At 44.2% G+C, this 142,923-nt stretch overlaps 3 protein-coding genes and 1 pseudogene across 12 annotated transcripts in view; 2 read left to right on the forward strand and 2 right to left on the reverse strand.

The window, feature by feature from the left end:
* Positions 1-243: 243 nt before the first annotated feature.
* LOC121436445 (fibroblast growth factor receptor 3-like) lies at positions 244-14,292 on the forward strand. Of its 6 annotated transcripts, none has more exons than XM_041636357.1 (18): positions 244-436; positions 778-991; positions 5,918-6,187; positions 6,491-6,544; positions 7,158-7,327; positions 7,410-7,533; positions 7,618-7,808; positions 8,672-8,822; positions 10,094-10,290; positions 10,586-10,731; positions 10,961-11,082; positions 11,168-11,278; positions 11,355-11,545; positions 11,656-11,778; positions 11,856-11,926; positions 12,134-12,271; positions 12,393-12,498; positions 12,652-14,292. In XM_041636357.1, the coding sequence occupies exons 2-18, from the start codon at positions 889-891 to the stop codon at positions 12,796-12,798; spliced, it is 2,415 nt and encodes an 804-aa protein (XP_041492291.1). In that variant the 5' UTR covers positions 244-436; positions 778-888; the 3' UTR covers positions 12,799-14,292. The 6 variants fall into 6 exon arrangements, with proteins under 6 accessions (XP_041492291.1, XP_041492292.1, XP_041492293.1 ...); XM_041636358.1 differs by having other exon boundaries at positions 10,094-10,284; positions 10,583-10,731; XM_041636359.1 differs by having other exon boundaries at positions 245-436; positions 10,094-10,284.
* Positions 14,293-16,598: 2,306 nt separating this feature from the next.
* On the reverse strand, positions 16,599-54,745 carry LOC121436482 (mitochondrial proton/calcium exchanger protein). The gene is made up of 14 exons (XM_041636429.1): positions 54,505-54,745; positions 49,474-49,534; positions 38,859-39,309; positions 37,168-37,311; positions 36,065-36,202; positions 35,289-35,492; positions 31,736-31,855; positions 28,715-28,846; positions 28,152-28,292; positions 27,442-27,576; positions 23,829-23,963; positions 22,023-22,210; positions 20,619-20,757; positions 16,599-19,456 (listed from the first exon to the last, which is right to left on the reverse strand). Exons 1-14 carry the CDS (start codon positions 54,581-54,583, stop codon positions 19,307-19,309), a joined length of 2,217 nt encoding a protein of 738 aa, XP_041492363.1. The 5' UTR covers positions 54,584-54,745; the 3' UTR covers positions 16,599-19,306.
* A 28,514-nt stretch (positions 54,746-83,259) lies between these two features.
* Positions 83,260-142,923, forward strand: part of LOC121436390 (histone-lysine N-methyltransferase NSD2) — a 69,465-nt gene continuing 9,801 nt past the window's right edge. The window contains exons 1-20 of one of the 5 annotated variants that reach the window (XM_041636224.1): positions 83,261-83,428; positions 84,209-84,278; positions 85,070-85,152; positions 98,289-98,911; positions 101,226-101,385; positions 109,512-109,678; positions 110,735-111,217; positions 116,279-116,423; positions 120,166-120,284; positions 122,247-122,328; positions 123,621-123,745; positions 134,326-134,457; positions 135,329-135,452; positions 136,453-136,653; positions 137,807-137,986; positions 138,239-138,395; positions 138,522-138,727; positions 140,357-140,460; positions 140,724-140,993; positions 141,873-141,989. In XM_041636224.1, coding sequence (XP_041492158.1) covers positions 98,318-98,911; positions 101,226-101,385; positions 109,512-109,678; positions 110,735-111,217; positions 116,279-116,423; positions 120,166-120,284; positions 122,247-122,328; positions 123,621-123,745; positions 134,326-134,457; positions 135,329-135,452; positions 136,453-136,653; positions 137,807-137,986; positions 138,239-138,395; positions 138,522-138,727; positions 140,357-140,460; positions 140,724-140,993; positions 141,873-141,989 — 3,366 coding nt within the window. In that variant the 5' untranslated portion in view covers positions 83,261-83,428; positions 84,209-84,278; positions 85,070-85,152; positions 98,289-98,317. Of the gene's footprint in view, positions 83,429-84,208; positions 84,279-85,069; positions 85,153-98,288; positions 98,912-101,225; positions 101,386-109,511; positions 109,679-110,734; positions 111,218-116,278; positions 116,424-120,165; positions 120,285-122,246; positions 122,329-123,620; positions 123,746-126,322; positions 132,111-134,325; positions 134,458-135,328; positions 135,453-136,452; positions 136,654-137,806; positions 137,987-138,238; positions 138,396-138,521; positions 138,728-140,356; positions 140,461-140,723; positions 140,994-141,872; positions 141,990-142,923 lie in introns of those variants that run through there. The other 4 variants (XM_041636223.1, XM_041636227.1, XM_041636225.1 and 1 more) reach the window with 4 other exon arrangements.
* Positions 112,333-113,079, reverse strand: LOC121436409 (annotated as a pseudogene).

Here is a 142,923-nt window from a genome sequence, read left to right on the forward strand (position 1 = left end):
AGCCCCTTCGTCTTATTGGACGAGGCAGCATGCTGGCAGACAGTCCTGAGCTCGACGTTGCTTCGAGGGGTCGAGTGTGCTACCCTGGCCTCTCCCGCTCGGTCCCAGCTCGGCTCCCACGCCCTCCGGGACCGCCCGGCGCCCCCCGCCTAACCACGCCTCCTCGGATACCCCGCCCCTCGGCCTCCCGGGAAGGGGCGTTTCGGGGCGTGGCGGGAGCAGTCCGTCCCCCGACTGGCTGCTGCGCGCCCGGCAGCCCCAGTTCAGTGCACTCTGGCGGCGGGGGTGGCGGGAGCAGTTGGCGCCGTGCGGTCCATTCCGGCCCTGGAACTCACCGGAGGGCGGACGGCCGCTGGGACAGAAGAGATCCTGGGAGGGCGGGTTGAGAACTGAGACCGGGACTGCGCGTGGTGAGCCGGGCTCTAGCAACCGCCAGGTTGGTGTAAAAGACCCGGCCGGCGCTCGGAGGGGTCGGGCGGGCTCTGAAGCGGTCAGGACCCGAGGCGGACTGGAGCTGGAGCGGTCCGTGCGTGCGGCGAGGCCGGGCCAGGCACGGGCTTCCCGATCTAGAAAGTTTGCTGTTACTGCCGCTGTCCTGGGAGGGTTCTGCGGCAGCCAGGGAGGGGAGGAGGGAGAGACCGCGGTTGGGAGGAGGCGGCCGGCGCCAGGCGGCCCCGAAGCCCAGGGAGGCGGCGGGCGGGGCGGCCGGGGGTCCGGGCGCAGGAGCGAGGCCGCCCTCCTCCCCTGCCCTCCCGAGTAAACTGTGTTCTCCCGCAGTTCTCCCGCAGATTCCGGAGCGGCGCCCTCCCACCGGCGCCGGAGCCGGGCGTGGGGGGTGCAGCATGCCCGCGCGCGCGGCTTGAGGACGCCGCGGTCCCCGCTCCAGCCATGGTAGTCCCGGTCTGCGTGCTAGCGTTCTGCTTTGCTGTCGTGGCCGGAGCTACCTCCGAGCCACCCGGCCCAGAGCAGCGAGTTGTGCGGAGAACGGCAGGTAAGGAGGACTAACCTAAGGTGTCTTCCGGGGGGGCGGGGAGGGTAATCTTAATGGCCCACAGAGGTTTTGAGAACTGCAAACTGTCCTTGAGTGGGGAGCATCACGGCCAGTGTGTCCCGTTCCGTAGATCGCTGACAGATCTGGAGCGGCGGTTTGTGGTGGGTCTGGAGTCTCAGAACCACCACTCAAGTGAGAACGGTGCGCGGTGACCCTGGTCCCCGACACGCGGGAGGGCTCGCGAGCCGATTTTCCATGATTCTCACTGTCGCTGCTCTTATCTGCGAGGACGGAAAGTGTCTGTTGTTGGTTCCCTCGTGTTCCTGGCACAGTTGCTCGGTTTTGGCCAAAGTGAAGGTTGGACTTTGGAAATGGACGGGAGTAGTATCCCAGCCAGAGCTCAGCACTGTCGTCCAGGGTCTCGCATGACAAGGTGACAGCTTCAGCGCCGCTGCTCCTCTCTGATCCTGCAGGCGGCCTGAGGGGTCGGTTCCCAGGGGCGCGCACGGATCGCCCTTCAGGCTGCACTCTGGGAGGTGAGGGGCGGTTGTCCCGGGATCGTGGCGCCGCCGACGTAGCCGGGCTGGCCGCCAAAGTCCGTTGGGACTCGGAGTGCCGTCAGACGGGGCCGGAGGCTGAGAATACGGGAGGGAGCCATGGCCAGTCAGCCCTTCGTCCCGCCGCCGCCACCCAGGGGTGCGACGCGCGCGGCCCCTGGTTGTGCCCGGCGGCAGCGTGGCAAAGCAGAGCAGTGGTCTGGCGGGAGGCCGCGCGGAGGGAGGCCTTCGCTCGGTAAGCTGTCGCCCCACCCGAGCTGAGGCCGAACAGCCGCTCCTTTGTACCCTGGTGGCCACAGGCCGCACATTGATGGCGGCGCGGCCTCTTGGGGAGGTGCGAGTGCGGCGAGCGCAGCGGGACGAGGCAGATGGCGGCGTGCCCCTCCCGGCGCCCCCTCGCCCCTTTCTCCCTCAGCGGCTGCAGCTTCTCGGAACAATGTCATTTTTTTTTTTTTATGAATGAAAGTGGGCCGGTAGCCTGAATGTGCGTGTCTTTCAGCGGCGTGACAGAGGCGGTCGGGAGGTCAGCGCGCGCTTTTAGCGCCTGCTACGACGGCCTGGCTCCCGGGCGCCGAATGGCCGGCGACTGGACCACATTAGCATGTGTATTCAGATGAAGATATTACTCCCTGCCTCGGGTGTCAGTGAGCAAGGGTAGGGGTGGCGGGGCGGAGCGCACACCCTCACTGTGCTCCAGGCAGTGACTGTGGCGGCCTGGCACGTCCTTGCTATAGGAACCAAAGTTGAGCCGGGCGGCCCGGGATCGGTGGGATTTGCGCCCGTCCCGCGCCCCAGCGTTTGAGCCTGTGAGACAGGTAGGGAATTGATAGACCAATAAACTTAATCCGGTTCCTTAACGAGATGGGCCGGGCAGTAAAAATACAAAGACCTGGTGAAGTTTACAGAGGTCTCGGCTGGCGCTTTCCCCGGGAACATAAATTACCGAATTGGAGCTGGCTGGGGTCAAGAGTGCGGGGCGGGGCTAAGGCTCCAGCCTTCCCTGGCCACCCCTGGAGGGACGAGCCCAGCTGGTGAGCTCTGTGGGTAGAGAGTAGGCCGCAGGGGGTCCAGAAGTTGACCCCTACAGGGGCCTGAAGCAGAGGGTGACAGAAGTCGAGCCTTGCACCTCTCTGGGCGTTGCCTGCCCCCCCCCCCCCCCCGCAGAGCTGGACTTTGAGCCCTGCAGGCCCTCGGTGGTTCATTAACCTGGGCTGATCTTAGGCCCTGAAGCTTTGGGTCCCATGCTGAGCCTAGCAGCCCCTTGTGCTTCGGGCCACATTCATGTTTCACTTGTGGCCTGTCGGACCTGGAACCCTCCCCCTTCCCTTTTTTAAACCGTTGTGCCTACAAGGCAAATGAATTACCCAGGGGAGGTTCTGGGTAAGGTGAGGTTTGGGGGAAAGGGGGCCTGCCAGGTTGGGAAATGACTGAGCTGTGAGTAAAGCCACCTGGGGTTGAGGCCTGCCTAGGCTTGGGTACCCTCCTAGAACTTAAGTTTCCTCACCTGTCATGCCAAAGAGGTCTGGTAATGGCTGGGTTGTTACGGGGATTAAACCAGATAATCCTCAGTAAACCCTCATTAGCCCGCCCAGACTCTGGATTCTTTTTGTTTTTTCTGTCTTGACTTTACTATGAAACTGGAAAGTGGGATGCCTCCTGGTGGGATGGCAGGGAGTAGGGGAGGAGAGGAAGGCGAGAGACCCTTCCTTGGCTTCAGAGTTCTTGGGGCACTCTCCTTTCTCTTTGGTTGTTTGAATCATAAACCTGCTCCTACGCCAGGTTTGTTCCCTCCCAAAGCAGATGTTGCCTGGATCCGGGTCCTGGTGTTGCTCCAAAGCTGAAGTCCCTGGAGTCCTTAGGGTGACCTCAGAAACAGGTCTGGATTTGCTGCTAGTTCTGTAGTGGTCACTGGTGTCTCAACAGTAGTGACCAGACATAGTTTCGGGTCCTCAGGACCGGATGCAGCCCTTGTGACAGCTGGTCAGCCATGGGGTCTCCACAGCATTGTTTTATTCAAGATGCCCTGGAAGAGGTTCTCCTCATCCCCCAACAGGCCCTAGCCTCTTAACCAGTCCTTTTTGGACCTCAGGTCTGCAAGTTGGGATTTGTACATTGTATCCTAGCGAGGCCATGTGGATGAGGACAGACCCAGCAAGGCCTGAGTGGGACACAATGTCTTCTAGCCTGCCCCGTAAGCATATAGGGCACCCAGGTCCACCTCCTTATGTGGTGGGGACGCTGTCCCCTCCGTGGGTACAGCAGAAGTGCCAGTGCCTGTGTGTTGCGTTTGGGCCACCTTTGATGGTGGCTCCTAGGACGTTATCTGTGCGTTTCTGGAGCTGTTCTGGGAGCACCACTGGCCAGTGCTCTGCTCCTACCATATTCTGTGTTGTCTCAAGCACCATCCTGTACTGTCCTTCCCTTGTTATCTGCCTAACTCAAGTTTTTCTAAGCTTTGTGACCCTGGGGTGGTGGTGGTGGTGGATAACGTTGTTGCCCCAGGCCTCCAAACTTCAGGCATCTTGTTTCTGCTGGCTCCTAGTGGACAGGGATGGGTGGGCAGGTCAAAGGTCAGGTCTTAGCTGACAGAACCATTTCCCCTCGCCTTCCCAAGCCACCTACTTCTTTCTCCAAGGGGCTGACCTAGGGGCTTGTTGTGTCCTCTCGTTTGCCTCTGAATTAGTTTGAAGCAAATACTTGTGTTGAATGGCTTGACCTGTTGTCTTGCCCAGACCAAACCGGAATCAACTGTTGCCCTTGGGCCAAAGCCTAGACTGAGGCTGTGGACTAGCCTGTTTTTTTTTGGGGGGGGGGCTCAAACAGCTCCCAACACTGGGTGGTCTCCATAGGATGGGGCAGCAGGATTGGAAGTCCAGATAGAAGGCCCCTCGCTGTGGCACCTGGCCAGGACAACTTTTAAAGCCCCAGGGCTCTGTGGCAGATGATCATGGGTAACTCCAGGGTCTTCTGGATCCCTCTGGCTCTCAGAGTCCTGGTGGACTATGAGCCCTGTGGTCTGACTCTGGGATGGACAGAATTGGGCCTGACCAAGGACTGCTGTGGCCAGAGTGGACAGCTGGGCCTCGAATCTAGGCCATGCGTCGGCAGAATGACAAGTGACATTATAGCCAGTCCAGCTGGATCTGAAGAAGAGGTCTGCTCAGGGACCACCCACTCCTGTCCTGGGCCGTGAGCCCAGCTGCCCCTGTGATGGGCATTGTTGGATCCTGGCAGGGAGGCCTGGAGGTGATCGCCCAGCTGGTAGTGAGTCCCTGAGTGTGAGGTCTTCGGTGCCCCTCATGAGCCGGCTGCACCTGGGCAGGAGAGATGTGATGGGGGTCCCATGTCCTTAGTCATCCTGTGAGCTCATCTGGATCCTTTATCCCACTGGCCAGAGACAGTTGTATCCAGGTTGATTGGTGTTTTTAATGTTTGCCCTATCTTTCTAACTGACCGCTGTGTAGAAGGGGCATTTAAGCTGCAAGAACCTGGACTGTCCCAGCCCAGGGACCTGGTGCACGTGGCTGCTGATGAGGTCCACAGCTCCTGTGATAGCAGCCCTTGCAGAGTGTCCCAGCCAGGGCTGTCCACCCAGGTTCTTGAACGGCCTTGTGTCGTTGTCCCTTCTTTCATTCATCTTTATTTTGTGTCTGAGACAGTCTCACGCTGTAGCCAGGCTGGCTCAGCCTGTGGCAGTCCTGCCTCAGCCATCTGAATGCATGAGCCCCACCATACCCAGCTTTCCCCTTGCTGTTGCTGAAGTGTGTTCTGTTCCCTGGCTCTCCACTAATATGGTTTAGAAGCCAAGACGAGGGTTGGGTGCTAAGAGGGCCCTTGAAAGGACTCCCTATTTCTTTGTGTTTTGAGCCAGAGGCCCGTGAAGAACAGCCTGTACCCAACCTGCTTTTGTGCTTCCCTTTAAGCCAAGGGTTGTTTGTGCATGTCCACATGGTGGAAGAATCAGAGGAAGAAGAGTTGTTGATGACCCTTTTCCTGGTGCTGGGAATGAGCTCAGGGCTTTAGACATACCTGGGAAGTACTGTACCAAAGAGCTGTCCCCCACTTTCCACGACACTTGTAGCTCTGAGTTAGTGGGGGTGTTGCTGTGTCTCTTCATGTCTTTGGAAGACAGCTTCTTAATATAGGACAGAGGCAGAAGCCTTAGCCCAGACCATCGCGAGCTGCGACGGTGATGCTCCTGGGCTCTCACTAAACCAGCTCCACCCCTGGTTTGAACACTGTCAGTCACCCGGGCCCCAGGAGCACAGCCCTCACTTGCCTGCATAGCTTTTGCTAGTGTGTTTACAAAGTGGAATGTGGGGCCTTTGGCGTGCTGCTTTGACACTTCTCCTTCCATTTTCATCCACAGAGGTTCCGGGGCCTGAACCTAGCCAGCAGGAGCAGGTGGCCTTTGGCAGTGGGGACACCGTGGAACTAAGCTGCAATCCACCTGGAGGTGCCCCCACAGGTCCCACTTTCTGGGCTAAGGATGGCACAGGGCTGGTGGCCTCCCACCGCATCCTGGTAGGACCCCAGAGGCTCCAAGTGCTGAATGCCTCCCATGAAGATGCCGGGGTCTACAGCTGCCAGCAGCGGCTCACTCAGCGTGTGCTGTGCCACTTTAGTGTGCGTGTGACAGGTAAGTGGTGGGTGAACGGAGCTGTCAAGTGTGTTGAGTATCTTAATAGCTGGGAGATCATGCAGTCCTGGGCAGGGTGGCTGCGGCATCCCTTGCCTAAGAGTGTTGCTTGGTGCAGATACAGAGGAGGGGGGTACCCCCAAGTATGTACTGTCTAAAAGAGTCGCATTGCGAAAGTAGGACCCCAAAGACAGGGAGCAGTGGGCCCTGAATGTGGAGAGCAGGGGACACCAAATATGGGGAGCAACGGATCTCTGGATGTTGGGGTGTCACAGAACCCCTGTCTACTTGCAACTATTGCAGATGCTCCATCTTCAGGAGATGACGAAGATGGGGAGGACGTGGCTGAAGATACAGGTGAGCTTAGAACCTATGCACAGAGAGCTGGCCAGGGTTGGGCTGGGCTGCCTCCTCCTCATAGTCTGGTGGCTGGAGGATGACATTGCTACAGCTCCAGGAGCAGTGAGGAGGTGGAGCTGGCCTGAAGGATTTCGGTCTGAGTACAGTCAGTCATGGAGCTCAGGTTGCTGTTGAGGAGCAAGTCGAACCAGGGATTAAGGACCCTAGTGGCTGTTGGTTAAGGCCAGCAGGAGAGGAGAGTGGCTGTGCTGTGCTGAGATCCACGCTGTGTAAGGGGGCATCACAGATAGTGTGTGCTATAGTGTAGCTATAGATGGGGAGGCTAGGTTGTGCGGACTGAGTACTTGGGTGGCCTGGCCTGGCGCTCTCCCAGGATCTGCACCCTACTGGGATCTCCCTTCTGGGGATCTGCAGCAGCGTGTCTGCACCAAAGGGCAAGGAGCGGGCATGGCAGGTCTGAGAGTATGGCAGCATAGTGTTGAGGCTTCAGGGAGCCCGTCCAAGCAAAGCAGAGGACTCTCAATATAGAAGGGTAGCATGCTGGAGGGGGGTGGGCAGGCGCTTTGGGAAGGGTGCAGTGATTAGTTGTTATGGGTACTTGTGCCACCAGGGGCCCCTTACTGGACTCGACCAGAGCGTATGGATAAGAAACTTCTGGCTGTGCCAGCTGCAAACACTGTACGCTTCCGCTGCCCAGCTGCCGGCAACCCTACCCCCTCCATCTCCTGGCTGAAAAACGGCAAAGAATTCCGAGGGGAGCATCGCATAGGGGGCATCAAGGTGGGTCTGGGAGGGGCCCTGGAGTTCCAGGGCCTGGCCGTGGTCTAGTCTGTATCTGCTCACGCCCTGACTTTACCTGTAGCTTCGTCACCAGCAGTGGAGTTTGGTCATGGAGAGCGTGGTGCCCTCTGATCGCGGCAACTATACGTGCGTGGTAGAGAACAAGTTTGGCAGCATCCGACAGACATACACCCTGGACGTGCTGGGTGAGGGCCTGGCCGGGGGTGGCTAAGGCAGGGCATCCCCGGGCTCCTTGGCCCACGGCCCCTGACTTGGCTGCTGCTTTGCAGAGCGTTCCCCACACCGGCCCATCCTGCAGGCTGGGCTGCCAGCCAACCAGACAGCCGTTCTGGGCAGTGATGTGGAGTTCCACTGCAAGGTGTACAGTGATGCGCAGCCACACATCCAGTGGCTAAAACACGTGGAAGTGAACGGGAGCAAGGTGGGCCCTGACGGCACACCTTACGTCACTGTGCTCAAGGTAGGCGCTGCTGCCATCTGGTGGCTGGATGGGTCAGCTGGGGCTGCCTCGGCCCTCTGGTTCCCAAGTCGCTCTTGGCTGAGAGATTTGTTGGGATTTAGGCCCAGGTGTTGACGTTTCTGAGCAGGGACCGCAAATCTCAGTGCTTCTCACCTGCTCTGAGCTCCCAGCAGGCTCAGTGTTATTTTTGCCCTGCCATGGAACTTGTTTCCCTGTCTGCTCTGAGTGCGGTGACAGTTATCGTGGCCCAGGGCAGGAGGATGATGGCTGAGTTAGTAACCTCTGGATCCTAGAGGACTCGCTAGACACTCCCAAGCTGGCCTGGATTGGCTGGTGTCATCTGCTTGCAGTGTTGCACTGGCTCTGCCCTGCCTCCGTCCGCTTGGAGCTTTGTTCCATGGCCTTGGGTGGGGGCCACCCGAGTTGGGACATTTGTGACACTGGAAGCCCAAAGAGAAACATCTGTTCAGAGACAAGGAGGTCTGGTGGGGGAGGGGAATAGACACTGGCAGGAACAGAATCCTGGCTGTTGAGAGAGGCCGCTGGGGCCTTGTCCGGTGTGCCTCCCACTATGGGTGTGGGCGTTATTGAGCATAAGCTAGTTGCCCTGACATGACCCCTGGGGCGAGGGTTTGGAGGCTGTGGATTCTCTGTGTGCATGCGTGCGCGCGCGGTTGTTTAGAAGTCCTCTCTGAAACCATACCTACCACGGCAATGATACATACCTCTCCTCCAGGCAGCCTTCTAGGTGTTGCTGCCCAGCCCCCAGCCCATCCTTAGGGATCTCCCTTGCCCTGCCTCATCCTCATGTCCTTCTGGAGCTGGCTCGGGGTGTGCCTGAGCCCAGTCTCTTGTCCCCGCAGTCCTGGATCAGTGAAAATGTGGAGGCAGACGCACGCCTCCGCCTGGCCAATGTGTCGGAGCGGGACGGGGGCGAGTACCTCTGTCGAGCCACCAATTTCATAGGCGTGGCTGAGAAGGCCTTTTGGCTGCGTGTTCACGGGCCCCAAGCAGGTAACGACTCTGTCCCATGCCTGCCTGGCACGCTGAGCTCCAGCTCCAACGCTCCAGCCACTCACCTGCCTGCATGCCCTGCACGACCCCTGTCCTGCTTGACCCCCGCCTGCGGAATTCGCATTCTGCGTATGATCCCTCCGATACAGTGTTGGTCCTCGGCTACTACCATTGACTGGCCTGCTTCAAAGCCCCTCCCCTGACCTGTGCTGTCCACTTGCATTCCCCACTTGGCACACTTGAAGATCCTTAGAGCCTCCCAGGGGCTGAGCCCTGTGCTGTTCGAGTCGATTTCACACCCATCTCTGTCTGGCTCTGCTGCCCTCTGCCTTCCTATTCATGCGCCTGCCCATTTTTCCAACTGTACCTCTCCTGTTTCTGCACTAATTCTGCATGCTGCCTCTGTGTTGGCACCATGCTGCCCACCTGCCTGTTGCTCACCTTGGGACAGAGGACTCGCCACCGGTGGAGGGACTGGCTTCAGGCTCAGTGCCTCGGTGCAGGAGGCAGAGGGCCCTGGGCCTCTGTGGCTGTCTGTGGCAGGGCCATGGTGGTGGCCGTGGTTGTGGTGGTGGCGGCGTTTTCCTTGCAGCCTGGCTGGATCATCTCCGTGTGGACTGCTGTGGTTCCCAAAGGGAATTGCTGGCGCTTGCCTATCGCGCTTTGTTCTCTTTTTGTAGACGGCAGGCGCTAACACCACCGACAAGGAGCTAGAGGTTCTGTCCTTGCACAATGTCACCTTTGAGGACGCGGGGGAGTACACCTGCCTGGCGGGCAATTCTATCGGGTTTTCCCATCACTCTGCGTGGCTGGTGGTGCTGCCAGGTACTGGCTTCTGCTCACGCTGCACCTGTCTTCTTGGGGTGCTGGCTCAGGACATGCCAAAGCTGCCCGTGACTGCAGGGGGCCCCTTACGGCTTACTGCTGCCCATCCTGAGAAAATTCACCCTGTGGCCTTGTGCTTGGTATGGGAACATTAACCTGCTCTATCTTGGTCCTGCGAGGATCTCCCCTTCATCCTTCACTTGGGCCCCCATAGTCCTGATCTGTGGCTCTGGCATCTCCTGGGTGGCAGTATGGGTGCTTTTGGTTCTGCTGGGCTTCTGGGTCTGGCCCTGCTGACTTACAGATGTTTTTGACTACATTACCAAGGCAAGTGGGGGCCTTGGGGCCCCCTAGGTCTTTTCCCTCCCCCACTGACTGGTGCCTGTGTCCAGCCGGTGGGAAGCCCGAAAAGGCTGGATGAGGCCCCGAAACTTGTGTCTTTACAGCTGAGGAGGAACTGATGGAAGTGGACGAGGCTGGCAGTGTGTATGCAGGCATCCTCAGCTATGGGGTGGGCTTCTTCCTCTTCATCCTGGTGGTGGCAGCTGTGACACTTTGCCGCCTTCGCAGTCCCCCAAAGAAGAGCCTGGGCTCACCCACCGTGCACAAGGTCTCTCACTTCCCGCTTAAGCGACAGGTAACAGAAAGTAGATACCAGGTTTTGAGCTCCTTGTTGTGCCTTGGGTCTCCTAAAGTCCAACAGTACCCAGGGCCTGGGTCTCACTTCTCTGCAGTTGGGTGGGCTGATCCCTCCTCTTCCCATCTAGAGCCCAAATTCTGAGAGGCAAACACTTTTTTAGGTGTCCTTAGTAACCCCTATAAAAGTCAGAGCAGTCAGTACTTGGCCTCAGGTAGACTTGGGGCTATACCACCCCATCCCCTTTGCAATGCTCAGCCCACATTGTGTGGTACCAACCTGTCCCTGATGACCCAAGCAGGTATCCTTGGAGTCGAACTCCTCTATGAACTCCAACACACCTCTGGTCCGCATTGCCCGGCTGTCCTCAGGAGAAGGTCCTGTTCTGGCCAATGTTTCTGAACTTGAGCTTCCTGCTGACCCCAAGTGGGAGCTATCCAGGACTCGGTCAGTGGTGATAATGAACAATATGTATTTGGTGGGGTTTAGTGTGTAGTTGGTGGGGGTTGTTGGAGATGGGGTGATGCCCCTGAGGTGGAGCACAGGGTGAGATCTGAGGGGTTACTCTTTGTCTTAACAAGCAAATGCCCAGAAGGCTTCCAGGACACAGGGACACATGACCATGAGACCTGGGGGTGCTAGGCACACAGTTAACTTCCTCTGCTTCTGTGAGCAGGCTGACACTTGGTAAGCCTCTTGGAGAAGGCTGCTTTGGCCAGGTCGTCATGGCAGAAGCTATCGGCATTGACAAGGACCGCACTGCCAAGCCTGTCACCGTGGCTGTGAAGATGCTGAAAGGTGAGAATGGAGAGAAACGGAAGAGAAATGAAAGGGGCCTTTGAGGGCTGTGGGGCTACCAACTGACATGTCATTCCTGGCACAGATGATGCCACTGACAAGGACCTGTCGGATCTGGTGTCAGAGATGGAGATGATGAAAATGATTGGCAAGCACAAGAACATCATCAACCTATTGGGGGCCTGCACACAGGGTGGTAGGTGCAGCAGGTGGGCAGACTGGTGGGTGGGGACTCTTGAGCAATGCAGCATCTCAGGTGTGTGTGTTCCCAGGGCCCCTGTATGTGCTGGTGGAGTATGCAGCCAAGGGCAACCTACGAGAGTTCCTGCGGGCACGGCGGCCTCCAGGCATGGACTACTCCTTTGATGCCTGTAGGCTTCCAGAAGAACAGCTTACTTGCAAGGATCTAGTATCTTGTGCCTACCAGGTGGCACGGGGCATGGAATACTTGGCTTCCCAGAAGGTGAGCAGAGACAGGGCCCAGACCAGCTGGGGCCTCTCTGGGTAGAAGAGCGGGTGACAAGATTGCCTGGGCTGGGCTGGGGTCAGCTGAGCCCTTGTGTGTCTCCTCAGTGCATTCACAGAGACTTGGCTGCCCGGAACGTGCTGGTGACTGAGGACAATGTGATGAAGATTGCAGACTTCGGCCTGGCCCGCGACGTACACAATCTAGACTACTACAAGAAGACCACAAATGTGAGTCCTGGGTGGTTAGGGGGTGGGGCCCCTGTACCCGTGGACACGCGAGAGCTAACACCTCTCCCTCTGCCCAGGGCCGGCTACCTGTGAAGTGGATGGCACCAGAGGCCCTGTTTGACCGAGTCTACACCCACCAGAGTGATGTGTACGTGTCCACACATAGGATGAGGGAGTTCTGGGGACAGAGCCTTCAGGGTCCTGGTGTTATCAGTTTATTGGGCCATCAGCGCAGCCCTGGTGTCTTCCTTGTCCTGATGCCCCCACCCCTTTCCCATTGGTGGCGTGTCCTGGTTCAGGGCTGCTGCAGCAATGGGCCAGGAGTAACAGGGCCTTTGTCCTCACTTCCTTGCAGCTGGTCTTTTGGGGTCCTGCTCTGGGAGATCTTTACACTGGGGGGCTCACCGTATCCTGGCATCCCGGTGGAAGAGCTTTTCAAGCTGTTGAAAGAGGGCCACCGCATGGACAAGCCAGCCAACTGCACACACGACCTGTGAGCAAAGCATCCTTTCCTTTGCTGTCCAGTCCCTGGGAATGGCAGGATTCCCACCAGGGTCCCTGGGATGAGGTAGGGCTTGGCAGCAGGCCAAGAACTCAGAGCTGTTTTGCCACAGGTACATGATCATGCGGGAATGTTGGCACGCAGTGCCTTCACAGAGGCCCACCTTCAAGCAGCTGGTAGAGGATTTAGACCGCATCCTTACTGTGACATCAACCGATGTAAGTGCCACTCGGTCCTGCTCCCCTGTGGGGGTATTGCTCCTTGGAGCTCCAGTTGTGGGGCTGCCCTTCAGGAGCACAGGCTGAACACAGATGGCCATGGGAGTGGAGAGGGTGCCAAGGCACAGTCATGACAGCCTTCTCTGCCACCAGGAATACCTGGACTTGTCGGTGCCGTTTGAGCAGTATTCCCCAGGTGGCCAGGATACTCCTAGCTCCAGCTCCTCAGGGGACGACTCCGTATTCACCCACGACTTGCTGCCCCCAGGTCCACCCAGTAATGGGGGACCTCGGACGTGAGGGGCCAACAGTCCTGCAGATCAAACCCAGCCAATGTTTACGCGGACCCTAGCCCGCCCTGCTACTGCTGGTGTGCAGTGGACCCCAGCCAGCCCAGTGTGATGGGCCAACAGTGGACAGGACTTGCTGTGTGTGTCCGTGTGTCCTTGGCTCCTGGGTACAGAGGCCACTTGGGGACACGCACTGCTGTATAGTGGTCTCCTGACTGGCCAGGGTTGGGAGCACCAAATGTAGAATGTAAGAGGGCCCATCCTGTGCAATTCTGGGGTTCTGGCTCCCTCATTTCCCACTTCCACCTTGCAGGGACCGTTGCAGAGAGGACCATACTCCATGTCCAGGGTGGACCTTGGCCTTTTGGGTGCCCAAAGCTGAGCCTGCAGGGAAGCTCTGCCCTATGTGGCAAGCCTCCCTCCTAATATGGCACCTTATGCTTGGGGGCGAGTCACAGCTCTCCACCCCCAGGCCTTTTTTACCCGCCCCTCAGACTGAAATTACGGGTACCTGAAGGTGGGAGCCATAACGTCTGTCAAAAGGTTTATTCCAGAAGCAAATGTACATTTATATAAATACATGTCCTGTACAATATATATATATCTATATACATATATAAAAAAGAATATATGGAGGCAGGCAAAGCTGAGGCCAGAGGAGCAGGATACTCCAAGGGGCTCTCTGGTAAAATGCCAAGAGCAAGCCGAGAGGCAAGGGGCTTTTCTGGCAGCACAGTTTTGTTTGTATCCAGACCTGTATATTTGTAAAGCTATTTATCAACCCTCGGACCCCCAGGTTCCTAGCATTTAGTCCCAGGGTATTTGTATTGCAGAAATTTTAAGTTATAACTTATTAACAGTTGAAGAGGTTTATGCTGAATTTAGGGGGTTGCTGAGGTGCATCTGGCCCACATCAAGACTGGAGGAGGCGGGCCCCTGGAAGCTTGGCTCCAGTGAGCATTTTTTATTTCCTTTGGCCCTCTTTTGTGGGGGATTAGATTTATATAGGAACTTCCTTCAGGAGTTTTTTTTTTTTTAAAGTTTCAAGGTGACTGGTATTTTCATACAGATTATTCTAATTGATAGTATTCCAGGCAGAAGCCTATGTTCAGGGAGGGGCCAGCCCTGCCTGAGGTTCAATGTTAATAGATGTTACAAGTTTATATATATATATATTATATATATAATTTATTGAGTCTTTACAAGTTGTATTTGCTATAGGCTTAACACTTCTATGCAGTGCTTCTAGACTTTATAGCCTAGACTGCTACCTTTCAAAGTTTGGGAGTAAGAGTGGTGAATTCAGTTTGTTACTTTTTGTACTGTTACAGGCCCTAGGCTTGGGTGGCTGTCCCTTGCCTATCAGCCAGCAGGGCCAGGACAGTGGCTCAGGGTGACTTTTCTTGCGACCCAGCACATAGTTTGTCAGTCCACACTGGCAGATGTGATTTTGTTAACCAACTTACTTTCCAAAAAATAAAGTGAGAACTGGTTCTGATCTTCAGAGTGCTCTCTTGTGTCCTGGGACCTGTGCAACTGTGTCCTTACTGCCGGGGGTGTAGACTGGGAGGGTGGGAGACAGGCCAGAGGCGGAGGCATAACGGCATCTAAGGAATCAGCAGTGTCTGCTCCCTAGAGCAAGGTGCTGGTCTCGGGCTCCCAGGGAACTAATTACCTGCTTTTCCCTCCCAAAGTAAGGACAGCTGGGTTTGGGGGGGGGGGGGTTGCTTTCCTGTGGCCTAAGTAGCAGGCAGAATCTTAGGGTTACTAGCGTCTAGAGGTCCAAAGGACAAGATGCACTAGGAGATGTGTCCTCAGGAGGGGGTCATGGGTGTGTGGAAGAAGTGCACTTGGCCTCTCTAGCTTCCTGGCTGTCTTGACAGGAGGGATTCCATGAAGACATTAAGTGAAAGTGTATGTGGTGACTTTTGCAGGAAGGTAGGTGGCCAGACCTCTGGTTTCTGCAATCTACACTGGGCCAAGCATGATGCAGGTGATGTGTGTTCCAGGACAACAGAGAGAACTTGAGTGTTTCCTTCTTCCTACATCCATTTCGTCTGTCATACTTCTAACCTTAGGAGACATGGGGGCTGAATGAACTGTCTGTCTCTTCTAGCTAGGATCAGGCCCACCTTCTAGGTCAGGAGACTTGCTTAGCCGTACTAACAGAAGTTTTGGTTCTAGACAGAGCTTGGTCTTCAGGGAGGTACTGGATTTTAGAGGAAGCCGTAGGTCTCGTTCTGTTGTTGGTTCACCATAGCAGCCCCAAAATGGAGACCAGACAGTTTCCATTCCAGCCACACACACACCTGATTATAATGACCAGGCAGGGGGTGGCAGTTAAAGGGCCTGACGAAAGTCTAGACAGCAGTGTGTGACCAGAGGGATACATTCCCATCCCTGAACCAGGCTTGACACTTCCTGGGTCAGCTGTGTGCCAGTCTGTGGCGCCCCCTAGTGCCATGTTGAGCATAGCTTCCTATGGCACCAAGAAAAGTTTTAACATCAAGGGGTTGGTCCATGGTGACAGAAAGTGGACCTGAGGGTCAGGGGCCATAGGTCGGGCCACTCTTGTCCATAATAGTCCCATTGCCACCTTAGAAGAGGTAAACGTTCGGGCCTTGAGCTGCACCACCAGAGTCTACTGTACGGGCATTGCCCAGTGGGAAAGGAGTATGAGTGGCTCAAGCTGCAAGCATTGGATTTGCATTCAAATCTCCCACTCCTTACTGAAGTCAGGCTTTTTCTGCTCTGCTCTCTGGTGGAGTCTCTACCTGACTGCCTTGCCTTTTAGATATGGGTGGTAGTGATGGTGGGTGGTTTCCGGTTTGTACTGGCTAGCATCAGGGACACGCTAGCTCTCAGGAGCCTGCTTATCCACTGGCATGTAGCTGTGTCCCCAATGGTCTGAGCACCAGCAGCAGGAATTACCCTCCGGGCTGGAAAGATGACTCTGATTTAGTTGAGTACTTGCTGCTCTTGTAGAGGACCTGGCTTTCATTTCTAACACCTACATGATGGTAGCAACTATCTTTAACTCTAGTTCTGGGGGATATGACAAACTCTTCTGGTCTCTTGTGGGTACATACATACTTGCAACAAAACATAAAATTTTAAAAAGGAAGAGAAAGATTTATCTTCCCAAGAAGGCAAGAAACTGATTCTGTGTGTGTCAAATGTCCTGAGAGATTCGGGCACAATCACATCCCTACTCCCCTGGCACATAAGGCTTTTCTAGAGTCACCTGGGGACTTCCATTTCCTGGCTAAATCCATCTCGTCTGAATGTTTACTCGGTCCTCACTACAGCCAGTGGGCATGCTGTGCCCTTTAAATACCTATCCCAACCAGCAAGCAGTTCCTACCCTTGCCCTGCAACTTGTACCTCTTGATCCTGGAGACCAATGGAATTTGAATCAGGCATTCTAGAAGACACCAAGAATGGCTACAGGAGACCACCCAAGACGTGCTGGGGTCCTGGGAAGATCAGGAGATAGATAATATACCTTTACCCTCCTCCCAGCTGGGCTACCCCAGGGAAGCTGCCTCCACTGGACCCATTGCCCTTTACATGTCCCTGTGGCTGGATTCTGTCTACGAGACAGTAGTACACTTAGTGTGGGCACAGGTCCCACTTCTCTGGGACTCCTCAGCCACAGTCCCAGCTCCTGCCCACCCTGTGCAGATCACGACAGGCACAACGTGGGGCTGTGAGATGACAAGTCTGAGGCCATTTAAGGGGGTTTGCAGGCTGGGAGAGCCTGGTAGGTGTCAGGACTACTGAGCTGGACAAATCGTCTTACAGCAGACACAACAGCAGTGGTACTTTATTCGGTCACCTCCTTACATGAAGCTGTCGCTTGCCAGTCTCCCAGGGCCCCGAGTCTGCTTCAATTCTAAGAAGTACTTACTTGCCTGACTCCACAAAACAGGGCTGTTCCACAGAATGAGGGGATACCTCAGGATGAGGGGATACAGGTCTCCCCAGGTCCCACAAAGCATGAGCCTGGAACCAAGTCTTGAGCCCCTAAAGGTGAGCTGGCACTGAGCTGTGGGGAGGATTAAGCCCCGCTAAAATCTGAGCACACCTGATGCCCACGGCACAATTCTTATTAATTTAGGAGGTCTGAGTTTCCCTTCGATCTCTTTACTAGGCAGAATGCTCAGGGCTGTTACATGGGCATGGAAGATGTTTACATGTGACCCCACTGGAGGTTCTGGGATCCCTGGAAGTCAGAAGAGGATACAGAACTTGTTCCCTTACCATGGCCCCAGGAGGCACAGCCCAAGACCATGAGGATGGCCTTTCAGAACTGCATGGTGCCCTGCACATTGAGGATGTTGATAGTCCAGAAGGAGCCTGTGTGGGCAGGTGGCTGGGAGTGTAGAAGGGAATGCCAGATTTCATTTATCAGGTGTGGGCACCTGGCCCCTGGGCAGGCACTGGGGTACAGAGCAGTTATGAGAGTTGAAATACAGCCAGCTCTCAAATGCTCAGCTCATATACAGTTCTGTCATGGGGCTGCTACTTCTTTTCCTTTTTCTTTTTTTTGGGGTGGTGGTGGTGGTGGTTCAAGACAGGGTTTCTCTATGGCTGTCCTAGAACTTGCTCTGTAGACCAAGCTGACCTTGAACTCAGAGATCCACCTGTCTCTGCCTCTGGAGTGCTGGGATTAAAGGTGCATGCCACCATCACTGTCCAGTAGACCTGCCATTTCAGCTGTACTGAAGTCAAGCAATGAAACAGATGTGGGGCCAGTTCCAAAAACCAAGGCAAGCACCCACTGCTAGGCCCTGCAACATCACAGGGCGAACCCACTTTCCAGGGTGATGATGTGACCTGTGAGGGCAGAGTCCACAATAGGACAGCAGGGAAATACCCGAGTCAGCAACAGCCAACACAGCCACTGACAGTGCCCAGTAACAATGAAGGAGGAAGACAATAGGTAGACAAAGGACAGGTCCCAGAATGCTGCTCAAAAGAGAAACGATTCATTGTGGGAACACATTTGGCAACCACAATCTTGTCCTCAGAAGTACACACTAACAGTGGGAACCAGGCTGCTAGGGTACACAAGGACGCACAGATGTGACCATATATTCACTAGGCTCCTTCCACTGTTACTCTGCACAGGCTTATGTGTGAGAATTATTTTATTCTTGCTTAGCATCATATGCTTCCTTTAAGAAAAGTTTCAAGAAACCGAGAAAGTTCCATTCTAGTTGCTGCTTTTCTGCACATCTTCTAGATCCTGTCTGGAGTCATTTTCCTGGACAGGATAGCTCAAGCTGAACTCAGGATCTTGCTTTCTGTGATCCTAGGATGGGGTTACAGTGGGAGGGTGGTGGTGAGGCTACAGGATACTCAGCCCTGGCCTGCCCAAGCAGCCATCTCCAACTAAGAAAGGGTGCTGGCCACTCAGCAAGAGCTCTGGGCGCTGAGCTAGTGCATCTCCACTCAGGGGTGCCAGCGAGCCGTTAGCAGGCACGGAACACCACGCCGAAAGCTCTGTGGCACCACAGACTACTTCCTCACTGCTGGAGGCAGGAGCACATTCAAGAGCATCTGTGATGAGACAGCCTTGTGAAGCCCCATCTTGGCCACTGTCCTGGGCAGGACTTAAGTTTTATGTTAAAAGCCACACAAAGCCTCAGGTCTGTTCAGGTTTCAGGTATCAGCTCTATCCCCCAGGGCTACTCAGCAATGTGGACTGCCCAATTTCATTTCAAAGGCTTCTTCAGTGTATGTCCCCTGTTAATTACGGAACTACTCATGAGCTAGGCGAGTAGTCATGTGTGTAAATTCAGTACTAGTCAGTTATAGAATTAGGTGAAAATCAATGGTAAATTGAGAACGCTCCAGTCAACATGCTTCAGAATCCATACAAGAGAGACAATGCTGTCAGGGACTAGTAGTTACGACACAACTGTGGAGGAGTGAGCATACAGATCTCCTGGAGGAATCCCAAGTCCTCAGACTGACTTCAGCGTCTTCAGCGCAGAGGAGGCCTGCATTGTGTCTGTCTACCTCCTATTCCAAGGCCTCTGGAGAAATGCAGGCACATTTACTTGGCTCCACACAGGTGCTGGGAGTCCACTTGGTTCTCACTCTCCTCTCAAGGGACAGAGGCTTGGCCAGACCCTGAGTAAGGACATAAACAGGGAAATACTTTCCTACCCAGCCTAGCCCAAGCTACCTTTGGAGCTATGGGTCAGTGTGAGGCTACGATCCTAGTGGTGGCTGTCCCCTTACCCCATGGGTTAGGGCCATTTAGTACCACACCAAGGCATGAGTCCAGACACAATCACTCAGAGGGCTGTAGGGCTCCAGGCTGACTGAATCTTCATGGAATGATGAAAATTAAAAATTGCTTGATTAAGGAAGTTTCTGATTTATTCCAGAGAAAATATTAGATTTGCCACTAAGAATCACCTCATAGCAATCACTCTTGTGTCATCCCCACTGTGGTTGGTGTAGCATGATGAAGGCAGACCCTGTGGGCCAAAAGCCAGGCAGTTCTAATTCTTCACTTCTGCGGCCTCTTTCTCAGCCTTTTCCTTGGCCTTTTCCTTCTCTTCCACCTTTTCCTCCTTCTCTAGTGTGGCCACAATTTCGGCTACTTGGGTGGTAGAGATCTGAACATCTTCTTTGTCCACCAAGTCGATCACCTGCACACACAGGAGAGGGGACTTAGAAGGCTGTATCACTGCATGATGGTGTCCCGGGGACAGCTCTGGGGAGGCAGGACTTGACTCCTCTGAGCCATCTTCTTGGCTAGGCACTGGTCATTTCACTGCATGCTATGGGTGCCTGGGTATCAGACCCCCAAGGCTACAGACCTCACAGCAAGACTGTGGCATCAAGTCCCTGTTCCAGTCACCATGGCTCTGCCATAGTGCTGGAGGTCTAGGACCTGCCCTGAATGTGGCTTCCCTGGTACAGCAAGGGTAGGCATTGGGATATATCTGCTCCTGCCATGAAGACTGGAGGGAGAGCGAGGAAAATGCTCAGCATGTATGTCTGATAGCGCCTTGATTTAAAATGGAACTAATGGTAATTATTATTTCTGGCTAGAAAAACCACTAACTTGTCAGGTGTGCTGGAAGCCATGAAGGCAATTTTTTCCTTCAAAAAACATGATTTATAATTTAGGTAGGTCCATGGTAATTTGCAGGCTGGAATCCAGACGTCCCCTAGAGGCTGGGTCCTGACTTGGGTTATGTGGGCTGATGTACTTGGACCTTAGCCACCATCCTACATGCTCTACCCACTCAGTGTTTCTCAGGTCTCAGGCAGTCCCCAAAGGGGTCCTGACAGGTGTGTTCACCCTGTTTTCCAGAGCTAAGAGGATGTAAGGTCCTGCGGTACATGCAGAAACAGTCCAAGGAGACATTTGATAGGTGGGCCTGTGGCAGGGCAGGGACTCAATTTTGTTATCTCACCATTATGTCTATAACTTTTATAACTTCTTAATTCCAGTGTGATTTCAATGGAGAGCAAAGGCCTGAGACACCTGGGCCTGCAGACCAACCTCCTAATACAGTCTTTTTTTTTTTTTTTTTTTTTTTTAAGTTATTGTATGTACATTGGTGTTTGCCAGTATCTCTCTGGAGCTGGAGATACAGACAGTTGTAATCAGTCATGTGGATGCTGGGAATTGAACCCTGCTTCTCTGTAAGAGCAGCCAGTGTCCTTAACCACTGAGCCATCTCTCTAGTTCCCTTCTGAGAGTCTTAAGGCTCTGAAAAAGCAGCTCCTCCCCAAACCCCTGGGCCCTAAATCAGAAAAGGAGTCAGGCTAGCTGCTGGCTCAGGCCTTACTGAGACCCACCTTAACAAGGTCATCGATGTTGATGTTGCCGTCCTTATTTTCATCCAGGGCTGAAGCCAAACTGATCAGCTTGTGTTCTGGAATGTGCTTGATTTGCTTCATGGCGGTGATGAGCTCACTGACACTGATGACACTCTCCCTGGGGAGTGTAGTCTGCATGTGATATTGGCCAGGTGCTCGGCCTCACGCCTTACCCATAGCTCTTCCCATAGGTTCTGATCCTGCGGCCATGCATGAACTGGAAATGTCAGCATGACTCCTCCCACATGAGATCCTCAGGCTCTTTCCCTTTAGGATGCAATGCCAGCATGGAGACTGGTAGAAAACATCCTTGGATGCTGGGAAGATTGTTTAGCAGCTATCAGCGCTCTTACTGCATGAGGACCTGAGTTCAAATCCTCAGAACCCATGTAAAAGCTGGGAGTAGTCACATATTTGTCTAAAGCCCTAGTTCTATTGGGTGGGGGCAGAGGCAAGATCATGGGTTTGCAGGCTGACAGCCTCCATGTGCACATAAGCATGTATACCAGCACACATACACTTGCACAGATAGCACATATACAAATACCACACTCACACATACCACTTATACACACACATAAAACTGAAAAAAAATCTGAGGCAGGAGAGTGATTAGTGATGGCTTAGTGATTAAGAGCACTTGTTGCTCTTGCAGAAGACCTGAGTTCAGTTCCTAGAACCCATGTTGGGTGGCTCATAGTTGTCTATAATTCCAGCTCTAGGGGATCTGATACCTTCTTTTGGCTTCCATGGGCACCCACCCCACAATGGAGAGCACCACAGGTCCCTAGGCTGTGTCTGCCAGGGAGCCAACAGACAATATAAGAGAGAAAACATCCTCATCCGGAGGTAACAAGGGTCGCTAGGTAAAGGGCCTGGAGCAGAAGCAGAGTCCAGCTGCAAGCACCTGCCCTCCCTGTAGAGTCTATGGTCAGGACTGTGGCAAGCCTACTCATAGCTGGGTTACAAAAGCATGGAGTGTGCCACTGTCTCCTGGTGGCTGCTTAAGCAAGCAGACTGTCCACAACAGTGTCATAATACCAGGGTTTGGAATAGGGAAGAAGCGGGAGAAAGCCTGGCAGTTTGAAGAACGTGGAGTCAACTTAAGCTCAAGGGGATGGCACCATGGAAGGGGAGAAAAGACAGGTCAGGGGACACAGGCAGGGAAGAGACAGATCTGAGCTACCTAAGTAAAACAAGCTCTGGGATATAGAAACTGAGTTGTGAAGGAAAGAAAAATAAGAGCAAAGACTTCTTGGGGTCCTGGCTGCTCCTGAGCAATAGGTGGGGCAGGCAGAGGCCAAAGATATGCTTTGGAATTAGATCCCAGCAAAAGCACCTGTCAGCTGCAGCCAGGCTAGAACAGGTTCATGGCTCACTTACCCTGTTGGAGAACTCTCCTGGGGGCCCAGTTTGCCATTCTGTTGACTGGTCTCTAGCTGTGCAATCAGGCCATCGATCTGCCCGATCATCTGCTGGACTCGCTTTGTCAGTCTCTTGCTAGCTGTGGATTCTTCTATATATTTTTCATCACCGGTCTTTGAAAGTTCCTTTTTGATCTCCTGTAAGTCCTAATTTTAAAAAGTTTGTATCAAAAGAGAGGGAGGGCTTTATATTAATTTGAACTTGAAAAAAATCAAATCATTAATTTGTGCTGGAATGTGGCTCAGTGGTACAATGCTTCCTACTATGCACAAGATCCTGTTTGATCCCTAGTACAACAAAACAAAAAACTAAATAAAAGAATTCAATTCAGCCTCAGAAAATTGGATGATCTTATGTCCATCATGCAAATTTGTTCTTACTAATTTTTTGGTTTAGCCTACCGTGCCCACGATTATTTTTGTAAGCTCAAAAAAAAATATTTTTTTTTTAGAGGGAAAAAAAACCTATTCTGAATATCAAGTTCCTTTGTAGTTACTAGAGAATGAACATCCAAAGGCTCAAGGAGTTCTAAGCACCTTCTATCTTTACAAGGAGCAAAGATGACAGGGACAGAAGCAGGGTGAAGAGCCAAGGGGAATGAGCACTGTCTTCTCTGTCTGGTGAAAATGTGCCTTCTGATGGAGAAGTCACACAGCCAGGGGGGCTACCACAGGGAAGATGAGAAACAGCAAACTAAGTTTTAGCAATCTCCAAATCATTACTTGCCCAACAGAGTGGGGATAATAATACTGCTACCTCAGATTAGAAAATAATGTCTGTTTTTTGTTTGCTTGTTTGGTTTGGTTTTTCAAGAAACAGTTTCTCTGTCAAACAGCCCTGGCTGTCCTGGAACTCACTCTGTAGATCAGGCTGGCCTCGAACTCACAGAGATCCACCTGCCTCTGCCTCCCGAGTGCTAGAATGCAAAAGGGATGAGAGGGGATATGGGAAGACTGGGAGGTGAACAGAATTGGGTGCATGATGTGAAACCCCCAAAGATTCAATAAAGAAGTTAAAAAAAGTCAGGCAGTGGTGATGCCTTTAATCCCAGCACTCAGCAGGCAGAGGCAGATGGATCTCTGTGAGTTCGAGGTCAGCCTGGTCTACAGAGTTTGTTCAGGACTGGCTTTATAGCCAATGAGAAACCCTGTCTTCAAAAACCAACCCTCCCCGCCCCCCCACACACAAAAAAACCTAAATAAATAAATAAGTAAAAAGAAAACAGTGTCTGTTTGGGCTGAGGATGTAATTAGCGGCAAAACACTTGTCTAGCATGCACAAGGCCCTGGGATCGATCCCAGCACTATGAGAGAAAGAAAAGGAGGGAGGAAAGAAGAAAGGGAAGGAGGAAGGGAGGGACAATCAATAGATAAGAAAAGAAAAAAGTCTCTTGAAGGGTTATGAATGAAAGTAAGATTTCATGTATCAAGTGACCAGGCTGTTTACGTGACACCGGGGTTCAGATACCTATCACTATCTACTTAGCACCAGCAAGGGTATCATTTACCTACAAAGTGGCCTGATTAGAATTACTGTGGTGCCCGGACTCTAAGCTGGGGCTTATACATGCTAGGCCTTGTGCTCTGTCAACTGTATCCTTGGTCAAAATTTATTTTCCATTTGACTTTTCTCTCCACATTCTCTCTGGGCACCTTGTTATGTACATGACAGGAGTGTTACTTGATGCTTTGGGGTCTGATAAAGCTGCATTCTACCCACGCTCTGCATCTGATGAAGGCCTACGGACAAGGTCCGTATCCCCACCTCACTGTAGTCCTGGACATCCTCTTTGAGCAGCTCCAGCTCCTCCTTCTCCTTGGTCAGGGACTTCTTCTGTTCCTTTAGCTTAGAACAGGCGTCACTGAGGATGTCAATTTCCTCCTTGGTTATTTCTTCTCCCTAGAAAGAAATGAATAAGAAGATAAACCTAAGTCAAGGGAACAATGGCTTCTGTCCCTAAATGTTGAACGCCTTTCTGTTCATGCCACATAGGCAAGCACTTAAGGACAGCCTCAAGTGAGTTGGAGCTCATCTCTCTGCATCTTCTTGGTGCATTGTACCCCAACACACTCATCCCATAGCCAGCAGAATGAGCACACTGGTTATCCCCAAATGCTCCTTTCTATTCCCCAGGATTCCATCCCTAGGCAAGACTGACTTGCCTCCTGCTCTACAGGACAGGCTTTGTTTTCTAGAACTTTATAGGAGAGGAATTATTAGGTCTGCCTCTTGACCGGCTCACCTACTTTGGCATCTAATGGTAAAGATTTTCTAATCTGGACAGCAACATCAAAGCATATCTTTCTCCTTCCTATTGGCCTTCAGTGATTACAATGACAGTTGCTGTGAATGTCTGTGTATAGCCACTGGTGGGGCAATGCCCAGGACTAGGTCAGCTGATCACAGAGTATAGGTTTGAGGCTTTAGCAAACCATAGTTTCCAAAGTGATCTAGGTCCCCCACACCCTCTCCAACACTAGATGGAAGGTCAATATTTTTTGTTTTGCAGTATTGGGCACAGAACCTAGGACCCAAGCATGCTATGCAAGTACTTTATTGAATCATATTCTCAGCCCTATTTTACATTTTTTTTAAAAAAAAGATTTAATTATTTATTATGTATACAATGTTCTGCCTGCATGTATTCCTGAAGGCCAGAAAAGGGAATCAGATCCCACTATGGTTGTGAGTCACCATGTGGTTGCTGGGAATTGAACTCAGAACCTCTGGAAGAACAGCCAGTGCTCTTAACCACTGAGCCATCTTTCTAGTCCCTTATTTTATATTTTTTAAAAAGTGTTTGGTTTTTTTGTGTGTGTATGGGTGTGTTTTGCATACATGTTTGTCTGTTACCGCATGTCTGCCTTGTTCCTGAAGGGCATTAGATGCCCTGGGACTGGAGTCACAGACAGTTGTGGCTGCCACGTGAGTGCTGAGAATCAAACCTGGATCTTATGGAAGAATAGCCAGTGTTCTTAAACTCCAAGACATTTCTCTAACCACTGCTATTTTACTTTTTATTTGGATAAGGCTTTCACTAAATTGCCCAAGCTGTCCTTGAACTTATGGATCTCCTTTGTTAGTCTCTTAAGTAGCCAGTCATTACTGGGGGCTGGAGAGATGGCTCTGCAGCTAAGAGCACTGGCTGTTCTTCCTGCACCATCTGGCTCAATACTGACAATTTCTTTCTTTCTTTCTTTCTTTCTTTCTTCCTTCCTTCCTTCCTTTCTTTTCTTTCTCTCTCTCTCTCTTTTTAAGATTTCTTTATTTTATGTATATTGCGCTCTATCTGCATATACACTTGTATGCCAGAAGAGGGTACCAGATTCCCTCTGTAAGTCACCACGTGGTTGCTGGGAATTGAACTCAGGACCTCTGGAAGAACAATCAGTGCTCTTAGCTGCTGAGCCATCTCTCCAGCCCCCAATAATGACAATTTCAAAAAAATATTTGTCGTCTTATTTATTAAGTTGTGAGAAGTTTATTTACTATTTATTTATTATAATGTATATATATATATTATGTGTGTGTGTCTCCGTCACCTGAGTACTGTGAATGAAGGCATGAGTTACTATGCTACATCTGAGAATTCTTTAGAAAAAAATTAACTTTTTAATTGTATGTGTATATGTGGGAATGTGCACAGGAGTGTGGGTACTCAAGAAGACAAGAGGTATCAGGTCCCTTAGAGCTAGAGTTACAGGTGGTTGTCAGTCTCCAGGTGTGGGTGCTGGGAAAAGAACTTGAACAAGAATAATGTAACTACTGAGCCATCTCTCCATCCTCCACCTTCTTTATTTGTTTAATGATGTAAAGATGTGTTGTATTCTTTTATGTTGCATTTGTTTAACTCTGTGCAGCTGTGATTCTTTGCCTGTCTGAAACATCTGATTGGTCTAATAAAGAGCTGAACAGCCAATAGTGAGGAGAAGAACAGACAGGTGGGGCTGGGAGGTAGAGAGCACAAATAGAAGAAGAAATCTGGAAAAACAAGAACAAGGAGCAATAGGGGCCAGCCACCCAGCCACAGAGCAAGCCATGGAGAAAGAAGTAAAGAAATGTATACAGAAACAGAGAAAGATAAAAGCCCAGAGGCAAAAGATACATGGGATAATTTAAGTTAAAGAAAGCTGGGTAGAAATAAGCCAAGGTAAGGCCAGATATTCGTAAGAAAGAATAAGCCTCCATGTGTGATTTATTTGGGAGCTGGGTGGCAGCCCCCCGAAAGGAATCAAAGAGAAGAAAACAACCAAAACAAGGTTTTTCCTGTCTCTGCCTCTACAGCCTGCTGCTTCTGCAGGATTGTCTGGGAACCACCCTGAGTTCAGATTTTTGGGACTTCTGCCACTGCCATTACCTTCTGGCCTTGATCACACCGCGTGTCTATTCTGGGGTCTCCGGGGCCATGCAGCAACCTGCTCTCTCTAGGCCAGTCTTCAAAGGAGCCCTTTAGGTTCTGCTGGGCTCACCCACACCCTCCTCTCCAAACTCCAGGGGCTGGACTGGGGTCGTAAACTTTGTCAAGCTCCCTTCTTGCAAAGGCTATTGTTTGTTAGAGGCAGCTGCCGGCCTCAGCTCTTCACACTTTCTGCTTTCATCAAGAACAAGTTTTACCCCCTCCTCTAAGCCCTGAATGTGATCCTGATCCTCCATTCCCTTCAAGACGCAAAGGGCTTTTGCCATCCTCCAGGACCCCCAGCGGAGACTTCCTGAACACACAGCTTTCACCTAGTCAGTCTCCTCCTCCTTCTCTCTCATTCAGCGACCAAATTGTCTTCTATCCACTTAGGAGTCTTCACCTGCCCACCACACTGAATATCTGCTCCTTCATTAGGATCCCCTGGCATCTGAGGACAGAAGGACCCAGAAGATATTCATGTTCTGTCCAATTTATTGATAACAAATTGACAGAAGTTTCTCAAGGAGCCTCACACCCAATCAATCACCCGGCAAATGACACCAGGGTGGGCCTCTGCACAGGAAGCTCTGCTTTGAGGGCTCAGCCTTTATTTCCCTTCCCACTGCCCAACAGAAGGACAGGGGCCTAGAAACCCATGAGGAGCCTGGCAGCCTCATCTCAGTGTCAAAGGCTCTAAGCTTCTCATAGCCCTAAGGCTGGTCTCTGCCTCCTTGCCACTACTTCATCTCTCCAGGGAGTAAAAGTATCCCTGGAGGGGCTCCATGGTTGTGGAGGTGAGCCCCCCACCCAAGAAATGAGTGAGTCAATGGGGTTTCCAAACAGCACATACCATGATCCCTCTCAGAGGGAATGTGGACTGGCTGGAGGGTAAGAAAATGCCTTGTCCAGCAAGACCTCTTTAGGAGCTAAGGAACCCACAGTCCAGCCCTGCTCCTCCCCTGGTCATGTACAGCTCACCTTTAATCCCTCTAGCACAGGTGCTGTATCCTTCAGTGTCTCTGAGGACACACTCACAACAGGCACCTCTGGCTGAAGCTCGGCCCCTGGCCTCCCAGGAATGGTGGCTTCTACTACTTCTGGCTGGGTGTCCTTCTGAAATGTAAGCAGTAGCACAGTGTCACCTTGGTCCATACTCAGCATATACTCCTGACAGGTACACTTGGCATAATCTACTAAATGACGAAGAAGACCCACAGATCACCCAGCCGTGGCAGTTCCCTGCCCCAGGATGAGCAGGCCACCTGAGCCTCCTCAACAGACTCAGTCAGAACATGCTGCCTGTCTCTGGGGCTAGTCCAGGTGAACGGATGGACATGAATAACCTAGGCAATTCCAAGCTTCAGTCACAGCTTCCTGCAGCTTTTGAGACAATAGGGCCAACGGGTGAGCACAGTTATAGGGAGTCAGCGCTCTTAGGAAAACAACCCTGAGAAGGTGAGTCCCTTGGTGACTCCTGTTTGGGTGCTAAGCCAGCCCCTCCTATGCCAATTGTGTCTTCTATTACCCTGAGAGCTATAGCTCCACAGTCAAGCACTCCTGTACCACTCTGACCCCTGCAGGCAAAGACAGGATAGGACTGAGAGTCACATGCGTGGCCATAAGGCAGGCTCTAGAAAACTTCTGGGACAGCCTTGGTCCTAGACAGTCAATCACAGCAGACTGCTTACCACCGCCTCGGCAGCCCTCTGCAGTTCTTCCAGGTGCTCCTGCTGGATGGCAGCCTCTTCCTGCAGTGTGGCCTCCAGCTTCGCCTTGTTGTCTACCTGCTCGCCCTCCACCTCTGCCGCTTTCACTTGAGCCTCCTTTGCCTTAGAGGGAAAGTGGAAGGAGAAGGTAACTGCCAGTGAGCCTGAGGTGCCAGACCTATAATACCTTTACCTCGAGCTGAGCAATGTTACCACCTAGGCATCATACAAAACAGAATACACTAGTGGGATTTTGCCTCCTAAGTGTTCAGAGGTGCTTCCAGGATCCCAAGGGTAAGTAGGGTTCCCCATCCATCGGAGAACTGTTTAAGTTTCAGAGCAAATCTCAAATACATCAATTCAGATTTGTCACCATAGCACTGCTGTGCTTGAGACCGAGCCACATGGGGGCTGAGCAGGGAGATGAACCAGGGAGCTGTGAAGAGGACAGCAAGCCCAAGGTAGAGAGGTTCCCACAGCTGTGGAGGCGAGGGTACCAAGCCCACAGAGATAACGAGTCAAGAGAATCTTCCGACAATACATACCACGATTTCTGGAAGGGTCTGCAAGGTGGACTTGAGCTGGTCAGCAGGTGAGAGGGTGTCTGGGAGGTACATGGCCCGGGACAGTATGAGCAATGATGTGGGGATCTCATGATGGAGGTGCAGGTCGAGCCACTAGAATCAAAGAACATGCGCTAGCAGTGCTGTCCTTGCTGACCCACAACCCCAGTGCCTCTCCTGCATCCCAGAGTTCCCTTCTGTGGCTTTGACTTAGTTGAGGGACACAGAGTCTAGGTGCCACAGCAAACATGATTGAGCAAATAGGTTCATTAAGTCACTAAAATACATTTCCAAAATATATTTCCAAAATATCTTTCAGGGACTGGAAACAGCACTTGCTACTCCTGCAAAGGGCCTGGGTTCAGTTCCTAGCATTCACATGGCAGCTCACAACTGTTGGTACCTTGAGTTCCAGGGGATCTGACACCCCTTTCTGACTTCCATGGGACCTGCACACACAAGATGCACAATCATACATGCAACACCCATTCACATAAAGATTAACGTACACACTCACACACAAACACACACACACACCTTAGTAAACTGAACAACTGACCATCAGCTCCAGGTACTTCAAGAATGGTCATTATGCTCTGTGCTTGAAAACAGGCTGGTACACTGGCCCAGGGATGGTGGTGGATATCTGTAATCCCTGCACTAGCTGAGGTAGAGGATCACACGCACACGTTCTATGACAGCCTGGGCTATACAACCCGACACTTAAAAAAAAAAAAAGGCCTAGGGTACCATACATATATATTTCTTGTACCCATTACTATAGCAACTTTTATTCATGTATTTTACATTTGTTTATTTGGGAGGGGGTGGCAGCACGTGCCGCAGAGGCACATGAATAGAAGTTAAGAGAATGACTTTTGGGAGTCTTTCTCCTCTTGTACAAGGATCCTGGGAATCAAACTCAGGTTGTCAAACTTGGAGGCAAGCACATTTACTCACAGAGCTATCTTACTGGTCCATGTGTTTAAATGTAAATAAAAAAATTTAGAAAGCAGAAGGATACCTAGAAATTCAGTCAGACTGGGTAATATAGTAGGAGATTTTGTCTAGAAAAATTGTCCTTTCTTTCTTTTTTAAAATTTGAAAGCCGGGCGGTGGTGGCGCGCGCCTTTAATCCCAGCACTTGGGAGGCAGAGGCAGGAGGATCTCTGTGAGTTCGAGGCCAGCCTGGTCTACAAGAGCTAGTTCCAGGACAGGAACCAAAAGCTACGGAGAAACCCTGTCTCGAAAATCAAAAAAAAAAAAAAAAAAAAAAATTGAAGGGCAGGCTGGATGTGGTGATGAATTCATTACCTCATTGGCAGGGGCAGGCAGATCTCTAAGTCTGAGGCCAGCACAGTCCACATAGCAAGTTCCAGGACACTGAGGGCTACACAGTGAGAACTAGTTTCACACAACAACAACAACAACAAAATTTAGAGGACAGGGGCTGTAGCTCAGTGGCAAAGAGTTTGCCTAGCATATGTGTAGCCTCTAGTTAAACCCACAACACTATGCTAAAAGCAAACTGAAGGCTGACAAGATGGATTAGCAGATAGAGACATCATCCCCCCTCCCCCAACTCCTAAGACAGAGTTTCCCTGTGTAGGGTGGCTGCCCTGGAACTCACTCTGTAGAGCAGACTAGCCTCAAACTCACAGATCCATTCCCAGCACTTACAAGGATGCTTACAACTGTCTGTAACTCTAGTTCCAGGGCATCCAACACCTTCTCTTAACAGCCAAAGGTCACCAGGCATGCATGTGGTACATATATAGACATGTAAGCAAAATACTCATACACATAAAAATAAAATAAATAATCTTTAAAAAAAAAAGAAGAAGGGCTAAGATTAAGTGAAAAAGGAGAGCAGCAGAAGAAGAAAGGCAGAGGCCAAATGACCATGACCTTGGATTTCACAGTTCACTAAGGTGCACAGCCTTTAGGTCTGTGCTGGAAACCTAAGTGATGAAGAAGCCCTTGGAAGACAAATTAGAAAGGATTGCAAGGGCCAGGCAGTGGTGGCATGCACCCTTAATCCCAGCATTCCTGAGGCAGAGGCAGGTGGGTCTCTGTGTGTTCAAGGTCAGCCTGATCTACAGATCTAGTTCCAGGACAGCTAGGGTTGTTACAGAGAAACCCTGTCTTGAAAAACCAACCAAACCAAAGAAAACCAAACCAAACCAAAAACCAACAAAAAAAGGGTTGCAGAAATGTGTTTAGTGGGAAAGTAGGCGTTCACTCATCCTTGGTCACATGTGAGAGTACATGGAAAATGGCAAGAGGGACAGGTGTGAAGTTGAGTTAGGAGGAAGACCAGACTCATCTCTCCAAAGACGAGGGGCTATAAATGTCACTCACTGCCACAAACCTGCACAGGGACTATTGCCTCAGGACCCTCCCACTCAGGTAGGGTGCAGTGCCACATACCAGGCACCCACTTGGAGAAGCCCAGGCTTAGCGTAGCTGAGAGTGTGGATGCGATGGTAGTCAAGTCGTGAGGGTGGTCTGATTCAATTTTTAGTTGTAGATGGTCTTAAATTTCTAATTGTTGCATCCACATCTTGAGTGCCAGGATTACAGATGCAAACAGCCATGTCAGGTGGCACCAGAGATCCATCCTGTGCAAGCTAGGCTAGTCTCTCAACTGACCTATAGCCCTAGACCTCTTTCCTTCTGTTTGTTCTGAGATAGGGTCTTACACAATAGCCCAGGATGACCTCAAACTTAGTGATCCTTCTGACTTAGCACGTTTCACCATGCTCAGGTTTGTGTGTATGTGTGTACTCCCATGCAGTGTTAAGGATTGAATTCTGGGCCTGGTATGCATACTCCTTGTGCCAACCCTAAGGACTTTTCCAGTTTGAACAAACACACACACACACGCACGCACGCATGCACGCGTGCGAGCATACACCTGTGCTGATCTGGAGGAAAGGTAGATAATTCCTAACAGAGGAGAAAGCTACTAACCTGCCCCAACTAGTCACTGAGGTCACATACCTGATTCAGTTGGTCCTTCAGACGGTCTTCTGTGACGCCAAGAGCTCGCATGCCTCGTGCTCGACATGCTGCCTGCAATTCCTTGACATTCAGACTGTTCACTCCTTCCTCAGAAATCAACTGGAAAAGAAAGCCAAGTATTGCTTTTCAAGATCATCTGGATCTAAGACATTGATGTTAACACACCTGAGGTTGGAGAAATGGCTCATCAGTTAAAAGCACGTGCTGCTCTTGCAGAGGACCTGGATGTGGTTCCCAGTAGCCACATGCTGGCTCACAGCCATCTCTAACTATAGTTCCAGGTAACCTGATGTCCTCTTCTGACCTCCATTAAAACCAGGCACTTATATGATGCACATGTAGGCAAAACACTAATACACATACAATTTTAAAAGTTAAAAAAAGGTGGGGTAGTGGTGGTGCACACCTTTAATTCTAATTGGGAGGCAGAGGCAGGTGGATCTCTGAGTTCGAGGCCAGCCTGGTCTAAAAAGGAAAGCTTTCTATCCCTACTCTGCAGCAAGGTTCCATGTGACTCTGTTGCTACAAGTGACATAGCTGTCTCTCCACACTGCTACCTGGTCCCACCCACAAGTTAAGTATTGTGGGATATTATTACACAATGTGAAGATATATTGCTGTGATTGGTGTAATAAAAGGCTGAAGGGCCAATAGCTAGGCAGGAAGTATAGGTGGAATTTCCAGGGAGAAAAAGGAAGAGAGGAGGACTCTAGGTGCACAAGACAAGACAGGAGACATGGAGAGGAAACAGGAGGTACAAGATGGAAGAGAGGTATTGCCATGTAGTGGAATATAGATTAAAATACATGGGTTAATTTAAATAATAAGAGCCAGTTAGTTAGGAACAAGTCTAAACTATAGTCCGAGCTTTCATAATTAATAAGAAGTCTCTGTGTTACGATTTGGGAGCTAGCTGGCTGGACAGAGAAAGACTAGTTACAGTTAAGGGGCAACTTTAGAACAAGTGAGGGCATGGGCTCCCATTGCACTGGCTGACTCTCTAAGGTAAACACCCCCTTCTCCATTTCTGCAGATACCCTGGCTGCCAGGGCAGAAGTCCCTCATTACTGCCTCCCACCAAGCTCCCACTGACACCACAGGACCTGGTCTCGTGACTGTGGACAGGTGTCGAAGTCCTGACTCCACATGACAGTGAGGGGTAGAGGGGAACCACGGGTCTCCACTTGACAGTGAGGGGTAAAGGGGAAACCATGGGTCTCCACTTGCCTCTAATGACACCTTGACAGAGAGGAGGTAACTGTTACTGCCTGCTGAGGATAAAAGTCAGCTCCTTGCTAGCTCTCTCCTTGCTAGCTCCCTGCCACTTTCCCAGCCCAAAGCCCCCTGGGCTTGCTCACTGAGTGTGTCCTTCCTGAAAGACTCTCTGTTAATACAGTCAGTGCCTGTAGTTCTGAAAAAATGATATAGCAAACAGACAAAAAGCAAGAAGGACAACAAAGGCAAAAGACCCACAGACTCCCCAGTCCTACAATATTGGATATGAACTATAACTAGTATATTTGGGAAAGAAAAACAAGGGCATGTATACACCTTTAATTTCAGCACTTGAGAGGCAAAGGCAGAGGCAGGCAGAATTCTGTGAGTTCAAGGCCAGCCTAGTGCACACAGCAAATTCCAAGACAGCCAGGGCTAAGTAGAGAGCCCTTGACTGCCTCAAAATAAATGAATAAAAAGAGAGAGACAGGGAGGAAGGAAGAGGAGGGAAGAGAAGAGAAATTAGGAAGGCAGGGAGAGGCAAGTCAGACCTGGCAATTCCATGATTTGGGAGGCAGAGGCAGGAAGATTCAAAGTTCAAGGTTAGCTTGATAACTGAGATCCTGTGTGTTCAAAATTAAAAAGCAAAGAAAGAGTACTGAGGCTAGGTGTGGTGAGACATGACTACAATCCCTACAGGGGGAACAAGAAAATTAAGAGTTGACTGAAGGCCAGGGAAGCAAAATGGCGCTTCCCATTAAGCTTGATAACCTGAGTTTGATCCCTCGGACCAACATGGATTAAAAGAACTGACTCACGCAAGTATATCTGACTCCACACATATAATGTGTGATGCCCAATGCTTGCACACACACAGACACACTAAGTAAATAAAAGTTAAAAAAAATTGTCTTTAAGGTTCAATTCCCAGTATCCACATGTCAGCTCATACCTGTCTGTAACTCTAGTTCCAGGGGATCCAATGCACTCACACAGACATTCATGTGGGCAAGCACCAATGGACATAAAATAAAAATAAATAAATCATAATAAATAAAAAAGAGTTAAATTCTAATCTTTTTGTTTTTTTGTTTTTGGAGACAGGGTGTTTTTGTAGCTTTGAAGTCTGCCTTGAAACTCACTCTATAGAACAGGCTGACCTCAAACGCAGAGATCCACCTGTCTCTGCCTCCCGAGTGCTGGAATTAAAGGCATGTGCGCAACCACTGCCTGGCTAAATTCTAATCGTGGTTACATAGTGGGTTGATGGCTAGGCTAGGTTACATGACACCCAGCCTTAGAAGACAGAGGCTGGGCACTGCCTAAAGCAAGCTAGCTAGGAAACTAGCTATAGTGTTAAGTTTTGGGTTTGGCTGAGTAAGATGGAAGAACAATTGAGGACGATCCCAACATCATCCTTGGGCTTACGCATACACATGAACTCACTCGTGCAGACGCCAGTGCGTGTGTGCACACGTGTGTGCGCATGCACACACACCACAAATGAGCAATACATACCCATATAAATACTACATATGCATGAAAAATGGAAAAAGAAAACAGAGCAAGGCTGGAGAGTCTCAATAGATAAGAGTACTAGCTGTTCTTCCATCATGCAAGGGTTCAATTCCCGTCACCTATATGGTTAGTCATTCTCAACCATCTATTGCTCTAGTTTCAGGATCTCATGCCCTCTTCTGAACTCTGAGGGTGCCAGGCACACACATGGTACACATAGATACATACAGTTAAAACATTCATACAGAAATAAATCTAAAGGAATTAGGGAAAAGAAAAGAGGGTTAAAGGAACAGCCCAGGAGTCAGAGTGCTTACATAGCACTGTGAGGCTCTGGGTTCAATACCCAGAACTGTTCTTCCCAAGCAAAAAGAAACAAATAAACAAAACAACAAACAAACCAGGTGTGGTGGTTTATGTTTGTAATTCCAGCACTCAGTAGCCTGGGGCAGGAGGATCGCCACAAATGTGAAGCTAGTGTGGGCCATTTAGTGAGTTCTAGGCCAGCCTGAGCCATGTGAGAACAATAATGACAAGAAAAGCGAGAAGAAGGCGGATCTCTGTGAGTTCGAGACCAGCCTGGTCTACAAGAGCTAGTTCCAGGACAGGCTCCAAAACCACATAGAAACCTTGTCTCGAAAAATCAAAAAAGAAAAAAAAAAAAAAAAAAAAAAAAGAAAAGCGAGAAGACAGAGCCCTGAGGAGAGAAAAGGGAATCTGTGCAAAACAGAGATGAGAGGGCGCCTCACAGTGGCCAGAACAGGACTCTGCAACAGCTGTGACTTTCACTGCCACTCACTTTGTCATCAGCCTTTATGGACCTCAGGCGCATGGTGAGCTGGAAACGCAGGAAGTTGTTGGTGCCGATGGACTGAAGCTCCAGCAGCTTGCACAGTGCCACCAGCTGAGGCCTCGTGAGGTTATCCAGGGTCAGTTCATCCTCAAATAATTTGGAAAAACGCATGATTTCCTCATTGCTGGGTCTTTCTCCTGTCTCCCGGATCTGCAGAAGTAATCCCAAGTATTAATCACTAAGTACAAACTATGCATTCTCCTGTTCCCAGAGTTAGCTTTGGGTTCCAGCTGGAAGTAAGGAACTGAGAGAGCAGATGCAGAGGGCCAGACCACCTACCTGTCACCAAGCTCTCCAGGGGTGGTCATACCTCAGGCACTCTAAGCCTGCAGGAAGCACTAGATACACAGCACCTACTCGTGCATCACCATCCAGGCTGCTGTCCACCAGGAGACTGGGAATGCCAGTGTGCAGTCAGTTCTGCTGTACTCTTTCCATCAGGGCTGTGGGCACTGCCCTGGGCTCTCATGCCACACCCCAGTTTGTCAGTGGCAGGAAGAGGTGCATTTGTATACACTACAGCTCCCTTGAGAGGGACCGAGCACAGGGAGCAGGCAGTTAGCTTAAGCTCTGTCCTTAGAGCTTTATCTGCTGAGTATACAATTTAAAAGACAAGAAAAGAGAGAGAGAGAAAGAAAGAGAAGTAAAGGAAGGAAGAGGGAAGAAAAGGCCTAGTAGTGCTTGACATTTGAATCATCGTGTGACAGCTGGGAATACTACACCTTCTGGAAAAATGCAGAGAAGTCTTTGGTGGCATTCCCCTTGGCTGCCTTGTTCTTCAGGGCCATTTCCTCTATGGTGTCCTGGAGAAACTTGGCTAGCTCTAGCTTTACCCGAAGCTCTTTCTTCAGCCTTTCCTCCTATGAGAGAAAACTAAAGGTTATATAGCCCAGCCATGTCCTGAACCCTCTTGCATTCCACCATGACCTGTCTCTACAGTAGGAAGTAGTCTTGAAGCCTGCTTAGAATGCTGCCTACTGTAAGACCAGTCGCCCACATCCCATATCCTTCAAGGGACAAAACCTAAGTGTGACATATTCTTAAACTCTACTTCATCATTTTTAAAAAATGTCTGTGGGAAGCCTCAACCCTACCTCACAGCAGACGTTGGTATATTTGTTTCATGAGGGACCAGACAGTGAGGTTTTGGGGCCTCATTTGGTCTGACATAATCACTTAGCTCAGCTGGTGCATCACAAAAGAACCAGACAACACATGTAATAGTGTGTGGTCTGAAGGAATTTTAGACTCATTTTCTTTCTATTTGTTATTTATTTTTTTTGGGTGTGTGTTTGTATGTTTAACGTATGAGAGTATGTACATTGACTTACGTGAGTGCGGACATTGTGTGTGGAGATCAGGAGATACCTTGGTCCTCACCACCACCTTGTTTGAGACAGGGTCTCTTTTTTGTGTTTTGCCCCTAGCTGACGACACATGATCTTTCAGGAATTATCCTATATCTACCTTCCATTTCACGACAGGAGACCTGGGATTACAGATGTACTACCCAGCTTGGTTTTTACATGCTTCCAGGGATTTAAATTCAAGACCTTGTGTTTTCATGCAAATATTTCTTTTTTTTTTTTTTTGGTTTTTTCGAGACAGGGTTTCTCTGTGGTTTTGGAGCCTGTCCTGGAACTAGCTCTTGTAGACCAGGCTGGTCTCGAACTCACAGAGATCCGCCTGCCTCTGCCTCCCGAGTGCTGGGATTAAAGGCGTGAGCCACCACCGCCCGGCATGCAAATATTTCTTTACCGATTTAGCTGTCGCCCTAATCCTTAGACTAATTATCAAACTGCATTCAAAGTCCCAGTGGCCTCACCTTGATGGACTGGGTTTCAAATGTGGATGGCAGCATGTTGGGGAAGAGCTTTACAACTACAGGCAGCAGGAATTCCATGAAGGGCACGATCACGAACACCAGGAAGGGCACTAGGCGGAAGAGGTCTGCACAAATCCGGAGAAACTGCAAAGATGTGGAAACATCAGTGGGCAGAGCAGGGCAGGAACATCTCTCTTACCATTACTACACCACAGTGTGACTCAGACTCTTGGCAGATAACCTCCAGAAACCCACCTCTTTCTCACAGTCTAAACATGCTAATGGCCTTAAGAAAAATAGGACTGGGTGCTAACCCACAGCTCACCAGATGCACAGAATGTGAGACCGGCCCAAAGGAGGGCCATTTAGATAAGATAGCAATCTACGAAAGCTATCCCAGAACACCCCCTGCAAGTAGAGGAACCTGTGAAGTCCTTCAAATGAGTTTAAATTTTTCCACAGCAGAGCCTACTATAGGCCACAGTCTGACCAACTCCTTAGATGCCCTAAAGGCATGTTTCTCACAAAGTACTTGCTTGTTTTTAAAGGTCCCAATCTCTCTCTCTTTTTCTTGTTGTTGTTTTTATGTGCACGAATGCTTTGCTTGCATGTATGTCTATGTACCATTATGCATGTCTGGTATACAAAGAGGTCAAATGAGAGTGTCTAAAGTCTTGGTGACTAGAGTTAGAGACAGTTGTGAGCCACCATACTGGTGCTGGGATTGAACCCAGATCCTCTTCAAGAGCAATAAGCATTCTAAACTACTGAGTCATCTCTCCAGCCCTATGGTTCCAATTTCTTTAACAACTGCACTATCCTTAGCTCCAACTTTTGACTGGCTTTTCTGGCCCAACTGTAAGTTTTTCAAGTCTTTCCACTCAGCTTTTGCTCCTGATCCCTACTATAAACCTGGGTAAAAACAATTATTTCATTATATGTGTGTAAGCACAGGTGTGTACCTATCATGTATGTGGGAGGGTGAATGTGTGCCATAGTACACACGTGGAAGAGAAAGAACAACTTGGTGCAGCCATTTCTCTCCCTGTACCCTTACATGCTTCGGGAACTAAACTCAGAAGGTCAGGCTTGGGTGAAAAGATCTTGTCTTGAAATTTCCTCTGCCAGATTAATCTGTCATCTTTAAACTCAAACTCCCACAAAGTCCTTTTTGTCCCCCCCGCCCCCAGAGACAGGGTTTCTCTGTGTAGCCCTGGCTGTCCTGGAAATCACTTTGTAGACCAGGCTGGCCTCGAACTCACAGAGAACCTCCTGCCTCTGCCTCTGCCTCCCGAGTGCTAAGATTAAAGGTGTGCACCATTATCACCTGGCATCTCCCATATAATGTTAAGTGCAGCAAGTGCTTTAATGACTGAGCCACCTCTCCAGCCCCAGGAAGGGCCTTTTCAGAGCTTAAGGACAAAAGGAATTACATACCAGGCTCACAGAGTCAAAGAAATAACTGAGAGACTTCCCCGAGGGACATAGTGTCTATGAAGTAGAAACAGACCCAGATCAAGGGCAAGGCTGAAGGAAATCACCAAGGGAGGAAAGAATGTGTTAGTATTCACATTACAGTTCACTAGGAGGATGAGAAAGGTTCGTTTTTTATAAACCTTTACTGACTTTTATCAAAAGGAGTAGAATAAGCTGAGTAGAAAGGAGAGCACGGTGGCGTGCCCCATCCATACCTGCCTGCGCTCCCGGCGGGTCAGCGTGTGGCCATTGAGGATGCGCCACAGCATGCGGGCAGCTATCTTGGTGTCGATCCAGAGCAGGCGGAAGCCATGGTAGTAGTGCTTCAGCTCATCCAGTATCTTCTGCCCAAGGGACTTCTTTACTACCACTTGAACTGGCGGGCTGTACACAGGGCCACCCTCTTCCAGCTTCTTATTCTTGTCCTTTAAGGACTTAAGGGACTTCTCTACCACAGAGTCCTCTCCTAGGGGAGGTGATGAGTGCCAGCTGCGCACAGGAAGGTACTGAGGTCCTGTGACAACCAATCTTGCAGAGGCAGGTGTCCATGTTGCCCTTGCAATGGTGCCCTGGCACTCAAGCCTCTGAGTCCAACAGCTGCGGGGCTCACCTTTGAAGCAGAGGTACACAGGGTTGACTGGAGGACAGCAGCGAGATAGAATTTTCCTTGAAATGGGAACAACAGAAAAACCGCAATGAGAAATCCTACCTATCTGACCACTCAGTACCAAATACTAAATCATACTCCATGGTGGATCAAATTAAGTATCCCACTTCTTTGAAGGAAGCCTTTAGAAGGGCTTGCATTTGAGGCTAGGATGGTGTGTGGCCTAGCTAGACCTCACACATGAGTGTGAGCCTTACTGGCCTAACTCGTAAGTCCTCAAAGACACACAACAGTAGGGAGACATGCATACATAGGAGAAGTCCCTGGCACCTGACGTAGGAAGTGATATTCATAACTTTGGAATTCGAGGGTATGGGGTCCAGAGTCAAGAGTCCATCCAGTTTGGATATTCTCTCTCAACAGGTGACTCTTGGTTGACAGAAGGCACTGGAACAAAGGGAAAATCCCAAAGGAGATTCCAGGGTCCATTCCCTTACCTGGCTCTAGCATGACTCCCCCACCTCTGTCCCTTCTTTCCCCCTCAGTGTACTCTGACGCATGCAGCTACCAAACGCCTGCCATGGAGAGATAAGAGGCACATGTGTCCTCAGGGCCTATGCCTCTTCACCAGAGTGAAGGCTCCGTAGGAGCCCTAAAACAGGTGGGGCCACAGCCAGAGGCTGTTTCCAAAAACCTTAAGACTTCTTCGTCCACACAGGACCAAGCTCACAGGATAGCCTGGAACCCAGTAGTACTCATTCACAAGGTGACCACAAAGACCAACTGCAGTGGGGACCAGGCCTAACGGGCAGCCCAGGGTTTGTATCAACAAGACCTTTTCTGACACCATCTGGAGCCAGAGTCAGTGCTGAGATTGCCATCTGTTCATGAAACAGCTGAGCTTGGTCAGGTTTAAACCGTACATTAGAAACCTCTCCCCAGCCGGGCGGTGGTGGCGCACGCCTTTAATCCCAGCACTCGGGAGGCAGAGGCAGGCGGATCTCTGTGAGTTCCAGAGCTAGTTCCAGGACAGGCTCCAAAGCCACAGAGAAACCCTATCTCGAAAAAAAACCAAAAAAAAAAAAAAAAAAAAAAAGAAACCTCTCCCCGCCAGTCATTTACAAACCAACCTCTAGGTGGCCACCAACTCTAAAATCACTCCAGAGGCCTGTCGTGGGGGACCATAACCCACTGAAGCAGACGGAGCTCAACATCTGCAGCTCTGGGCTGATGAAATGGCTCAGGGTATTAATCTACCTGCTGCCAAGCCTGATGACTTGACTTAGATCCCTGGGACCCACACTGGTAATGAAAGAGCAACTCCTGCAATTAAATTGTCCTGACTTCTATCCTGGTGCCATAGCATGAACTCCTGCCCTTACACATAATAAATTAAAATAGAAGTTTAAAAAAGCCTGTGTAGCCGGGCAGCAGTGGTACATGTCTTTAATCCCAGTACTTGGGAAGAAGTAGAATCCAGATCTCTGAATTTGAAGCCACCGTGAGCTACAGAGTAAGATAGTGAGTCAGTATTTGTTAGTCAGTACTACATATAAGACCCTGTCTCAAGTAACAGTACTACACACACACACACACACACACACACACACGCACACACACACTTACACACACACAAATGCTGGTCCACTTGCTGCAATTGCAATGACCTTATAACTTGACCTCTCAGTGCTTCAGGAGCTTCCTTTGTAATCTCATGTTAAAATACACTTAGCAGGAACGGAACTAACAGTGACTGCCCTGTCAAAGCAATGGGAAGCAAGGTATGACTCCAGAGCCACAATGCTTCATAGGTACACTAGTGGTGCACACGGCCTTGGCTCACAGTGCGTAACGTACAGTGATAGCTGGGACAGAGCACGATCAGCCCACACAGAATCAGGGCATGAGACTCAATGGGCTCCAAGGCTCTAGCTGCTAGGCTCAGCTCTGGTGCGATCACTGGGCATTCTCCAAACTCCAAATCTGTCCTCTGTCACAGCCTACAATGATTTGACAGCAAGCAGTGATATCAGAGAAGAGTGGTATGGACATCCGTGGACCAGTGAAAACAGTGACACAGTGTGTCTGTGAGCATGTATGGCAGCCCCCCACCCCCGCTTATCTATCTCCTTAGGGCTCTGGTAAAGTACTGTCAATCTCTTCCCAAGCCACACCCAGTTCCACACCTCTAGCTTTCCTTGGAGCTATGAAGAGGCCCTTGAATCCACTCTGTCCTGAACCATAGTGTTACATCACTCAGGGTGAGGCTACAAGGAACAAGACAGCACAGCCAGATTCAGAGTACCACTCAGCTTACCAACAGAGAGACGGCAGGCCCTTCCTTCCTACCTCCTTACCTTGGCCTCCCCTTTCCCCTTCAAGTACGGAGAAAGACAGTTCTGCACTTGAAACAAGTGCATCATCAGGCTTTTTAAATATCAATCTCCCATCCTCACTGAGGAAAGGTGTGGCTTCCACAGAAGGCTTGATGCCTACAGGTGCAAGGGCAGCCAATGGGTCAAGATAAAGACACACATAAAAAGATGAAGCGGGCAGCACAGTGTTCTGGCTAAGGGCTGGGTCAAGATCTTGCTCTTCTTAAACTCATCAGAGAGTTTGTTGTTGTTGTTGTTGTTGGGGGAAGACTGGGTATAAGAGCCTCATAGGTCAGAGGACAATTTGTAGGAGTCCATTCTTCCCTTCCACCATGTGGATCTTGGGGATCAAACTTAGGCTTAGTGTCAGAGACCTTTACCCACTGAGCCATTATCACTGGCCTATCAGAGAAGTTACTAACCATTGTTAGTAACAACTTACACATAATGTTTTGCCATTTTTAAGCAGTGGAAAAATCACTTTTTTTTTTTTTTTGGTTGTTGTTGTTGGCAGTGCTAAGAATAAGACCCAGGGCCTCCCACATGTTAGACCAAGTGCTGACTACTGAGCTACAACCCAGCCCAAATTATATAACATTCTTAAATTTTCCACCAATACAGAACTCATCTTGGTGCTGCTGGTGCTCACTGGCGCTAACCAAAGGGCTAGATTATAGGCCTAGCTTCCACCACCCTATCTCCTGACTTCCTCTTGTTTTTGCCTTTCCTCTTCTGAAAAATAAGCTACCAAATGAAGTGAAATAGCACCAATCAAACACAGTATTTCAACAAGAAATACACTGGAGCTGGCAAGATGGCTCAGTGGGTAAAGGTGCTAGTCATCAAATCTCACGATCTTATTTCAATCCCTGGGATCCACATGGTAGGAGAGAACTGACTTCCAAAGTTTGTTTTCTGATCTCCACATGCGTACCATAGCACAGGTTCACCTTACATGCATACCCCAAACAAACAAACAAATAGCCAATACGCCCCCCACTGCACCCACCTACCTCCATAATGAAGCCAGGAATCTTAGCAAGGGTGATCACTTACTTAAGTGTCCTGAGGCTATGTTCTGCCCAGCCTGAATGTCCAGGCTTCAAGTAAGGAGCAGAAAGACTAAGTAGCACTACAAAAGAGAAGTGTCTGAGCCTTAGCACACGAGCTACATATTCTGAGCTATCTGGAAGGCAGGAACAGGAATGGGACACACAGACTGACATAAGTCACACATACACAGATGCGGACGACAGATACCCCCCCTGCTGTCAGTGTTTATAACTTTCATCAACATCACACAAATGTCAAAAGTATGCCTGTAGGCTACTCCCAAGAGGACAACTCCCTTGGTGCACCCCAGAGCCTCCAACCACTGGGTGCTCCTAAAAAGGCATGAAGCAAGCAAGTAGCCAAAGGAGAGGCCTTGCCAGGAAGGACACCAGCCACAATAAGTCACTCTGTTCTTCAGGGAAGTGATGTCAAGGAACCAAGTCATCCTCAGCAGAAAGGGAGAACAGCAGAACAATAGCCTCCAAAATCAAGAGATGATTCCAGAAGTGCAGACAACTCTCCACTTAGAGGCCTGTGGATATACCACATTAGACCACACCTGCTTCCTGGTTTAGGAACTAGATGATACAGGGGGGAAAAAAAGTATAGTAAAATACTTAGTACCTAGTCCCAGCCTAAGACATGAGATTCTGAGAGCTTGGATTGCAGTGTCATTATGCCCTGGGATTATGCTCTGCAGAGATATCCATCAGCATGATTCAATTTCCAAAAGCAAATTTTGCCACTATGAGCACTAAATGTGGTGTAAGAGCTGGCTAGATGTTTCAGCAGATACAGGCACTTGCCACCCTCCCTGATGACCTAAGTTCATCCCTAAGAACCACATGGTAGAAGGAAAGAGCCAATCACCATCCACCAAGTGGTCATCTGACCTCCACACCTGCATTATACCATGTATGTGTAAACACACACACACATACACACACAGGTACTTGCTGAAAAACGAATACTGGGAGCTGGCAAGAAGGCTCAGTGGGTAAGCCTGGAGACCTAAGGTGGACGAATCAACTCCCAAAAGTTGTTCTCTGACTTCCACATACATATCAGCACACACACATTCACATATATAGATATGCTGTATGTATACAAATGTAAATATATCGAGCTATCCAGCCAGGGATGGTGGTGCACTCCTTTAATCCTAGCACTCAGGAGGGAGAGGCTGGAGAAGCTCTCTGAATTTGTGGCCAGCCTGGTCAACATAGTGTGTAGTTCTAAGACAGCCAGGACTACAAATGAGAGATCTGTCTCAGAAAAACAAAACACAGTAAACCAATACCAATGTGCACCTAGCAAGTCACCTCCAGAACTCATGAATTTCTTTCTTTTAAAAAAGCAAAGAAAAAAATTACAAAAATAAATAAAAATTTCTGAGAGTTCTATGTATTAAGTTCAGCATTCTTTTTAAGATTTATTTATTTATTTATTTTGATTTTTCGAGACAGGGTTTCTCCGTAGCTTTTGGTTCCTGTCCTGGAACTAGCTCTTGCAGACCAGGCTGGCCTCGAACTCACAGAGATCCACCTGCCTCTGCCTCCCGAGTGCTGGGATTAAAGGCGTGCGCCACCACCGCCCGGCTTATTTATTTATTTTTATGGGTGATTGTTTGGCTACATGTATGTTTATGCATCACGTGCATGTCAGGTAGCTATGGAAGACAAAGGAGGATGCGGACCCTATGATATAAAGTTACAGTTGGCTATGTGGGAATGGGTTCCAGGCTCTCGCAAATAGATCAAGCGCTCTTAACCAATGAGCCATCTCTCCAGCTCCAGGAGTCAAGATTTCTTACATGGGCTAGAGAGGTGACTCAGCTGGTAAAGTACTTGCGGTGAAGCATGAAAACCTGAATTTGGATCCCCAGTCCAAAAGCTGTGTACAGTGGTGTGCACCTATAATACCAGTACATCGGAGGTAGACAGGCAGGTCACTATTGCCAGCCAGCCCACCAAAATCAGTAATTCTAGATTCACTGAGAAATCCTGTTTCAAAAAATAAGGTGGAGAATGACTAAGAAAGATACTCCATGTTAACCTGTGGCTTCCAGATGCACATACTAGCACCACATACATGTGCTTACACTTACATTTACATGCACACAGATTCTTATACTGCTCAGCAAAATGAAAGTTTTTGTTGCTCATCCATAAGATTTAAAATGTATAAGATGGTCAATAGAACATCATAGTTACTAATGTTAGCTTTTAAAGCAAATGTTCAAAACGGTTAACGTACAAGAAAAATGCTAAAACTTGGCATGGTGGCACATATCTATAATCCCAGTACTGGGAGGCAGAGTTGATTTTGGAACTACCCTGGATTACACAGAAAGACTGTTTCATACCAAACAAGGCTTGGGGATGTAGAAGAGCACCTGCCTAGCAGTGCAAGGCTCTGGATTTGATTCCCAGCACTGAAAAAAAATTTTAACTAATAAAGCACAGTTCTTCACATTTTAATATGAATCTTAAATGCTAAAAAGCTGCTTGACAGTCGGGCAGTGGTGGTACACGCCTTTAATCCCAGCATTTGAGAGGCAGAGGCAGAGGCAGGTGGGTCTCTATGAGTTCAAGGCCAGCCTGGTCTACAGAGCTAGTTCTAGGACAGGCTACAAAGTTACAGAGAAACCCTGTGTCCAAAAACAAACAAACACAGGCTGCTTGACAAGCAGGTGGTAATGGTGGCACATGACTTAATCCCAGTACAAGCAGATCTCTGAGTGTGAGGTTATTCTGGTCTACAGAGTGAGTTCCAGGACGGCCAAGGCTACACAGAAAAACCCTGTCGCAAAACAACACAAAACAAAAAGGTACTTGACAAATCTAATACACGTCCCTAATGGAAACCCTTTAAAACAGCAGGAAGTGCGGCCACCTCATGGCTAAGAGCGTCCAGCGTAATGAGCACTAAGCTAGCAGGGCTGCCATGCTGTGTCCCTGACTGAAGCTGGCCCGAGGCAGACGGGCACCAGGACAGGAGAGGTGGGTCCAGCCATAATCTGGACCTGTGCTGTTAGTGAGCTGAGCAGGAAGCAAACATCATGATGTGAAGAGGCCAGATTTTAGAAACTATCAGACAGACTGGCAGCAGAAAGCACCTGGCAATACAGTAGAAAAGGATAATGAGGGTGGAACACACCTGGGAACTGCCTGAATGGCCAAGGTCAGGACCTAACAGAAATGATACCACTTTTTCCAAAAAAAAAAAAAAAGAGAAATATTTTTGTGGGTAGCTGAGGGAGACAGGGTCTAACTATGTATCCCTGGTTGGCCTGGAAGTCATTATGTAGACCAGGCTGCCCTTGAATTCATAGAGATCTGCCTGCCTCTGCTGGGACTAAAGGAGTATATCACCACACCGGATGGAAATGTCTGAAGAAAGCAGAGGGAAGGCAGGTAGTTTAGCAGTAGAAGATGGCTTAGTGTAAGGTCCTCAGTTCCATCCCCACTCTTTAACCCCAAATCTTGGGAGATGGGGTAGCAAGATCAAGAGTTAAAGGCCAGCCTCAGCTACAGGAGATTCTGTTAAAACAACAAACAACTGAGGTGGTGGCCCACACCTTTAATCCCAGCACTTGAGGCAGAGGCAGGAGGATCTCTTAAATTTGAGGCCAGCCTGGTCTATAGAAGGAGTTCCAGGACAGCCAGTGCTACACAGAAAACCCCACCTCTGAAGAAAAAAAAAAGGAAAAGGAAAAGAAAAGAAGAAGAGGAAAAGAAAAGAAGTGCTAATCTTGGGAGTATTCATCCCAAAATGAACCTAGCAAGCCCAAGGGTTTAGGTTCTATTCTCAACACTACAAAACAAAACAAAAACTGCCAATCTCAAGTGGTTTGACAGGTTTAATGGTGTTTCAGTCACAACTCCACAAAGGTTGTTGTAGAGTAGAAGAACTAACAGATTCATCTAGGACACTCAAAATCTCAGAGTGATCAGGATGAGGAACTGGTCCCTACACGAGTATCAGCTAGAGAACTTAGTAAGGAAAATGGCATATGGTTGATCCCAGTATTAGTCATATATACTGCCCTGCAGTAAGGATTACTATCTAGGCCAATTCAGTCATAAGTCACAGTACCTATTAATCACACCTTCATGAATTTACAGAGAGAAATGGAGCCTACAGAGCACTCCCCTAACCTCCACTTGGTGTTGGCACTTTAAAACCAAATCCTATTCTAACTCCTCCCAAGTTCCAAGAGCAAGGCCTACTGGACCTCACCAGCTCACCAGCACACTTCAGGAAGAGTGAAAGAAACTAAGCCAGGTAGTGGTGGTGCCTTTAATCCCAGCATTTGGGAGGCAGAAGCAGGTGGAGCCAGCCTGGTCTACAGAACAAGTTCCAGAACAGCCAGGGCTGTAACACAGAGAAACCCTTTCTCAAAACAAAACAAACCTCCAAAAACAAACATAAAAGTGTGAAAGAAGCTCTGTACACAGACATTAATGCCACTACCAGCAGCACAAAGATGGCTCCATGACAGAGGTCTTGAGACTATCCAATGAGAAGTCAAATGAACATCTCACTCAACAGGCGCACGGTGGCAGCCCACACAGGACTCTTTCAGTCAGCTGTGCGGGGATCTGACCAAATGATGGGCATGCAGTAGCCATCCAGCCACAGAAATGAAGCTGTGTCCAAGAAGCCTGCAGGCCTGTTCATCCCAGAACTTGACAGGGCATCAAGTCAAACATGCTTTAACAGAAATCAAGTCTTCACAAATGCCTTGTCTTTATTTTAGGGAATTAATAAATCTGTTACAAGAAGCACCACTGGTTGTATTTCAGAGCTGAGTAATCAGCTCCCAGCTCTAAGTGAACACAAACCCTCCAGAAATGAGAAGAGCACAGAAGGGGGCACTACTGGTTTCCTGCTCTCCCAGAGGAAGTGACAGGGACATGGAAATGGAAGGAGATGAATCCCCTTTCACTGACCTGAGCTGACAGCCAAGGGCATCTCCTGGCCCTGTCCTTAGGTAAGACAGGGCTGAGGTAGAAACTCGGGCTGCAAGAAACACAGCAACCCTGGGGCAAGTCCAAGCCTATATACAACAGAGAGTGTTGGTGCCACTTTCAAGAACATCCGGGAAACTGGCTTTCCAACGCCATGAAAGCCTTATCTGAAACGCTGCCATCATCTCATAGGCACTGTCATCTTGTAGGCTTTAGGTACCAAAGGGAATGGCTAAATACACGATACTCACTCTGCATCCAGAGCGAGGTGAGGGGCATACTGTGAGCATCCCTGATGCAGGTACCTGTCGTGGAATAATCTTTTTGTACACTGTGAAGATGTGTCACTTGGGTTGGTGTAATAAAAAGCTGAACAGCCAATAGCTAGGCAAGATTTTCAGGACAGAAAGGATGCTGGGAAGAAGACAGGAGATGCCAGAACACAGAGCAAGCAGCATGGGCAAAATAAAGGACAAAATAAAGGTAACTGAGCCATGTTAAAAAAAATAGTTTGAAAGACATGGTTAATTTAAGTTATAAGAGTTAGTTAGGAAACAAGCCTAAACTATCAGCTAAGCTTTCATAATTAATAATAAGTCTCCAGGTCATGATTTGGGAGCTGGCTAGTGGGACAAAGAAGACTAGCTGCAGGTACCCTTGAAAGACCAAAGTATTCAAGGGAGGGTCTGCCTTGTCCTGAACAGATCCCAACACACCCAATACTGCCACAAACAGCTGAAAAGAACTAAGCAAAATTCTATGGAAAGCCACTAAAGAGTTCAGTTGTGTGAGCACGGGGTGATTAGTCATACCAGGTAGACAAAACTATATTTATAACAACTACACCAAAAACCAGATGCCTAAGTAAAAATGTCAGGCTGGGCATGTCAGAGCAAACGTGTAATTCCAGTAACTAGAAGGCTAAGCAGTAGGGTTGTCAAAAATTCAAGGCCAGTCTTGATGTGGGAAGGTCATATTTCTATCTGTTGCTTTCATTGGTCAATTAAAGAAAACTGCTTGGCCCTGATAGGTAGAAAATTAAGTAGGCAGAGTAAACAGAACAGAATGCTGGGAGGAAGAGGAAGTGAGCTCAGAGGCCATGCTCTCCCCTCCCGGGCAGACATGATGGCTCCGACCCAGGATGGATGTAGGCTAGAATCTTCCCGGTAAGCGCACCTTGGGGTGCTACACACATTATTAGAAATGGGCTAGTCCAGGTGCGAGAGTTAGCCAAGAAGAGGCTAGATATAATGGGCCAAGCAGTGTTTAAAAGAATACAGTTTGTATGTTGATATTTCGGGTAAAGCTAGCCGGTGGCGGGAACTGGGTGGCGGAACACAGCCCGCAGCTCCTATTACAACACAGTCTGAGCCATACATCCTATATATGGAGACCCTGTCTCACAAAACAAAAACAAACTGGGAGGTAGTGTCTACCTTTAATCCCAGCACTCAGGAGGCAGGGACAGGCGCATCTCTGTGAGTTTGAGGCCAGCCTGGTTTACAGTGTGAGTTCCAGGACAGGCTCCAAAGCTACAGAGAAACACTACCTTGAAAAAAACAAACAAACAAAACCTAATAGACAAAAACAACTACCAAAATGGAAGTATACCAAAATGCCAGTATACATAACTGGGTACTAGGATTATGGTACTTATTCTCCTAAAATTCACCAACATTATATGGTTATCACCATAGAAGCAAACACATGAAGATTTAAAAGGAACACAAGCAAAGAATAAAGAAGTTGTCAGTTCCAGGTGTATGGCCAACATCCTCAAGCAGACATGCACAGTGACACATTCAGTGATGGGCTTACTTACTCATGGCTTATCAACCCCACGGTGCTGGTACAACTGAGACAAGCTCGATCCCTCCGACTACCTATGACAAAAACAAAGAAAAGTCAGCAAACAGGTGTCAACCAGGCATCTTTGAAGGTCTGAACGGAACCTACCAGTAAGTTTCTGGAGGACTGTTATACATGATGAAGGGCTTCAAAGCACAGTGGAACAGAGCATCTAATCTCCCTAGTTGGAAACTGGGTCTGAGGCTAAGTCCCAGGGAAGGGGCACTGAAGGCCCGTGGTCTTCTGGTCTTCTCCCACTGTGGGACCCGTCCCTGCTAGCTATTGTTGGTGTAGGTAGGCAGGGGGAAGGGCACACTGAATCCTAGCAAGCAGACAACCTTACAGACCAAACAACAATTCCAAGGGACAAGAACTACTAGGGAAAAAAATACCAAGAAGCCCCTATAAGGCTAGCAATATGGTTTAGTGGATAAAACCACTTGCCCTCAAGACCTGAGTTTAATCTCAGTGCCTACATGGTAGGAGAAATAACTCCCAACAAGTTGTCTTCTGACCTCCATAAGCATGCTATGGCAGTCCAGGAATACATGCATACACACAATGAATGTAACTAAAGCAAAATTTTTATTTATCTTATTATTATTGTCTTGTTTTTGGTTTTTGAGACAGGGTTTCTCTGTGTAGCCCTGGCTGTCCTGAAACACCCTGTAGAGCAGGCTGGCCTCAAACTCAAGAGATATGCCTGCCTCTACCTCCCAAGTGCTGGGATAAAAAGTATGTGTCATCACGCCTAGCAAAGCAAAATTTCTAAAGGAAGCCACTTATAGAAAAACAGTAGAGATGATCACTAGAACACACTTTGGACACTTTCCCTAATCCACTCTAAGTCTCCTGACACACTGAGAGTTCATTCACACCATTGTGTGAAGCAGGAAGGATGGAGAGAACAGGCTCTCTGCATAGTGGGGACCAGAGGTACCATTCTCAGCAGGGGCCAGGTGGCCCATGTAGAGGTCAAGCAATAGCAAGGGCCAGCAAGGTCACCTTGGCCCAATCCTCCAAGCAGTGGGAGTAGCAGTAACAGCATCCATTTACCAGTTTATGTCAGGAGGGAGATCTTCTGGCTCTGTGCGGAAAGAGATCATATTTAGGGTCTGCTAGAACCTGGAAAACTATGGTCCCTTCACCACTATTCACAATTCATAACAAAGATATGGCTACATTGTTATTATAAAATCATGTTTGTTTTTAAATTTTATTTTTGTATTTATTTATTGTATGTGCACCCATTCAGAGGTCAGAAGACAACTTGCAAGATTTGGTTCTCTTCTTTTACCATGTGGGTCCTGGGATTGGAACTCAGGTCAGAAAACAAGAACCTGAGTCATCTAGCTGACCCTCAGCTACATTCTTACAAGCAACAAGTGTTACACGGCTTTTTTTTTTTTAATGTTAAGTTTCTGTGACTGAAAGTGTTACATGTTAAATCCAGACGAGGGCCGCCCAAATTTTTCCAGACTCTTCTTAATCCAAAGAGGCCCAGAACTTCCTCTCTGCCCCTTCCAATCCTACTTCTACAGGATTTGGCTCAGAAACACCCCCAGAGAACCCTGAAGATGGAATGGGTGGACTTTACTCTGATCCCTTCCTGGGTTCTCCCCCAAATAACATCTGAGGGCTGTTCCTGCTCCACTGTCAAAGTCATCCAGGGTGACAGGCTTTGCAGGTCCATATTCCACTAAGCTGCACAGGCTGCCTATATTTCTGCTGTCTGTAAATTTGGGGTTTGGTCTAAAGAGACAGCTCAGCAGTTAAAAGTACTTGCTACTCTTGCAGAGGACTTGGGTTTAGTCGCCAACATTCACACTGGCTGGCTCATAACTGCCTGTAACTCTAGTTCTATGAGTTCCGGTCTCCAAAGCCACCTGCACCCATACAGACACACAAGTACACATAAATTTCTAAAGTCTAAAATAAGGTTTTTAAAAAAATCTTATGTGCAATGATGTTTTGCCTGCATATATGTCTGTGTAAGGTTGCCAGATATTGGAGTTACAGACAGCTGTGAGCTGCTATGTGGGTGTTGGGAATTGAACCCAAGTCCTTGGGAGCAGTCAGTGCTCTTAACTGCTGTGCCATCTCTTAAGACCCTCTTGGTTTTGATAATTTGCTAGAACAAGTCACAGAACCCAGCACAGTGCTCTGTTTACTACAAAGCATACAAGTGAATAGCCAGAGGAGACAAGGACATGCCCAGGACAGTCCTGAGCAACCCAGGTTCTTTCTGCAGCATTCTTTCCTCTGGTCCACTGACCACTATATATTCTCTGCCTCCTAGGATGTTAGGGTTAAGTCCTAGCCCTCTAATCTCACTACAGCTCACTACAGGCCTCTCCTCATCTCCCCTCATCTATCTAGGCCTATTCCCTACTTTCCTTCAGTAACAAACCCAGTCGGGTATGGTGGCACATACCTTTTTTTTTTTAAGATTTTTTTATTTATTATAAAATAATAACCTGTTAACCTCTGAGCCATCTCTCCAGCCCCACCTTTTTTAAGATTTATTTATTTATTATGTATACAGTATTCTGCCTCCATCTATGACTGCAGGCCAAAAGAGGGTACCAGATCTCATTATAGATGGTTGTGAGCCACCATGTCGTTGCTGGGATTTGAACTCAGGACCTCTGGAAAAGCAGTCAGTGCTCTTAACCACTGAGCCATCTCTCCAGCCCCTGGCACATACCTTTAATCCCAGCACTTGAGAGGCACCAGCCTGGTCTATAGAGTGAGTTCCAGGATAGCCAGGGGTACCCAGGGAGACCCTGTCTGGGCGGTGGGGTAAAACCCATTGCTGTTAATCACTCCAAAAGCTTTAGGAACTCAGTGTCAGGAACAGGGATAAAGACTAAATGTCTTTCCCTGCTTCACCTGGTCTCCAAGAGACTTTTACATCCTTCCAGGCAATGTCCTCCCTGACCTTCATGCAAAGCTTCCAGGTCTGGGGCACCTTGCAGCTGTCAACAGCTGCAGGAACTTCGTCTCACCGAAGCCAGTCTTCTATGGTTTCCCTGAGCCTTGACTAGTCCTCACAGGCTTACAAAGTGACAGTGTGGACTGGATGCTTCTTTCTCACACACTCCAGATCTGTCGGCCCCACTTCTGCATACCAAGTGACTTCCTTTCACACAGGACAGCATAACAAGGCGAAGGGGAAGGAAAGAAATGCCACACTTCGGCCGGGGAACCAGGTCAACATCAAACATGATGAGTTTACCTTAACTGCAGCATGTATGAGAAAAGCGCTGAAAATCTGTGCCTTCCGCCCCAGAACTCTTCAGCAAAACACCAAAAGAGACACCCTACAACACACCTGACCTAAGTACTCACCGAAACTGTCAAGGGCAAGAAAATCAAAGGAAATAGGAGAAATTGTTACAATTTCAAGAGCCACAAGGACTAATGGAATGTGTCTCGGAAGAAAACAAAGAAACACAAAGAGAATGAAGTATGTCACACAAAAGTGCAGAACAAGGTAGGTACTCCAGAGTCAAGAGAATTTTGGCACAATGTTGCCCTCAACTTATTCACTGTGATTAAAAACTAGGATGTTCATCCTATCCCTACAGCCTCTGACAGCACATTATTCCAGTGAGTCCCCTACCCGCTACCCAGCCCTGCCCTACTGGTTCCGCAGCTAACCAGCTGACTAACCCACTATCAGGGAAGCAGTACTTCTGTTCAAAGGGCACTGGTTAACTACAGAAAACATTCTTTTTTTTTCTTTCTTTTTTTTTTAAATATTTATTTATTATGCATACAATATTCTGTCTGTGTGTATGTCTGCAGGCCAGAAGAGGGCACCAGACCTCATTACAGATGGTTGTGAGCCACCATGTGGTTGCAGGGAATTGAACTCAGGACCTTTGGAAGAGCAGGCAGTGCTCTTAACCACTGAGCCATCTCTCCAGCCCCCCAGAAAACATTCTTTTTTATTATTATTATTATTATTTATTTATTTATTTATTTATTATGTATACAATATTCTGTCTGTGTATATGCCTGCAGGCCAGAAGAGGTCACCAGACCTCACTACAGATGGTTGTGAGCCACCATGTGGTTGCCGGGAATTGAACTCAGGACCTTTGGAAGAGCAGGCAGTGCTCTTAACCACTGAGCCATCTCTCCAGCCCCCCCCAGAAAACATTCTTATGCCTAGAATAATAAGAACATACACAAAAACTACCAGATAATTTTTAATCCATAATTAGGCTATAGAAATAAGAAAGGCCAGAAGTACTTGAACAAGTTAACAGGTGGACAGCTCTTAGGGCAGAGGGAGCTTGAAAGACCGCACCAAACCCAGACTTTGCTGTCTTTCTACCGATCGTAACTGACTTCGTTGCTGTTGTTGTTTTGTTGTGTGTACCCTGGCCTAAAATTCGAAATGTTGACCAGGCTTGCCTGGAACTCAGAGATTCACCTGCCTCTCTCTGCCTCCACAGTGCTGGGATTAAGGGCATATGTCACCACGCCTTGCTCCACACCACGCCTTGCTCCAACTATTAAGGTGAGAACTGTGCTTCTATCAGTAAACTATAAAGTCTTGGGTTCCACTCTCGTAGACCAAGTTTTATCCTTACAGTAACTTAGATCCAAGTTTCCTTAAAAAACTCCAGTCAGCGGCCACCCCACCCCAGGGAGCGGCCCACTGTGCTGGCATCACCCAAAACCCAATCTCCCTTCCCCGGAGTTCCGGCTTCCAGGCCTGAGCGGGCCAAAGGGCACGCCTGGGCTCTGTTCATCATCGAGGGGAGCGCCAGGGCAGCCACAGCCCTAAGGAACTTTCCCAACGCCTCCGTCGGTAGCGGTGACCTGCGGCGACCAGGGCAACTAAGGTCACAGTGAAGCTGCCCAGCCCCGGCGGCATAGAGCCGCCGGGTGCTTGTCATCGCCGCGCTGCTTCGGGGCATGGGGTAGATGGGTGTCCCGCGCAGAACCCTGACCACCCACAACAGGTCTCTGCTGTGCCGCGGCCACTTACCCCGCGGGGAGGCGGCGCGGGGAGGCGCGAGGCGGGCAGGGCCCCGGCCGCGGCAGCTCCTGAGCAAGATGGACGCCATGCGCCCGCCGCGGCGGCGTCCTATGGCGAGCCCCGCTTCCTCGGCGGATCGTCACCGTCCCGACGCCTGGGACCGGCCCGCGTGGACTGTTGACGGCAGCAGTTAGCTCCGGCAGCCGGCAATCAGCTTAAGGACCCGGTACCGGTAGCGGCCATGTCCCGGCAAAGACGTCCGGAGGCGCGGGGCGGGGCTGGCCGGGCAGGCACTGCTCCCATTGGCCCGGAGGCGCCCGCTCTGGCTAGGTGAGGGGCGAGCCCGCCCCAGACTACCAATCCCAGTGTGCAACGGGCGGCCAGTTCCCCGACTAGCCTTCCCAGCGTGCATCCGGGTGGCTTTCCTACCCCGACTGAGAGAGCTCACCGAGGCTCCTCCTGGAAGGACGAGCTGCTTGCGGTTTCTCGCTAAGCTCAGGACTTCCTAGAGTCAGTCTTGCATGTTCGCAGCTCCGAGCCTCTGAGTTTCGTTTATCGGCGAAGTGGCGGCAGAAGAACCGACTTCTTGCTTCCTTGCAACTAAGCTTATTCTAAGTGTAGTAAATGGCTCATGGGACTTTGTTGAAGGCTAGGTAGGGAGCAGATCGCTCTCCGAGGACAGGGCGACAGACTCCCGGGAAGGAGGCTGTACTAGCTGGTCCTAGCTCCCTGGTTCGCGGTCAGGCCAGCAACCCTACTCCGTAACGGTCTGTGCTCTTGGCGGGTCACCTCTGTGGAATCCCACAGCTACCCTGCCCACTCCAGAATAGATCTGGCAGAATAGATCCATCTGGAATGGCAGGCTGCGAGGTTGTGGAGACCTAAGACCCTACGCACTCCTCAGATCTGCAACCTAATCCCAGAGCACCAGACCTTTCCTTGGGACTTTCCTGCTTCCCACCACCCGGCTTTGGTTCTCTGCGGAAAGCTTTTCCCGTTCTTACCTTGTTTCTGTGGTGTGAACTCAGCAGAATACGTGAGGATCCTCAGTATGAACTTAATTCTCTGGATGCAAGCAAGTTCGGATTCCAGCTGGCCCCCGGCAAGGATGTTTAACTAGTATCCCAGCACAGCCCATTAGGAAGGAGTAACCTACTTGGTCATTTTTCTGAACCAGAACATAACTAAGAGGCCTGCGACGGCAGGATTTCCCATCACAGGACTCAGATGAGAGAGGGTTCCCAACGATGTCTGGAAGCTCTCCTGTGCACTAGGTAGTGTGGACAGCAGATGCAGAGTTAAGTGGAGTATAGGGATGGCAGTTCAGCATAAAGATAGGAGCCTAGGCAGTTTGGATGCTCACCTTACGAGACCTGGACAGAGGTGGGCGGTCCTTGGGTTTCCCACAGGTCAGGGAACCCTGACTGCCCTTCGAGCAGATGAGGGAGGGGGACTTGATCGAGGGGGACTTGATCGGGGGAGGGAAATGGGAAGCGGTTGCGGGGAGGAGGCAGAAATCCTTAATAAATAAATAAATTAAAAAACAAAACAAAACAAAAAACAAACAAAAAAAAGATAGGAACACTTGCCTCACAAGAAAAGCATTATTCGGCTTTGACTATAAAACTTTACCCCACAAAAAGTTTCTTATCCTGTCCTATAAATCCCCCCAAACTCCTGCACTGGACTTAACTGTTTTTTTTTTTTTTGTTTTGTTTTTTTTTTTTTTGGTTTGGACTTAACTGTTATGGGATATTTGTCCACTGTGTGAAAGTGTATTTTGCTGTGCCCCGTTTAATAAAAAGCCGAACAACGTTCCCCTGTCCCAAAAAAGCACTAAGCCTATCAGTGGTGGCACATGCCTTTAATATCAGCACTTGGGAGGCAGAGGCAGGCAGATCTCTGTGAGTTCAAGGCCAGCCTGGTCTACGCAGTGAGTTCCAGGACAGGCTCCTAAGCTACAGAGAAACCCTGTTTCGAAAAACCAACCAAACAAACAAAAAGCTGGCAGACCAATAGCTAAGCAGGAAGTATAGGCAGAATTTCTGGGGAGAGAAAGGAAGAGGAATCTAGGTACAGGGGAGACACCAGGAGATGCAGAAAGGAAACAGGAGGTGCAGGATGGAAGAGAGGTGTAACAAGTCCTTTTCTGACGCTCCAGCCAGCTCCCAGATAATGACATGGAGACTTCTTATTAATTATGAAAGCTCAGCCTATAGCTTGGGCTTCTTCCTAACTAGTACTTATTAATTAAATACTTATTAATTAGATTAATCTGTTATGCCTCATGGCTTTTTACCTTTCTTTTCTTCTGTATGTCTGACTACCTCTGTGTTTCATTTGGCGTCTCTCTCATATGCCTAGATTCATCCCAAGTTCCTCTCCTTTTCCTATCTAACACCATGTGATATGACATAGGTTTATTTTTTTATTTATTTACTTTTTAATTTATTTATTTATTAAGGATTTCTGCCTCCTCCCCGCAACCGCTTCCCATTTCCCTCCCCCTCCCCCCCCCATCAAGTCCCCCTCCCACATCTGCTCGAAGAGCAATCAGGGTTCCCTGACCTGTGGGAAGCCCAAGGACCGCCCACCTCTATCCAGGTCTCGTAAGGTGAGCATCCAAACTGCCTAGGCTCCCCCAAAGCCAGTACGTGCAGTAGGATCAAAAACCCACTGCGAATGTTCTTGAGTTCTCAGTATTCCTCATTGTCCGACATAGGTTTATGTAAATGAGTTAATTTAAGTTATTAGAGATAGTTAGGAAGAAGCCTAAGCTATAGGCTGAGCTTTCATAATTAATAAGAGTCTCTGTGTCATTATGCCTGAGCTGGCAGCCTAAAGGAACACCCAACTACATACGGCATCCAACATGGGGACACATATTTCCACACAGAACCTGAGAAAGCTTTAAAAAAAAGTTTTAAACACACAAACATGGAAGCAAACACAGCTTCCTAGTCCTGTAGTCTCTCAGGCAGATCGTGGTGTATAGAACGTGGCTCCCAGCTGCTGCCTGCTGGCTTGAGCCAGCCAGCACCATGTGCAGAGCCATGTGGTGAGTTTAAGGTTCAGTTCATATGGTCAGAAGAGGCTGCAGGTGCACAATAAAGCGGTCCAGACTGAGAAAGTTTCTAAACAGGTATCGTAAAAAAAAATGAGTATAGACAGTCATAGAAAAAATAGTTTAAAAATAATAAAGTCTTTAAAGAGAGAGTAATCTAAAAAGAATAAGCCACATAAAGATGGGAGATACATAGGATATCTGGATCCTGTATGATGCTTTCTTAACTTTGAATTTTTAAATGCTAATGAACAAAACCAATAGCTTCCAAGGGACATTGGATTATGGAAACTACTAAATTAAATCAAACTCTATATTTTAAGGACTGCCTTAACTTCAGAATGGAAGTCAGGAAATGTGTGTGTTGGGGAAGAGGCAGGACTTTTGTTTCCACAGGAAATGAAAAGCTATGGATTCCTTCAGAATTAATGAATATCAGATTTGATTGAGGGAGACTTGAAAATCTTGACTATAGACATAAAGGAAAAAAGCCAAGAAAGACTACAGAACAGCGACTCATATGCCGGTCTCTCAACATGGGAACACCTGAAACTGGGTGAACATGATAAATTTTGTTGGTTATTATTATTACATGCCATTCTTTCATGTGGCATTGTAGGGATAAGTCCCGCCCCTTAAGGGGCGTGTTCGCCTCGGGCTAATGTTTGCCTATAAATTTGGCGAGCAAGCTCCGAGCTCTCGCTTCTGCTTTCCTGGTCTCCCCTGGAACGGTGGTTCTGTAAGTCTATTTCTACATTAAAGCTATATATATATATTTTTACACTCTGTCTGCATTCGTTTACGCCGCTACATTTTGGCGTCCAACGTCGGGCTATTTTGCCCCCGACTCAAGCGGGTAGCCCGCTAGCTAACACAGCACCCTCCCGGGTGCTGTTTTTCAGTTCGTGACTCCGGCCCCAGTGCCGAGTCCGAGACACACTCGGCGACACAGGCCCATTCTGCCTGCCTTGGCTAAGTTTTGCAGCGGAACCCCACTGCCTGAATTAGCAGAAGCTCAAGTACTTGCGGTTTTGCAACAAAAGCTGCCACAGTGTCATATTTGGTCTGTTACAAAGTGACTTGGCCGGTTGTGGTGGCCCACGCCGGTAGGATTTGCTGAAGGAGGCAGAGGCAGGAGGATCACAAGTTTGAGGCCGGCCAGGCAGTGGTAGAGCACGCCTTTAATCCCAGCACTTGGGAAGCAGAGGCAGGCAGATCTCTGTGAGTTTGAGGCCTGCCAGGCCTTGGTAGTGCACGCCTTCAATCCCAGCACTTGGGAGGCAGAGACAGGCGGATCTCTGTGAGTTCAAGGCCAGCCTGGTCTACAAGAGCTAGTTCTAGGACAGGCTCCAAAAACACAGAGACCACCACTGGCAGGAACCAATCATTGCAGGTAAAAAAATTTTCTTTTATAAATAAAATGTCTGAACACATTACTGTTCAAGAATTTAATGATTTTTTTAATTGTACCATGTGGGAGATTTTACAAGAGGTGTCTATCACCCCACATCTATGGATCCTTCTGGGATTCGTAGTTTTCATTGGCACCAAATGGTTTGATAATAGAAATATGATAAAGTCTTTACGAGATGAATCCAGGATTCTTAAGGTAGAGATTGAACGCTTAAAAACAATTGAGAATGACAACAATCTTCTCAAAAATCAGTTTGAAGTTCTCCAGGCTGATAACAATCTTCTCAAGAATCAGGTTGAAGTTCTCCAGACTGATAACAATCTTCTCAAGAATCAGGTTGAAGTTCTCCAGACTGATAACAATCTTTTCGAGAATCAGTTTGAAGTTCTCCAGGCTGATAACAATCTTCTCAAGAATCAGGTTGAAGTTCTTCAGGCTGATGTTAAGGAGAAATTCATTACTATGGAAGAGGGAACAGCTGATCTGGACCATAAGATTCAGTCCCTTTCTGTAGGAAATGAAACATTAACTGAGAGAATCAAAACTGCTGAATGTGGCAATCGGATTTTGTCTAAAGCTTATGACAGATTGACGGAAAGATTGTCAATACAAGAAGGCACGGTTTATGCCATAAAAATTATGTCCAAAGATGAGATGTTATCTCTAATGGACAAACTTCATACTTTAGAATCCTCAATGAAGGCTTTGGAACATAATTCTGGACAGGAGATTCAGACATTGCAGAAGGCAATGGTGAATAGAATTGAAAAGATTGAGGAATTTCTAAATTCTGATGAGGAAGAGCAAAGGGTAGAAAGGCAAATTTTAACTACATCTGTGGGTAAGTCTCTCCGGGACAATTTCCACAAAGCTCTACCTACAGCTCTACCTGCCTTTCCAGTAATAACAACAGAGAAGGTGATTGGTTCCAAAAACCCTAGGGTCATCAAGGAGGATACATGGGAGCCTGTGCGTATGAATGATCTCAAGGAAATAAAACAGGCTGTCATGACTTTTGGGATGCAAGCCTCTTTTGTTAAAGAGATGCTAAGATCTTGGGCCACGACAAGCAGAGCAACCCCCTCAGACTGGCTCCAGCTGAGCTCTGCGGTACTCGAGAGTGGACCGCAATTGAAATGGAAATGCTTATTCAGGCAAGAGGCTAGACTCTTAGAACAGCAGGAAAAAGCGAAGGGAATTGACATTTCCCTAGATCAAATTCTAGGTGAAGGGCTCTTTTCTGATCCTCAGGAACAAGCTAATTTGGATGAAAACACACTCTCCATGTGTACTACAGCAGCCTTAAGGGCTTGGGACAGGGTACAAGACCCAGGACAGAGAATGGAATCATTTGTCAGAGTTAAACAGGGTCAGAGAGAACCCTTTAGTGACTTTTTACAAAGATTAACTAAGGCTGTACAAATAGGAATATCTGACCCAGAAGCAAGACGTATAATGATTGAGTCTTTGGCTTATGAAAATGCAAATGTGGAATGCAAAAGGATTTTGGGTCCTTTAAAGCTCAGATCAGCGCCGTTGGAAGAATGGGTCTTGCATACACTCAATGTTGATACATTTGATTATGGCACTGAAGCATGGGTAGAAGAAGCAGTTTCCAATGGTAAAAGGAGACACCAGAATACCAAATGTTTTAATTGTGGAAAAATGGGTCATATTAAAAGGAATTGTAGACAACGGATTTTCAGAAATAATAATAATAATAATAATGCATCTTTCAGAAATAATAATAATAATGCATCTTCTAGAAATAACAGAAATAGGAGGACTCAGCCTTCAGGTTTATGTAGAAGATGTGGAAAGGGCAGACATTGGACGAATGAATGCAGGTCTACAAGAGATAGACAAGGCAACCTGATACAGCCGGGAAACGTGAGAGGGGGGGCCTCACAGGCCCCCATGGCAAACATGGTTCAGTCATATCCAGTTTCTGCAGAGAACGTGCCTCATCAGGACAATTAGGAAGCCCCATGCCTACTGTTACAAGCAATAATGATCAGAAAGATAAGTTACGTGTGTTTTGGCAAACTTCTATAAATGATCAAAGACCTAAACTGAGAGTGTGTGTAAATGGCATTTTTATTACTGGCCTGCTGGACACAGGTGCTGATGTAAATATCATTACCCCAGAATCTTGGCATCCGTATTGGCCTCTTCAGAATGTAAATGTTCAGCTCCTGGGAATTGGAACCCTATCTCGAGTAAGGCAGAGCACGAGATGGGTTGAATGTATAGGGCCAGAGGGACAAATAGGAAAATTAAAGCCATATGTAGCCAATATCGCAATGAATTTATGGGGTCGTGACCTATTACAACAATGGAATGCTGAAATTGACATTCCTGCTAAATCTAGAGCCTATATTTCTGAGAATAATATTAAAAGATATTACAAACTGAGAAAACCGGCCATTCGGGCTGTAAAAGAACAAGCAATTGATGTCCCTTCAGAGATACCAACAGCCTTGCCTCTAAAATGGTTGACTGACAAACCAATATGGACAAAGCAATGGCCTTTAGCTGAGGAAAAGTTACAGGCTTTAGAACAGCTGGTACAAGAACAATTAGATGCTGGACATATAGAAGAATCTACCAGCCCTTGGAATTCTCCTGTATTTGTGGTTAAGAAAAAATCAGGTAAATGGAGAATGGTGACAGATCTCAGGGCCATCAACAAGGTTATTCAACCTATGGGCCCTCTGCAATCTGGAATTCCTTTGCCCTCTTTATTACCAAAAGGATGGCCTCTCATAGTTATTGATTTAAAGGATTGTTTTTTCACTATACCTTTGCAAAAAGAAGATAGAGAAAAATTTGCCTTCACAGTGCCTACTTATAACAATTCTCAACCTTCGAGGAGGTACCACTGGACCGTTCTCCCCCAGGGTATGTTAAATAGCCCCTCCCTGTGCCAATATTTTGTGAACCAACCATTGCAAATAATACGCAAGAAATTTCCCAAATCTATAGTATACCATTACATGGATGACATCTTGTTATCCGATTCAAACATGGATACCTTGAATAGACTGTTTGAAGAAATAAAGATACTTTTACCTAAATGGGGATTGCAATTAGCTCCTGAAAAGATTCAGAAGGGAGATTCTGTTAATTATTTAGGTTATAAAATAGGTTTGCAAAAAATTAAGACACAAAAAGCACAAATTAGGAGAGATCGCCTACGGACTCTTAATGACTTTCAAAGACTGTTAGGAGACATTTCCAGTCTACGACCAGCTATTGGAATAACACCTGATTTAATAATTCATTTGAACAAAACCTTGGATGGTGATAAAGATTTAAACAGTCCCAGAGAATTAACAGCTGAAGCAGAAAAAGAACTGACAATGATTGAGGAAAAATTACAACAGGCACATGTGGACAGGGTGAATCCAGAGCTCGATTGTATTCTCGTCATACTACCATCAAAAATTTCTCCTACAGGAATTTTAATGCAGAGAGATGATATTATTTTGGAATGGATCTTTTTACCACATAAACCAAGTAAGAAACTGAAAACTTATGTGGAAAAAGTCTCTGAGTTAATTATAAAAGGCAAGCTGAGACTTCGTCAACTAGCAGGCATAGACCCAGCAGAAATTATAGTGCCTTTCACTGCTGATGAACTAAAGAAATTATGGGAAGATAATGAACCATGGCAAAGAGCTTGTGCTAATTTTTTAGGAGACATTAATAACAACTATCCAAAAAGCAAGCGGCTTAACTTCATAAAGAGAACTTCTTGGATTCTTCCTCGAATCGTCCGTGATGCTCCAATAACTGGAGCCCGTACATTCTATACTGATGCCAATAAATCAGGGAAGGCAGGATACAAATCAGAAGACTTGGATAAGGTGGAACAAAGTCCGTATAATTCTGTCCAGAAGGCGGAATTATATGCCATTCTTATGGTGCTAAGGGATTTTAAAGAACCTATTAATATAGTTACAGATTCACAATACGCAGAAAGAGTTATTTTACATATTGAAACTGCTGAATTTATACCTGATGATACTGAACTAACCTCATTGTTCCTCCAGGTTCAAGATTTGATCAGGAACAGGCTTTGCCCTATGTACATAACACACATCCGATCCCATACGGGTCTGCCAGGTCCTCTAGCACAAGGTAATGCAGAAATTGATCAATTATTGATTGGTAGTGTGCTACAAGCCTCTGAATTTCATAAAAAACATCATGTTAATAGCAAAGGTTTGAAGAAAGAGTTTTCAATTACATGGCAACAAGCTAAGGAGATTGTAAAGAAATGCCCTACTTGCTCTTTCTATAACCAAACGCCACTGCCTGCAGGGGCTAATCCAAAGGGCACCCAAAGGAATGAAATCTGGCAGATGGATGTGTTCCACTTTGCAGAATTTGGCAAATTAAAATATGTACACCACACCATAGACACATATTCAGGTTTTCAATGGGCTACTGCCCTGAGCTCAGAAAAGGCTGATTCAGTAATCACACATTTATTGGAAGTTATGGCCATCATGGGTATATCTGCGCAAATAAAGACAGATAATGGTCCAGCATATGTATCTAAGAAAATTAAACGCTTTTTTGATTATTATAATATAAAAGACATTACAGGTATACCAAATAATCCTACAGGTCAGGCAGTTATAGAAAGATCAAATCGTACTATAAAGGATATGCTGAACAAACAGAAAGGGACTGAAAATACCCCCAGAAATAGATTACATAATGCTTTATTAACCTTGAATTTTCTTAACGCTAATGAGAAAGGAACGACAGCAGCAGAAAGACATTGGATAATGGAAAAGTCTGCTGAACTAAATCAACCGATTTATTTCAAAGATGTGCTGACCTCTCAGTGGAAGCCAGGAGATGTGCTACGTTGGGGAAGGGGTTTTGCTCTTGTTTCCACAGGAGAAGAAAAATTGTGGATACCATCAAAATTAATAAAGTTTCGATTTGAAGAGGAGAAACCTCTTGGAAAGGAGAAATGACAACTCATCCACAACGATGATATTCATACAGGTGGTAAGAAAAACATATAGAATGGGGGCAGGGTTCTGTTCTTATCTCCACAGGAAAACACTCATCTTTGAGAAATTCAAGGGACCCTGGATGTTTGGATACTGACAGATGGAAAAATACCTGCCCAATAGGAAATATCAAGAAAACTGAATGGGTTGTGTAAGTAATATTAAACCATATTTCTAAATTTATAAAGCTGGTTTTGAAGTTGGACTCTGGCTCAGTCCCTCTCCAATTCCAAGCCTGTTAGTAAGAGAAAAACCCAGAGTTTCTGGAGTTTCTGTCTCATGTCAAGAGCCATGATATGGGACAGAAAGAAATATGAGTTTAGAAAACATCTTTGCTTTTCTTCATATCTATCATACTTTTCATTGAATATATCTATCATGTCTTTCATTGAATATATATATATATATATGTCTATATGATTAATGTTTAAGTTTTTCATAATGAACAATGAGTTTTTCCTGAAGTGACATTTGAAGTTTCCAGGAAGAAGATGGGGCCCCATAACAACAACTCCACCTGGTTGATATGACGTCATGATACTGATAGCGCTACTACAAGACCTGCTTTGGGTACCAGCTGCACAAGACAGTTCCAACTTGGTTAGCTGAAATGGTGCACATCTTATACAACATTTTGGCCAGACCTGCACGAAAATACTCAGAGAATATTTGCAATTTTAAAAGACATTATCTTGAAATTTAACCATCATTTTACTTTCACAGGATCCCCCAGAAAGAACGTCGCCCCTATGACAGCTGGAAGTAATTCTAGAGAACGACGTCCCCTCTCCCAGTAAAGTTTGCCCTTGGGTTTAGGGACATCATTTAGGGGTTGATTATAATTAGTATATGATTGAGGGTTGGGGGAGGAATTTTATAAGCTCAGGGATCATTTTGAAAAAAAAAAGAGGGATGATGGGATAATAGACAAATATATTGGTATAGATTCTTGTATATTGATACAAAGTTAAATTATATTGACTATTGTACGCATGCATGTTTCTACCTCTGTTTAAAACATTTTTATGTATTGACATATATTGTATTGATATATATATATATTGTATATATTTACCACATTGCAGTGTACATTTCTACCTCTGATTAAGATACTTATATAATATTTGTGTATTGATATATATTTACCTACTGCAATGTATATTTGTACATTGTTTATATTTGGAGGTCATTGTCCTCATTTGTTTCACAGTCGTTTATTGTCTTAGTCTTTAAGTTAGATAGATATTGAGAATTATATAGACTAATTGTCATCTAAGTTTGTCATTTATAATTAGACTAATCAGGTTCTTTAGATATATAGAGATTATACTCAGTATAGATAGATAATCTTCAACCTCTTCAAAGAGCTGTAGAAAATGGCCTTTAATCTAACTCAGAGTTTCGTGATAGTGAGACACAATTGCTCCTGGCAACACCGCTCTATTCCCGAGAGAATGTTGAGCACCAAAAACACTCCATCTGGAGCCTTTCTATTTGGCAGAACTGGCCTTTGGGCAAAGAAATGCCCATACCTCAACCACTGACACAGATACAGAGCGGGCATCAATGGATAAAACAGGACTGTCATATCCTGCCAAGACAGGGTAAGATAGTTTTGAAAAGTTCCTTGCCTTTAATAATGGTATGTCAGTTATGTTAGGCCTTAGCCAAAATTGGTTGACTCAACGTTGCAAACGAGACTTTGGGTGATTGCCCAGGTAGTCAGTTGTCTCTGTCAATTGTTGCACATTTTGGATATATCTCGTTTGTTGAGTAGTGTTTATTCCCTTCTCAGATCTTTGACTGAGTTGAAGATTATATAATTGTAGTTACTCTTTACATTATTTGGACTTCTTGAGATAGAATGTTTAGCAAAGCTTTTGTTCTCAATATTGTTTGTTGTATTTATTATTTGTTGTTATTGTATGTAGTTGTATTTGGTTTAGTTCTGTCTTATTTAGACAAAAAGGGGAGATGTAGGGATAAGTCCCGCCCCTTAAGGGGCGTGTTCGCCTCGGGCTAATGTCTGCCTATAAATTTGGCGAGCAAGCTCTGAGCTCTCGCTTCTGCTTTCCTGGTCTCCGCGGGAACGGTGGTTCTGTAAGTCTATTTCTACATTAAAGCTATATATATATATTTTTACACTCTGTCTGCATTCGTTTACGCCGCTACATGGCATGAATAGAGGTTTGGTTGTATAGTCAAAACCAACTTGTAAAAGTAACAGATGCCTTCTACGTGTTCAAACATAAAACAAAAGCTTATCTTTAGCACACTGCATATTCCATACATGTGTTAGTACAGATATATATTACCTTTAAAATTTATGTCTTTTTAGAGCAAAAGGACGGGACACCTGTTGTGGAATAGAATATTTGTTTAACTAAGATGTGTTACATTTGTTTGTGTTGCAGAATATTTGTTTAACAATATAGAGGTGTTGCTTTTGTTTATGCTGCCTTTGTTTAACTATGAAAAGGTGTGTTGCTTTTGTTCATGCTGTATTTATTTAATTATGTAAAGATGTGCTCCATTTGCTTGTGTTGCAGAATAGTTGTTTGACTATGTAAAGATGTGTTGCTGTTTTACTTTGTTTGCCTAAAGCACCTGGTAATAATTGGTCTAATAAAAAGTTGAGTGGCCAATAGCTAGGCAGAGGAGGGATAGGTGTGACTGGTGGGCAGAGAGAAGAGGGGAGCCAGCCAGCTGAGGGACAGCAAGCTGGGAACCAGCCAGCCAGACATAGAGGAAGCAGGAAAGCAGGACAGACAGTATGCAGATGAGGTAAATGAGCCTCAGGGCAGCACACAGATTAATAGAAACGGGTTAATTTTTTTTTTAAAGAGCTAGCTCGAAATGTGCCTAAGCTGAGGCCGGGCATTCATAATTAATAAGTCTCCATGTCATGACTTGGGAGCTGGCAGTCCAAGAAAGCCTGCTATAGACACCAATAAAGACAAGTAGCCCAGGTGATCCAGCCTCTCAGAATGCCTCTGTTAACAGTTTCCTCACAATTCTGCATCCAGCACAATTTCAAGGCTATTAGCTGAGATGATCCAGCATCACAGACTATCCAACCAAGAATTAAGATAAGCTCCACACTTTCCCATCACACAGAGACTAAACAAAAAATAATATAACTAGCTCTCCCAAGACTTGACCATTAATCTCAATTTTTTCAAGGTCCCCTAAAGATGTCGTTGCCCTCAGACAACAGAAAGTAGTTTTAAATAATGACACCCACATTTTTGCAAATCGTTACTGGTTATAGTAAGGGAAGAAACTAAGCAAGGGAGGTGAGATTCAAGGATCGATCGCATTCTGAAAAGGAAAAGGGGGGATATAGGAATGATAGGATAAAAGGGTATTGTTGAATCTACTTTGAACTAAAAAGCAACTATTAATATCAAATACTTAACACTGGTATGGATTTTTAGTATATCGATATAAATTTAAGGTTGTTTTTGTTAGGAAATGCTCTATATATGTCTCTACTCATGTTTAAGGTATTTTTGTATATTAACTAAGCTTCTCTCATAGTAGGGACATTGACCTGCTGTTTCTTATGAAATTCGGAGGCTTCTATTTCTTATTAGTAGCTGATAAATTTCATCATTACCTTGAGCTAGAGGGACTGGTAGACCATGTGGTATCTGATATGTGTAAAAAAGGTGTGAGCCCGCCTGCTTGCCCTCTCTCTCCTCTCTCTCCCCTGGATGCTGGGTTTGGTTCCTGTTCCCAGTTCGTACAGAGGCCTGTGATCTGTGAGTTCCCTCTAAATAAAGAACCCTTTTACTATACTCAATTCTTAGCTACTGTGGGATTATTTTATTTGCGTTCGCCTTCATATCTCTGTACTGCCAGCTCCCACATAACCACATAGAGACTTGATTATGAAATCCTGGCCTTACCTTAGGCTTGTCCCATTAGCTCTTATAACTCAAATCAACCCATTCATTTTAGTTTATGCTCTGTCACGTGGCTCATTACCTCATCTCTGTAACGCTCTTGCTGCTTTCTCTGCCTCAGGCTGGCAACCCTGCCTTTCTTCTTCCCCGAGCACTCTCTGTCCCCAGAAGTCCCACCCAACCTCTTCCTGCCTAGCTACGGGCCATTCGCAATATGAAAATGATCACAGTGACACATCTTCACACAGTGTAACGAAATATTCCACAACACTTACCTGTCAGGCTTTCTTCTAGGACCCAAAGAATCATGTACTGATTATTGCCAAAACTTTGAGAGTCATAACATCCTTATCAACCAAAGGTTTCAATCATGTAATTGTGCCTCCTCAAAGGTATATACGAGTCCTAATCAGGGGTACCTGACTTTACTTGGAAATAAGACCCTGGCATACTGTCTTCATAGGAAGAGAAATCAGAAACAGGGTAAAGCAGGCAAGAGGCCATAAGAAAACACGGGCAGAGACTGGAATGAGCTCACAGGAACTGGAGATTGCAGGTAACCATGAGATAGCTGGAAAGAGGTGGGAAGGCCCTACCCAGAGCCTCTTACACCGACATACCCAGATGTGGAGCATTGGCCTCCACAACTGTAAACCAGTAACTTTCTTGTTGGACAAATTCTAATTGGTCTTACTAATAAAAACCCGGAGCCAGCTATCAGGGTAAATGCTGAAAGGTCAGAGACAAAAGAGCAAGCCACAGCCAACTCTTACCTTGCTAACTCCTCAGCTGAAAAAAGGGTCGAAGGCCTATCTCCTCCTACCTTCTATTCCTCTCTTCCACCCAGCCATATCACTTACTGTTTGTCTTTACAGACAGACCTGTCCACCCTCCAGATTTCTATGGTTAACTAGTGGCTAGTTCCACCCCCTGATCTTCAGGCAAACCTTATCTGTCAGAACGCAAACAAAATATTACCACACTTTCTGTTGTTCAATGTCTAAGAAACTAGTAATGGGGAAGCCAGATTCCAAATCCAAAGGTAATGCTATCATTTGGAGATGAACACCTAGAGCTGGATCCAGCTAAGACTAGAAGGAAAACTTTGGAGGCAGGCCTGGTGGGAGCATATCTGTGATCTCAGCACTGGTGTATTTGTATGTGTATATACGACAGAGTTGGAGGCCAGCCTAGGCTAGATAGTAGGTCCTGTCTTCAAATAAAACAAAACATGAAAAAGGAAAGGGGGGGGGGGCTGGAGAGATGGCTCAGAGGTTAAGAGCATTGCCTCCTGAGTTCAATTCCCAGCAACCACATGGTGGCTCACAACCATCTGTAATGAGGTCTGGTGCCCTCTTCTGGCCTGCCAGCATACACACAGACATATTGTAAATATAAGAAAGAAAAAGAAAGAAAGAAAGAAAGAAGATCATGAGATGACTCAGAGGTTAAGAGCACCTGCTGTTCTTGCACAGTATTGGAGTTTGATTCCTAGCATCCACATGGTGGTTCTCAACTGTTTGCAACTCTAGTCCTATACAACCTCTTCTGACTTCTGCAGGCAGCAGGCATGCATGTGGCACATTTATATACATACAGGCAAAGCAGTTATACACATTTAATAAAAAAAGAGGGCCAGAGAGATGGCTCAGTATAACCACTGTGTGCTGTTTCCACAGAGGACCTGAGTTCAGCTCTCAATACCCACATCAAGTGGCTTACAACAGTCTATAACTCCAGTTTCAGATGGCTGTTGTGAGCTATTTGTACACTGAGAAGAGGTATTGTTGTGGCTGGTGTAATAAAAATCTGAATGGCCTATAGCTAGGCAGGAGAGATAGGTAGAACTTCTGGGGAGAGAGGAAGAGAATGATGGAGGCGCAAAGGAAACACCATGGAGATGTGGAATGAGTCAGACACACAGAACGGGAGAGAGGTAAGAGCCATGTGGCAGAACATAGACAAATAAAAATATGGGCTAATTTAAGTTATGAGCTAGTGAAACAAGCCTAAGCTAAGGCCAAACTTTCACAATTATTAATAAGTCTTTGTGTTGTTTGGGAGCTGGCAGCCCAAAGAAAAGCTTGATTACACATGGCATACAATGTGGGGGCATGTATTTCCACATAGGACCGAGAAGTTTTTAAAAGTTCCCATGGTGGCTCACAAACATCTGTAGTGAGATCTGGTGCCCTCTTCTGGCCTTCAGGCACACATGCAGGCAGAACACTGTATACATAATAAATAAATCTAAAAAAAAAAAATTCCAAACATACAAATGTACTGATATTTCATTTGTATTTTATATTTATTTATTTGTTTGTTTGTTTTTCAAGACAGGGTTCTCTGTAGTTTTGGAGCCTGTCCTGGAACTAACACTTATAGACCAGGCTGGCCTTGAACTCAAAGAGATCCACCTATTTCTGCCTCCCAAGTACTAGAATTAAAGGCATGTGCTACCACCACCTGGCTCCATTTGAATTTTAATAAATAAAGCTTGCCTGAAGATCAGAAAGCAAAACAGTCAAGCTAGTCAACCATACGGCCAGGCAGTGGTGGCACACACCTTTAATCTTAAAAGAGAAACGTATTTTCCACTTTAAAAAATGGGGAAAAAACATTACAATGGAGGGATTTGGGTCTCTGTATGATAATATGCTAGACAGTTTGAAAATGCACCCATTAAATGAGAATATATCTAATTCAGATCAGCTTTATTATTTTTGTCTTATCACTAAAAATGTGGTTAATCTGAGTGCTAAGATACAGGCCTTAGAAAAACCTAATAAAACAGATCACAGAGATATTCAAATCCAAGCAGAGGAATTTAATGGAGAATCAATTTCAGCGTTACATGGTAAGAATAGAGAGGAAAAGCCTAAAGTTTTCAGACTAAACTTTAATATATCCAGTAACCTTACAGTATTTACCAATTGGCAGAGGCTCTGTAAGAGCTGAATGGACTCCTGTGCCAATGTTAGATTTAAGGAGATTCAAGGAAGCAATTGTCTCATATGGCATGCATTCACTTTTTGTGAAGCAAATGTTAAACTTGTGGTCAGTTTGTAATAGAACTATCCCTAAAGGCTGTATAGAATTGGCTAAAGGTGTTTTAGAGCCTGTTCCACAGTTACAATGGAGTACCTGGCTAGAGAAGAGGGTAAGATTATTGAACCACAGAGTAAAGCTAGAAGTAGGGGAATCTCCCAAGATCAAATTCTTGGAGGAGGAGATTATTCTACTACAGAAAGGCAAGCTGTATATGATGACCACACCCTGAATTTATGTCATGCACCAGCTTTGAATGCTCAGGACAGAATTGGAGAAATAGAAAAGAAAATTGAGTGATTTACTAAAGTTATACAGGGCCCAAAGGAAGCCTTTAGGGATTTCTTACAAAGATCAACTTCAGCAGTAAATAAAATAATACCAAATTCAGAAGCTAGACAAATAATAATTTAATCTCTGGCTTTTGAAAATGCCAGTTCCCTATGCAAAAGGATAATTAGACCATTAAAGGCAAGGTCAGCACCTTTGGAGGAAAGGTTTTGAGATATGATTAATATTGAATGTCATGAACATGATGATGCATGGATAGGAGAGGTGATTTCCAAAAGTTTGAGGAAAAATTGAAATGTCAAATTGTCAAATGTAATAATTGTGGTAAACAAGTTCTCCTTAAGAGGGATTATAAAAAAAATAAAAAATAAAAAAAGAGGGATTATAAACAGGGCTCTCCTAGAAACAATGTTTTTTTCTAAGAATAATCCATTCAGAATGCCCCTTCTATTCTGGATTATGCGGAAGGTGTGGCAAAGGTAGGCATTGGACTAATGAATGTAGGTCAATGAGGACTATTTATGGTAATCCGTTGCCATCAGGAAACCCCACGAGGGTCCTCTTGCAGGCACACATGCCAAGTCCAGTGCAGTTGTTTACTCCATTGTATCGGAAACTCCTTCCCAGAGCAATCAAAGAACTCAAAGTCTAGTGTAAGAAACCATACCACTCTGGATAATAGAACAGAGGAAGAACAAAAATCCAGGAGAAGCCATAAATTGAGTATTTTGGCAAACTTCTATAAATGATCAAAGACCAAAATTAAAAATGATGCTTCTGATGGAAACAGAGGCAGAGACCAGCATCGGAGCTTTCAAAGTCCAGTTGAAGAGTGGGAGGAATGAGAATGTGAGCAAAGAGGTCAAGACCATGCTGGGTTCACCCACTGGAACAGCCTACCTGAGCTAATGGGAGCTCACCAACTCCAGCCAGCCTGGGAAGGAACAAGCATAGGACCAAACTAATCCCTCTGAATGTGGTTGACAGTTGCATGGCTGGGACAGACTGAGGGGCCACAGGCAGTGGTACCAGGATTTATCCCTACTGCATGTACTGGCTTTTTGGGAACGTATTCTCTTTGAATGGATACCTTGCTCAGCCTAGATAGAGAACGGAGGGCTTTGGACTTTCCCCAAAGCAATGTGTCTTACCCTCTCTGAGGATTGGATGGGGTGGGGTGGGAACATATGTGGAGGAAATGGAAGGAGAGGAGGGAGTGGGAACTTGGATTGATATGTATAATAAAAAAGATAGTTTTTTATTATTATTTCATGTGCATTAGAGTTTTGTCTGCATGTATATCTGTGTGAAGATGTAGGATACTCTGAAACTGGAATTACAGGCAGGAATGAGTTGCCATGTGGGTGCTGGGAATTGAACTGAGGTCCTCTGCATGAGCATTCAGTTCTCTTAACTGCTGAGACATCTCTCCAGCCCCTTGTTGTTTTTTTTTTTTTAAATAAAAAATAAAAAATGATGTCAATGAAGGTCTGGTAGACACAGATGCTGATGTAACAATAATTTCATCAGAACATTGGCATACAAATTGGCCTCTTCAGGATATAAATTTCAGTTTTTAGGGATTTGAAGATTTGAACTTTATCTCAGGTAAAGCAGAGTACAAGATGTACTTGAATGTATAGGGCTAGAAGGAGAGAGAAATATTAAAACCATATGTGGCTAACATAGCAATAAGTTTGTGGGGATGTGATTTGTTACAACAATGGAATACTCAGATTAACATCCCCTAAATTCAGAAACTAACCATAGATTAACATATTTCTGGGAAAAAATATTAGAAGGTTTTATAAAGAACAGTCACTGACCATTCAGGTTCTGCAAGAACAGTGCACAACAGCTGCTGATCTTCCAAAGGGACTAACAGCCCCACCTTTAAAATGGTCTGCAGAGCTAGTTCCAGGACAGGCTCCAAAGCCACAGAGAAACCCTGTCTCGAAAAAAAAAATCATAAAATGGTTGACAGAACTGTATGGGTTGTGCAATGGCCTTTAACTATAGAGAAACTGCAGGCTTTAGAACAGCTGATACAGGAGCAACTAGATGCTCAGCATATTGAAGAATCAACCAGCCCTTAGAATTCTCCTGTATTGCTAAAAAGAAATCTAGAAAATGAAGAATGGTAACATGAGCAGTTAATAAGGTGATTCAGCCAATGGGCTCTCTGCAGTCTCGCATTCCTTTGCCTTCCCTATTACCGAAAGGATGGTCTCCTATAGTTATGGATTTAAAAGATTGTTTCTTCACTGTACTTTACAAGAAGACAGAGAAAAATTTGCCTTCACAGAGCTTACTTATAGTAATTCTCAGCCTGCTGAGAGATATCAATGGAAAATTCTCCCACAGGGAATATTAAATAGCCCCACCCTGTGCCAATATTTTGTAAGTCAGTCATTGGAAATGATACACAAACAACTTCCTCAATCTATAGTTTACCATTAAATGGACAACATTTTACTGCCTGATTCAAATGTAGATACTTTAGAAAGAATGATTGAAGAAGTAAAGAAAAAATTGCTCTTTTTTTTTTTTACAAGTTGCACCTGAGAAAAATACAAAGAGAAGATTCTATTAATTATTTAGGCTATAAAATAGGTTCACAAAAAATTAGACCCCCAAGAAGTGCAAATTAGGAGAGATTGATTGCAGACTCTTAACGACTTCCAAAGATTGCCAAGAGACATTTCCCATCTACGGTCCACTATTGATGACCTGATTAAACAAAACTTAGATGGTGACAAGGACTTAAATAGTTACAGGGAATTATCAGCAGAAGCTGAGGGAGAATTGGCTTTCACAGAAGGCACATGTGGAGTGTGTGGCTCTGAATCTTAATTCTGGTCATATTACCCTCCAAGCATTCCCCACAGGAATGCAGAGGGAAGGTATTATCTTAGAATGGATTTTGTTTTTTTTTTTTTTACCATATAAACTAAGTAAAAAGTTAAAAATTTAATTGACACTTTGTCAATTACCACGAATAGACCCAGCGGAAGTTATAGTACCTTTTAATAATGATGAAATTGACAAATATAGGAAGAAAGTGAATCATGGCAAAGAGCTTGTAGTAATTTTTTTTTGGAAGATCTTAACAACTACTCTAAAAGCAAGAGAATCCAACTTATAAAGAGAACTTACTGGATCCTTCCTGCCATTGTACGGGACATACCAATAAGTAGAGCCCCTACATTCTATACTGATGCAAACAAATCAGGAAAGGCAGGTTACAAATCAGAAAATTTAAGAGGATAAAAGACCTTATGATTCTGACCAAAAGTCAGGATTGTATGCTATTCTCATGGTACTAAGGGATTTTAAAGAACCTCTAACGCAGTTACTGATTCACAATATGCAGGAAGAGTTGTTTGCATATTGAAACTGCTGACTTTATACCAGATGATACAGAATTGATTTTATTATTTATTTAGTTACAAGATATCAAGAATAGGACTCATCCCATATACATAACACACATCAATCCCATCTGGGTCTTCCAGGTCCTCTAGCACAAGGTAATGCAGAAATCAATCAATTATTGATTGGAAATGTGCTGAAGGCCTCAGAATTTCTTAAAAAAATCATGCCAACAGGAAATGTTTAAAAAAAGACTTTTGCCTCACATGGCAACAAGTCAAGGAAATAATATAGAAATGTCCTACTTGCTCTTTATACCTCCACTACCTCCAAGAAGTAACCCAAGGGGTACTCAAAACAATGAAATATGCCAGATGGATATGTTCCATTTTGTAGAATTTGGAAAACTAAAATGTTTTCAATGGGCAACTGCTCGGAGTTTAGAAAAGGCTGATTTGGTAATCACAATTTGCTAGAAGTTATGGCCATCATGGGTATGCCTGTACAAATAAATACAGACAATGCTCCGCATATATCTCTAAGAAAATGAAAGTTTTTTTGCTTTTTATAAAATAAAGCATATTGCAGGTATACCACACAACCCTACAGGCCAGGCAGTTATAGAAAGATCAAATTGAACCCTGAAGGATATGTTAAATAAACAAAAAGGGATAATAAATAATTCCAGAAATAGATTGCATAATGCTTTATTAACTTTAAATTTTCTAAATGAATGAGAAACGACAGCAGCATAGAGACATTGGATTGTAAAAAACTATGGAATTAAATCAGCTGATATATAGATGTACTGAACCTCAGAATGGAAACCAGGATATGTGTTACACTGGGCAAGTGGTTTTGCTTTTGTTTGCACAGGAGAAGAAAAGCAATGGATACCATCAAAATTGATAAAGAATCAATTTGAACAATAGACACCTCTTAATTAGTAGAGATGATATTTTTTTTGAATTTTTTTTTGAGACAGGGTTTCTCCATAACTTTTTTGGTTCCTGTCTAGAGATGATATTTTATTAAACAGCATGGTTGTTTAATCTAAATTAATCTACAAAACTAACAAATGCTTTTCATTTGATCAGATATAACTTGTCAAAAGAGGATATCCCCAAAATTAGGGTTGGGGAAGGGTTTTATTTCTGTCTTTTCAGGAGAATAAAGGAATGCAGCTAAGGAATCTGAAGACCACTGGACAAATGAGACATCTGAAGAAAAATGACAAATCATCCAGAAAAAAAGTCTCAAGAAAAAGAGTATTAGCCTATTGGTATATCATATTCCTAACATGATAAAATCTTATAAATCTCCCCAAATGTTTGTTTCTGCTATTCTCTACAGACATATAATGCAAATGGTCTTTTTGTAATTCCAATCCAATTAAAGATTAAGGCTGGCTTTGGAGTTGGAACATGGCTCTCTCGTCTCTAAACCCAAGCATGCTTATTAAAGTAAAATATAAAATCTATGTCTCATGTCAGAAGGGCCACTTGATATGGGACAGAAGAAAAACAAATATTTAATCACCACTTTATTGCCACTTATCTTATAATCCTTTGGTTTATAATGACTCTTTAACAGCTTTTCTTAAGGTAAAAGATTTATAAGATTTTATATATATATATATTTAAAGTTTTTATGAATATATTAATGGTCATAAAGAGTACTAACTAATTCTAGAAAATGGTTTTATCTACATTTCTGTACATAATTTTGGGTTTGAATCTCTATCAGTTTTCTTCAGTGAACCATAAGCACACCTAACAGTGACCTTTGAAGTTTTCAAAAGAAAGATGGGGCCCACCAACGATGAATCCTCCAGGACTATGATAATACCACTAAGATGAAAAACACCACCTAAAGATCGGCTTTGGACTACAAACTTCCCAGAACAATTTTGAGGTGGCTAGCTGAGATGATCCAATCTAAGAGACTATTCTAGCCAGGACTCAAGTCCTGCACTTTCCCAGGACTTGACAATTAACCCAAATTTTTCTTTTCAGGATACCTAAAGATACGGTTGCTTGGCTGACTTGCTTTTCTAATCTTCAGGTTGAACTACAATATCTGTCTTTGGGTTTTTATTATTTGTGTTACAATCATTACTCTCAAATATTTTACAATGATATGAATATTTGTATATTGTTACAAATTTAAGGTTATTTTTGTCATACTGTATATATGTTACTACTTTTGTTTAAGGTATTGTACCTATGCAGCTCATTTAAAAATGTAATTGAGGGGGCTGGAGAGATGGCTCAGTGGTTAAGAGCATTGCCTGCTCTTCCAAAGGTCCTGAGCAACCACATGGTGGCTCACAACCATCTGTAAAGACGTCTGGCGCCCTCTTCTGGCCTTCAGGCATACAGACAGAATATTGTATACATAATAAATAAATAAATATTTAAAAAAATGTAATTGAGGGTTAAAGAGATGGCTCAGTGGTTAAGAGCACTGACTGCTCTTTCAGAGCCACTGAGTTCAATTACCAGTACTCACATGGCAATTCACAACTGTCTGTGACTCCAGTTCCAGGGGACCCAACACGTATGGTAAAATACCGATGCATATAAAATAAAAATAAATAAATTTAAGAAAATGTAATGTACAATTAAGAAATATTGGTTAATGGTTAGCCATCTATAATGATCATCTTGTAGTCATGTTAGGTATGTTTTCAAGGTTAAACAGAGATGTACTTTAGATAGACAGATGGTCAGCACTTTTAATGTTGGCATTTAAAATGTTTTAATAGGGCTGGAGAGATGGCTCAGTGGTTAAGAGCATTGCCTGCTCTTCCAAAGGTCATGAGTTCAATTCCCAGCAACCACATGGTGGCTCACAACCATCTGTAATGAGGTTTGGTGCCCTCTTCTGGCCTGCACACACACACACACACACACACACACACACACACACACACAGAGAATATTGCGTACAATTTAAATAAATAAATATTTTCAAAAAATTAAAAAAATAAAACATTTTAATAACATGACTTTCCTTGGCAGTGAAACATGTCTGCTCCTGGCTACACCAATTTACTTCAAAAAACGATAGTGGACATTGAATAACCTTAACATGGACTTTGCTTTTATTATGGCAAAGTTAGCCACGGGAAAAGAAGCTGCCCTTACCTTGACTGCTGACTGTATGCTGTCCAAATTGGACAAGCAGGACACAAAAGAAAGTGACTGCAGAAATTTGCCAAGACAAAGTAGAACAGTCCTTTAAACTTCCTGCTTCACATGAAAGTCTATCAGATATTCTAGGCCTGTAGGCCAAAGATGAATGCCCCAATGTTGTAGAGGAACCTTGGGCGACCGTCAAGGTAGTCAGCTGTTTCTGTTATTTATAGTTTTGGAAGTGGTTTGTTCTGCACTTTCTGTTTACTCAGGTAAAATTATATGCAATTTGATGTTTCTCTTCTGCCCACCTGTTCCCATGTGCCTGGCAGCAGCTCCCTAAATTAGCACACAGGGGCTTATATTAATTGTAAATGCTCAGCCAATAGCTCAGGCCTGTTACTAGCTCTTACACTTTAAATTAACACATAATTCTTATCTATGTTTAGCCACATGGCTTGGAACCTTTTCTCAGTACAGCATTCTCATCTTACTTCTCTCCATGCCTCCTGACTCTGCCCCTTTCCTCCCATCATCATTTGTTTGGTCACTCTGCCTATACTTTCTGCCTGGTCAATCAGCGTTTTATTAAACCAATTCAAGTGACATATCTTTACAGTGCACAAGAGGATTATTCCACAACTTTCCCCCCTTTCTGTCTAATTAAAAAGGAAGGTTTTACCTTAACATAGTAGGATTATATGCAACAAAACAGTTATCAAGTAAGAATTATAGTTAAAATATCCAGTCTATTTCTACTTGGCAAAATTAGAGAGAATACTCTATTATCTATCTTATCTTTGTGATAAAGTTTTGTACCTAATTTATCTTTTATCATAACCAAAGAAAACCATAACTATCTAGTCTTCAGTACACAGGAGGATTATTCCACAGCAATAATATCCTTCTTGGGTCTTTGATGGGCTTGAATACTAGGTAGTTATAGTTAGTTTTCCTTTTTACCAAATTCAGAAAAGAAACTTACAGAAGAGATTTTAAGTTTGTAATGTTGAGAAACATAAAACCTTACGTTGCCTATTTTAATGTTTTAGGTCTAAAAAGATATTTTTAGGATGATAATACAAATTATGATAGAAAATGATTTAGGTATAAAACTTTGGATTCACCAAGAAAGGATAGATAATACAACACTTTCTCCAAATTTGCCAAATGTGGATATATTTCTTACTTGGTAATTGTTCTTATTGTGCATAGTTTTACTGTGAGTTAAAACTGTCCCCTTTCTTTTCTTTCGAGTCAGTTTCTCTTTGTAGCCTTGTGTCCTTGAAGTCATTCTGTAGGTCAGGCTGGCCTTGAATTTACAGAGATCTTCGGGCCTCTGCCTCCCAAGAGCTGAGATGAAAGGCGTGTGCCACCACCACCCAGCAAACCTTACTGTTTTATTTAGATAAAAGGGAAAATGTTGTGGAATATTTGTACACTGTGAAGAGGTATTTCTTTGACTGGTGTAATAATAAGCTGAATGGCCAATACCTAGGCAGGAGAGATAGGTGGTCCTTAGGGCAGAGAGAGGAAGAGGACAATCGAGGCCCACTGGAGGAGGCACCATGGAGCCATGGAATGAGCTGGATACAGAGTGGGAGAGAGGTAAAAACCACACGGTAGAATGGAGATTAATGAAAATAAGGGTTAAGGTGGTATAAGAGCTAGTTTGGCAAGCCTAAGCTAAGGCTGAGCTTTCATAATTATTAAGACTCCATGTCATTATTTGCAAGCTGGTGGCCCAAAGAAACGTTTAATTACTGGTGCCGTGACACTTCTGGCACCTGCACTCACATGCACATACCTACAGACAAACACATAATTAAAATAATAAAATTCCTTTTTCGGTTTTTCAAGCAGGGTTTCTCTGTGTATCTCTGACTATCCTGAAACTCACTCTGTAGACCAGGCTAACTTGAACTCACAGAGAACCACCTGCCTTTGCCTCCCTGAATGCTGGGATTAAAGGTGTGTGCCACTGTTGCCTGTGAGACACGGTTTCTCTGTGTGACAGCCCTGGACATCTTGGAACTAGCTCTGCAGAGTAAGCTGGATTTCAGCTCCAGGTCATCCCAGATGGCAGCATTATCTTTGGATTTGGAATCTCGTTTCCCATTACTTGTTTCTTAGACAGAAATTTACTGGTTTACAGTTGTGGAGGCTAATGCTCCACACCTGGGTATGTCGGTGTAGGAGGCTCTGGGTAGGGCCTTCCTGCCTCTTTCCAGCTATCTCATGGTTACCTGCAATCTTGAGCTTCAGCGAATGTCATTTCTAGCTGTAGACCGGGCTGGTCTTGAACTCACAGAGATCTGCCTGCCTCTGCCTCCTGAGTGCATGTGTCACAATGACTGTCTAAGAGAATAAACTACATCTTGGAAAAAAAAAAGGCAGTCTCTCACCTACGACCTAGATGAACGGGAGAGCAGTTTAGTTTTTTTCTGAGTGACACCTAGTAGGAGATTGCTCTTCCAGGGCCTCTGATGGGTTGGGTTATCACCCTAGGAAGCATCCTTGGTAAGAGATGGGTCTGCAGTTGTTCTGGGCTGTGGTTTGTGTCTGGAAGCAACTACTGAATCCCAATGGCAGATATCTCAGGCCTCTGAGCCAGGACTTGTATGTGTGAAAAGGGGTTCTCAGCCAGAGTTCTGTCATGTGCTGTGATCTTCTGTATGATAGGGACCTTCGGTAAGTGGAAAAGCCTTGCAGAGCTGACCAGGAATCCAAGAGTGTTCCTTGCCTGGGTGGGACCTCAGATGGAGCCTTGGTCTGGAGAAAGTCACTCTCCAGTCTAGAAAGCAGAATGATCAGTTCTGGGGAGGTTAGGGGGTAGGAAGTCCTTCATTGCTTCTGCCTGGGCTCAGGGCCTTCCCCCAACCCCCTTTTTGGAGACAGAGGCCACCTGGGGCATGGGAGGAGGGGCAGCCCAAGCTGCATTTCCACTTGGAAGCCTTCTTTATTTGGCCTGGGACAGAGAAAGACTGGGGTCAGAGTGCACACATCTCCATGGAAACAGCAATGAGCCTGGCCCCTAGGGGACCCTAACCATAGTAGGGGGTCTTAGGATTTTTTTTTCCCCGTTTTTGGCTAATGGGCCTGGGCCCTATCTTTGGCAACAGCTTTTTATAAAGTCCCAGCCATGAGGCCTGGAGGAGCAGGCAGACAAGTGGACTTCGGTCAGGGCCACACGGAGCAGAGACTGAGCCTTTTAGGACTGCAGACTCCAGGTAGGAAAACAGAGTGCAACAGCTAGAATGTGGAGTCTTTAGAGACAAGCACTGGAGACCAAAGAAAGGTTAGCTGTGCTGTTGTTCCCATGTCCTGCTTCACTCATGATCCACCTGGGATCTGAGTCCCACCAGCCTGCCTAAGGCTTCTCTCCAGGAATAGCTCCTCGGATGGTCTCAGAACTTCCAGGCTGCTGGTGCATCTAAACAGGCGCCCTACAGAAAGAAAATATTGACTTGTATCCTCTTGGGAAGGATGCAAACCTTGGTGGATGAATTCCTTTTTTTTTTTTTTTTTCTTTTCAGGATTCTACCCGTGGAGTCCTATGTAGGCACCTTTTCTGCCTGGGAGAATTATAACATATATAAAGTACTATAACTGCTCAGGAGTCCTAGGTGAGGCTGGCTAGACTCACTGAAGGAGGCTTGTGAAGGCTCAAATGGAGCAGGTAAAAAACAGCCTCAAATAACATTCAAGATAATTCAAACACACTTGCAGGTTTTGAGTACATCTGCGTGCTTTCTGTAGTACTCTAAATGCAGGTTTCTTTTCCTGTGTGTGTGTTGTTTTTTACATGCTTCTACAGCCAAATCAGACATCAAGTAGCTACATGGTATCATACATGTGCTGCAGGAATCTTAAAAGGGTCTAGGGAGTAACGCCATGAGTGGGCCTAAGGGACAGAGGAGACTTATTTTCCACTGCCAGAGGAGTTTGGCCATACCTAGGTAGATATGTTCCAGGGGTCATGGTGGCCCATGGTAAGCACTGGCATGGACATGGTGAAGCTAAGCATCTCATTGTAACACCCATCCTGCCTGATGAAAGGGGAGGAAAGCTAATAAGGAAGGCCTTGAGCTAGTGTGCCTTTGGCCACCCTGATAGCATCAAGCAGACAAGTCTGTTCCAGCTGGGCTCTGCAATCCTGCCCTCCACCCCACCCCCAGCCTTTCCTGGATTTAGAACCTCAGGGTTTCAGGTCTTGCTTAGTTTCCTGGATAATGCTTAATTGAGGGTTTTTTTTTCCCACACCCCTTTCAGTCCAAAGCAGTAGATCAGGAATATCCCTGAGGATTAGGGGAGATGTGTAGGCTGTGGAAATAGCAAGTAAGTATTCTCAGGGATACAGCAAAGGGATGGGGCTTAGTCCTGGGCCACAACCCACAGCAGCACCCAGAGTTGGAATGTGGACACCAGCTGAACCTGACAGGAAGTGGAGGCAGGAGGAGAGCTGACAGAAGGGAGCAATGGACAACAAGCTGCCAGTGGTCAGAGAGGGGCCTGCCTGAGTCCCAGGAACTGAGCCTTCTGGGAGCTGTCTTTAGGAGCCTGAGAACATTCGGCGGCTGGCTTGATCCAGGGAACACCCGGAGACAGGGACTTGGACTCCAGGGAACCAGAGACTTAACTTGAGAGTCAGACATCCCAGGACCACCGCCCTTCTCGCGTCTCCGATCCCACTTCCCCGACTCAGCGCCACGCGCACGCGCTCCGCGCAAAGCACTCGGGCTACCCAGACCACGGAGCTACGTTTCGCTCAGACGTAGCAACGAATCTCTGGAGACTTTGCTTCCTGACGCCCTGCCGGGACGCAAGTCATTCATCTTTGACAACTGATTCTCCGGGGCTTCTGACAGCCGGTCCGGCCCGGAGTCTCAGGACGAGGCCAGGCTCTGACCGCTGGACTTGGAGCATCCCGTGAGCACGCTCAGGGACGCGCTACCCGACCGCGGACAACTCCGCGCCGCCGTGTCCAGCTGTCCACGCCGGGTGGCGGGCGAGCTCTGGCGCGCCACGCGCTGCTCCCGCCAGGCACTGGAGCTCGAGGATCGAGCACTGGGCGGGGCCGCGGCCTCCCGCGCTCCCCATCTGCCCGAGGCCGTGTGCCCGCGTCCGCGCCCACGCCGGGCTCCGGGGCCGCGCGCGGCGATTGGGCGGTAGGCGTGACGTCACCGCGCCGGGGCTCGCCGCGGTTGCGGAGCTGGCCGCCGCCCTCGCGCCGCTCGAGGAGCGGGTGCGGGAGGCGAGCGGAGCGGGCGCGCGCCCGGCTCCTTAACACCCGCGCTCGGGACCACTGCCTGCCCCGCGCGTCCCGCCGTCCGTCGCCCGCCGCTCTCCGCCCTCCGCGCGCGACCCCGGCGCGGATTTGAAAAGCCCGGTCCGCGGGCGCCTAGAGGCGGCAGCCAATCAGCGGAGCGCACTTTTCCCGCGGCTTCTGGGGGCGGCGGCGGCCCCGGCGGCGGCGGCGGCGGGCGGGAGGCGCGGGGGCGGGGTCGGCGCCGCGCGCGGAGAGCCTCGGCCTGGCCGCGCTGCGCCCGCCGCTGCCGCCGCCGCCGCCCCCTCCCGCCGCCCTGCCCTCCGCGGCCTCGCGTCCGCCGCCGCCGCCGCTGGACAGCTACTGCCGGACAGCCGCCGGAAGATGCGACGCAGTGCAGGTCACTGGGGCCGCTGGCCAACCGCCGCGGGAACTAACCGCTGGCCGGGGAAGGGAGGCCGGGCGGTCGAGGCCCGAGGGCTGAGGGGGCGGCCTGAGGGGCTGTGGGCCGGGCGGCGCGGGCAGGCCGGAGGTGGACGCACGGCCTGAGGCGAGGGCGGAGGATCTGGTGGCTGGGAGGACTCGGCCTGAAGCGTCGGCCGGACGCGCACGACCGGCGACGGCTAACGGGGCGGCGGGCGCGCGGCCATGTTGGGCCCGCTGGCCGGGGCTGCACCTGTGCCGGGCCGGCGGGCGGCCGCCTTTGTTCCCGCGGCGCCGGGCGGGACGAGCGGGCCTTTGTGCGGCGCGGGGCGCGGGGCCGGGAGGCGCGGTGGGAGGGGCGGCCGGGTGGACCAAGAGGCGCTTTTTGTGTGCGGAAGCGTCCGGCGTTGACATTCGGGGCGCCGACCGTTGGTCAGTGCGGCGCCGCGGTCGCCGGCCCTTGCGTGGCCTCGCAGGTGGAGACGAGGCTGGCTGGACCCGCGGACCCGCGGACCCGCCCGGGGCTGTGGCCGCGCCTCATGGGGCGCGCTCTCTCGCTCGGGATGCAGCTCACAGCCTAGAAGGCTCAGGGCGCGGTGAGCCGGACCGTGGCGACCGAGCGGCTGCCGACTGCCTTGGTTTAAATCTCTAAATCTCGGCATTTAAAAGATGCTTGGGTTTGACTTTCGGTGAGAAGAAAGTGGATGAGGATATTGCTTAGGACCCGTTGCAACACTGAGCTTTTCTCCCTTCTCAGCTCAGGACGAGGTTTGACATTGACGACGAAACGGTATGAAATCGGATGTTCTGACAGGAATCATTTCCAGGTAGATAATTGGGGTGTGAGTGTGTTATAACGGACCCCATAAGGAGACCAGTCCGATACCGAGCGAGTTCAGAACTAGGGGAGAGAAGTGCCTGAGTACTGCCAGCATACTCACAGACTTTGAAGGCCTTGGCTTTTAAAGGCATTAAATTTCAAGATTGTGCATGGATTATATCCTATTCCATGTATTTGAAATAAGATCATCACTACAGAAAAGTTTATGAAACATTTCAGGAAGCTGAGACTTTGAACTACCTTTCCCATGTTTTAAATTCTGGTTACATATTTAAGTCGATATATATATATATATACACACACACATATATATATGTATACACATATACGTATGCACACACACATATATACACACGTGCATATATATGTATATGCACAGTTACTAAAAGTAGCACGGAGGGAGAAAGTCCTGTAAACACTGCTTTTTCTGTGTGTTCTCCTATTCCCCAGACCTAGAGTTCAAATCTTAACTGCTGGCCAGAGACGAATAAGGTCCATGCCGTATACACTCTTTTACTTTGAGTCATTTCCTTTTCTTTCCTTCCATTTTCTCTTCTGCCCAGCGGCCTTCATTTTTGGGTTGATGGCTTGTAGTATGTGGACTTAATATTTGCTTGTGAATTTGTGTACGTTTTTGTGAATGACTCTTAACATATTCAGAACAAAAATCCTCCCATTTTGGCCTCTGATTATAAGGGTCAACATTCCATTTTAAAGAGTATTTAGATAATTAACTTAATTTCGAAATATTAATGGACAATTCTTATGTCTCCACAGATGGGATGTGTTCATTTTAATGTTATAAACTGTCATAACTTGAAGTTTGTGGAGACATACAGAGAAAAACAGTCGGACTACAAGTGAGATTACTAAGTTGTTTTACGCAGCCAAGCTGTATGGGGCTGTTAAGCCACCGTCTGCAGAAATGTGAGGAACCAAAAGAAGACTTAAGTCAGAACTGCAGAATGAGTCAGGCGTTAGAGACCCTGTGGGTTACTTCAGGGAGGAGTCTAGCTTTTCATCTCTTCAGGCATCCTTTCCAAGAAGTACTCAGGCTTTAAAAAGGTTTACTCACATGGCAGAATGTGAACTAATTAGTTACTTCCTTTTTTACAGTTTTGACAATTCAGTGTAAAACGTGAATGTAGGTGGAATTAGACTAAGAAGTGCTGGTGAGAAGATAGGAAACACTAGTTAAATGTGCCCTATATGAGCTGTAAAATTGAGTCTCCTTACCAAGTAATTGCACATGTAAAAAACTGCTAAAATAATCTGAAGAATATAATTTGAATATATTATTCTTTTTAATTTAGCAAGTAACTTTTTTGCTGAATTACAACTTGGTAACAAGTGGTGAGAATTGAAAGTAGATTAGAGACATGGTCTTGATAAGTAGTTATGGCTGGCCTAAAACTTGTATGTAGACTAGGATAGCCTTGAACTTGGAACAGTCTTTGTGTACTGAAATTACAGGCATGAAATGCCCAGGTATTGTGTATATGTGTTGCAGGCTGAGCCCTTGACCCTTAGGCAAGCTCTCAACCACTGAGCTACATTTTTATATTGTGGGTTTTTTTTTTTTTTTTGAGGAGATAAGTATCTTGGTTCCCTGACTGCACTCTCCTCTTTCTCCAGTCAGTAAAATCAGAGTCTCTCTCTTCCCAAATTTGTGGTGTTCTGTCCTCACTTGGGGTCTTCGTGCAGGTTGTTTGGCATGGGCCACTGATTGTTGTCACTTTCATAGTACAACACACAGCCTTTAATAACCTCACCTTTTGGATAAGTTCTTGGATATGGGACTCTTGTTAGTCTTGGACTTCCTGGTTTCTGCTTTCAACTTTTCATGTCAGAAATTCAGTTAAACTACTAAGTGGGCATATGGTTTAGGGTAAGCAACCCATTTAATGTATTTAGTATATAACCTCTTTGCCTTTCTTTAAGTCATATTGGAGTAGAAAAGTTCCAGAAAGCTGAATATGGAAGAGAAAGAATTGAGCTGAGGTCCCCCTTCAAGTACATCTTAGCTTGAGTTTCATCCTGGAAGCCAAGCCCTGCGGTTCCTACCTGTTTTGTTTGGAAGGCTCTTGTAGGTAGACTACTTCTTGGGGCTTCCCTTATCTTTATCTGGTCTCTCTTCTAGTTAAATAATTAACAAACACATAAATAAATAAATAAATAAATAAATATTTTAGCTAATGAGGCCAGCCTCTGTTTGCTAGTTTTTGCTCATCATGCTAAATGGAGATAAGTTTTTGAAACATTGCAAGTATGTAAGTGCAGTAAATGACAACAAGAAGCAAGAGTTTCTGTTTTCTTGTTGATTTCTCTGTATCACTGAGTTAGGAAAAAAAGAACATAAAATATAGAACTATAAAAGCAAAAGGAGTCACTTATGCAACTAGATTAGGCTCAGTTTGCCTATCAGTATGGTTTGTTAGTTTCTCTGGAAATTGTTATTTATAGTGAATATTGTGGGAGACAAGAGATTTAATATTAGTCCCTGGAGATCTGACATACCTCTTCTGGTTTTCTCTGGCACCAGACATGCATATGATGTATATACATACATGGAGGCAAAAGGCTTATCCACATAGAATAATAAATCTTAAAAAATTTTAATTGAAAAGATTTATGTATGTGTTTGTGTGAATGTAGACTGGGTGTGTTTGCTGCTCTGGAACTGGAGTTAGAGGTGGTTGTGAGCCTCCTAACATGGATTTTGGGAAGCAAACTTGGGTGTTTGGGAAGAACTGCAAGTGCTCTTAACACTATTTCTCTGGCTTCCATTTGTTTGTGTGTGTGTGTGTGTGTGTGTGTGCGTGCGTGCGTGTGTGTGTATGTGTGTGCGCGCGCACGCAAGTAGAGGTCAGAAAACAGTTTTCAGAAGTTCTCCTTCCACTGTGGGTTCTAGGTTTGAACTCAGGGCACCAGGCTTGCTGCACTTTTGTTATTTTATTTGCTTAGACATCTTGTCAGCCCCATCCCATCTCTTTTTGCCATGTTTCCTCTTGGTTAATTTTTATTCCTGTTTCCTACCTTGTATGCATACTCTGCCATGTTGCATGAGTTTTTTTCTATTAAATTCCTTCACTATATCTTAGCTTGAGCCTCATGCTGGAAGCCTGTTTTAGAAGCAGCCTGTTTGGAAAGGCTCTTGTAGGTAAGATTTTAGTATTTGTATATTCCCTTATCTTATTATCTGGTCTCTTACTATCATCTGTTCTAGCTATACCTCTTGCCTGCCCTAAACCCTAATCCTGCTGTACCTCAGAATACCATTTGTTCTCTCTGGAGAGTTTTACAAACGTTTGTGTCACTTGATTTTTATCCTCAGAGGCTTTTGCTCAAACTTCTTAGGCACTGTTGCTGACTACTAGTTTACTCCCTTGATGTTGGGTGTGGTTGCTCATTCTTTTAATCCCAGCTCCCAGGAGGCAAAGGTAGGAGAATCTCTTGAGATCAAGACCATCCTAGCCTGCTTAGTGAGCTCTAGATCAGCCAGGACTACATAGTGAGACCCTGTCTCAAAAAGCAAACAGACTTAACTTGTCTGGCATTCCCTTCAGTCTTAGCTCCCCCCCCCCCCCTGGTTTTTTGAGACAGGATTTCTCTGTAGCTTTGGAGCCTGTCATGGAACTTGCTCTGTAGACCAGGCTGGCCTCTAACTCACAGAGATCCACCTGCTTCTGCCTCCAAAGTGCTGGGATTAAAGGTGTGCGCCACCACTACCTAGCCCTTGTGTGATATCTTAAAGTGATGTGGATGAAAGGGTTGTGTGAGTGTAATTACTTGTCTTGGTATGTGAGAAGAAAGGAGAGCAAGGACTGGTAACAGAGGTCAGTGAGGAGGTCTGTAGACCAGGACTAGAGTTGAGCACTAGACATAAGAGATGGGAGTAGGAAGAAAGCACAGATGCAAGAGTACGAGCTGATGTGTATGTGTTTTCAAGTTACTTATTTGTGTGTGTGCCCTTATGTGCTCATGCCACGATTCATATGTCACCATGCCGTGGTGTGCATGTAGAGGTTAGAGGACGGCTAGCAGTTGTCTCCGTCTACTATGTGGAATGCAGGAACCAGACTCAGGTTGTCAGGCTTGGTGACAAACACCTTTACCTCTTGAGCTGTATCTTGGATCCCTAATGTACTTTTGAAAGGCTGGAAAGGTAAAAAGGAAAAGTGGCCAGATATTACGGTAATTATAGTATGAAAATTGGTTAGTATTGGCCCATTTTTACCTACTATAAACCAGTCAGACTGAAGAAGGGCCTAGTTTGTGACCTACCTTTGTTCTTTCTGAAAGGAGGCTTTGATCTTTTTGTTTTGGAAAGTACCCTAGATCCCTCCAAGTGTTCCCAGGGTAATCAGAAGAATCATTAGGTCTGGAGGATTCCCTTTATTCCTGGACCAATATCTAGTTAGTCATTTGTTGTTTCAAGATTACAGGGTTGGGCTGCCCATCTCTCTTTAAAAAAAGCTTGATTTATTTCTTGAACTTCAGTGGTATTTTTACTTTTTATTTATTAGATTTTTTGTTTGTTTTTCGAGAAAGGGTTTTTCTGTAGTTTTGGAGCCTGTCCTGGAACTAGCTCTTGTAGACCAGGCTGCCCTCGAACTCACAGAGGATCCGCCTGCCTCTGCCTCCCGAGTGCTGGGTTAAAGGTGTGCGCCACCACCACCTGGCTTATTTATTAGATTTTATTTATGTGTATGGGTGTTTATTTCATTTGTATGTTTGTACATGGGTCATGTGTGTGTCTGGCACCCACAGAGATCAAAAGAAGTCATTGGATCCCTGGGACTAGAGAGAGTTATTGGTGTTTGTAAGCTACCATGTTGGTGCTGGAAATAACCCAGATTCTCTGCAAGAGCAGCAAGTCTCTTAACTGCTGAGCCATCTCTCAAGCCCCCTGCAGTAGTTTTGAATGGCTCAGATCTTGTCTCTGGAAAGCCTGCTTTCACTGGTGTTTCATATTTGGAACTGAAGCCCAGATATACCAGATGTACTTGTGCCAAACTTGTTATGGTTGTGTTAGGCCTCCAGCATATTGTCCAGGTTTCCGTATTCTTTTAAAACAGTTCTTCAAGGGAAGGATCCTGTCTGGTAGCACCTGGATATAGAAGGGACTCAGTTAACAATTGGAAGCCAGTTTGGGGTATTTTCCTAAGGATTTTTATTTCATATGATTGTAGAGGTTTAGGTTTTTTCTTCCCCCCAACTAGAAATAGAGGTTTGGCTGGGTGCGGCGGCACATGCCTTTAGTCTCAGCACATGGGACGCAGCAGCAGATGGATCTCTGAGTTCGAGGTCAGCCTGATCTATAAAAATCGAGTTCCATGACAGTCAGGACTGTTACATGGATAAATTTTGTTACAAAAAAGTAAAAAAGAAAATGAGAAAGAAAGAAAAATAAATAAATAGGTTTGTATTGCTTCCTTTTTAAAGATTTGAAGTTAGAAGTTTATGTCATCTATGTGGAGCTTTGTTCTATGCAGCTTTAAAAAACCCCTTTTATTGTGTGTGTGTGTGAGAGAGAGAGAGAGAGAGAGGAAGAGAGAGAGAGAGAAGCTTTTGGTTTGATCAGTTGTACAATTTTAAGGATCTTGGCCCCTCTGCACAGCTTTTGAGTTGCAAATCTTTTTTTTTCCCCTTCTTCTTTTTGAAACAGAGTTTCTCTGTGTAGTTCTGGCTGTCCTGGAACTCTACACCAGGCTGGTTTGTAACTCAGGGATCTGCCTGTCCCTGTCTCAGTGATGTTCCCACGATGCTTTTTTTTAAAATATTGTTTTAAATTTTACTTTAGTATTTTATGTCTGTGAGTGTTTTGCTTGCATGTATATAGATAAACCAAGTGTGCCTGGTGCCCAAAACTGTCAGAATAGGGCATTGAATGCCCTGGGATGGAATTTAACCTAGTTGTAAGCTACAATGTAGGTGCTAGGATAGAACCTGAGTCATTTGTAAGACTCTTGACCACTGAACCAACTCTCCACCCCTGCAAAATCTTTACCTCACCTTAACTAAAATGTCACAGCAGGAAATCCCAAAGATGTTAGTTAAATAACTTGCCCCAAATCACTAAGCTTTATGTGATAAAGATTTTGCAGGACCTGGAAAATTACTGTTCTGCTGCTTTAGAATGTTTTTTGTTTCTCTGTGTAGTCCTGGCTGTCCTGTAACTCGCTTTGTAGACCAGGCTGGCCTCGAACTCACAGAGATCCGCCTGCCTCTGCCTCCCAGGTGCTGGGATTAAAGGTGTGTGCCACCACCACCCGGGCAGAACTAACTGAGATAAGCCCTGTGACAGTAATAAGCCAGAACCCTTGACCATGAAGTTTAATGACCCATGAGAGAACAAAACAGGAGGGAAAAAAAGACAAAAGATTTTGTTTTTGAAAACCTGTGGGATAGTCATGGGGAAAAATATCAACCCCAAATTTGATGAAATATACACTTTTAAAAACTGATAAAACTACTGAAGAGAGAGAGGAACATTTTAAATTGTGCCATAGTACTGCCATTGGCAGAAGTTAAGGACACAGGAAACCTCAAGACCAGCAACCTGTTATCTTCTACAGGGAAAGACAGGAGAGGACTGTAGATGACAAGGGGTCAGAATTACACTGACAATGTGTAGGGCTTATTTGCATCTGTGTCTGGTCAAATTTATGACTAAATACCATTTATATTTGAGGAAATTAGACATTAGAGTGCTGAGTACTGAGGATATAGCTCTGTAATAGAGCTAAAGGCCCTGGGTTCAGTTTCTTATCACCCCAAATAAAAAGAATTTGGAACAATGTCTAGATTTGTTACTAAGAAAAAAATGTTAAAAAATTCTGTTAAGTGTTATAAGCAACACAAGAATGTCTAATTTTAAAACATGCACACAAACATTTACTAACAATGATTTGCAATCTGGGATTTATTTCACACTCTTAACAGGAGACAGGGTGAGTATGTGGTTAGATCAGAAGTGAATGATGGTATGAGTATGCAGGTTCTGCCTGCTCTGCCCATTTTATATATATTCAGAATTCCCAGAACAAAAAAGTAACTCTTGAAGGAAAGAGCTAGGTACATCTAGGGAGGTTATACTGTTGGTATCAGGAAAAACTTCCTCATGGGTTGATTTGGAGCAGAGCTAGAAGTGGTCTGGGGTGTCAGCTCAGTTAGAGGGTAAGTATGCATATTCAGGAGGGAGAAAAAAAGCCTGGTATGACTAGAGTAGATAGTGAGGCAGGAGAGAATCTGGGCAGATGTATGAAATGTTAATAAGTATCTTTTAGCTGTTGGTATCTTTATCCTGAGACAATGTTAGGTTCCAGTGGTGTTTTAAGGGAGTTAGGTTATGTGTGCAACATAAATTTATGTGCTTTGGAAAGTCTTTTGTTTTGAAACAGAGTTTCTCTGTGTAGCCTGGGTGTCCTGGAATTGACTCTGTAGACCAGGCTGGCCTCAAACCTACAGAGATCCCTGCCTCTACCTCTTAAGTGCTGGGAATTAAAGGTGTGAACCACTACCGCCACCAGGTTAGAAACCGTTTTTTTCTTTAATTGTCTCTCAAAAATTTTATTTATTTATTTATTCATTTTATTTATATATGGTTTTCAAAACAGGGTTTCTCTGTGTATCCCTGGCTGTTCTAGAATTCATTTTGTAGACAAGGCTGTCCTCAAACTCAAGAGATTCACCTGCCTCTGCCTCCCAAGTGCTGGGGTATTGAGGACATGCACCACCATGCCTGGCTTGGAAAGCCTATTTAGAGGGCTCTGGATGGAGGTGATGGGAAGAATATTTTGTTTGGTTTTTGGGTTTTAGAGACAGGGTCTCTAACTGTGTAGCCCTTGCTATCTTGAAACTTACTGTGTAGACTAGGCTGGCCTCAAACTCATAGACATCCTCCTGTTTTCTGCCTCTTGAGTGCTGGGATTAAAGACATATGCCACCATGCTGGATGCCACCATAAAAAGAGTACTTATAAATAACCAGTTTACAGTAACCATGTCTGTTCAGGTTAGACACTTTCCAATTTTTTCTGCTTTATGTGTCTGTTTGAACACCTCATCTCTTTGAAATTTGATGTGGCTGTGTGATTTGGTTTGGTTAGTGAAAAGTGGCATATTAGGGGCTAGAGAGATTGATTAGGAGTTAAGAGTATTGGCTGCTCTTCCAGAGCACCCAGGTTTAATCCCTAGCACCCACACGCTTACTGTAACTCTATTCCATGAGGAACTGATGTCCTCTTCTGTACTTTATGGGCACTCCATGGGTATGGTGCACAAACATGCAGGGAAAAATACCCATACACGTAAAAATAAATAAAATAAAGGAAAAGTAGTGTGTGTGTGTGTGTGTGTGTATGTTTGTATTTATATCTATAGTTTTTTGAATGTATATTGTTCCCTCTATGGAAGCCAGAGGTTACCTTGTAGGAGTGAGTTTCTTTTACCATGTGAGTTCTGGGGATTGAACTCAGGTCATCAGATTTAGTGAGACACGTTTCATCTTGCCAGCCCTGCATATGACTTTTAAGTGAGAGGGTTGTTTGTTTGTTTGTTTGATTTTTAAACATTTCTTTGATCCCATGAGGAAAATCACAGTCTCACAAGTGCACGAGTTCATGCATGTATACGTGTGTGTGTGTGTGTGGTTGACTTTGATTGTCTTTCTTGATCAGTTTTTATATTAATTGAAAACATTTTTTACATTCATTTATTCTCTGTGTATGAGTGTTTGATTACATGTTTGACTGTGCATCACACTCATTCAGTGTCGATGGAGGCCAGAAGAAGGCATTGAATCTCTTAGAACTGGAATTAAATCCCTCACCACTGGAGTTGTGAGCCACCATGTGGGTTCTGGGAACCAATCCTGGCTTTTTTTTTTTTTTCAGAAGGATTTTCCTTTGTATCATTTATTTATTTATTTATTTATTTATTTATTATGTATACAATATTCTGTCTATGTGTATGTCTGCAGGCCAGATGAGGGCACCAGACCTCATTATAGATGGTTGTGAGCCACCATGTGGTTGCTGGGAATTGAATTCAGGACCTTTGGAAGAGCAGTCAGTGCTCTTAACCTCTGAGCCATCTCTCCAGCCCCAATCCTGGCTTTTTTGTAGGAACAAAGTGTTCTTAACTATGTAGCATCTCTCTAGACTCACTGCCTCTTTTTTGAGAGAGAGTCTCTTTGTAATCTGGGTTGTCCTGGAACTTGCTGCCCTCCAACTTGCAGAGATATGCCTACCTCTACTTCCCAAGGCCTATCCTGGACTTTACCTTATTTTTTGAGTGTTTTTTACTGTTTTTGGTTGGCCAGTGAACCTCAAAGGGTCCCCCTATCTTCCCTCCCTGATGTTAGAATTATTGGCACACACCATCACACCTCTCCTTTAAAGTAAATGTTGGGGATCTGATCTCAGGTCCTCATGCTTGCAAAGCAAGTACTTTACCAAATGAATTTATCTTACATGCTTGTTTGAGTGAAAGTTTAAAAAAAGTATGTTTTATCATTTTCCCATTTTTTTTCTGTTTCTTACTTGAAATAATGGGTGTGTACCATGAACAAGAAAGAATCCTTTAGTGTGAGCCACATAACAAATGGTTTTGGGGCTGGAGAGATGGTTCAGCGGTTGTTCCAAAGGTCCTGGGTTCAACTCCCAGCACTTATAGAGTGGCTCACAACCATCCATTTGAAATCTGTTGCCCTCTTCTCGTCTGCAGGCATACATGCAGGCAGAACACTGTATGCTTAATAAATAAACAAACAAATCTTTTTAAAAAATGGTTTTGGGTCTGCTGCTATACCATAACCTATATCTGTGGTTCTAAAAGTCTTGTCCCCAATCTGACAGTATCAATCTGCTCAATAATTGGTTAGAAATTCAAATTCCTTGGTTCCATCCTAGACTCACTGAATCATGGGCTCCTGCCTGTCATCTGTGGTCTAGCAAGTCCTTACTATAGTTCTGACACCTAGGAGTTTGTTGATTGATAAACTAGTTAGATTACAATGTTAGACCTGGTAAGAGATAGTGATGATGATTGGTTAGTGTTGTAACTAGAATATGGAGAAATGGGGTTTAAGTAGGCAAAACTTTATCTTTTGGTTTCCTTGAGACAGGGTCTTGCTATCTATCTATCTATCTATCTATCTATCTAATCTATCTATCTTCTGGAATTCACTATGTAGACCAAACTGGCCTTGAACTCACAGAGATCCTGTTGCTTCTGCATCTTAAGTACTGGGACTAAAGACGTGACGTGACTCAAGATTTTTTTTTGTTTAATTTATGTATACGAGTTTTTGTCTGCATGTATGCTCTTGGTGAGGACCCAGTTTTGGTTTCCAGCACCCAGATAGCAGCTTACAACTGTCTGTAACTCTGTTCCACCTTTTTTGTGGATTCTAAGTATTAAATTTAGGAGGCAGGTTGTTTCATTGTTGATTGTTAATCACTTTGTCTGCTGAGTCTCAGTCTCCAGTAATTCTTATTTCTTCTTTTAAAATCTTAAGAGATTTAAAAGAAATCCTGCTTCTTAGAGATCTATGGAACATGGGATCTAGGACATGCTAGGTAAGAGTTCTCCCACTGATCCATCCTAACTTAGTAATCCATCCTAACTTATTCTTTTGGATTCTTAGTGATAAAGACTTCATCTTTCAAATTCTGAAGTTTCAACATTCATCTGGGGGGCTATTATATTTATCTTTCTCTGAGCATAGGAAGCTCTTAATCTGAATGCCAGATTTTCTTTATTGGTCACCCCTTTGAAAATTGCCTTTCTCTCATCCCTAGCTTCCTAGAACTTTCTTTGGGATGTAAGCTCCTTGAAAGCAGTCGTTGTCTACTTCCAATGGTGTATATATGTGGGGTTTCATATACATGATAAAAATTAGCATTTTGGGCCGGGCAGTGGTGGTGCATGCCTTTAATCCCAGCACTCGGGAGACAGAGATAGGTGGATGGATCTCTGTGAGTTCGAGGCCAGCCTGGTCTATAAGAGCTAGTTCCAGGACAGGCTCCAAAGCAACACAGAGAAATCCTGTCTCAAAACCAAAAAAAAATTTTAAAAAATACCATTTTGACCATTTAAATGTGTACATGTGGGTCTGGGGGATGCAGCGCAGTGGTAGAACATTATTTACTTAGTATGTATAAGGCTTCAATCCTCAGCAATGTTTAAAAAAAGAAAAAAAAAGCCCAAATCTTAAAAAGCCAGGTGGGATCTCTGTGAGTACAGAGTCATCTTGGACTACATACTTAGTTAGGAAGATCCCGGCTCAAAAAAAAAGTATTTTTTTGTGATAATCATAATTACATTGTTTTAATTTTTATAAATTATTTCAGTTAGAATCTAACTCTTTAGTCCTGACTGCAATTTACTGTGTAGATTAGGCAGACATTGAAATTGTGTAAATCTGTCTGCCTCCACCTCCCAAAGGCCAGCTTCAGGATTAAAGGCCTGTACCACTATTTCTGGCCCTCACCTTGAACTTAAAAAAAAAAAAAAAGATTTATTGTACCTCCTTCAGTATTCAAAGATGTGTCCGTAGGCCTATGTCAAGATCAAAGGACAACTTTGTGAAATTAGTCCTCTCATTCCAGTTTTTCTTGAATTTTGAGGATTGAATTCATCTTCCCAGTCCTGCAAATACTTGACTGGCTGAGCTATTTCTATCCTCCCCAAAGCATTTCTTGCATGCCTGCTGCTAACAACTTTTTAGTTTGTATTTCTCTCAGTGCGTTTGGTCATTATTCTTGAAGGATATTTTTTATATGTAAAATTGACAGTTTTTCTTACAATACTTATACACTGCCTTCTGGCCTTTCTTTTTTTAATTAAAATTTTCTATGGGGCCTGGAAAAATGGTTCAGTGGTTAAGAGCACTGGCTGCACTTCCAAAGGACCCAGGTTCCACATGGCAGCTCGCAACTGTCTGTAACTACAGTTCGAGGGGATCCTACACCCTGACATAGACATACATGGAGGCAGAATACCAATGCACATAAAAAAATAAAATGAAAAAAAGTATGTGTATAGGTGTTTTGTCTGCATGTCTGTCTCTGTAATGTCTTCCCAGTGCCCAAGAAGTCCAGTAGGGGATATCGGAAGGTTGTGAGACTCCATGTGGGTGTTAGGAATTGAACCTTGGGTCCTTTGGAGGAGCAGTTAATGTGCTTAATCATCTCTCCAGCTTCTGGCCTTGGTTTCTGATAAGTCATCATCTATGTTACTGTTTGTACTTTTCTTTTGGACCACCAGTTCACAAATAACTACATGGACACTAATGAAAGCTTGGCTTTAGCTTAGGCTTTTCCCCAACTAGTTTTTATAACATAAATTAACCTATTTCTATTAATCTACCTTTTGTCACATGGCTCAGTTACCTCTCCTGTACTGTATGTTCAACCTTTTCAGTGCCTCTTTGGCATCTCTTGGACACCTAGGTTCATCTCTCTGCCCAGAGGTCCAGCCTATTCTCTCCTGTCTACCTATTGGTCATTCAGCTTTTTATTAAACCAATCAGAAGGTGCCTTGGCAAAGACACATCTTCACATTATACAAAAATACTATACAAAAATACTATCCCACAACAACTGTTTTGTATTTGAAAGGATATTTGAATTTTTTGTTGCTGTAGATTGAGTCTAGATAGAGCTGTATACATGCTAGACAAACACTCCACTAGTGAGCTATATCACCCAGCCAATGATATATCTATTCATTACTTTTTCACAGCATGGTGAAATTGTATTCTCCCCTCTCCTAATTTTTTTTCCTGTTTTGTTGTTGTTTGTTAGCTTATTTATTTTTGTGTTTTGAGACAGGGATTCTTTGTGTAATAGTCTTGACTGTCCTGGAACTCACTCTGTAGACCAGGCTGGCCTTGAACTCGCAGAGATTCACCTGCCTCTGGTGCTGAGATTAAAGACACGCGCCAGCACTGGTCAGCATTTTTTTCCTGCTTTTAAAGTTTGAGTATTTTAACCTATTTTCAGTGTTTTTGACTTCTGTTTTCTCCCATGTGCTTTAATTTTTTTTTGTTTGTTTTTGAGATAGGGTTTCTCTTTGTAGTTCAGGTTGACCTTTGAAACTATAGACCATAGGGCTGAAGAGGTCACTCGGTGGTTAAAAGTGAGCATTGTTCTTCCTGAGAATCTGAATTGAGTTCAGCACTCTTGTCAGGCAACTATAAGCTAACTGATAACTCTAGCTCCAGGGGATCTGACACCATCTGGCCTCTACAAGCTCATGATGCTTGTGCATGTGCACATGTTTTTATTTTGAGACAGAGTATCACTAAGTTAACTAGGCAGGTACCGAATGTATTCTGTAGCCCAAAAAGGTCCTGAACTCATCATCCTAACTCAACCCCCAGTGTAGTTCAGATTATAATCCTACTCTGATATGGCAACATATGGTCTTTTTAAATGATGTCTGCTTCACTGTTGTAATTTTTAATTAATTTTAAGTTTTTAAATGTGTATGGCTATTTTGCTTGTTTATTTTGTATCACAAGTATTCCCAGTTCCTGCGAAGGCCAGAAAGGGTGTCAGATCCTTCCACTGGAGTGGAAGGTGGTTATGAGCCACCATGGAGTTACGGGAACTGAAACTGGGTCCTCTTCAAGAGCTGTTAAATGCTCTTAAACTGCTGAGCCAGCTCTAGCCTACAAATTAAATTCTTAAGTTGGGCATCCTGCCATATTGGTTGTTGATGATAATGATATACCTGAACTTTGTTCTCCTGACTCAATTGTATTTTCCCTTTTACAAATGATTTGTCTTTTCAGTTATATTATTTGTGATATTAAATTGTCATCTGTAGCCTAAATTATTATATACAATATCATAAATTACCTCAAAAGATAAAACAATAAAATCCAATTTCAACAAAGCTATATAGATATTGGTACATTTACCTTAGCTTTAAATGTAATATGTTGCTTTTTTTTTTCTTTTTTTTTTCCTCTTTAAACACTGTAGAGTTCTAAGAACCAAAGCATCTGGGCTGGATGGAATTTAGCATCAGAAAAAGCTCTCTTTCTGTTCAGAAAGTTGTAAAGTGCATGAAGATGAAGCAAGCACCAGAAATCCTTGGCAGTGCAAATGGGAAGACTCAGAACTGTGAAGTGAATCATGAATGTTCTGTATTCCTCAGCAAAGCTCCACTTTCTAACAGCCTACAGGAGGGGGTCATGCAGAAATTTAATGGTCATGATGCACTTCCCTTTCTTCCAGCAGAGAAGTTGAAAGATCTTACTTCCTGTGTGTTTAATGGAGAACCTGGTGCTCATGATGCTAAATTGTGTTTCGAGTCCCAGGAAGTGAAAGGAATTGGGACACCACCCAATACTACCCCTATTAAAAATGGCTCTCCAGAAATTAAACTGAAAATCACAAAAACATACATGAACGGAAAACCTCTCTTTGAATCTTCAATTTGTGGTGACAGTGCTGCTGATATGTCTCAGTCAGAAGAAAATGGACAAAAATCGGATAAGACTAGGAGGAATAGGAAGAGGAACATAAAATATGACTCTTTATTGGAGCAGGGCCTTGTGGAAGCAGCTTTAGTGTCCAAGATCTCAAGTCCTGCAGATAAAAAGGTATGTGTGAAGGATTCTTTTGGGTTATGTGACAATAAATGGTGAGCTTGAGACCCATGTGCCATACCTTAAAAAGTATGATGAAAAATGGAAGGGATGGGTAACAACCCTGGTACTGGCAGTCACTGTCTTTTGCCTTGGTCCTGTACAAATACTGATTGAGGCTTGGCTCTTGGTTGGTTGTTGGGCTTCCAAATACCTGGAGATTACCATCTTTAGATACCATAGCCACTAGTTTTGCTGCTTGAGAGGCCTAGTTGGTTTTACCATTCAGGATTAAGATGGGAAAAAAAAAAAAGGAAAGAAAGAAAGCAAGCCAGGTGCGGTGGTCCAAACTTTTAATTCTAGCCCCTAGGAGACAGAGAGAGGTGGATCTCTGAGTTCAAGACCAGTCAGGGTTACATATTAAGACCTTGTCTAAAAATACAAGAACAATTATTTCTGAATCTAGGTTTGTCACTTTTCATGACCTTGCTAGGGCTACTGTTCCTATGGGTTCTATCTCCCAGGTGTTCTAGACCAGCTAGTCAGCGGAGATACATTAGACTTAAGTAGATGCCGTACAGTGAATGACAGAGCAGAGCTGTGTTATACAGAGGTGCTCGTGTCATGTTTTCTGCATACAACACTGTCTACTTAGTGGTCTCTTCAGTCAAGTGGTTCAGCAGTTGACTGCCTCCTTGACAATTGGACTATGTCGCACATCCTATTCTTGGTTTTTACTGCAGAGCCCAATACTTTGTATGTAAGTGGGTATGTGCTGGTTAATCCATCAGAGACTGAGGAGGATAAGTCCTGACTTCAAGTGGAAAACATGTGGTTCTTATTCTGTTAGATGGTTTGTGTCACCAGTGTCCTAAAAATGACCTTCAGGGTCGTCCTAATGCTCGAGTGAGTATAGATAATCATATAAGACAGCTAAGTGACATTGGCCTTGGTGCAAAGAAATAGGGACATCAAAGCAGATTCTTAACTCATCCAAGCTGTTGGCCTGGAAGGTACTAGGTATTTGTTGACGTTCAGTTGCAGCAGTGGTAACACTAGGAAAACTCAGAGCAGGTAAATTGAAGTTCATAATTTATAATTGTGGACATCATGAAAGTTGAAATATTTAGTTTCAAATTGTAGTTGTGAAATTTTGTTACCACAAATAAAGAACAGTTGAAATTTCCTTGAAATCCTTAAATCTACGAAGTACTTTCAGGGTTTAAAGACAGTGGTTTTGACGATCTATTCTACTCTTGCTAATGTAATTCCAAAGGCAAATCTGTGTTCTTCCTTTTTTTGGAGGGGTGGGGAACATGATCTCACTATGTAGCCCTTGCCTGGAACTCATAGATATCAGCTTCCTAAATGCTGGGATTTGGGATTAAGGGTATGTACCACCATGCCCATCCCAAAGGTAAATGTTTTAAAAGACCAGTATAACAATCTGGGCTGATTTAGAGTGTTTTGGATATGCCTATAGATGTGCTTAACCTTATGCTTTCACAGTTCTTTGAAGAGGCCTCTGAATGTTGTCACAGACCAGGCTTTTATTCCTAGTTCTGCCACTTGATTTGGTTAAAATTACCGTCTACTTACATAGTGAGGTAATACTGAGATGCTGTGCAATCATTTGAGTACTAATATCTCATGGAAGAATAATCTGATTCTCCAGTAGTCTCCAGTGCCATGCTTACAAATCTATAACAGGCGGTGAGATTTGAGAGTAATTATGCAGCAGGGGCAGGACCTACAGTGTCTTGGAAGAATTGCCCTAAAAGGATGTTCAGTTTATCCATGTTCCAGAGATTGAGAAACTGAGCTTAGTTGAGCTTTGAGCACTCAAAACACATGCTCACACATGGGTACAGAGCACTTGTCTTTATTGGTGGGACTAGGACCCCTGCTTCAGCACAGGAGATTGATATGTCGATTGAGACACATATTCTCAAAGACCATCTAACAGATACGTGTGTGGTCAGAGTAGGGGGCAGTATGTTTTGAGAGTTTCTGAATAAAGCACACCTGCTATGTGTCCAGCTTTGTGATAATCTTTGAGATGAGAATGAGGGAAAGCAGTTGTGAGAAGTGATTGATATTAAAGATGAAACCTTAAATACATTAAGGGGGGGCATTCTCTGAAGGTTGAATTCGAGGCCTTAAGCATGAAGACAGATGCTCTTCCAGTCCTCTCCATACATTTTTTTTGAACCTTTAATTAACTTCTGATTTTAAACCTCTGATTAATACTTGTTCTTTATAGATAGAAGACTGAATTTAAGGTAAGTTACTGAATGCTAATATTTGTCTTTTGTTGTTCACTTTTCAGATTCCAGTTAAGAAGGAGTCCTGTCCAAGCACTGGCAGAGACAGCCTCTTGTTGAAATACAATGTGGGTGATTTGGTGTGGTCCAAAGTGTCAGGTTACCCTTGGTGGCCTTGCATGGTTTCTGCTGATCCACTCCTTCACAGCCATACTAAGCTTAAAGGTACTAAATATTGACTCTTTTTTCCATATTCCTCTTCTACACCAAACCTTTCTAATTTGCATGTTTTTCCTTCTTTGCTAAGTGACCTTACTGGCTACTTTTGCATCTTTGCCAAAGGTGGGTGATTGATTGGTTCTGATGTGACACTTTTATTTCCTATGTATAGTCTTTATCTGATTGAACTAGTACTAACAGGGAAACAAGTGTTGAAGAAAAATTTTTTAGATTTATTTATGTATGAGTGTTTTGCCTTTTTTTTTTTTTAGTTTTTTTTCTTGTTTCTTTTTCTTTTTTTCTTTTCATTTGTTGTTGTTGTTTGTTTGTTTTTGTTTTTCCAGACAGAGTTTCTCTGTGTAACAGTTTTGGTTGTCCTGGAACTCGCTATGTAGACCAGGCTGGCCTCAAACTGACATCTGCCTGCCTCTGCCTCCTGAGTGCTGGGATTAAAGGTGTGTACACCACTATTGCCTGGTGTGTTTTGTCTTCTTGTGTGTACATGAACCACATGTATAACTGATGCACATAGAAGTCAGAAGGTATTGGCTGTCCTGAAACTGGAGTTGTGGATGGTACCACATAGGTACTAAGAACTGAATCCACATCTTCTGTAAGAACGAGTGCTCTAAACTACTGAGCCATCTATCTCTAGCTGGGGAAACAGTCTTTACCATTGTATTAGCTCCCAAGTTTTATGACAAAAATTACTACTTAAATTATACAGTGACTGCTTATTTGTAGACTATTATTTTATGATATAAGTTTGAATTACAAAAATCTCCATTTATTTCATTAGACTTGGGAAGGGGTAAAAGTTAGAAATGATAATCTTTGACTTAGAAAACTTGAATAGATAAATTTGTTCATGAAATAGTTAAGTAATATATTTAAATTGTATTGTTATTGATACAAAGCAAATACTTAAAAATAATTTAGCACATAAGTATGTTAATTGCATAAGAACAGATTTGAGAGGAAAAGTAACAAAGGATTTTGCAGTTTGAGTGGGTTTGGTTTTTGTTTGTTTTAGACTTGGTCTGTGTAGCTCAAGCTGGCCTTGTACTTATGATCCTTCTGCTTCAGCTTCTGGTGCTGGGATGTGTGGTACTATGCTCCACCAAGGTCTAAATCATAACCTCAAGCATGTTAATGCCTATCTTTTGTCCTTTGAACCTCTATGGTCTTTTATCCATGTGACTTTCTCTATGCTTTATTCTTATTTTGTACATAGCTGGCCTTGCTTGCATTTAGAGCTTTTCTTTGTTCTCAGATTTAGCTCTGAGGTAGTCTTGTGTCTTGTAGAATTGACTGTGAGTACATAAATGCCTACTGTCAACTCAAGTGCTCAGTAGGCTCCACAGAATCTGAAGAGTGTCTGGGCATAACTCTCTCTAGCTCAGAGGGCCAGGGGTCACACTGTGGACTATCTTGATGAACAGTGATGAGAGAAGAAAGCACGGTCCACAATTGGACTCCTGGATGTTTAAAGGGGATAGGCTCTCTTAAGTATATGTATGGGCAGGGGTCAGTGATGAGCATCTTCATACAAATTGTGATTCATGAATACTGGATTTTCAAAAGAAAAGATTACTAATTAGTGATGCTGAATAACTGGCTAATTATGTGGTAAAATAGAATATTAGGGCTGGTGAGATGGCTCAGCAGATAAAAGTACTTGCCCAGTAATCTTTTCTTTTTTTCTTTTTCTTTTTTTGCCTAGTAATCTTGATGATCTGAGTTTGTTTTCTGGAACTCAGGGTAGAAGGACAATAACTCATTTTGTCCTGGAAAGTTATGTTCTCGTTCTCTCTCTCTCCATCTCCCTCTTCCTCTCCCATCCCTCCTGGAACTCAAGGTAGAAGGACAACAACCCATGTTGTCCTGGAAAGTTATGTGCGCGCGCGCGCGCTCTCTCTCTCTCTCTCTCTCTCTCTCTCTCTCTCTCACACACACACACACACACACACACATACATAAAATAAAAATTTAAAAATATTTAGAGTAGAACATCAACTTACTATATGTTAAAATAAGTTTCTTTGATAAAATTAAATATTTACTTTTTCTGTTTCTTTGTTTTGTTTGGAAAAAGGTTTTCTCTGTGTAGATCTAGCTGTCCTAGAACTTGCTCTGTAGATCTTACCTCAAGATCAGCGATCTACCTGTCTCTGCCCCCTGAATGTCATGTGCCATCACTAACTACTTTTATTATCTTAATTATGTGCATCTTGTGTGTGTGGGTGTGTATGTGAAAATATGTGCACATGAGTGCAGGATTCTAGGAGGCCAGAGGCCTAGGATCCCCTTTCAGACAGTTGTGAGCTACTATGTGGGTGCTAGGAATTGAATTTGGGTCCTCTAGAAAAAAAGCAAGTACTCTTTAACTGCTGAGCCATCTCTTTTTTTTTTATTTATTTATTATGTATACAATATTCTGTCTGTGTGTATGCCTGCACACCAGAAGAGGGCACCAGACCTCATTACAGATGGTTTTGAGCCACCATGTGGTTGCTGGGAATTGAACTCAGGACCTTTGGAAGAGCAGGCAATGCTCTTAACCGCTGAGCCATCTCTCCAGCCCTGAGCCATCTCTTAAGCTCCCAAATAATTTTTTTTTCAAGACAGGGTTACTCTGTGTAACAGCCCTGGCTGCCTTTGAACTCAACAGAGATCCTCCTGCCTCTGCCTCCCAGGTGCCAGGATTAAAGGTGTGTGTCACCACCGCCTGGCCCAAATAAAATCATTTTTTTTCTCTTTTTTTTTTTTTTTTGGATTTTCGAGACGGTTTCTCTGTAGCTTTTTGGTTCCTGTCCTGGAACTAGCTCTTGTAGACTAGGCTGGCCTCGAACTCACAGAGATCCACCTGCCTCTGCCTCCCAAGTGCTGGGATTAAAGGCGTGTGCCACCACCACCCGGCCCAAATAAAATTCTTAAAGGTTAAAGATACTCATAAAAAAGAAAAGTGTGTTGAGGCATGTCTTTAATCCCAGCACTCAGGAGACACAAGTAGGCAGGTGTCTGTGAGTTTGAGGCCAGGCTGGTCTAAATAATAAGTTCCAAGACAGCCTGTCTCAGTGGGGAGAAAAAAAAATTAGATTATGTTGGCAAATTTTTAGGTAGAAAAGAACTTCAGAAATACTATACTTAAGCTAAGTGTGGTGCTTTATTCCTGTATTTCTAGCACTGAGAAGGTGCTATAAAGAAAAAGGTTTAAAGTTGAAGTCAGCCTAAACTGCATAGTGAGGTTCCGTCTAAAAGGAAAAAAAAAAGTATTAGGGCATGGTGACACACATCTTTAATCCCAGCACCAGGGAAGCAGAGATGATTAATTCTCTGTAGGCTTGAGCCTGGTCATGGCTGCATAGTGGGATCTTGTCACAACAAGAAAAAGTAGGACCTTGAGAGATGACTCAGTGATTAAGAGCACTGGTTGCTCTTCCAGAGGTCCTCAGTTCAATTCCCAGCACCCATACGGTGGCTCACAACTATAATTATACTTAATTCTATACAGAAGCCAGGTGGTGGTGCACGACTTTAATCACAGCACTCAAGAGGCAGAGGCAGGTGTATCTCTGAGTTCGAAGCCAGATAGGTCTATAAAGCGAGTTCTAGGATAGCCAGATGTAGCAGGCTTTCTTGGACCATCAGCCTCCAAATAATGACACAGAAACTTAGTATTAATTATTAATGTTATGCCTTAGTTTAGGCTTGTTTCTAGTTTTTTTTTAATTTTTTTTTTTTTTTTTGGTTTTTCGAGACAGGGTTTCTCTGTGGTTTTGAAGCCTGTCCTGGAACTAGCTCTTGTAGACCAGGCTGGTCTCGAACTCACAGAGATCCGCCTGCCTCTGCCTCCTGAGTGCTGGGATTAAAGGCGTGCGCCACCACTGCCCGGCTTTAATTTTTTTTTAATAAATATTTTATTTATTTATTATGTTTACAATATTCTGTCTGTGTGTATGTCTGCAGGCCAGAAGAGGGCACCAGATCTCATTACAGATGGTTGTGAGCCACCATGTGGTTGCTGGGAATTGAACTCAGGACCTTTGGAAGAGCAGGCAATGCTCTTAACCTCTGAGCCATCTCTCCAGCCCCCTTTTTTAATTTTTTAAAAATATTTATTTATTATGTATACAATATTCTGTCTATGTGTATGCCTGCAGGCCAGAAGAGGGCACCAGACCTCGTTACAGATGGTTGTGAGCCACCATGTGGCTGCTGGGAATTGAACTCAGGACCTTAGGAAGAGCAGGCAATGTTCTTAACCTCTGAGCCATCTCTCCAGCCCCTCTAGTTTTTTTTTTAAGCTTAAATTAACCCATTTTTATTCATCTAGGTTTGTTACCTCTACTGTCTGTCCTGCTTTTTTTTTTTTAAAGATTTATTTATTTATTATATATACAACATTCTGCCTCCATGTATGCCCACATGCCAGAGGAGGGTGCCAGATCTCAGTATAGATGGTTGTGAGCCACCATATGGTTGCTGGGAATTGAACTCAGGACCTCTGGAAAAGCAGCCAGTGCTCTTAACCCCTGAGCCATCTCTCCATCCCCCTGTCCTGCTTTTTTGTTTCCTCTGTGGCTGGCTGATTGGTCCTTGATTGACTGGTGGCTCTTGACTGGCTCCCCATTTTGTCTGCTCACCAACCCCACCTATTCTTCCTTTATCTAGCTATTGGCCAGCTAGCTTTTTATTAGACCAGTCAGGTGCCTTAGGCAGGCAGGGTGAAACAGCAACACATCTTTAAGTAGTTAAACAAATGCAACACATCTTTACATAGGAAATAATTATTCTGCAATACATTTTGACATAGTTAAACAAATTTCTATTACACAGCAGCCAGAGCTACACAGAAAAAACTTGTCTTGAAAAAAACAAAACCCTCTTTACAGTCTTAAGTGAAGTCTCAAGGGATCTGATGTCCTCTTCTGGTGTGCATATATGCAGACAAAGCAGCCTTACACACAAAATACATAAATAAGATTTGTTGTTTTTGTTTTTTTTTTTTTTGAGACAGGGTTTCTCTGTAATTTTGGAGCCTGTCCTGGCACTTGCTCTGTAGACCAGGCTGGTCTCAAACTCACAGAGATCCATGCTTCTGCCTTCTAAGTGCTAGGATTAAAGGCATGCACCACCATGCCCAGTTATAAATAAGCATTTATTTATTTATTTATTTATTCATTTATTTATTGGTTTTTCGAGACAGGGTTTCTCTGTAGCTTTGGTGCCTGTCCCGGAACTAGCTCTTGTAGACCAGGCTGGCCTCGAACTCCCAGAGATCCGCCTGCCTCTGCCTCCCCAGTGCTGGGATTAAAGGCGTGTGCCACCACCGCCCGGCTTATAATTATGTTTTTAAAAAGTAACATTTTACAAATTTTGGGCCAAGCTATAGTAATTTGTTTTATCAATAGATAGATACATCAAGATTTTCCTTTTTGTGTAATAACTATTTTTATTTTTTAAAATAAGATTTCTCTGTGTAGCCATGGCTGGCCTGGATTTCTCCCAATAGACCAGACTGACTTTAAACTTGCAAAAATAAACCTGGATCTCCATCCTGAGTACTGGGATTAAAGGTGTTTGCCGTCACCCTGTGCTAAGCATTAAATTTTTTTCTTCCTTAAAAAAAATACCTTTTTAAGGGTTTATGCGTATGTGTGTGAATTTGAGTACAGGTTCCCATTGAGACTAGACACATCAGATCCCTCTAAGTTGGACTTAGAGTTGGTTGTGAGCTACGCAGTGTGGGTGCTAGAACTTGGCTCCTTTGGGAGAGCAGCATGTGCTCTTAACTTCTGATTCACGTTTCCAGCCTGACATTAACTATTTCTAAACATCACGTAAATTAATAGCAATTCATTATATACAATAAAAGATTCTCTTCACTATGAACTATGACTCATCTATATTAACTTTCAATATGATGAAAAGATTAAGGTATTGGCAAAAGCCACAAACTGCTCCGTGTTCCTTTAGTTTTTTTTAAAAAAAGTTTCTTATTTTTAAAGTAATATTATATACAGTATGTACTCCTGCCTTCTCCTCCCCAACTGAGAGGTAATTTGTTTTGTTTGTTTGTTTGTTTGTTTGTGTTTTGAGACAGGGTTTTTCTGTTTATTTCTGGCTGTCCTGGAACTCCCTCTGTAGATGAGACTGGCCTCAAATTCACAGAGATCCACCTGCCTCTGTCTCCCAAATTCTGGGATTAAAGGTGGGCATCATTTTTTTAATGTGTGCGTATTTGCCTGTGTGTATTTATGTACATTGTGTGTGTGTGTAAGTGTTGAAAGAGACCAGGAAAGGCACTGGATCTTCTGGAACTGGAGTTTTGGACAGTTATCAGTTACCTGGGTTCTGAGGACTGATCAGACATGAGTCCCCTGTAAGAACATCAAATTTTTGTTAACCACTGAGTCATCTCTCTGACATAAGATTTTTTTAAAAGGATTTTATTTATTTATTATGTATACAGTATTCTGCCTGCATGTATGGTTACATGCCAGAAGAGGGCACCAGATCTCATTACAGACGGTTGTGATTGCTGGTAATTGAACTTAGGACCTCTGGAAGCGCAGCCAGTGATCAATTTCTCCAGCCCTTAAAATGTTTTTAAAAATATACTTTATTTTTTTTATATGTGTGTTTGTCTGAATGTATGTTTATGCACCATGTATGTGCAGTGCATATTCTGAAGGCCAGAAAAGGGCATTATGTCCCCTAGTTAAAGATGGTTGTGAGCTGCCATATAGGTGCTAGAAAATAAACCCAGACATACATGCAAGCAAAATACCTATACACATAAAATAAAAATAAAATAATAAAAATAAAAACTAGCTAGGCACGGTGGAACACTCCTTTCATTCCAGTACTCTCAAAGCAGAGGGTTGTTTTAGAAGGTTGGACTCACCTTGAGCCACTCTTTTTTGGGGTGGGGGGCGCTGGTTGAGACAGGGTTTCTCTGTAGCTTTGGTGCCTGTCCTGGAAACTAGCTCTTGTAGATCAGACTGGCCTCGAACTCAGAGATCCACCTGCCTCTGCCTCTTGAGTATTGGACTGCCCAGCCATCTTGAGCCACTACTGGAGGGATCTTCTTTGGTTTGTTCCCCCATGCTACCCCCAGATAAGGTTTCTCTGTGTAACAGCCCTGACTGTCCTAGAGCTCGTTTTGTAGACCATGTTGGCCTTTACCTCCCAAGTGTTGGGATTAAAGGCATGTATCACCACCACCTGGCAATTGGAGGCATCTTTGAAAGATTCAATGAAGATGTTTTTCTTCTGGTTACTTTAGCTATCCAGGAAGTCTATTTTTACTTCCTTTAGGATAGGGTAAAGATCTTTTTCCCTATTATTACTGAGAGCTGCCCTTTTGCCTTGCTTACCTGTGTTCTACCTTTCCTTCAACTCCAGCAAAATTTGAAATATCAGGGTATAGTAGTCTTTTTGCTCATCCCTCTGGCTGCATTGAGAAATGTTTCTTCCTGTGGCTAAGAGTTATAGCGAGGAGCTCATCTTTAATCCCCGCACTTGGGAAGCAGAGACAGCAGATGTCTGAGTTCAAGGCCAGTCTGGTCTACAGAGTGAGATCCAGGACAGGCTCCAGAGCTACACAGAGAAATCCTGTCTTGAAGAATAACATCAGGGAATACTTGAGGAGGGTTGCTGTGATTGCAACAGTTCTTTGAGGCAATCTGCTCTTATTTTAAGCATTGTGTCCATGGTGGCTAGAAGAGGGCATCAGATCCCCTGGAAGTGGGTAGGCTAGTCATCAGTGGGTAGGGATAGATTGGTTACTGAATCCAGCCCAGTGTATTGCCTCATGCTGCTGTTTGCTCTTTTGGAAGTTCTCTTTTGCTGATGTCTTGTCTAAAAATCTCTCTAAGAAGATATTGAAAGGGGAAGACAAAAGAATGTTCTTCAGCTTCTTCCTAGTCTACTTTTGTATTTTCTCTGATATCTCTGATTAGTGAATTTTCCTCTTGGGCATGGAATATATTAAAGATAAAAAGGTAAAATTTATGCTGAAATTAATAAGCACAAACTGCACCGAGTAAAATAATTTTAAAGCATTAGTAGATTTCTTCAGTTTCATCCCAAATTCTGTTATTCATGGTTTTTATTTTTAAAATTAGGTCAGAAAAAAAGTGCACGCCAGTATCATGTACAGTTCTTTGGTGATGCCCCAGAAAGAGCTTGGATATTTGAGAAGAGCCTTGTTGCTTTTGAAGGAGAAGAACAGTTTGAAAAATTATGCCAAGAAAGTGCGAAGCAGGCACCCACGAAAGCTGAGAAAATCAAGGTGATAGAAGTCCCTTTAATGTGTTTTTAAATAAATTTTAATTCTTACCAAGTTTATTTTATTTTGACCTTATAGTTGCTTAAGTAGTTTCTTATGTTGGTCATGTACCTTGTTTTATCTGTCTGTCTGTCTGTCTATTTTGACGCAGAGTGTAAACAGACTACTCCTTTGTTTCTCAGCTGCCTAGACCCGAATAATCACATAGAAACTATATTAATTACAACACTGCATGGCCAAAAGTTTAGGTGTGTTCCTACCTAGCTCTTATATCTTAAATTAACCCATTTCTTTTAATCTGTGTATCACCACAAGGCTGTGGTTTACCAGCATCTGTCTTCTTCAGCAGCCATGTGATGTCCCCTTGACTCTGCCTATTCTATATATCTCTGTTCAGATTTCCCGCATGGCTTTATTCTGCTAAGCCATTGGCCAAAACAGCTTTATTCATTAGCCACTAAAGCAACACATATACAGAAGGACTTCCCACATCAGCAGAATTTACTATATAGGCCTGGCTGGCCTGAACTTATGTAGGTTAGTCTGGAATTCATAGAAATCCTCCTGCTTCTGCCTCTGTAGTCTTGGGATTAAAGATGTGTTATCGGCAGGGTGATAGTGGTGCACATTTAATCCCAGTACTTGAGAGGCAGAGCAGGAGGATCTCTGTGTGTTTGAGGCCAGCCTGGTCTACAAAGAAAGTTCCAAGGCAGCCAAGGGTACACAGAAAAAGAAAAAAGAAGAAAAAAAGATGTCAGTCACCGTGCCCTGCCTAAATTTATCATTTACTTTTACCCAAGTATGTTATTTTTCATTTATCTATTTGGTGACTCACAGAAATAATTTATTTTTTGATTTTTTTCTTTTTTATAAATTATATTAGGTAAAACTGTTAGAGTTGATTTATAGTTTAAAGAAATGAGTTGTTAGCTGAATTATATCTAAAATTTTAATTGGGTTTTTATAGGTTTTCCTTATCTGATATTGTAAAAATGCTTTTAATTGAGTTACCTTTTATACTATATAATAAAATTCATAATGATTTGTTTTTTTTTCCAGTTGTTAAAACCTATTTCAGGGAGATTGAGAGCCCAGTGGGAAATGGGCATTGTTCAAGCAGAGGAAGCTGCTAGCATGTCAGTAGAGGAACGGAAAGCCAAATTCACCTTCCTCTATGTGGGGGACCAGCTACACCTCAACCCTCAAGTGGCTAAGGAGGCTGGCATTGTTGCAGAACCTTTGGGAGAAATGGTGCACTCTTCAGGGGTCAGTGAAGAAGCTGCTGCAGACCGTGGGTCTATGAAAGAAGAGGATATTCCCATGAAGAGAAGGCGAAGAGCCAAAAGGTCTAGTTCTGCTGAGAACCAAGAGAGTGACCCTGGCACAGAAAAGAGTACCCCTCCAAAGATGGCAGAGGCTGAACCTAAGAGAGGAGTAGGATCTCCTCCTGGTAGAAAAAGGTCCACAGCTTCTGCTCCACGGAGCAGGAAGGGAGACTCCGCATCCCAGTTTTTAGTCTTCTGTCAAAAACACAGGGATGAGGTAAATATGCTGGTGGGTTCTGAGTTCTTTGTCATGCCACAAGATTTCCAAATTCGAGGAATGTTCCTTTATTGCAGAATCCTCTTATTTCTTAGTACACTGCATAAGCACTGTTTAGTTTTTTCTTTAAAATTTTTTTTTTAGGATTTTATTTATTATGTAGTGTTCTGCCTGCAGGTAGACATGCAGGCCAGAAGAGGGCACCAGATCTCATTACAGATGTTTGTGAGCCACCATATGGTTGCTGGGAATTGAACTCAGGACCTCTGGAAGAGCAGCCAGTGCTCTTACCAGTGAGCCAACTCTCCAGCCCTTGACCATTTCTTTTTCCTTCCTCTTAAATCACATGTTTATGCAGAGAGGGCACAGCAGTGTATATCGGGTCAGAGTACAGCTTCCAGGAGTCAGTTCTCTCCTTCCATGTGGATGGATAGCAGGCTTGATAGCAAGATGGTAAGATTCTTTAAGCCTTTAGTAGTAACATATCAGTCACTGTAGGTCAGACAGTTTCAAAGTAGTTTATATAAATAATAACTTGGCATAGCCCTATGTAGTGGGTACCATTTTTAAAGGGTGTATACCCCTAGGATCCTCTAATTCTGCAATTCTCAGCCTGTGGGTCAAGACCCCGTTGGAGGTTGGAGGAGACTTTCACAGGGGTCGCCTAAGACCATTGAGAAAACATTTACATTATGATTTATAACAACAAAATTAGTTATTTCAATAACAACAAAAGTAATTTTATTGTTGGGGGTTACCACAACATGAGGAACTGGATTAGAGAGGGTCACAGCATTAGGAAGATTGAGACCCACAACTCAATAGTATCTTGGAGTACTACACAAAAATAGTAACAGATATGAGTCCAATATTTGAAGGCAGCTGCTGATTTTGAGTCTGTCTTGAATGTGATTTGTCTTGACCAGTGTAAATTGAGTTTTGACTCTCTGAGAGCTTCAGGAAATAATCAAAATAAAATGTGCTTCTTTCATACATTTTTAATCCCAGCACTCGGGAGGCAGAGACAGGCAGAACTCTGAGTTGGAGTCTAGCCTGGTCTACAGAGTAAGTTCCAGAACAGCCATAGCTTCACAGAGAAGCCTTGTTTTGAAAAACTAAAAAATGTGCTTTTTCAAAACCCAAATTGTATCCAAAATAAACATACCAAAGTGGGATCTCACAGGGGAAATGTAGAAAGGGCCCGGGGATACAGGTAGTGAGACACTGGGGCTAAGCCAGCTTTGTGCTCTGCTGGAATTCTGAGGCTTGGTAAGCATGGATGCTCAGATGTAGTGCTAGGGTGTACTGAAGGCTGGACTAAGCCTAGTAGGGCCAACCGTTGAGCAGGTGGGATGGAGTAGTAGATCTTCTGTTCTTCTGAGTACTGTTCTTCAGGAGTCATGGCATCCCAGTAAGTCCAGTCACACCAATGGAAATTGAAGCCTTCAAGGAGAGTGATGTGGCCAGCTCTTGTAGGCACACAGTCGGGGCTTTCTGGATGGCAGATTTGGCACTTTAATCCCTGGCAGCAATATTACTCCTTGGATAGCAAACCAGCCCCGAAATCGGGGATGTATGCATACACCTGCTATGTGCTGGGTCCCCCATGGGTCAGGATCCACCTCTTGTCCTTGGTAGTAGTAAGCAGCCCCTGCCACATTGGCTGCAGTCTGAGCACTGGTTGGGGTGGACCTCATAGTCAGCAATGATTCCATTTGCAGTTCTGGAAACTTCTCTGCAACACTCCTCAGGTGGTAGGACACACACTGATGCACAGGGTCTCTCAGTGGTTGAAGGTGGTAGCTCTTTAAGAAGGGTTTGAGGGCTTTGTCAAACATAACAGGTGTGCTGAGTACCAGGAAGGCCAAAGGAAAGCACAGCACTATACAACTCTAAAAAATTGTATGTGGTAGTTGTGATCTGTTCCTATAGCATATTATATCAGAATGGATTTAGTAGATGTTGAAGAAAGCCAGCTACTTACTGCTATGTAGATAGAGTCTGTTGCTTCTGTAAAGTCTGAAGAATACAATATATTCACTCTTTATTTGTACCTCAGTATCTACTTGTGTTCATCCAAAAAGAGTAAGTGGTCAGCTGAGAAGGTGTGTGCTTTTGCCCAGGTGCCAAAGTATGCCCAGAGATGTGTTAATACTTAGTAGCAAACCATGGTTAACTATTGGATTTGACATGGTACAAAATACTTAGTAGTATGTGGTCAGTTTCCATGTGGGCAGGGTATGATGATAAGCTCTAAATGGATACCACCAGTATTTGGCATCTAGGCTGGAACATAATTGGTGAGGAACTGTGTGCTCTTATCCTTTGGAAGTTGGGCAGGGCTATGCCAAATGTGAACTCTAGCTTAGCTATATTCCAGCATGTTCTAGGCTGTTTCTTTGGCGTCTAACCATAGAAAAATTAGGTGCTTGGTCAAGAGAACTGGATGCTCTTCAGCAATTCCCAGCAACCACATGGTGGCTTATAAACCATTTATCATGAGATCTGGTGCATGCAGACGTGCATGCAGATAGAGCGCTCATATACATAAAATCAATCTAAATAAATATTAAAAGAAAGAATTTAGACTACTGTCCAGAGACCTCCTCCATTCTTATTTCTTTCTGGGGCCCAGGTTCATTTCCCCTAACCCTTGTGGTACTAAGAATTGTAACTGAACTCGTAGATTGGCACCTTGATGAGAACAATGTAGACCAAGGTAAAGGTGCGCAGTAGTTAGAGTTCACTTACATATTCATCTATCCTGTTGCATTCAAGCCTCAAACTGTGACTGTAAGGCCCACTAGGGCCATTACGTTGGGTTCAGGTGCTGTTCAGAAAAGGATGGCAGTGTTCACAGTTCCATGTTGTTCATCCCCAAAGGCTGTTTTTTGAGGTAGGGTTTTTCTTTGTGGTCCTTCCTGTTCTAGAACTCTCCATGTAAATCACCCTGGCCTTGAATTCACAGAGATCTACCTGACTTTGCCTCAGTGCTGGGATCTGGGATTAAAGGCATACACCACCATGCCCAATTAAGGCTAGCTTTTTGTGTTGTTTGTTTGTTGTTGTTGTTGATGCTGTTCAGTTTTTAAATTTTTATGTATATTTAAAAGTAGATGAGGCAGAGCTCTGTGAGTTTGAGGCCAGCCTGGTCTACAAGAGCTAGTTCCAGGACAGGCTCCAAAGTGACAGAGATACTGTGTTTTGAAAAAACCAAAACAAACAAACAAAAAGTATGTGTGCATGTGCCTTCAGAGGTTATAGAGGTGTGAGATCAGCGGAGCAGGAGTTACAGGCAGTTATTAACTGCCTCATGTGGGTGCTGAGAATTGAACTTGTGTCCTCTGTAAGAACAATATATATTGTTGTTTTTAACTGCTTAGCTATTTCTCCAGTCCTCAAAGCTGTTTTTTAAAAACATTTAAAATAATTTATTAATTCTTATTTTATGTGCATTGGTGTTTTGCCTGCATGTATGTCTATGTGAGGGTGTTAGATCCCTTGGAGTTATAGAGAGTTGTAAACTGTCCTGTGGGTGCAGGGAATTGAACCTGGGTTCTCTAGAAGAGCAGCTAGTACTCTTAGCTGCTGAACCATCTCTCTAAAGCTGTTATAAAAATGGTTTTGAATTAGTCAAGGGCCAGCTTTTGAGGCACATAACTCTCTTAGGCTACCTGAACCCTCTTTTGGATAGAAGACCCAAGACTTGAGGATATTTGATTGCTACCTTTTGACTTTGTGTGTATGCATATGTATATGTTCATATGGATATCAGTACCTATGCATGCACCTGCATGTGGAAGCCAGAGGTCAGTGTTGAGTGTCTTCTTCAACTGTTTCTCCATCTTATTATTATTATTTTAAAAAGTGTGTGTGTATATGACAGGTCTTGGTGGGTACTCATGCTTTGGTTTATCTGTGGTGGTCAGAGGACAACTATATGGAGTTGCTTCTCTCCTTTCATTTTTACTTTGGAGTCTGGTGATTGAACTCAGATCCTGACTTCAACCTTTACAAATACAAAAGCTCGTGAATTATCTTGAAATAAGTGGTAGGCTAGAGTATGTTTCTGAGCTTAGTATGCTTTTGTTCTTGTGTCTTTTCTCTATTCCTACCTCTTGAATTCAACTGCATATTAGAAATCCTTGGGAAGCCTTTGAAGATGTCAGACATATATAAATTGACTTGATCTTAGGTAGGATCTAAACACCATTGGCTTTAACCCTATGGTTATTGCCATCTGCAGTTAAAGCTGGGAGTTGCTGCTCAGTGATTACTGTATACCCAAACCACCTAGAAAACTTGTGAAAATGCATATTCTTTGCTAGTAGGTTGAGAGGGCCTTCAGCATATTCCAAGGGTACTGATACTCAGTAAGTGGAGAATCTGTTGCCTTTGTAGACCAGTTATCTTGGTGCTGGTTTAGCTTAGACAAAAATTAGGGCTTGCTTGTTAACTGTCGTCTGTATTTCTTATCTATGACTTGGATTGAAAGATGGAGTGTGGCTACTGTAGTTGGTGAGGATGACATAATAGACCTCAATCCATGCTCAGAGAAGCATTTTTGCACAACTTTCTGGACTACTGATTTTTCAAGGATGTCTAGGAAATTATGATTTAAAAAATGACTCAGTGTTTTTTTAAAAAGTACTTTTTGTTTTGTTTCGTTTTGTTTTGTTTTTCGAGACAGGGTTTCTCTGTGTAGCTTTGGTACCTGTTCCTGAACTTGCTCTGTAGCCCAGACTGGCCTTGAACTCACAGAGAACCTCCTGTCTCTACTTTCTGAGTGCTGGAATTAAAGGCGTGTGCCACTACCGCCTGGCTAAAAGTATGTTTTCTATTCATCATTTGTCAGTTATTTTCACTTAGAAATTTTTAGTGAATCACTGAATTGGTTATGTGCTATTTTTCTCTGAACCAAATTTTCTGGACAAAATTCTATACTGTGGGAATAAATATGTTACATACTCAATTTCATGGGACTGTGTATTTGGTTTTATGTAAATCACAATGAATTTTGTGAGTATAGAGTTCTTATTGTCCTCCTTTCTGTGTTCATAGGTTGTAGCTGAACATCCAGATGTCTCAGGGGAGGAGATTGAAGAATTACTTGGATCCCAATGGAGCATGCTCAACGAAAAGCAGAAAGCACGATATAATACAAAGTTTTCCCTAATGACCTCTGCCCACTCTGAAGAAGATTCTGGTAAACATGCGCGCGCGCGCACACACACACACACACACACACACACATGTCTTTTGCTTGCATGTGATGTGTAGAGTGTCACCACATGAACAGTGTTCATAATCCCATCAGTGCATGTCGTTATCATTTCCTCCCTTATCACCAGTGCAGTTCTTGATGCTGTTCAGGACCTCACTTTATTGTTTACACAGAGTAGGGATTCTGGTTGCAGTATTTGAAGGGGTGGTATAGGAGAGAAGAAGAAAGGAAAGGTGCGTGGTTCTAGCACTTTGTGGTTAGTGGCATGGATCAGGCCCAGTGGAGAACAGTTAGTTCTTAGCAGAACTTACAAGTGAGATGACTGGTTGACCTTCACTTAGGTGTCTGTTTCTAGGTTTTCAGTTTAAAATTTAAAATATACTGCATCAAATACCAGTTTAGGCTATGGCAAGTTGAGGAAGACCTGGAGAAAATGTGTAACAGGTTTGTTACATGTAAGCACTTAGACACACAAGCTGAGGAAAAAAAAACCTTTTAATGTAAAAATAAAGTGTAATGTGTTTGAGTGTTAAATAAAAGTAAATAGTCTGTAACTCTTAAGGTTCATTATTGAGTTTTGGAGATGCTAGACATCAAAGCTAAGGCATCCTAGGTTGTCCTAGAATAACTGCCAGGTATTAGATTGTGACAGTACATACACTAGTAGCCTCTTTGCACCTCCTGGAGATACTCATCTTAATTTACGGCTTGCTAGGTGTCTGAGTTACTTTGCTGCTGCTATAACAAAGCACCATGACCAAGGCAACTTATAGAAGAAAGATTATTGGTGGCTATTCTGCTGACTTAGTGTTAGGGAACTCCGATTTCTTTCTTTTTGGTTTTTTGAGACGGGGTTTCTCTATGTAACAGCCCTGACTATACTGGAACTCATTCTGTAGATCAGGTTGACCTTGAACTCACTGAAATCTTCCTGCCTCTGTCTTTTTTTTTTTTTAAATATTTATTTATTTATTATGTATACAATATTCTGTCTGTATGCCTGAAGGCCAGTTGAGGGCGCCAGACGTCTTTACAGATGGTTGTGAGCCACCATGTGGTTGCTGGGAATTGAACTCAGGACCTTTGGAAGAGCAGGCAATGCTCTTAACCACTGAGCCATCTCTCCAGCCCCCCTGCCTCTGTCTTTTAAGTGTGTGCCATTACTGTCCTGCAAACTCTTTGATTTCTTTAGGAAGAGCTGTGTCTCATCCTAGATAAAGTAGGCAATGCTCTGGGTGTTCATGGGAAAGAAAAAGAATCACCTCACACCTCACAGTGAAAAACCTGCTGCTGGTCAGTAACCTGGAACTCAGTGTTTAAGGTTGTGAGTGCAAACCAGTTGAAGTGTCTAATTGGGTGTGCCACATGGTGTTTATGACTCCTGTAGTGTGAGCTTACTCCTGCTGTTTCAGACTCTGCAGGCAGACCTACAGTGGTGTGGTTAGGATTAAAGCCTAGTCAAGATTTTGTTAGGTCTTGTTTATACTAGCTGAGAGTAAACTGACTGCTTGATTCCTTCAATAGTAATTTAAATTCCAGACCTGAGGAACAGCCCTGTGCAGTTGCTGGCACCTAAAGCATGGCACTTTGGCCTCCTCCTGAGGCTTTCTGGACATGGCTGTGGTGGTGTGTTCTGTCCCAAAAGGTAGTGAGTATGAGAATGACAGTGTTCTTAAGTTTTGTAAACAGTGAAGCCTGCTGGCATAACTTGTAGTCCCAGCTACTCAAGAAGCTGAGGCAGGAGGATTCAAGCTATGTCTAGCCAGTGTAGTGAGTTTTTTTTTTTTTTGGTCAAAATAAAATGTAAAAAGATGGCTGGGGATATAATTAAGTCCTGGGTTCTATTCTCAGTACCATACACATACATACATATGTACGAACGTACGTATGTACATACAAGAAGTTTGATAAGTTGAACCCTAACAAACAGTTATGCAAGTGAAAATAATTTGTATTAAAATTAAACTTTAGCACATTCAAAATGATTGTCTCTCTAAAATTTATTCTCTTGCCTTCCTTCATATCTTTTGAGGTCAGTGACATTTTGATACTTTATCATAGATTAATGATATTTCCAGACACCTAAAATAAGGCACTGTCAAATGTATAGCAGAAAGCATATAACTTTAAGATGCAGATGTGATTTTGCTTCTTAAAAAACTTTTATTAAAGAGAACAAATAGTAGCAACTTTTATTTGTTTTGTTTTGTTGTTTGAGACAGGGTTTCTCTGTGCAGTATAACCTTGGCTGTCCTAGAACTTGCTATGGACACCAGGATGTATAGTTGGAAGTTTTCGTGTCTGAACCACCTGCTCCCGAATAACTGGCAGCCGCTTCCCAAATAATTGACTTGGAAATTTAATATAAATTATAAATGCTTGGCCAGTAGCTCAGGCTTGTTACTAACTAGCTCTCACAACTTAACCCATTTCTATTAATTTGTGTGCTGCCCTGAGCCTTGTGGCTTTTACCTCTAATGCTTTTTGTATGTCCAACTCATGCTACATCTGGCTGGTGACTCCTCAGACTCTGTCCTTCCTCATCCTATCATTCTCAGTTTGACTCTTGTACCTATCTTTATCCTGTTCAACTATTGGCTAGTCAGCTTGTTTATTAAAACCAATTATAGTGACATATTTACACAGTGTACAAAAAAAAGGATTATTCCACAGCTAGGCTGGCATCTGCCTGCCTCTGCATCCCAAGTGCTGGGATTAAAGGCATTTGCCACCACCTGACCTTATTTAACTTTTTTAGATTTGTTTTATTTTATATAGTTTATTACTTTGCCTACATGTATGTATGTATATCTACATAGAGGCCAAAAGAAGGTGTTGGAATTACAGATGATTGTCAGCTACAATGTGGATTCTGGGAATCAAACCCAGGTCCACTATAAGAACAAGTACTCTAAACCACTGAACTATCTTTCCAGCCCTTAAATTGTAGTTTTTTTTAAAAGTTGACTTAAATTCTACTTGTCTTTACATGTTACTAAATAAATACTTTTCCTTACTTTGAGACAGTGTCCTGCTGTGTAGCCAACACTGGTATTGAACTCAAACCTTCTCGTGCTATGCCTTTCTCCTTGTGTGCTGGGATTACCATGTCTTAACTGTAAACAATTTTTTAAAAAAGACTGGTGCTGTTAAATGATCCTTCTATACACTGTGAATATGTATTACTCCCATTGGTTAATAAAGATCTGATTGACTGGTAGCCAGGCAGGAAGTATAGGTGGGACAGCCAGACTAAGAATGCTGGTAGGAAGAAGGGCAGAGTCAGAGAAGCCTCCAGGAGAGACAGAGAGAGCAAAACATGATGGAGGACAGGTAAAGCCACGAGCCATGTGGTAGTACGTAAATTAATAAAAATGGGTTAATTTAAGTTGTAAGAGCTAGTTAGTAATAAGTCTTGAGCAATGGGTCGAGCATTTGTAATTAATACAAGCCTCTGCGTTAGTTATTTGGAATAGGAATACTCCCCTTTTAACTTGGTTATATTTAAATTTAATGCTATATTTTTAATGTATATTAAAGTACAATGGTAAGATAATAATTAGTTAAAATATTTGTGGGTCCTTGTTCTGTTTTGCAAAGAATTGATCTGTAAAACATTGACCTTGGACATGTACCTGTCACTATTTGCATGATGAATGCCAGAGCATGTTGTGAACTCTCTTTTTCCTCTGCATTTATCCCAATTCTCATTCTTCATTCCAAGGTAATATAAATGGAAAAAAAAGAAATCACACGAAGAGGACAGATGATCCTCCAGAAGATGTTGATGTTGGAGATGCACCCCGGAAAAGGCTTAGGACAGAGAAGCACAGTCTTCGGAAGGTAGTGTTCTGGGCTTTCCTGGCCTATAAGAATATACGCCCTTTCTTGAGATTCAGCCAAGATATAGGCAGTGAGGTATTTTGGGCTCTTGCCAAAGTGGTATTCAGAAGTAAGGCGTGCCCTTTTTCTCCATTGCAAAGACCACTGAAGAAAGGACTTGCTCATTAACAATTAGGAACATCACCACAGAACTATTGATACTAGTCTGTTCAAGAAAAGAACATCCTGATGCTTTGAGTAATACACAATATTTTGATTTTATGAGTTAAAAATTACTCTTAGGTTGAAGGGGGTTAGTTCAATGCTAGATTACTTAAGTAGAATAAGCCCAATATTTAGTTTCATTGCCAATACTAGTCAAAACATTTTGTCTGTAGGGATTATTATTTAATCAGTGTGTGGATGAGGTGCATGAAACACATTAAAGATACTTTGCACAGCAATAGGAAGTTAAAGAATCTATGATAGACACTGGAAATGGATTACATGAATTTATTCACTTTGTCAGTAATTCATGATCTTGTTTACTCACTGGGAATCCAGTCTGGGCGTCATAGAGGCAAAATTGAAACTACAGTGTGGGTGAAAAGGCAACTCAGGGCCTTGAGCCTCAATATTGCCAGCATCTGTTAGGACAGCTTGCTTGGTATCTGATAGGAAGTGAAACTGACAAAGATCCATGTGTGTAAAGCAGCAGTGGATTTCTCTGTCTGCTATTTGAAGCCCACACAGAGAGAGTGAGCCTGTTAGCACTATTTGTTTCAACTGTCTAAGATATCTAAATAACTTTTTGGTAAATTGAATTTAAAGGATTCTCACCATTATGCCCAGAGTTTTCATTTCTTTGTTTTTTTTTTTAATAGTACTAAGAATTGAATCCATGGTTATGCCAGGCACATGTTCTACAACTAGATGGCCCCCCTTTTTTTATTTTGAATCTTTATTTTTAATGAATTACTTTTATTTGTGTATGTGTGTAATTGTATTCCATGGAGGCAACAAAAGGGTGTATAATCCCTTGGAGGTCGAATTCCAGATGTTTGAGTTGCCAGACAAGCATGCTGAGACCCAAACTTTGGTCCTCTGCAAGATCAGCAAGTGCCATCTCCTCAGTTTTTCTTTTCAAAGTGGGATATCACTAAATTGTCTAGCCTGGTCTTGAACTCACTCATTAGCCCAGACAGCTTTGAGTTTATGATTCTCCTGCCTCAATCTCCCAAGTAGTTAAAATTATAAATGTATAGTGACTGACTCAGCATGTTGAAACTGTCCCCCCAATCTTTAGCTGTGGGAGGTGTTTTACTATTGATCTCTGAGAGCTAAATATTGTCTAAAATTTTGAAATCCCCAGTAGTAGTACACTAGTAATGCTGGAACTGACATAGAAGGGATGACTATTTGATTGGACCTTTTGAATAGAAAACTAGGGGGGCTGGAGAGATGGCTCGGTGGTTAAGAGCATTGCCTGCTCTTCCAAAGGTCCTGAATTCAATTCCCAGCAACCACATGATGGCTCACAACCATCTGTAAAGAGGTCTGGCGCCCTCTTCTGGCCTTCAGGCATACAGACAGAATATTGTATACATAATAAATAAATAAATATTAAAAAAATGAATAGAAAGCTAGATTTCCTCTGCTTTGGATTCAGTGGGACGTTTAGACAGCACATGAAATATGACTTATGTAATGTATCTTAACACAACTATGGCAGGTATTGGCACAGCCCTGCCTATAGTACCCGTCTGACAGCTTCTAGCATAGGAGGTAAGAAAAGAATCAGTTCATAGTATTTAAAAAATCAGTTTGGGAAATTGTGGTCTTCTTGAGTGTGAGGAACACATTTTCAAAGGAAGAAGTTTCTGTTGTGTAAATTTTCAGCAACGTGTGTTCATTCACATTAGGAGAATTTTTTTCCTTTATTTTCTTTCTCTTTGTCCCCCCCCCCCCCCTTTTGAATAATAGAGAGAGACAATCACCGACAAAACGGCCAGGACAAGCTCTTACAAGACCATAGAGGCAGCCTCCTCGCTCAAGAGCCAGGCAGGTAATGTGGTCAGGCTCCTTTATTCCTGGCTCCTCTGGGTGCCTGGGCGGGTAAGCAGGGCAGCCTGCTCCTGCTCTTGGGGAGCCTCTAGTCTGGGCACCTGAGAGGTATAGAGATAAATGAGAGCAGGGTTGGGCAACTCCAGGGATGCCTCAGAAGAGTCAACAATTAAGCTAGGATCAAAAACAAGTATGAAAGATCTTGTGGAATTGAAAAATAACTGATTTAATGTGCAAATTGTCATAACCATATTGAAGTTACTTTTCTCCTGATTTTTCACTTAACTTTTTAAATTTGAAATTTTATTAGAAGAGAAATTTAAACCAGAAATACTCAGATTTCTTGATGAGTTGTTACTATAAATTCTTTTTTTTTAAATTTTTTTATGGTTTCTTTAACTTTATTTTATGTGCATTGGTGTGAAGGTGTCAGATCCCCTGCAACTGGATCTTTAGACAGTTGTGAGCTGCCATGTGGGTGCTGGGAATTGAACCCAGGTCCTCTGGAAGAACAGTCAGCGCTCTTAACCACTGAGCCATCTCTCCAGCCCCTACTATAAATTCTTTCACTCTAATTTAGGCTCCTGATGGTTCATACTTACCAACCAAGAGTAAAAGTCATGACTAGTTGTTTCTGTTTCATATGAATAAGAAAGCAGCTTAAAGGATTTTCTATGAAAACCAGCTAAACAGTAAAAAGGACAAAATCAGACTTTTTGACCTGTTGGTGGATTATCCTATTGAGACATCTGTCTCATAGATTAGCACAGGTGGTCTCCTTCTCCAACTTTGGGGTGAGGAGGTATGGTTGGAAAGACTGTTTTCTTTGTGCTGCACAAGATGATCAGGTTTTTAAAAAACAGCTATTTTTTAAGCAAACACTTGCGGATGATTGGAAATTTGAACATAGAATAGCTATTTTTAAATATTAAAGTGATACTATAGTTAAGTTTTTACTTTAGAGGTATATACTAGGCTTTTTATGCATGAAATTCTATATGGAATTTGCATCAGATATAATTGTAGGGGGGGATCTTGGATCCAAGGTGGATGAAGCTGCACTGGCCTTGGGTTGTTGGTTTTGGTGGGGTGTAGACAGTAGTATGTGGGACTCATTGTATAGTTTGCTTCTTTTTAAAAAATACAGTCAAGAGTTTTTTATGATAAAAAGTTAAGCCCTTACTGACAACTAAGGATGTCATCTTTACAGCTTCACTTACTTCACTTATTTAAAGCAGTAAGGAGGTGGAAGATTTAAGATTTTAAACTTGATAAAATAAACTTACTTTACAGCAACGAAAAATCTGTCCGATGCATGCAAACCACTGAAGAAGCGAAATCGGGCTTCTGCAACTGCATCTTCAGCACTGGGGTTTAGCAAAAGTTCATCTCCTTCTGCATCCTTAACTGAGAATGAGGTAAAATAATGATAGTGATATCATGGCATTCATGTGAAGGCCATTAGTTACTCAAGTTGCAATGTGAGTGAAAATCTATTTTAAAAGAATTATGTTGGTGTTCTCCATAGGATAGGTGAGATTCAGGTGTTCTTAGCCATCTAAAATTCACAAACTTGAAAAAAATAGTGCACTGAGCACTTTGAATACAAATACATACATGCACATGGTGAATGTTTAAGTGTCATATTTTAGTCTTGTTGCAGAGTAATTGTTGCAATCTGTTTTAAAATGGTATGTTCTGTAAACCTCACTCTGTTTTCTCACATGAAAGGAAATTCATACTGGCTTTACCAGGATATGCTACAATGGCCACTGAACACTGTTGGCCATACTTATACTGGCCACTGTGCACTCACACTGGTGGAACGGAGGGGTTCAAAAACCTGTGGGGAAGCCAAAGGTTTCTTGGTCCTCATGCGTTGCGTGTCTCTGATACTTTGTTCTGGCATATTTCAGATGTGAGTGTGGAGACAAGTTAGAACTGTCACTATACTAAGATTCCTATGTTCTCTGAACTTGCAGAATATATGGTAGCAGAGAAGTCGGTGGTACTATAACAAGCTGCTTCTGCCATCACTGTAGTGTAGCATGTTCTAAAGTCTGCCATTGCCAAAACAAGGAGCAGCTACAGATGAAGGAAGGGTGTCTGTTGTTTTGTTTTTGTTGTTTTTCTGTTTCTGTTTTTTTTTTGTATAGAGGTGGTTTTAATTTGATTTGATTCTAGTGACTACCTTTATGGATCTTACTTTCCATTTTTAATTTCTTGTTATCTTGGTCTCTATAATTTTGTGGGTTTTTTTTATTGTAGACTGGAGATTTATTTTCACAATATCTGTAAGGAGTTGATAATCTTGGTCTTTATGGAACAGGATAGTGATGTGGGAACTAGACAGTCCCCTTTCTCCTTTTGGATCAAAGGCAGCACTTCTGGCCTGGCCTCTACTGTGGTCCCTAGTAGAAGATTGTATGTGTCTTTGCTGTTTCTTCCCATTAATGGAGGACTGGGCTTTCCATTGCATGATGGTCAGGGACCTGGTTGGCCAATGGAACACCCTTGAGAAACTCTGTTGTTCACTGCTCTGAACCTGAAAGTGTGATGTAAATCCAAACTGTTTCCTTAGTTTGATGTCAGTCACAGACCAACTCAGTCATAATCTCAAGTGCTCATATTCACAGGTCTGGGACTTGCTGATAGTTGCTATATGTAGAAAACTAAGCATTTTGTTTAAGTGTGTACATTCAAGTCATTGCTGAGCTTTTATCTAAAATGTTACTAATACAAAAAGACTAGTTTTATACAAATTATTTTCCATTTTCCTCTCTTAATCCACATTTAGATTAGCAGTCTAGAAAATTAATAAAGATGGTCTAAAGTTCCAGATAATCATGTTAAAAATGGAAGGTTTCTGTTCTAGAAACCTCTTCATTTAGACATTTAAGTTGGAATTTTCATTTATGATTTTTTTTTAAGTGCTGGGGTTGGAACCCAGGGACTTGTGAATCCTTTTCTACCGTTATGTTATATTCCAGCCTTATAAAGATTATAAACAAGTTTTTCTTACTTAATATTTTGGTTTAGTTGTCCAAGTGATATTTTACTTATGTTGTCAGAAATGGGAGAGAGAAAAATACTGAATTATTGAACTTTTGTCTGTCATTCTTGATCATCGGCATTGGGTATTGAAGGTGACAACAGTGAGGGTGGATCAGAGACAGCAGCTGGTGCCATCTCTGGCTTAATAGTCTGAACTTGGAAAGACTAAGATAACGCATTTTGTAACAAGACTTAGTTGCAGCACCAGAAAGTTGGTAGATGATTTAAGTACATTTATATTATGTAGGCGATGCATTAAATTAAAATCCCTTCTTACATTTTGAAGGTGATAACATAAATCTCACAGTATACATTACGTTCTTTATATAAAATAAATTTTTAGGCCTTCTCTATTGAACTACTTGTATGACTTGTGTGACTATTCTTTATAGCTTGTTTTATAGAGTTGCACTGTTAATTTAAAAACGTTAGGTGAACAAGTAGATTTATCCAGTATGTGTCAGTACTACTGATTCCGACAGTGAATGTTTACAGGTGTACAGTGCTGAGTGCCTGAAACACATGAGCAAAGCTTTAGTGTTATGAAAAGCTGTGGAGACTGTTGAATCTAGTTCTAATGTGAAAATTACTGTTTGGGGAATCAGGCCACCTCTTTGCTTTGGAACACTTATGTTTTGCATGTTTATAGTTCCCTCCCTTTACACACTTGATTGAAAGAAAGAGGATTATGTAGTGTTGGTATTACAAGACATTTTTAGGTCATGTTGTATTTTAAATTCTTGAAAAATGTATATGATAAATTTATATTGGAATAATTATTAATTACATGGTATTACATCACCCCAGTGAAGAAATTAAAATTGCACACTTGCATGACAAAGACCTGTGAAGGAATTGATGTGATTTAAGTGTTTTGTAACTTCATTTTTTGTTCCCTTAGTAGAGCAAATTCTTATTTTTTTCGCCTTCACTGGTAACAGCTTTTATGGGAGCCCACATCAGTCAAGTTGGACTTGAATTCAGCCGCCCTGTACTGCACTTAGAATGATGTAATACCCCAAGATGTCTGCTGCAGGTGGTGCATCATCGTATACACTAAGTGACATTTCTATCACAATCATTTTATGGAAGATGTGTGATAATCTGTTTTTACTGGTATTAATAAACACATACAATGAAGAAAACAGATAACAAATTTTAAGACCAAGGTAAGATACCCAATCAAGGCCATTTAATCAATCACATTCATCTCATAATAGAAACACATTCATATCCTAAAGATTAATCTGAAGTTCAAGTTGAGGAGAAGGCCCCCCAGTTGAGGCTGTCCCAGGACAGACTGTGACAATGGCACCATATCGAAGAGTTAATGCTCATTTTTTCTCTCTAATTCATAACTTACTGAATTTTTATGGAAAAATGTCAGCATCTGTTCACCATCAATAAGAAAGAATAAACAGGACACATTAAGGGGTCCTTCGTCAACTATTTTCATGGCCAATGAGATGTATTCAGTATTGTAGATAGTAAACCAGTTTCCCACATAAAAGGCAGGAGGAGTTTTGATTCTGTCCTTTTTTACTTGACAGTTTTACTATGACACTAGACACAATAGATTTTTAGGGGAAAATGCCATTTACAGTATCATTGTGAACCATTCAACTAATGATCCAGTCACTGATATCTAGAAGACACCATAATCAGGATATTTACAACAACCACATCATCAGTTGCTTTTGTAGAACATCAGCATCATGTTTTAAATGTTGTGGTCCTGGATGCCCAGCTGGGGCATACTCAGTGCCCGCATGTTTGCATGGGAAGAAAGGCTCCAGTTGTCCTCAGCTCAAGAAGCAGAGCTTGTGCTGTGCACAGATGTGTGTCCGGTGACCAGGCCGTTCCACACAGACACCTCAGTATTGGACCTGTGATGAAAGTTTTTGAGAAAAAATTTTGTTCCAAACCATTAAATAATGTAACGCATGTAAAACACATAGAGTGCCTGGCACCTTGCAAGGACTCAGTGGTTCACTATTGTGACAGTAATGGTTATTACAATAAAAATAATAAACTCACCACCATTCCATTTTTATCCAAAAGTATAAATTTTTCTTTGGCATGAAAAATGATCCTCTTGACTGCATCATGCATGTGTGGATAAAATAAATCCAGAAGTAGCAGAACCCTAGCTCTATTTGTGTGACACAGTAGGGTGTTGGACTGTGAGGTTGTGGTCTACTAGGTTACTCAGCTGGCTCTGCTCAAATGTAATGAGAGACATGACCTCAGAGAATATCTAATGTGAGCATTTTAAGTTGTATTGTTCTTAAAGGACATGAAAGATCTCAGGTAAATTAATTTTTTAAAAAAATATAAATCACAAAAGTGTGAAGAAATATAATGATGTAGAAATGGCCCTGGTTCAAGAAATGATTTCTCAAAAGACACTATACTGAAAGGTCTTGGACAGAAATGAAGGGATTTCATTTGAAATTAGAGCATGATGAATTTCAGGTGGGTTCCCAGGATGCTAGTATGCATGTATTCTAGTATTCCTGCTAGATACAATAGGAATCAGCCACAAGACAGTCACTTTTCTGTGTAGTGGGGAAATGAGAACTTCACAACTAATGGTGATGTCCGCAATGTGGCACAGTTAGTACCTTCTGAGTTTAGAGAGTATGAGGGGAACAAGAATGGCGGTCACGGAATATTCTTCAACTAGGGAAGACGTAGCTAGCCCACATGGGGATGGATCGGAGCAGAATCCTCAGGATTCTGTAGTGAGTGCAGAGTAGTTGTCCTCCATGTAGGATTTTCCTCCCCCAACAACCAGCATTAGTCTTACAGTAAATAAGTAGAGTTCCATGTCAGCTCTTGACTGACCTTTCCTAGAACAGATGAGTAGGAAAGAGGTGACTCTTAAACAAGTGTTTATCAAGAAGCAATAGCTTGTCTGCTAAGAGTACAAAAATTATGTAACAAATTCATCATGCTACAAATTTAACATGGAATTCCTTTATTTTCTTTAAAAATGTCAAAAAAAGCAATGCTACCTCTCTAGCCTTAGGTTTTTTGAACTGCCCAGTGTTGAGTTTTGCTTCTGCCATACAGAGAATTATTACCATCTGATCCTATTTGGCTTCCTTCAAACCATTGTTTGTATACTATGTTTGCCTGGCAAGGGGAGGTAGCTCTCTGATTCGAAAGAGGTGAAGACTTGGGTGAATGTATAAAGGTTTGGATTGTAGCTGTTGTAACAGTGCAAGTTGACTGTTACACAGAACAGCACAGCACACCAGGGAGTACACGTGCTGGATAGAGGCCTGTGCCCAGCAGCCCAGTCCTTCAATCAGCCCCTCTGCTCCAGATGGACTTCTACCTCCCTGGCAGCTTTTCCTCAAATGAAAAGTGAATGTTGTCCTTTAGTCACGATGCCTTTAAGTGTAGTTGTAGCTCAAAACTTTATTATTCATATCTATTTACATCTGTGTTTCCCAACACAAAATAACTCTGATATTTTTTAAGGTATCCTGAAAACCAACAAGAAATGTAAGCATGACAAGGAAGTAAAATATCATAGGATCTAAGAGAAAAGGGTTCCTGCTCCATGCATGAGAGCATCCATTCTACCCACTGCCTCTGAAGAGGTATAGAACAACCTGATTCTGGCATGGGGTGGGGAGCTTCTAAACTTGATCTCTCAGCCAAGATATATCTGATTCTGGGTTTACTTGAGATAGTTCACACAAAAGCACCAGAAAACTTAAAATAGTGTTCTCTGGTGCTGGAAGGCAGATGAGGGACAGGGCCTTTTCATTAGTGATAGGACATGTCACAAGAAAAATAAGAAAAAAACAAGAAAACCTCACCTGGCAACATGCACTCATGCCATGGTTGTGTTTGGAGCCTGTGGGCTGGCTAGATGAAATAGGTTACTAGTTCCCATTAAGGGTCTGTAACACAAATACAGAAATGCTATATAAAGAAGGAAATAAAAACATAAGTAAACATCTCATTTCTCAAACAAAAATTGGTGCCTGTGTTTATGTAAAATTTAAATGATTAAAGAATGCTCCTGAGAAAAGGTCTCTTAGCCTGGAGTAATGGCCAGAACTCAATTTTGTTCTGTCTATATCCTTCAGCATTGGTGTGTATTCTATATAAGCTCCTAGCTCACTCAGCCCACTTGAGTGTAATGAGGAACCCCAGGTGAGTGGTTCTTTGTTGCTTTATATGGGCCTGAGATGCCCCATGAGATCATGGCTCCCTTCTTTAGGAAATGTTTATCCAGTGGCAGGTAAACCATAGGGTCATTAATACTTAGTAAGTTTGCTTTGTTTTTCTGTCACTGATTCTAAAGTACCATATGTCTTATATACATTCAAACATGTAGGTTACTGATCTACCTTGATCCCTGCTGTTCAGGTGGACTTCTGTTAGGGACCCCAAGGACCCTTTGGATTGCTAAATGTGCAGCACCTTATTATTAGTAAATCCATTATCCCAGTTTTGAAAAAATTAATTACCAAGGACTGCTTTTTATCTTTGAGTTAATAAAATCCAAATTATCTTTTGCTAGAGAAAAGTAGAAGGGCTTTTTCTAACATGCTTTCAGAGCTTTTATTGCTTCTTACTGATATTTTAGAAAGCTTTTTGGGTTTCGCTTTTGTTTTAAGAAACATCAATTTCTGTATATCTTAGCATTTTTGGTGATTGAATTTGACTTTGTTCCTTTTAGGTACTGTTTATTGTTAGATTATTAGAATTTTTTCACTAATTTTCTTGTCAGTGGTGAAAAATGGTTATCCTAATACACAGAAAAGTATGTTTGCATTTGTCCTTGTACAAGAAGGGTAAGAGACATGCTCCTTTGGGCTTACTAGCAAGGGTGTCTTTCCAGGAACCTGACATTTTTGTCAGACCTGTGTGTACATCCATATTTATAATTTCTTTCTATTCCATGTAGTTGTTCAGCTTTTAACATATAACTTTGGCAGTAGTTTTAACTTGCTAGCATTCCAGGGGTATTCTGCTTTTAAAAACAACTGGGATCAGGTGAAGTCCTAGTATTGATACAGGGACATTTTGCCAGTCATGTGAGCTAAGAAAGCAGGTAGACTACTGGTTCTTGTTCTCAAGCCTTCCAGGTGAGGACACATGGCTTGTTGCTGCAGCTGACTGGACCAGGCACCTGTACAGTCAATAGAACATTTAGAGATCATGTAAGAGTAAGGACTGGCCTTTATGGGAGCAGTAGCTGTGCAGCTGACTGGCCACTACTCTCATGTAGTCTTTGCTGCCCTCTTAGGCTAACTATATAGAAACTGGCATAGAATAGATGAATATGAAGCACAATGACTTTCTGTGGACTAAAGAGTTTTTTGGTTTTGAATTTCTTTTTTCTTTTTCTTTTTCTCTCTTTCATGTTCTCAGTAACTCATACCTGACTTTAAATTAAGGAGCAACTAGGAGAATTCTAGTCTGTATTAACTTTAATTAAAAAAAAATATTTTGGATTCTAGGATTTTAGAATGGTTGACTTAATTTAAAATTGTCTTAATTCCACTCTTAATATTTCACTGTGATGTTAACTGGAAGCCCTGCTTGAGATCAGTCTTTTAATTTTAGATCGTTATATCTGCTGAGCACAGGATTCTTACCATTTGTAAATCTAAAAGTCTGTGAACACACTTCTACGCTTCTTCCTTTATGAAATCATAACTTAAACATGAAAATAATGTTGGTTATAGAAATATTTATTGTTCAAGGTCTGTAATTGTGTTTTAAAATGATGTAGTATTCAACTTGTGAAGGGAATTGTTTTGTCAAAAAAATTAAAAACTCAATGTACATCAGCCCACGGAAGGGCAGGGGTCTACTTTGTGGCCATAGTGGATAAACCCCAGTTGCACTCATTGAGCTTTTCTGGTGGCCACATAGCTCCTGGCAGTGGGTTGGAAGATGTCTACTGGGTCACATGATGTTTGGTAATGCCATCTTGAAAGTCCCTGTAATAGATGAAGGAGACGACATTTCCTGTTTGTGAAGGAATGTGTGTCTAAGGAAGGTAGGCAACTCAGTACTGTCACTTACTGAGTAGAGAGTGGAGAAAGTATTTTCAAACTCAAGAACACTTTGGAAAGTCAGGAACTAAGCTACTTGGAAATATGTGCCACAAGCATGACCTTGGTGGACACAGGAAGCCACAGGAAAGAAAATTCTTGACAGTCTGTGTCCCATCAGTCACCTCATTTTTCTTTTTTCAAATACATTCTGTTGGATACTGAATAGATCATAGATGTCGTAGACTGAGATCTGGGACTGTGTTGGGACCATTCAGGTGATATGTTACTTCCACAAATGGCATCTCCAAGTAAGCTGTCACCTGGTACACATGGAGGTGGAGTCTGCAGCTGGAGTGAGGAGCACACTTGGCTCTACTTGCAGGTGGTTTGCTGAGCAGAGAGCTGAGGGACCCTCTTGACTGGGTAGGGGTTTCGTCCATTTGTGGGGGAGGATGTGGTGGGTGAAGGTGGACCTTCTACAATCTGTCATGGACTGTGATATTGTAAGGTCTATATTCTGTATGTGGATAACAGACCCAATCAGGAAACGAGCCTTATGTGTGTCATTAACATTTATATTTCCATTCAAAATATGTATTCAGTGTTTATTTCCGCAAACAGACTTTGTTAATTTAGGAAATATCTCCAAGTGGAAACGTGCTAACTTTCTGTAAATCTTAAATAAAAGGTGCTGTTCCTTCCTCTGACCCAGGACTGGTTTGTGTTTTCTGTCTTTCTTTCCATTCCTTTCTCTTTATAGTTTTTAAGTTTGTTTTATTCACATAAAGGGAAGAAGTGGGTTGGTGAATGGAGCATGGGCTCTCTTCCATGGATGCTATTCTAAACATCCTTTGGGTCTCAGTTCCTTCATCAGTCAGGTGGGTCAGCCTTGTGTGGCTATGGGAGCTGCTCTCTAAGCCAGGGCAAGCTATGTGACTACTGATTCCTAAGGACCTGGGCTTCCCTAGTACTCACTTCAGTCTCAGAAGTGCTCAGATCCCCATCTGTGATCCCCATATCTGATGGGCATACTAATTTGGAGTTTAAGCTCAGAGTATTTTAAATGACCTCTTTCTGGATGTTGATGTTAAAGAAGTGGGAGGTGAGCTGATGGGAGAGGAACTGGCAGTGGGCCCTGTAGTTCCAGCTAGTCAACCTCCTGGTGACAGACTTCATGATGTGACACTAATCTGGTGTTCTTAATGCTATTTCCATCTTCCTGCACAAGGTGAGAAAATTGAGTTGAAAGGCCCCCCATGACATCCATGTTGCTAGATGTGTCTAGTGAGACTAGAACAGGTGATCACACAAAGCCTGTCCCTTGTTCCAGTGAACCATCAGAGCCACAGGAGTCATTGTTAATTTACTGCAAGTTAACATTGAGTTCAAATCTGAAAATGCCTTTTTTCCCCCCCTCTCTCATTGCTCCCAATAATATCAATGATATAATCTGGTAAAAGCTCATCAGTAAACCTGCATAATCTGGGCCAGAGTCCCTGGTGAGGTTGTTTGGTTTGGTTGTTTTTTGGTTTGTTTGTTTTGGTTTGGTTTTTTAATCTTTTTTTTTTTTTTTTTTTGTCTTGGGTTTTTCTTTGTTTTTGTTTTTGTTTTGTTTTTCAACAGGGTTTCTCTGTGTAGCCCTGGCTGTCATGGAACTTGCTTTTTAGAGCAGGCTGGCCTCAAACTCACAGAGATCTGCATGCCTCTGACTTGAGTGCTGGAATTAAAGGTGTGTGCCACCAATGCCTGGCTTGTTTTTAGTTTTTAATGTGGCCTAAATACAATTTCTAGCTTTGTGTTAGCTGGCAAATAGCAAGCCTATAACATAATTACTTGTGATTATTGAGGTAAACAAGAAATGTAGTTAGGGCTGGAGAGGTGGCTCAGTGGTTAAGAGCATTGCCTGCTCTTCCAGAGGTCCTGAGTTCAGTTCCCAGCAACCACATGGTGGCTCACAACCATCTGTAATGAGGTCTGGTGCCCTCTCCTGGCCTGCAGGGATACACACAGACAGAACATTGTATACATAATAAATAAATAAATATTAAAAAAAATGTAGTTAATAGTTTTTTGCTTTGTTTTATCTCCAAAATTCAATTTTCAACACTAAGATCAGTTAACCCCCCTCCCAACTTAAGCACTTGAATTTGATAGACAAAAGGGTTTTCTGTTTACCCATTCTAACATTTATGGCTAGTACTTGTTAAGCAAGGACAGGATGCTCCATGCAGCAGGGGTGATGTTGTAACTGGATACTAATCTCTGTTCAGTGGAGGAAACCCGGTAAAATAGGTGCTTTTCCTCTGTACACTGCATTTCTCCCCAGTCTTTTCATTAGACTCCAGTGTTCTGTGGGAGAGGAGCAGCTGAGCTGTGACTAGTTAGCAGTGAGAGGATAGACAAGGCACTCAGGCTGCAGTGCAAGTCAGTGACTCTCCTGAGTCTTGAATCAGTTCCAGGGGAGCACTATGCTTCTGGAAGAGCACAATGTCCTCAGCAGAGTTAGAAACAGCTTCTGTGAAGTCTTTTTGTGACTTCACGGTTTTTTTTTTCTTTTCCTTTTCTTTCTTTTTTAGTTCATGTTGTATTTGGGTCTGAACACATTGGGTAGGAAACTGAAAGAGTATATTGATTCCAGAGCTCATCTCAGTTTACTTAGCAAAGATAATTGGATTTTTATAAGTTGCTTTACTTAAAGGAATATGTCTTATATACATATGTACATTAAATATTGAGTAGAATAAGGTCCACTTCTGAGTTTACTTTGTAGCTTTTGCAAGTTTTATTACTTCCAAGCCAGTGATATATCTATACCACATCACTGGGCAGTAGGGCTGGAAGTGGGCCGTGTCCAAAGGATGTGGCCACCTGTTTTCTGTGGCTAGTGAACTGTCGTCAACCTCCTTCATCTCCAGGTCTCAGACAGCCCAGGAGATGAGCCTTCAGAGTCTCCGTATGAAAGTGCAGATGAAACACAGACCGAAGCATCCGTCTCGTCTAAAAAGTCGGAAAAAGGAGTAGCTGCCAAAAAGGAATACGTGTGTCAGGTGAGGGCTAGGCGGTGTCTGATGTGTTGATGAGGGCTTCTCCTGAAGTCACAGAAGATGAGAGTGAGTTTCCAGCATCCTCTTTTCCTCCAGACCTCTCTTCTGCCCCATTACTACTCACAGGTAGATACCTCTTTGGAAGGGCTAGACCACTAGCAGAATTCTGGTATTAAGTTGCCTAAGTTAACATTATTCGTTCTCAGGTGGGATGTTTCATGTACAGCTCCAGTATACATATGGGAGTTTGAATAGTTCTTGGGAATGTATGCTGTAAGAAATAAGGTGCTAGGGTGATGTGGTGCCCTTGCTGCTTTCTTAGTTCACTGGGAGACCAGTCATGGGCTGGGGTTACGGTGTGACTAGACCCATATCCCCTACAGTGATATTGCCTGGGTCAGTGTCCTACATGGGCTGGATGCTGGGTTGGTGATCTTAATAAAGCTGCTCACCTTTCTGTGCCTTAGTCGCTGCGCCATTCTGAGTTGTGGTCAGTGCTACTATCCATGTGAGACTGCTGATTTGTCCACCGTTGCAAAATGGCTGACAGCCCCATTGCTGTCATCTGTGGAAGGATGGCTGGTTTATGGTGAAAATGCCGTGGGTTTTGGGTTTTTGACATTCACATCTAATCTAAAACACCCTGGATGCATACTTCAGGGTTTTGATCTTTTGTTTCTTTAGCCCTTGCTGAGGGACTAACATCTTTGTGTAACTTGGCTGTAGTCTATAATCCTGCTAGGCATTTCACTGTGTACAGATACTTATGTTCATTTGCATGCCAGAGATGGAGTCAAATTGCCCCACATGGTGAGGAGAGTCCTGAAAGGGCTCTGACCAGGTGTAGGTTCATGCCACCCTTTGTTCCCCACAGTTGTGTGAGAAGACAGGCAGCCTCTTGTTGTGTGAGGGCCCCTGTTGTGGAGCATTCCACCTAGCCTGCCTTGGACTTTCCCGAAGACCAGAAGGAAGATTCACCTGCACTGAATGTGCCTCAGGTAAGTTTCATTTTCTGAAGCTGGGGATTGTGTGTGGAGGTTGGTTCTGTTTGTCCCTTTTTTATGTGCTTCCTCAAGTTGTGTATGAGACATTTAGCAGAGAACAAGTTCCACACATATTGACTCAAAGGTTGTATGCTTCTAAGTTCTTCGATTGTACTGTGGGCTTTACTATTTGAATGACAGTATCACTGGGCAAGTGGTTCAGGATACAGCGACTGGTAGAGTGAGGGAATAAAAGGCTGTGTACTTTTCCAAACCCTTCCTATGGGGCTAGCATACACCTTGCTCTATAGGCAACAGTTATGGAGCTTGGCACTTCCAGACAAACAGTTCTGCTTAACTAGTAGTCAGCTATAGAACACTGGTACTTATAGAATGCTCAGTCCAGCCAGGTGGTGGTGGCGCACGCCTTTAATCCCAGCACTCGGGAGGCAGAGGCAGGTGGATCTCTGTGAGTTCTAGACCAGCCTGGTCTACAAGAGCTAGTTCCAGGACAGGCTCCAAAGCTACAGAGAAACCCTGTCTCGAAAAACCAAAAAAAAAAAAAAAGAATGCTCAGTCCATTACAAAGACTAGATGTCATTCGTAGCTTCATTTTCAACAACGAGAACTTAACTGGGGGGCTAGTGCTTCTGCTCTACCACCACTCTAGTGCCTCAGGATTCGGCCGACAGTCTCAGATCATAGCGGTCCCTGCTCCCTCCTAACTAGACCCAAGAAGGGTCAAGCCGCCCAGATAGCCCAACAGCAGTAGAACACTTTAGATGTCAGTCTTCTCCAGCCAGAGCAAGCCTTTGCTGCACTGGTGAGTGGGCCTGGAAGCTGGACATTTGACGACAGCAAACTCAAATGACTAGGCTTTTTTCTGAAGAAGGCTTAGATTAGTCAGCAACACAGGCTGCTCCAGAAAAGTTGCTTAGTTATAGTCGCTCAGAACTGCAATATAACTCTTGTTATCTGCACCTTCCTCTTACCCCTTTCTTTAACCACTTGTTAGGGATTCACTCATGCTTCGTGTGTAAAGAAAGCAAGATGGAGGTGAAGCGCTGTGTGGTAACTCAGTGTGGAAAATTTTACCATGAAGCTTGTGTAAAAAAGTACCCTCTCACTGTGTTTGAGAGCCGAGGCTTTCGCTGCCCTCTCCACAGCTGTGTGAGCTGCCACGCCTCAAACCCTTCAAATCCACGGCCATCAAAAGGTACAGATAGATGTGATGGGTCCTTACAACTTGGGTTTACTCGCAGTGTATAGGTGTTCTGAAGGTGGAACCATTGATGCTAGACAAGTGTCACCAGAGGTTATGAACTCTAATGGTCTCCATTATCTCCTGTTATGAGTCAAACGTTTTCTTTTGTTCTTGTAACGTAAGACTTGCCCCCATTCTATTCTTTCTATATCAGTTAGAAGTTTCAGATTCTTGATTCTCAACAAAGAATACTACCTGAGTTGTCTCTGGATTCTCTTTGCTCCTTTTTAAAGGCACTTTTATATATAAGGGAAACTTCTATTTGTAATACAAGAGGTAGAGCCATGGGCCTAACATACCAGTCAAGTGCTTTACCTCTGAGCTTCATTCCCAACTGGGAAATATTTTAAAATAAGATTACATATGTGGCCGGGCGATGGTGGCGCACGCCTTTAATCCCAGCACTCGGGAGGCAGAGGCAGGTGGATCTCTGTGAGTTCGAGACCAGCCTGGTCTACAGAGCTAGTTCCAGGACAGGCTCCAAAGCCACAGAGAAACCCTGTCTCGAAAAACCAAAAAAAAAAAAAAAAAAAAAGATTACATATGTGGAAGATAAGGGTAGCTGTGTGGGGTTGGAGAGGGCAGGTGCTGTGTCCTTTTTGTTACAGGGCTTTTCTGGTAGGATATATATATATGACGGGGGGGGGAGCACTCGTAACATTTAGGAACACTATGCTATCAACATCTACTAGGAAGGGTACCCAGGAGAGAGACTCTCACAAATCCCAAATGATAGCAGCTCTGGTTAAGAATTGCTGGTTGATTGGCCATGCTATGGTGGTGCATGACTTTAATTCCAGCATTTAAGAAGCAGAGGCAGGTGGATCTCTGTGAGTTTGAGACCAGCTTGGTCAACATAGTGAGTTCCAGGACAGCCAAGACTACAAAGAGAAACCTTGTCTCAAAAGAAAGAAAGAAAGAAAAGAAAGAAAAAGAAATGCTATAGAATGTGTCGTTTAAATGGTGTTTCTCAAACACTGCTTTGAAACACCTTTGCTTTGATGGAAGATAGTGTTATTAAGTATCTCCAGGCTCTTCCATCATAACTTTATGAGTCATGGGAGTCAACAATATTTGTAGTCCTCAGGGTGCTTATTTCCTTTAGGTAAAATGATGCGATGTATCCGCTGCCCTGTTGCCTATCATGGAGGGGATGCCTGTCTGGCAGCAGGATGTTCAGTGATTGCTTCTAACAACATCATCTGTACAGCCCATTTCACTGCTCGGAAGGGGAAGCGACACCACACCCACGTCAATGTGAGTTGGTGCTTCGTGTGCTCCAAAGGTAAGGATGGGTTCTGCTGTGTGTGTTGCTGCACACACAGCTCTGCTGGTACCAGAGGCATCACCTTGGCCCTTTAAACTAAGTGGATCCCATAGACACAGGAGACGACTTTGGTAAAGCAATGCTCTTGGGTGTTGACTTATGGATTGACGTTCTGACACTTCCTGCTTCCATCAGGTTTGTGCCAGTTACAGGCTGAGAGGGCCTAGACTGACTGGTGAGACAAGCTCAGGCTGGCCTGTTCTCTTGTAGGGGGAAGTCTTCTGTGTTGTGAGGCCTGCCCAGCAGCCTTTCATCCTGATTGCCTGAACATTGATATGCCTGATGGCAGCTGGTTCTGTAATGACTGCCGGGCTGGGAAGAAGCTACACTTTCAAGACATCATTTGGGTCAAACTTGGAAACTACAGGTATGAAATAAAATTCTGTGCTTTTGTGTCTGTATTTATTTAAATGTTTTTGTTTTACTTTACTAAGTATTGAAAATTTTGTCACTATGAAGAATCTGTGAATCTTGTTTTTAATGTTTATAATAGGTGGTGGCCCGCAGAAGTTTGTCATCCCAAAAATGTTCCCCCAAATATTCAGAAAATGAAGCACGAGATTGGAGAATTCCCTGTATTTTTCTTTGGGTCTAAAGATTATTACTGGACGCATCAGGCACGGGTATTCCCATATATGGAGGGGGACCGGGGCAGCCGCTACCAGGGAGTCAGAGGGATTGGAAGAGTCTTCAAGAATGGTATGGAGATTTCCCAATGGCGTGTAGATGGCATTCTTATACGCTTGTTAATCCTAATTTCTGTTCTTTTGAAATTTGATCTCTTTAAAAATTCCTAGACTAAACATTCTATCTCTACTTCTATATTAGAAAAAAAGGAAATTTGCAGTCTGATGTGTCTCTTGATGTATGTTTATGCTATTTAAAAACTTTCACAATATTAGCTTATAATTAATTTCATTAAAATGAAGTAAGGGCCGGGCGGTGGTGGCGCACGCCTTTAATCCCAGCACTCGGGAGGCAGAGGCGGGTGGATCTCTGTGAGTTCGAGACCAGCCTGGTTTACAAGAGCTAGTTCTAGGACAGGCTCCAAAACCACAGAGAAACCCTGTCTCGAAAAAACCAAAAAAAAAAAAAAAACCTAAAATGAAGTAAGGCTTTTTTGCTAGACAGTAGTATTAATCCCAGAACTTGGGAGGCAGAAGCAGCCTCCAGAAAGAGCCAGAGTTCTCATGCTGGCAGCATGACCCAGAAAGCTGCCATTTCAAAACCACTTAGCTTTTTTTCTGCTACTGTTGAATCAGGAAAACCTCTCTTAAAGGAACCATGGCGTTAAGCCATGCTAAACTCTGTTTTTTCTGTGTGTGTGTGTCTTAAATTACTTTTTAAGCTTTTTTAGGTTTTTCATGGATTTAGTTAATCACAATGGGATTTGCCATGGTAGATGAAAATGTATGCCTTAGGAGCTGTTGGCTCCTTGCTGCTGAGAGTTTAGCAGATATCAAGCAACAGTAGCCTGTCCTCTTTCCTTGATGCCTCAACATTCGGGGGCTTCAAGAGGACTGAGTAAGAATGGATAGTTTATTAGCCCAGCAGTGGTGGTGCACACCTTTAATTCCTGCACTTGGGAGGCAGATGCAGGCAGATCTCTGTGAGTCTGAGGCCAGCCTGTTCTACAAAGGAAGTTCCAGGACAGCTAGGGCTGTTACACAGAGAAATCTGTGTGTAAACACACATACACACACACACACACACACACACACACACACACACACACACACACACAACCAGATAGCTATCAAAAGATAACTTGAAAATCATCAGAAAGGAGAGATTCTGGTAGAGATTGGGAACCCAGTGAGTTTGATATTGTACCAAGTGATGAAGGTGGGACTCTAGGCTCCTGACTCCTGATACTGACCTGCTATTAAGTCATGCCTGCTAATGACTGACTAGCAGCTGCCAGCTCAGCTCAGTCACTGACCTGGCCTCACAGTGACATTGACAATTTGCAGATTGGGTATTGATATGGCCTCTGTTGATCTGAACTGGTGCTTCTTCTCAGAGACCTTTTACTTTAAAAGGAATAAAAGTTCACTTTTTTTTTCTAAGTACAGTATGTTCAAAGCACTGATACTGTTGCCTTATCCTTAGAATTCAGTACAGAGAGTGGGTAGTGCTTGATAGAAACTCAGCTGCTAGGCTTTGTTCAGAGCTGACATAAATCAGCTCCTAGTGTTTAGTCACTGGGGATGCAGGCATCTGTCTGCCTTTTACAGTGTTTCATAGCCCTTAGTTTCAGGGAAACTTGGAACTCCTTAAAAATATATTTACTGAAATATATTTCTCATATTCTGTTGGCTTTTTTAGCACTGCAAGAAGCTGAAGCTCGTTTTAATGAAATCAAACTTCAGCGGGAAGCCCGAGAAACACAGGAGAGTGAGAGAAAACCTCCACCATACAAGCATATCAAGGTGATGAGCATGTCAGGATTATGTGTACATGTGTGTGTCTTCCTTCTCAACGAAGTGGTTTTGATGTGGCTCTTGGGCTACAGATTTTTCAGTCCCAGATTATAGTTATTAAGCGGTCTGTCAGAAACTATCTTTGTGGGCCCAGTCATGATTATCAGAATGCATGTTTCTAAGGTGAGCCCTTGAAGGCACAGTATGAGTGTGCAGGGATCCAAGGACTCTATTTACAAAGTAGAGTCAGGACAACTTGTTTTTTCTTATAGGTGAATAAACCGTATGGTAAAGTCCAGATCTATACAGCTGACATTTCTGAAATCCCAAAGTGCAACTGTAAGCCCACAGATGAGAACCCCTGTGGCTCTGATTCAGAATGTCTAAACAGGATGCTGATGTTTGAGTGCCACCCGCAGGTGTGTCCTGCAGGTGAATACTGCCAGAACCAGTGTTTCACTAAGCGCCAGTACCCTGAGACCAAGATCATCAAGACAGATGGCAAAGGGTGGGGCCTGGTTGCCAAAAGGGACATCAGAAAGGTATGCCATATGTCCCCCTGCTTTTTATACTGTATAGTGATTCTTAAGTGTATGTTTGTGTGTTCAGTGGAATGTGTGTAGATATGCATGTGCCCTGACATGCATGTAGAGACCAGATGACAAGTTTCGGGAGTCAGGTCTTTCCTTCCATGTGGGTCCCAGGGACTGAACTTAGGTCCTCAGACTTGGTGGCAAAGTACTTTTACCCACTTCATCATCTCACTAGCTCTCTCTTCCCCACTTGTAAGAATTAATGGCTCACCTTATTCCCTCCCCTCTTCCTCGCTCTCTCCCTTCTTCCATTTTGGTGGCACACCTTTAATCCCAGCACTCAAGAGGTAGAGGCAGTTCAAGGTCAGCCTCGCCTACAAGGTCAGCCTCGCCTAACAAGTTGTAGGACAGCCAGGACTTCACAGAAACCCTGTCTCTAAAAAGAAAACAAAAACAAAAATTAAAAAAGATCACTGAGATGCACTCTTCCCCAGCCTTATTCCTTGGTTGCCTCAGCTGTTGCTTTATGTAGACTCGCTGTGGAGCCTGCCTGTCAAGTTCTTCACAACCTCTTTCCTATTAGAAACCTGCATGTAATTTACTACTTAAATGGACAGTGGGTTAACAAAGATGCTCCTTTAAGGCAAGACATTGTAGAAAACAATCTGGGATGTTGCTACTCTGAGAATGCATGAGTATATCTCCCACTGGCAATCTTTATAAGGATGAGATTATTTGAATTTGAACTTAATGAAGGAGCTCTAGAAACCACACCCCTGAGGTATTAACATGTTATCCTTGAATAATTGATGGTGTCTTGGTATCTTGAACCCTGATTCTAAGAATTGGCCGGTATGTACTCAGTTGTTACATTCTTCTGATTTCCAGGGAGAATTTGTTAATGAGTATGTTGGTGAGTTGATTGATGAAGAGGAGTGTATGGCAAGAATCAAATATGCTCATGAGAATGACATCACTCACTTTTACATGCTCACCATAGACAAGGTAACGGGAAGTGTGTCTTTGCTATTCATTCATGACGTCTTGAACATGGACCTGGAGGGTTCATTACCCCTATAATTGGCCCTTGTATTTTGGTGATATTCTCATTTCATCTCCTTAGTAACTTTCCCCAATCATCTGCATATTTTTTTCTAAATGTAGAGCTGCCTTTGGCATTGAACATCCTAAGAGCCATGTGTGTCCACAACAGAAAAAGTGTATCAAGATTCTTCTTAATATCAAGGGGGGAAAAAAGGGAAAAAGCATAGACATGACCATTGCATGTTATCTGAGCTACATTGTAGAGTGGTTTTGGCTGTGCTGTGCTCTATTTGCTTATGAATACTGTGTTTTCCCTCTCTGTGTGTTTCCAAGACTCACTTCAAACTTCTGAGTGCAAGCACTTGTCTGCCTCAGCTTCCCAAATATGTGGAATAAGAGGCTTGTGCTATTTCCTAAGACTTTGTAATTTATAGTTTTAAACATCTGGAACCTAGTTGCTAGATGTTTTTGTTATTCTCGGAATAAAGGTAAATAGGTAACTAGGCCTAGGTAGAAAAGTGCATCAGAATGGTACTCTTGTGCCTTCCATTACCAGTAAGCTCAAAACCCAGCAGAAAAGTGGGGCTCTGTTTAAAAGACACGACTTAAATAATGCTTGAAAACAAGATAGAAAATGTCTATGGACCAGGCATTTTGATTCTGGTATCTGGGACTATAGGGACTCTGTAGAAATTGGAATGGCTCCAAAGTCCCCAGCCAACAGTCCCTCAGATTCTCAGTCTATGGAGTATTATTGGGCTCCTGTCATTTGCTATAGGCAGTGGGAGTTGGGCCTTGTCGTTGTCAGGACAAGATTAAAATATTTTTAAAAAGATACAGGAGATACCCAAGCCAGGGATGATGGTGCATGCCTATAATTCTATCTCTTTGGAGA

The sequence above is a fragment of the Microtus oregoni genome, unplaced genomic scaffold (genome assembly GCF_018167655.1).
Source record: "Microtus oregoni isolate MIOR12 unplaced genomic scaffold, Mior012 000049F_ref0000343, whole genome shotgun sequence".
Classification (NCBI taxonomy): Eukaryota; Metazoa; Chordata; class Mammalia; order Rodentia; family Cricetidae; genus Microtus; species Microtus oregoni.

Excerpts from the sequence above, each read along its gene's own strand:
- LOC121436445 (XM_041636357.1), top strand. The coding sequence starts at position 889 with ATGGTAGTCCCGGTCTGCGTGCTAGCGTTCTGCTTTGCTGTCGTGGCC. Across the intron at positions 12,272-12,392 it reads GCCAACTGCACACACGACCT|GTACATGATCATGCGGGAAT; the intron begins GTGAGCAAAGCA and ends GTTTTGCCACAG. Across the intron at positions 12,499-12,651 it reads TTACTGTGACATCAACCGAT|GAATACCTGGACTTGTCGGT; the intron begins GTAAGTGCCACT and ends CTCTGCCACCAG.
- LOC121436482 (XM_041636429.1), bottom strand. The coding sequence starts at position 54,583 with ATGGCGTCCATCTTGCTCAGGAGCTGCCGCGGCCGGGGCCCTGCCCGC. Across the intron at positions 28,847-31,735 it reads TGAAGGACCAACTGAATCAG|TGGCTCGACCTGCACCTCCA; the intron begins GTATGTGACCTC and ends CTTTGATTCTAG. Across the intron at positions 23,964-27,441 it reads CTGTGCTAGAGGGATTAAAG|GGAGAAGAAATAACCAAGGA; the intron begins GTGAGCTGTACA and ends ATTTCTTTCTAG.